Consider the following 131,163-nt stretch of genomic DNA (forward strand, 5'->3'; position numbering starts at 1 on the left):
GGGGTAAAATCAAATGGTTGAGAGGATCATCTGGGTGGATGGCAAGTGGGATTGCCCCCTTACACCCTGGACAGTTGAGAGAAACCAGACAAGCCCCAGGGACCCATAGAAGTAGTGAGTATGCAGGCAAGGAAATCTGGAGAGTCGTGTCAGGACAACAGAGACACAGTATTCATGGGCTCACTGCCAAGCAGATGCTAGAACTGGGCTGGGCACATCTGTGCAGAGGCCCACACGTGGCAACAGGAACCAAAGACAGCAGGTGGCTCCAGGACCAAATAACTCATTGCTTGCTAGAAAGATAAGTCAGCCTCCTAAAATTCAGATCACCATGGGGAAGGGAGAAAGGGGAGGGGGGGAGTGGATTTCAGCTTATACTCTAAATTGACATGTTTCAATACAAAAGTGGCTAAAATTACTAGGTTTTCTCTCATCAGCAGAAATGGAGCATCTTCAACTAACTATCTGATATTGAGAGCTGACAGCTACATATCTGAATCTCTGAACCTGTGCAAAATTCATACTTGCTATAAAAACTTAATGATTACAGATAGTTGCCAAGTCAAAAAAAATGTTCACCATTAGAGAAATATATATAAAGTTTCCCAATACATTTTACAAAACTAGCACAAGTGTGACAGTAAAACCTAGCCAAGTCCAAAAGAGAGTAACTACCAATCTTTCATATGAATAGAAAAGCAAAAATGCCAAATATGCTAGCAGGTCAAACCCAGCAATAAAAAGAATAGTTGGCTATAAGCAGGTTAGCTTTATCCTGGAAATGCAGGGTGATTGAATAGTAATACATCTATTAATGTAATTATCCCTTTAAAAATGATGATCTCAGGGGCACCTGGCTGGGTCAGTCAGAAGAGCATGTGACTCTTGATCTCAGGGTTGTGAGTCCAAGCCCCATGTTGGGTGTAAAAATTACTTAAAAATAAAATCTTAAAAAAAATTATCATCTCAGGGCACCTGGGTAGCTCAGTCGGTGAGCATCCAACTCTTGATTTCAGCGCAGGTCATGATCCCAGGGTTGTGGGATCAAGCGCCATGTCAGGCTCTGCACTGAGCATGGAGCCTGGTTAAGATTTTCTCTCTCTTCCTCTGCCCCTCTCCTCCGTTCACAATTGCTTTCTCTCTCTCTCCCTAAAAAAAGAATAAAAAAAATTATCATCTCCGTTCCAAAAACACATTTGATAATTTCCAATGTCCATTGTTAATACTAAAAACATATATTAATGGAAAGATGCCCCTTGTTCATGGATTGGAAGACTTAATATGGCTGAGATGACTTCCTGGAAATTAAAAAAAAAAAAAAAAGCTTTTGTGCATCAGAGGACACTATCAACAAAATAAAAAAACTCACAAAATAAGAGAAACTAGTTGCAAATCACATATCTGATAAGGGATTAGTATCCAGAAAATATAAAGAACTCTTAAGACTCAACAACAACAAAAACAAACAACCCAATTAAAACATGACCAAAGGACTTGAACAGACATTTCTCCAAATGAGATGTATAAATGGCCAACAAATACATGAAAAGATGTCCAACATCACTAGTTCATTAAAGGCATGCAAATCAAAACTACAATGACATACCATCTCCCACCCATTAGGAGGATATTACCAAAAAATCCCAGAAAATAACAAGTTGGTGTGGAGAAACTGGAACCCCCATGCACTGTTGGTGGGAATGTAAATGGTGCTGCCACTGTAGGAAACAGTATGGAGGGTCTTCAAAAAAATTAAAAATAAAACTATCATATGATAGAACGATTCTACTTCTGGGTATATATCCATTTGAGGAGTGTACCAAGAAGACATGACCAGGTGGTGGAATGGGTTAAATAGATGATGGGGGTTAAGAAATGCACTTGTGATGAGCACCAGGTGACATAATGGAATTGTTGAATCACTGTATTGTACACCTGAAACTAACATAATACTGTATGTTAGAAAGAAAGAAAGAAAGAAAGAAAGAAAGAAAGAAAGAAAGAAATGACCACCAGTTGACCAGTAAGCTGGACCTGGGCAATTGGAGGCTCTCACCCCTTTCCTGTCTTTGGAATGTGTGTTCCACTAGCCTTCTCTGCTCCCAGAAACTGCCCCAAGGATACAACCTCGAGATAGAAATGTGGTGTTGAGACTATCTGGACTGGGTACATGACTAAACCAGTTAAATCCTCTATACAAACCTTTCAGATTCTGGCAGGCAGGTGTAGAGATCTGTTCATCTTGCGTCTGCCCAAGACAGGCCTCGTAAGTAAGTTCCCTTGCTTATCAAATCTGCCATCTACTACGCTAGAGTGGTCTGTCTCTTTCTTTCTCTCCTTGCCCTCCCTGTACCAGGGCTGGTTTCCGATTACACCCAGAAAGTTCCTGAGGACATTGCAGAATAGCAATACTCGAAAGAGATGTAAGCAGGACCTTGAAGAGAGGTTTGCACACTCATGTTCATCCAGGATTATCCACAACAGCCCCAGAGTGGAAGCGACCGAAGTGTCTATCCACAGAGGAATGGATGGACAAAATATGATATATATGATATATATTTATGATGAAATATTATTCAGCTTTTAAGAGGAAGGAAATTCTGACACAGGCTACAACATGAATGAACTCTGAAGATACGATGCTAAGTGAAAGAAGCCAGTCACAAAAGGATAAATACTTTATGATTCCACTCATATGAGCTACTTAGAATAAGTACTCAAATTCATTGAGACAGAAAGTAGAACAGTGGTTGCCAGGGACTGAAGGGAGGGAAAAATAGAGAGTTAGTGTTTAATAGGTAAGGAGTTTCAGTTTCACAAGATGAAAAATGATCTGGGGTGTTATGGTGGTGATGGATACACAACAATGTGAATGTACTTAATGCCACATAACTGTATATTTTAAAATGGTTAAGGTAATGGGGCGCCTGGGTGGCTCAGTCGGTGGAGCGTCCGACTTCGGCTCAGGTCATGATCTCACAGCTCGTGAGTTTGAGCCCCGCGTCAGGCTCTGTGCTGACAGCTCAGAGCCTGGAGCCTGCTTCCGATTCTGTGTCTCCCTCTCTCTCTGCCCCTAACCCACTCTCATTCTGTCTCTGTCTCTCTCAAAAATAAATAAACATCAAAATAAATAAATAAATAAATAAATAAATAAATAAATAAATAAATAAAATACAATGGTTAAGGTACTAAATTTTATGATACATATTTTTTACCATAATTTAAATAAATAAAATTTTAAGTTCATTTATTTGTTTGTTTATTGAGAGAGACAGAGAGAGCACGTGCATGCACACGAGCACAGGAGGGAAAGAGAGAATCCCAAGCAGGCTCTGAACTATCAGTATGGAGCCAGACTCAGGGCTCCAACTCAGGAACCCTGAGATCATGACCTGAGCCTAAATGAAGAGTCTGAAGCTTAACCAACTGAACTACCCTGGTGCCCCTAAATAAATAATTTTTTTAATTAAACACAAAATCTCTAAAAAACTACAACTATATCTAGGTCAACCTTTAACAGGAAGCTCTTTCTAAACATATTAAAATAAGATCTACGTTAAACCAACACATACGTGAAGAAAGTTATAAAAATTTAATATGAAGGAAGTTTGGAATTTTTAAAGAAAATTGACTGTGGAGAGATACCTACATATCTAGTTGAAATAGTTTCATATTTAAAAAATATCCATTACTGGGGAGGCTGGTGGCTCAGTCGGTTAAGCATCTGACTCTTGGTTTCAGCTCAGGTCAGTCATGATCTCACGGTTCGTGAGTTCGAGCCCTAGGTGGGGCTCAGTGCTGCTGGTGCGTAGCCTGCTTGGGATTCTCTCTCCTTCTCTCTCTGCCCCTCGCCTGCTCTCTCTCCCCAAATAAATAAATAAACTTAAAAAAAGATTTAAAAAATATCAATTATCTTCAAATGAATTTATAGATATAAAGTAATTCCAATAAAAATTTGTGAGTGTTTAGTGCAAGTTTAGAAAATAAGTCTAAATTTCTTTTGGAAGAAATCAATACAGCAGAATTGTCAAGAAATTTTTTGAAACAAATGTTAATGGGGTGTGGAAGGGAGAGAGCAAGTCTTATTTATTTTTTTCCTGTAAAGCTAGGATAAATAAAACATTATGTTTCTGTTACAAGAATAAACAGCTCCATGAGACAGACATGAAAACCTAGGAGCAAATCTAAGTATGGATGAATATTTAATACATAATGAAAGTTGAGATTTAAATTAGGGAAGTACAGAGGCTAGGATAATGGGCTATTCAGAAAAAAAATTAATTCCAGACAGTTCAAGTCATTAAACATGAAATATGAAACTATAAAAGAATGAGGAAAAAATAATATAAAATATTTATATGATATTGGGGAAAGAAAGGCCTTGTTATGATTTAAAGCAAAGAATAAAGCCAAAAGCAAGAAATGGATGTCTCTTAAGAGAGAAAACTCTGAAAGTTCTGAAGGCCCATTTACAAGCGTAAAATTATTAAATAAACAAGATAAAAATCAAGCGACAAAGTAGGGGATAATATTTACAACAAATGACAAAAGATTAATACTCTTGATATATAAAGAGTCATTATAAATCAATATGAATAAAGTACCACTGCCCTGAAAAATGAGTAAAGGTCACAAACAATTAAAAAAAAAAACCAAACCATGACTGGGGCGCCTGGGTGGCTCAGTCAGTTAAACGTCCAACTTACGCCCAGGTTATGATCTCATGGTTCATGAGTTTGAGGCCTGCGTCCAGCTCTGTGCTGACAGCTCAGAGCCTGAAGCCTGCCTCAGATTCTGTGTCTCCCTCGCCCTCTGCCCCTCTCCCGCTCATACTCTGTATCTCTCTCAAAAATAAATAAACATTTGAAAAAATCATAATAAAAAAATAAATAAAAAACATGACTGAAACAATGCTCCTGCTCACTGGCAACAAAGATAGCAAAGTCGAAACTAGGTACGTTTTGATGCATAATAAATGCCAAAAGCCCTAACCCAGAAATTCTACCAGGAATTTACTGAAGGAAATGCAGCATTATTTGTCTTAGCAATAGTTTGGAAACCATACAAGTAAGTTTAAAAGGAGGGCATGAGATTTTTTTTTTAACTGATTGTCTTTCATGTAGAATATAAACCATTAAAAATAATGTAAAAAACAGCAAGTGCTATGGAAAGATACACACACTTATATATAGTAGGGTCCGAGGAGGAACTTGAAGGCACACTCAAATTATTTGGGATGAATCAAGGGGGGGATTAGTAAAGGGGCTACTAACAAAGGTGAGGGCAGGGTACCAGGGAATCGTAAGGGGTGGGTGGTGAAGTAACAGAGCCTGGGAACAGCAAACTAGACCTCAAGGACTTTGGGGAGGGGAGGGTGAGGACTAGAACAAGCTCAGGGAGGTGCTTAGGATGCAGGATTCGAGGACACATTCCCCCTCAGGGTCGTGCAAGAGACAGTGAGTGCCTCCTCACATGTTTGTGCCGGAGGCACCGGCCTCACCCTATCCTAGTCCTGGCCCTGGGGGAGGAAGCTATTAAAGGAATCCAGAAGGAAGATCCTGTAGAAAAGTCTGCAGGGAGAGGAGCTGTGACCTTTAACAGGGGGCTGGAGGCAGCCCAAGGTGACCCACAGAGAGGCTGCCTGAGAAAAATACCTGCTCTCACTTTGCTCCCATCGTCTCATCTTCCTGCAAGGCTTCCTTCCTCTCACCAGACCCACCTGGAAGCCAGAGGGCAAGGCTGCTTTATAGTCGGCCTCCTCCGGGACAGACCACAGGACAGAGAAACAGTGGATCCAAGGGGGCACAGAGACTTCCATAGAACAACATAAGGTTAAGCAACACACAGGCAAGTTCCAAAGCACTATCTAAAATCTGATGCCCATTTTTACGTAAATTTTATTTAGTGGGATACCTGGGGTGTAAGATTACATTATGGTTGATTTTTAGATAGTTTTTGCTTTTATATGTATTTGATATATTTAATGGAATGAATGTCATAAAAAGAAAAAAAGGGAAACATTCCAAAAACCGTATATAGGTTATGGCCTTAAGATGAAGCAAAAAGCCTCGATGAAAAAAGTCAAAATATTTACAGGGGTTGCTTTTGGATTCTGAGTGTGTAAAGAGAGGCATGGCTATTTCTGGGGGGCAAGCATGCGAGTTTTGTTTTTGTGTGTGCATCCTAATCCTTTTCTTTCTTTGAAAATGTCCTGAAGTGAATGTCTTGCTGTCATAAATCCAGAAGCTACATTCAATAAGTAGATCGGAGAGAGAATAGATGGGTAGAAGACGCGAGAGGAGAGAGAAAAGAATCTCCATAAATAGCCACCTGTCCTTCATGTGAGCTGACATCTCAAGCTCACTTATATTTATCTAATGTGTAAAATGATATGATTTCTCAAGGCCCTTTTGCTCTAAAATTCCTTTTAAGGAAGAAACACAACCCTTTTCTAACAGACCTCATAACCTGCGGTCATGAGACAAGGCGGAGCAACCCGCGGCTTAGGAAAGTAGAGTACAGACACGGAGGAGGAGCTGGGAGCGCCACCTCCCTGCAGGCACGGGCATTACAGCTGACTGCTAAGGGTCCTGTTCCCGCTCCAGGACACGCTGTTCTCGGCGTGCCTTCTTCCTGAGGCCATACGCTGACCGCCGCTTCGTTCCCTGACCACTTAGAATTCATGTTGACTGTCTTCTACAGTCTCCTGTCTTCTAAAACTACAACGCTTGCCGACAGAACTCCAGCGGAATCCACCTTCTTGCCTTATCTTTCCGTAAAGGTTGTTGAGATATGGTAAGACACAGAGACATGCAGAGGGCTGTCTTCAAGGAAGAAGTTTATACTCACAGACCCCTGGAAACGGGAGCCAAGGCGCACCCACCATGCAGGGCCACACGGGGAAGTGCGAGTTTCCATCAGAAGGCAGAGGAAGCAAGGGAGAAGTAGGGGGAAATGTGGGCGATAACTTTTACTATGGCTTCCGTGAGAAAGGCAGTGCAAGGCCATGAAAGCAGATTGAAGATTGGCTCGTTGAAGAATTTTATGGACTCTAGGGCAGAGGGCTGTCCCTAGTCATCTGGTGCTGGACCCTGAGGCGATTAGGGCAGGGGAAGAATGGCCCTGAGGGAAAGAAACAGTCCTTTAAGAGTCCTATTAAGGAGGTGGTTTGGGGGTGTGAGCTCTGGATTGGTTGGTTTGCGTATGGAAGTGATGCTCGCAGGCAGGTCGTTTTCTATCTCTAGGAGTTAGCTGGCCGTGGGAAGGGCTCTCTAGGATCAGCCAGATGTTAAAACATGAGAAAATCCAGCAAATCAAAAGGCATGATTAATACAGGGGTAAAGGCTCGACCCCCCCTACCCTTGCCCTGCTTCCGGGAAAGCTCTGAAGGGCCACCCTAGCTCCACAGCTCCCAGAGGGCTCTGCCCAGGCCTTTGTGACCCTGCACCACACTCCAGCTTCTGACTGTACCCAGTCACTGCAATAGCTGTACTTTCTCCTGGAGATATGCTCACCCTATTGCCTCTGGGCCTTTGCACGTGTGTCTTGTTTGCTCTGTCAGGTGCTTCCTCAACACCCTTGACTTCTTCCCCCTGCCTGGCTAGCCCCCTTCTCAGCTTCCTGTCTCTTTTCAAGTCACTTCTTCAGGGAAGTCTTGATCCCCTGTCGCCTCCCTTCATAGGCAGCCCTTACTAAATTATCCCTGAGTGAATAGAAAGTGAATAATGGTGGAGGCGCCACTCTTTTCATCATAGAACCCCCTCCTCTCCACTGAGGCAAAGACAGAAAAGCAAAGGAAGAGACCCATGGCGAGTACTGGGCCACACTGGTGGCTCCGGGGAGGACAGTGGGGGAGGGGAAGCCAGGGGTGGGGGGCAGAGTTAGAGAGGCTGCACCTGCGGAAGGAGGGGCAACACAGCAGTTTTTCTCCTCTTTCTGAGCTTCTATTCCTAAACAAAGACAGGCTTGTCCTGTTCTCCGCAGCCTCCTGGCCCACCACTTGGGACAGATGAAACCCACCCCATGCACCAGCTTTGCCTGGGGAGTCACTTCCTCACTCTGGGGCCTCCAGCCAGCTCTGATGGGAGTCATGTGATCACTTTGGTGTGCATGACAGCTCCCCAGAGTGATGCTTTGAGGGGTGACCTTGCTGCCCAGGACAGAACCAGCTCCTTGCGAGCTTGCTGATGTATGTAAGGGTTGGGCTGCTTCCTGGGCCTGGGGAATGGGGTGGGGTGGGGTGGGGTGGGGCAGGGGCAGGGGCACACTCGATTTTTCTCCACAGATATTTGGCCCCAATTTTCAGGTCCAGGTTACATAACACCTGAGGAGAACTACACTCCCCTGTCACCCACACCTTTTCCCTTTCTGTGGAGCATTTCACAAGCGCAGCTGCTTCTCAGAGAAGGTCTATTTTGGGAGCTGTTTTCATTTGACCTATATTAAGCACAGTCACAAGGCAGAGGCAAGTTGCGGGGTGCAGGGTGGCCTGCTTGCTCTTTGTGCTTTTTTAGTGTTACGGGTGAGAAAACCAGACAAGCTGGTGCCCACAGCTCTGGAGCTGAGACTCAAGTGGCCCAAGGATCTCACCACGGCATCAAGCTACAGAAAACTCTAGGCTCAGAGAGTCCACCTGTAATAGTGCAGCCCCATGGGGCCGCGTCCCCAGTTCACAGCTCTGATTTGCGTCCCCCTGAGGCCCTGCTAAAAGATAATACCTTAGTCACTGCAACAGTGGTCAGGGAAAAATTTAGGCTCCCTGCAGGCCCAGAATCTACCAGGCCAGGAAGAGTCCTGGCCTGTGAAGCGCACCCGGTAGAGTTGTAATTGGTCATCAAGCCCCTCCATAGGGAATTGTTACTAATTGAATCACATGACCAGCAGGGGGAGAGAAAGGGCTGCAGGGAGCCATCTGGCCCAGGCACTGTGCACAAATAGGTACCGCTTGGCGTCCCCTGCACTTTGAGGGCCTGTGGAGAAAATGACAACAGAAGTGATTAACTCGCTAAGTGCCCCATTTGCCCCTCTTCAATGGGGGTATCTCCTGCACCACCGTTTTCCCCCTTGCACCTCTTTTTGTCTTCCTAGAAACAGAGGCCCAGTTCCACGGTCTAAAGTTCTGACCACGCTTCGGATCCCCAAACCTGCCTGTCTGGCACCTCCTCTCTCCTGAGGGTCCGGCCCATATCTGCAAACAGTTGTCCCACTGATGCATCACATTCAGAAATGCAAAGCAGAACTGCCCGCCTCCTCCACACTCACGTCAGCCCCCACCCCAGGGAGCTGCTGTCCGCCTGGTCTCCCACGTGCCCCACACGTGTCTGCCTTTGACAGGCAGAATGGACACCGACGGGGACCTCCCTAGCCAGCTGGCGAGATGCTGGTGTTGCATCCCCTCAGGACTGCCGGGAAAGAATCCTGGCTTTGTACTGTGCAGCTGGGCCTGTGCCCACATCCCTTGCAATCCAGTCAGCCAATCGCTCCCCTCAGGATGCTGAGTGGTCGTGCTCGCCCGCCTGAGTGATCAGGTGACTCCCCCTAGAGTTGGGAAGCAGCGAAGGAAGTGGGGAGGCCACTCCCCTGGGAGAGCTGGTAGATGGCCTTGGTGAGGAGGGGGAGGGACAGAGAGAGGCTGTGGCAGCCGAGGTGGCTGAGGTGTGAGCCAAGTGCCAAAGTGAAAGGAAATTTTAAAGCTTCAGTTTTTGTCTTTGAGGGGTGGCAAAACTGGGGATGGAGGAGAGAATGGGTAGCACATTCTAGGCAGGGACACAGCCCTGAAAAGGAACAGAGGTGGGGTCAGGCAAAGCCCATCCCTCACACAGGGTACGTGCGATGCTCTGAGAACACAGCAAAGTGGGGGGTGGGAGAAAATGGCGGAGCCAGCTTGAGGAGGCTTGAATCCAAAGTATCCTTCCAGCTGGGCGGCCCCTTTCCTTCCTCTGATCTCTCTTCCCATTCCCTGGGACAGGACAAGTCCTACCCCCCCCCCCCCATTACCCCAAGGGGCTCCTGGAGTGGGAGTGTGGAGGCAGTAAGACACTTTCTGCAGGCTGAGACAGAGACCGTGGCAGGCAGAGGACTGCGGACCACCCAACGGGTCTCCCAGGGCAAGGTCTCCTCTCTCCAGGGGCAAGGATGCCTGGGAGGTGGGAAAGCCACGACAAAAGGACAAAAGGAAAGGACCGTGAAAGCACAGCCAAGTAGAGGCAGTGGGGGGATTTGAGAAGAAAAATCCATTTTGCTTCATTAAGGAATAAAGAACAGGCAATATCATTTTCTACTCAATGAAATACTAAAAAGAAAAATAATGGGGTGGGGGGAAGGAGAAATCCCAAGAAGGAATAGTGTCATTTTCAGTTGGAGTAAATGTCAGAAGCATTGTTTCTGTTGATATGGCATTATCAGTAGAACACTTTTTTTTTTTAAAGAAAAAAATACATATCAAGATGCAAGTTCTCACTATTTAATTCAGTTTCTCCTGTTTCTGCTAATTTAGAAATGTTCCAGTGAAGAAATAAAGGCTCCTTTTGCACCGACAACATGCTACTCAAAGGCAGGAAAATGACTTTCACCCCATAATTCCGGCACTCAATAAACACTTGTTGAAAGAACAAATTTGCAAAGAAAGAAGCTCCTTGACAGTTATGAATTAACTCCAGAAGAACTGGTTAATTCCATCATAGTGTATCCATTGGTGATAATATTAGGCAACTGTTAAAAAGGTATGGATTAAAAAAAAAAAAAGCTGTAAAATATATTTGGAGACAATTCAGGAACTATGAGTATCAACTGGGTAGTACATGATATGAAAGAATTTTTGTTAATTTACTTCAAGGTGATGATGGTTTTGTGGTTATTTATGTAGGAGAATGCATGTTAAAGTATTTCAGAGTAAGTGTCATAATGTTTATGTAGGGGCCAAGGACAGCTACCCTAAGATGGGCCACTTTAGCATGAAGATGATTTTGAGTTAAAAGCAATCAAAACCAGGTGTGCCTGGGTGGCTCAGTCGGTTAGGCGTCCAACTTTGGCTCAGGTCATGATCTCACAGTTTGTGAGTTCGAGCCCCGCGTCTGGCTCTGTGCTGACAGCTCAGAGCCTGGAGCCTGCTTCAGATTCTGGGTCTCTCCATCTCTCGGCCCCTCCCCTGCTCATGCTCTGTGTCTCTCTGTCTCTCAATAATAAATAAAAACATTAAAAAATTAAAGAAAAAAGCAACCAAAACCCAGCAGATTCAGGAAAATCTCTTTACCTCCCCCTCAACTGCCTAAAAAGAATTTAGGTGGAGGAAGAGAGCTGTCACCATAGAGAACTACATTATGATGTGAACCAAGTGTTCTAGACAGGGAGGAACCTTGGAAAGCCTGTTTGATCTAAGTCCTGTGAGTTGTTTCTGAGTGGCCTGAGTGCCCCCCCCCCAGCCCTGCCCCCTCCACCACCCAGCCAACATTGTTTACCAAACATTTACTCTTTATCATCTTCCTGTGAATTGCATCCCTTCCCTTTGAAGTCCCAGACCCCTGCCCCTTTTCCTAAGTGCAGGTGACAAGTACCTCATTCTGTCTGCCTGTATTTGAAATTCCATGTTGGTGTGGATTCCCCAAGCACATGAAAAAAAAAAAAAAAAAAAAAAGGATTTTCTCCTGTTAATCTGTCTCAGGTCAATTTGATCTTAGTCCAGCTAGAAGGACCTCGAAGATGTTCCTCCCCAACATCCACAAGTTATTTTGAAAAGTTTTGGCCAAAAAAACCCCATGAAAAATGTTAACAATCGTTAAATCTTGGTAATGAGAATGAGTATTTATTAAACTACTTCTTTTCAATTTTTCTGTATGTTTGAAAATATGTACAATAAAAAATTTTTAAATATTACGTATACCATACAACATGAGGCTAGAATCAAGAAAAAAATCTAGTATCTTTTAAGACTGATAAAAAAGCAAGACATGTATAAAAAGCAATAACATGGAGATAGAAGAACTGGAAAGAATTGCTACTCTGATGTTGAAATTATGGAAGACATCTTTTTTTGGATTTTTGGTTTTTTGAAGTAGGGTTCACGCCCAGCACAGAGCCCAATGAGAGCTCTGTGAATTCACAACCCTGAGAGCAAGACCTAAGCTGAGATCAAGAGTCAGACACTTAGCCAACTAAACCACCCAGGAAGATACCTTTTATTTAACTTCCTTTTATGTTTTGTTATCTTTGAAAAGCATGTTTCAAAGCTATTTGCAATAAGCAACTCACTGCCTAACTTCCTATATCCTTTATTTATTGTCATGATCTATATCCATGTTAGTATGCCTACTTTATTAGCCTTTTATGCACCAAGTTATTTAACACATCAACTTGCAACTTTGTGTTTCAACTTGAGTTACATTACCTTTTCTTTTATCACTGGCCTATGCGATTCAATAAAACAATTAAAATACTGTTTGTACCTTATGCAAAAACTACCCGCATTTATTGCTTTAGTGACATTTTACAGCTGAAGAGAAAGACTTGGCAAAACGTCTCCTTCTTTCTGTGCTACCTTTCCTCCCTCAACATTAACTGATTTGTTTATTATTTTGGTTAATAATTACTTTTTTTTTTTTTGCTTCTGCCCCCATCCCCTATGAAAAGTATTAACATACTTATTTTTTAAATCTGGAAAATACTAAAATATACAGAAAGAAAAATTTAAGACCCTTCATTTCAATATCCAGAAATAACTAGTTTACAGTTGGTGATATCTCTTTCCATGCTTTTTCTCATGTATGATTTTTTCTTTATTAGTTGAGATCACGCCGATAAACAACCAGGTATCCTGTGGGGTGTGTGTGTGTGTGTGTGTGTGTGTGCAATAAACGTTTAATCTTATGAATATATCATCAGTTCTTTAAAACCTCCCCTGTTGTAGGGCACTTAGGGCTCTAGACTGAATGTTTCCCCCACCACCACCCCATTCATATGTTGAAACCTCATTGTCTTTTTTTTCAAAAAAATTTTTAATGTTTATTTATTTTTGAGGTGGGGGAGGGGCAGAGAGAGAAGGAGACACAGAATCTGAAGCAGGTTCCAGGCCCTGAGCTGTCAGCACAGAGTCGGATGCAGGGCTCGAACTCACAACGGTGAGATCATGACCTGAGAGGAGGTCAGACGCTTAACTGATTGAGTGCCCAAAAACCTCATTCTCAATATGATGGTATTTGCTTTGGGAGGTGATTAGGAGCCCTTGGGAATGGCACTTGGGCCCTCTAAAAGAGACTCCAGAGAGATCAACGCCCCCTTTCACTGTTATGAGAACACAGAGAGAAGATGGGTGTTTACAAACCAAAAAACCACGAGACATGGACTTTTACTAGATCATCCTTCACATAAATCTTTTCCTGACTTGTGATTATTTCCCTAGATTTTGTTTTCTTAGAGTTTTCTTGGATCAAAGTATATGTGTTCTTTTGAGCCTCTTAATACATATGTAAAAGAGGGGAAAGATACTTTCCCTCTGCCTTTTAGGTTTAGTTGCTAAGCCTGCAAATTAAACCAACAAAAGGCAGAGTAACAGGGGGGAAAGGTTTTTTGGGGTACACGTGGGAACCAACAAATGAAGTGGCTGGCTTGTTAAGTTGTTAAAGTTAAAGGCTTATCTACCTAACTTATTAGGGAAAAGGGAAGGAGGAGAAAAGGCTTCTACAGGAAGAATAAATTTTTTGGTTGTTGTTGTTGTTTGTTTTTTTAAGAAAGACAATGGATTTTCAGAACAATCTCTTTCAGAGATAAGAAAGTTTGTGATGGTGTTTGTCTATCAGGTATGAGTTGCCTTTCTGTCTCCTTCAGGGCCATACAAATCCCCCAGCAAAGAGATTTCGGGTAGGTTTTATTTGATATATTCTGGGAATAGGTCTGCCCTGAAGAAAGAATTTATGGCAGACTTATTTCCCAGAGTCTGCTGCTTTTAGTCAGATAAAGGAAGCTCTGAGAAGCCTTCTTTTTTTTTCTTTTATTAAAAAAATGTTTTAACGTTTATTTATTTTTGAAAGAGAGACAGAACACTAGAGGGGAAGTGCAGAGAGAGAAGGAGACACAGAATCAGAAGGAGGCTTCAGGTTCTGAGCTGTCAGCACAGAACCTGACACAGGGCTTGAACTCACGAGCCATGAGATCACGACCCGAGCTGAAGTCAGATGCTCAACAGACTGAGCCACCCAGCTGCCCCTGAGAGGCCTTCTTTATTCAACTGTTGCCTCTCAAATGTCTTCAGGCATTAAATAATCTTATTTAAAATAATCTTTAGGGGTGCCTGGGTGGCTCAGTCAGTTAGGCGTCCCACTTTTGATCTTGGCTCAGGTCACAATCTCACGGTTCATAGGTTTGAGCCCCACTTCGGAAGCTGTGCTAGTAGAGAGGAGCCTGCTTGGGATTCTCTCTCTCCCTCTCTCTTTGCCCCTCCTCTACCTGTGCTTTCTCTCCTCCCCACCCCCCAAAATAACCTTAAAATAATCTGTATACCAACTCAGGGGTTCTCAGTGGGCCCTCACATATATAATCTGATTGTTTTTCAGAATTGTACTAATTTACACTTCCATCAAGCAGAGGGAGTTGAGTATTATCATTAAAAAATTCTTACTGATTTGATAGATTAAAAATTTATCTAATTTGTACTTTTTAAAAATAACTGAGGTTAAGCCTTTTTAAAAATGTTTCCCTATTTATTTCCTTTTAAAAAGGAAATTATATTTGTGTGTGCTTTGCCTATTTTTTTTTTTTTTTTTTTTTTGCTAAAATTTTTGCTGGTAAATGAAAATCCTTCTGGTTTTAAATGCTCAGTTGTTACATTAGAATATTTATGAGGACAAACAGTGAAAAAATTGTGTATTTATCTTACCAGTGTGAAGAGAAATAAGAATTCATTTAATAGTCAAATTCCTTAATAATTCTAAAAAACAGAAGGGTCAGATCATTTCATCAGGACAATTTTGATTGTTATCTTAGCTAGCTTCAAAGTGAAAGTCTGAACTAATGTCCAATACCAAGTTTTTTTAAAAAACAAACTCTGTGGATATTTAAAATCAGAGCTCCAAATTCCAAGGAATCCAATCTTCTAACAGCTTTGTGTGATGTCCCCAAATACTTGAGAAATCCCAAATTACAACTTCGTGCCTCTGCATGATTACATTAAGCGCATCTCATCCCCTAGCTATGACCCCCAGACAACATATAACATTGGTTCACATCACCTATTTTTAACTTTCCCTTGTCGCCATAAGTCATCAAAGGAAAACACAGAATTGCTCCCAGCTGCTCCTTCTTCCAAGTGTGATACCTTGTCTGCAGAGATTTAAGCCCCCAAACATTGTTCACATTTTAAACCATCTACTGACCTCTGAAATTTAGAAATGTATTTTTCAGAATTTGACTGCAGTATACACAAAAGGTCTGCTTGGGAGAATACGTTTCTTGGTTACAATCTCATTTCCTATTGTAAAAGCTGATTGTCAGTGCCTGGCACGGTGCCCGACGCAACTAATACAATAAATGTTTGTTGGCCGGAGCTGATTCAACCACGGATTCGAGTGAACCATCTTTTTAAACTCTGGTTGTGCTGACATGTACTTTTAACTGGATAGCTCACTAAAAGGAAGAGCGCCACAAGTCTGGCGAGTTACCCTACCGGGAGCTCATTCTCCAGCGGAAGCCTCCTGAGATGCAGTGACCTCCCCACCCCCACCCTCTTCTTTGCTTCCATGGAGCCTTGAGATGCTCTCCTCACTAGGGCTGGCCCTTCGAGATTGTTCCAAGTAGGCTGGTTTTGAGAGCTGAGTCTTTTGCCAGCCCGATTCATTCGAATTAGCCACTGTCCCTGCCAGGAATTCACAGCTGCAGCTGGTGCAGGCTCTTCCTGTAAGGTAGGGGGGCACCAGGGGGGAGCGGGGAGGGGGGAGGCAAGGATGGAAAGGGACCAAAGGTAGGTACCGACCATGCAGCCCCTTTCTCCTCCTACCTGCCGCTGAAGCAGTTCTTATCTGCTCTCCAGGGTCTGCAGAACGAGCAGTAGGCATGCTCTGGCTGGCATGTGCTTATAGGAAAGCGCCAGGTTCTCCAGAGGAGTTTAGGGCCCAAGCTTGGCCCTGAGCCCAGTCAGCTGAGCTCCAGCTCCAGCAGCACTGTGCTGCTCAGCCCAGAGCCCAAAGTCTGGACCACTTCGTGCTCAGGTACAGCTCACGCTTCTGCCCACTCTCTCAACCCCAGGCCTCCCGACCGGGTTCCCAAAGGCCCCAGTCGAAGGTGATGTCCGTCGTTGGAGAGGCTAATCACTTGAGCCTGACTGAGCATTTGTGCAGCCGAGCTGGAAGAGAGAAACCTTCCATTGCTCCCAGTGATCCCCAGCTCTGTTCTCTCAGCATTTCACCTAAGCCATATACGGGAAGAACTCAGAGGCTGCTGGCTCGAGGCTCTTACCTTCGTTTCCATCATTCGGGCCCAGGGCGGGCCTGGGCAAGATGGCAATGCCTGTTTTGAAACCTCTCCCCGGTCTTCTGGCCTTTCCACCTGTTGGCGGAAGACTCTGCTCCAGTATCTTTTTTCCAGCCGTCCGTTACCCCTTCCTGCCTCTCCTTCATTCTCAAGTCTTTTTGATGTACCAAGGTGGAACTAACTACCTCACAAACTAGACTCTAGATTTTGTGCAAACTCCAGTCCATTGGTACAGGCACCATCTTTCTTGTGGATTGCGAGGCACCTTCTGGCTTCAGTTTAGAAATAGTGAGTACCACCAGGGTGCCTGGGTGGCTCAGTCGGTTAAGTGTCCGACTCTTGATTTTGGCTCACAGTTTGTGAGATCCATCCCCGGGTGGGGATCTGTGCTGATAGCCCGGAGCCCTGCTTGGAATTCTTTCTCTCCCTCTCTCTCTGCCCCTCATTGGCTTGTGCTCTCTCTCTCTCAAAACAAACAAACAAACAAACACTGAAAAACAGTAATGAGTATGGTGATTGGTTCGACTGATTAGCTCTCCCCGCCCCCTCCGTGGTGGGTATACAGACACCAGGTAGACACGTTTGCACTAATTTGTAGACTACTTTTATACCAACCCAATGAAATAGAGTTCGGATAGATTTCTTTACAAAGAGCTGAAACTCTGGGGCTGATAATATGGCGATAGTAAAGTATAAGTAAAATGTGGGGGAGAAACAATTGGTGTTGGTGATAGTGATCATAACTATCTTTTTATTTTCTACCTCAAGGAAAAAAGGGTTTTGGTGGAGGCATGACTTATTTATCATTTAATAACTCATTTCACAGGGGTTTTTTTTTGGAATTGGAGTGGGCCCGTTTGGAATTCTGTTGGGGCATAGGGGCCCCTTCTTGATATGCTTATTCCAGGGGATGCACATGAGTCTCTTCCTGACCAAGGATGCACCTGAAGAGTCTGCATGGGCAGGGTCATGGCCATGATCTTGCCAATGGAGACCTCTGCTCCTGAAGAACCAGGTTGGGTGTTTGGGAGGCACACTGAACAATTTCAGAAGAGTGTGAAACACACACTCATTTTTCTTTATTTATTTTCTACTTCTAAATGTTCTACTACGAACCTATAAAGTCAGGAAAAATAAGATTTAAAAAAGAATAATGGGGTGCCTGGGTGGCTCAGTCGATTAAGCATCTGACTTCAGCTCAGGTCATGATCTCACGGTATGTGAGTTTATGTCCCGCATCAGGCTCTGTGCTGAGGGCTCAGAGCCTGGAGCCTGCTTCAGATTCTGTGCCTCCCTCCCTCTCTGTCCCTCCCCTGCTCATGTTCTGTCTCTCTCACTCTCAAAAAAATGAATAAATATTAATAAAAAAAAATTTTTAAAAGAGGATAATGCTCTATGAATGGTGTTATATACCGATTATGTAGTTTAGATATCTGTATCAATTGGTGGCAAAAAAAAATCTCAATTTTTCATATTTTTCAAGTTTTCTGTAATTATTACTATTTATTAATGAGCCCTTGTTAATTATTGTTAATCCAAAGAAATATTTTTAATGTTTAGTTAATTAATTTATTTGTTTTTGAGAGAGAGAAACAGAGCACAAGCCGGGGAGGGGCAGAGAGAAGGAGACACAGAATCTGAAGCAGGCTCCAGGCTCTGAGCTGTTAGCACAGAGCCTGACAAGGGGCTAGAACTCATGAACTGTGAGATTATGACTTGAGCCAAAGTCGGACGCTTAACTGACTGAGCCACCCAAGCGCCCCAAAGAAATATTTTTAAAATAAAGTACTGGGGCTTTTTTCTTAGCAAAAACCCCAACTGATAAATATCAATTACAAGAGAAAGATCTAAACAGGAAAGGCAAGCTTAACGTGTTTGAGGAAAAATATAGAAAACTATATTTATCACCTTAGGATAAGGAAGGGTTTGTTAAGACAAAATATACTATCCATGAAAGAAAACTTGATAAACTGCGATATAATTAAAATGTATGTTCATCAAAAGCCACCATAAAGAAAGTCATATAACAAGCCACACTCCTGGAGAAAATATTTGTTGCATGTATAGCTGAAAAACTAGAAATGTTTTTTGTATATTAAAATACATGATACTTAAAAATATATGTTAATATATAATATATAATATTTTTCATATAACTGAAAAATGTTAGTTCCAGACTATGTAAATAACTCATACAAATTGCTGATGATAAGAAAATGACAGTGTCAAAAAAATGGGCAAAGGACATGAACAGGCACCTCACAGAAGAAACACAAATGTACCAAAACCGATGAAGATACACACTGGACCTTCTTAGTAATCAGAGAAACACAGAATATTACTGCTGAGATACCATTAGGCACCCCACAGAGAGTCCAAAGTTTAAATCTGAAAAATCAGGTGGAGATGAGAATTAGGAGCGGTTGGAACCCTTCTACACTGCAGGTGTTCTAGCCACTTGGGAAGACACTTCAGTGCAATCGTGTCAAGTTGAGCACGCACGTACCCCATCGCCTACCAATTCCCTTTCTAGGTACCTACCCAATGAGAAATATTTGAACATATGAACGTGAACAAGCACGAGAATATTCAAAGGAATAGTTTTCATAATAGCAAAAAACTGGACAGGAGAATAACATGCCATTGCCCTGGGAATTAACACTGGTGTGAAAATGAAGGCACCATGGCCACACACATCAGGGTGACCATATCTTAGTAACATAAAGCTGAGAAAAGTCAAGTCCAACAAGATGATGCACAGACAGTATATCATTTCTCAAGGCTTAAAAACAAGCAAACCAAACAGTATATCTTTAGGGATGTCCACACAACATGATAGGAAATATTTTAAATCTTCAGGGAAATGTCAAACACCAGATGCAGAATAGGGGTCCCCGTGTGGAGAGATTCAAAGTGGGAATGAGGCGTCACACACGTGTGGCTTCAACCGTTCAGTGTCCTGGTTAGACTTTTTAAGTCAAGTAAGGGGTTCACAGTTGTTTGGGTCCTTATTATAACTTGGATATGTGTAATTTTTAATGCACCATATATTATATCATTTAAAAATGTTAATGACTATAGAATGTAATATATGGGATATCCAAAACCTGTACGTGGAACTCCTTTGGTTTGAACTCAGTCTGACTTGGGATTCTAAACTCTTAAACTTATCTGGTCATGATGTATTGTCTTATTAACAGTGTTTTTAATTTGAAAAAAAATATTCTGATTATAATCATCGGTATGGGTATCAAGGTACAGACTTATTTCCTAACCCCACCCTTTACTTCTTCACATCTTCCCAAATGGTCATGGTCCCCCCAGTGTGGCTGAGTAGTGCCAAAAGCATGGTTTTTTTAGCACCCCCTACAAACAAGATTTACCCCAGCAGCGAGAAGGGTGTCCACCAGAACCCTAGGTGACATCTTTGCTGACAGGCCAAACCCCCTTGACCTGGCCCTTGGTTCTTTTCACTGCAGTCACTCTTTGAGGGTGGACAACGGGGTGAGACCTTTGTTCCCTAAATACATTGAGGGTGTCCCCCACCCCTGCCCCATGTACAGGCTCCCCGGGGTCAGCTGATCTGATTGGCACGGATCCCTTTACTTCTCAGGAGAGGAGCCGGAAGGGACACAGTGCGACTGTGAATCCTTGAGCCCTGGGCAGCTGTGGAAGATAAGAGATCGAGAACAGTCTGGGGAGGGGATGGGAAAAGCAACCAGCTTCTGGAGGAGTGAGGATATCACACAGAACCCAGGGGACCAATGTATGCTACCGAGGCTTGCACCAGAGACCCAGAGGCCATGGTGATCCTCTCCCTTTCCTGCTGAGGCATCTGATGGACACAAGTAGAGGTGATGGCAGACCTGGAAATGAATCCCAGCCCTCTCCACAATCCCAGCCAAAACCCACCCCTCCCATCATAGTCAAAACAGGAAGATAACAGAGTCCCAGCCATTGTGAGAGCTCCACCAACCGAGTTATAAGGCCATTGTTCTTAGCATTCAAAGTTAGGGGCTATCAACCTTTAAGACTCACAAAAGGGTAAACTGAGGTCCAGAAACCGATTCCAAGAAGCACGGTGGCCAGTCTAATTGCTCAATCTTCTTTAGTGCCGTGGCTGGCCAGCCGGGTACGTCTGACACTACAAGCTAATAGCTTTTCTGTTGTTTGATCTCTACCTGAGTGCAAATGAGCAGAAGCAGGAAGAAAGGCTCACTGCCCAGCAACACCCCCAACTCCCATCTTGCTTCTCCAGCCTCGCTTCCCTCTATACAGCCTCCAGCTCAGGTTGCCAGAATTAATCACCGGTAGGGTTGAAGCAACAGCGCTGTTCCCTGGCTTTAGGCCAGGCTCCCAGGATGTGCGTCAGAAAAAAACAGTGAGTGAAATTCCAAAGCCAAGTGAGTCACCAGGGAGGAGGAGAAGCCAGGACCATACTCAGAATGAGAGCCCGAGGGCAGATCAAATAAGGGCCCCGGGAGTCAGGGGCTGGGCCCAGATACCAAGAATGCTCATCTGTCCAAAGATGGGAGTGGGGCCTCCTGCCCAGGTGGCTTATCTCCGGACTCCACACAGACCTGGATGAGGAGGGAAGTGACCGGGAGGCCAGCCTGCTAGTCCCACCCCTGGATACAGTAACCATGACCCTTACCTGGCTCCCCATAGGCTGGGCTTTGGATCCCAGCCCTTAAAATCCGTGTATTGTTTCCTCATGCATTCCCTCCCCCTGACCTGGCCCAGGACACTGCTTCTGGACAGGGAATAGTGATAGGCCAGCTGGGCCCCAGAGGAAAGGCAGCAGGTAAGTCTGTGACTCACGCCCCGCCATCCCGAGACCACCCCTGGGCCCTTTTCCTGTGCCTGGGGGAGAGGAACTCCAGCTCTGGCTGCTCCCCCTGTCCTCACCTGGTGCCTTCCAGAACTCAGCACAATGAGCAGTTCTCAGAATGGGATCTCCTCAGGAGGAGGGAGATGTGGAGGCAGGGGGAAGGTGGGTTAAGGAATCAGGTGTCTTAACTAGGGGTGTAGCAGCCTCTTGACTGTGGAGCAGCAACCCAAGGCAGCCAGTTCCGAGGCAGAAATTTTGTGTGCGGGGAGGGTGCGATTCCACATGCAGCGGGAGCATCAAGGGGCAGTGTCTACAGGTGCCATGAGCCAGGGCACACTTGGATTTCACTCTCTCCTTGGAACCTAGCCAGGAGGGAAGGGGCGCAGGGGTCTCTCCTCCTCCAAGAGCCCTTTTCATCCGACTCCAGGCTGCCAGTGGCCAGGGTGGAGCACAGTAAATAAAGCCTGCGCTTCTGGGGCCACCTCAGCCCTCAAGCCCGCTCTACCTCTGCCCCTCTCCAGTCTGAGGGGCCCCTCCCAATACCAGGGATGCCCCCCTGTGCTGGTTTTCCTGCCCCTGGCTTTTCCTCACTGCTCACCCCAGGGCCCTGTCCAGCCCCTTGATCTTCCCTCCCCACCCCAGGAGCTGCCTGATCCTTCAGGCAGCGGGATCCATTTCTCCAAAAAGAAATGGAGCAGCATCCTTAACTCTAATCCTCGCCCTCTCTTGCCCTCGCCAGCCCAGTCTGGCCCTTCTTTCTAGTCACACCTGGCCAAGTACTCAGGCTTGCACAAGGAAGGCCTTCCAGGGCAGCTGAGATCCCCCAGCCAGCCTCCACCTCCTTGCAAAGGAGTGGCCGAGTGAGGGAGCTCCTTTTGCTTTAGGAAGGGACGGGGCTGAGACATGCTTCTTGGGGCCTGAGGATGTCTTGCTTGGTAACTCAGACAAGGGGCCGATGCTGAGAAGTGGGCGGCCGTGGGCCCTAGGGAAGGTGAACAGCACAGCCCTGGACAGAGCCCGGCCGAGGGGGGCTCTGTGAAGGGACCATTTAAGGCTCCAGCTGCCCCTGTTTACAGGTGACCTGTGCCCTGGGCTCTAATTGTATGTCTCCTCCTTGTGCCTTCACTTCTAGGGCATATTTCTTTCCCTCCAGCTGTGAAGCCCTGTCAGTTTCTCTGACATATATGACATATATATATATATATATATATATATATATATATATATATTCCATCAACAGAGTTAAAAAGCCCATGCCTTGAGGCATGAAACATTCCCACATTCTCGACTCCCTCTGGGGCAGGGGTTGTGGGGCGAACGTGGGCTGGGAAGGCTCTGAGGCAAGCCTCAGCTGGTCCATTCCTGCTCCTCTGCCTTCTGTCTCCCTGCAACGATCCTCTCTGATGGCAGAAAACATGTCACCTAATAAGATCACACAGTCAGAATCTCAAAATCGGTGGGGATCATCCACCAGAACCACCTGGTCTCATACACGAGTAAACAGAGGCCCACAGAGACAAGGTCTGAGGAAAGAGTGACAGCACTGAGCCTGACATAACCGTAAACTCCCTGTGTGACTTTGCACAGAGCTGTTTTCTGCTCTGGCTCAGTTTTCCCAACTGTAAGATAGTTATTTTGCTGTGAATTGAGAACAACCTATTAATGCTCTAAAATCAGAGCATGGGGGTGGTGGGGGCTCAGGGGCTGTGCTATCTCCTCCAAGAGGCTCTGGGCCTGCCTGCTTTGCGACCATGGACTGTCACATTGCTTCTTGAAGCTCCAGTTTCTTTCATCTACCAAGTAGGGATAATAGTCCCTACCAGTCCCACCAGTGGGGCACCCGGGTGGCTCAGTCTGTTGAATGTCCAACTTCCGCTCAGGTCATGATCCCCCAGTTCTTGAGTTCGAGCCCCGCCTCAGGCTCTGTGCTGACAGCTCGGAGCTTGATGCCTGCTTTGGATTCTGGGTCTCCCTCTGTCTCTGCCCCTCCCCCGCTTACTCTCTCTCTCTCTCTCTCTCTCTCTCTCAAAAGAAAAAAATAAACACTAATAGTACCTACTCAGAGGATTGTTTTAAAGTGTAAATGAAGTAGTATGTTAGGCCAATACTGGGCATATAATAAACTTTTGATAAATTCTGATTATTATGATAAGCTTAAGCATCTTGACGGCCAGGATGGCATCATTATCATTTTACAGTCCTCCCAATCGCCAGCGTGGCACTAGTAGGAGTTTAACACGCGTGTGATCAACAGAACAAAAGATAAGTGAATGAGTGAGCAGACAAACCTCAGTTTTGCCCCAGAGTCTCAGGGTAAGTCGGCGATGTAACTTGGGTTGCATGAGCCGGTCATGTGCCTTCGGCCTGGCAAGGCTGTTAGTGGCCCATGCCACCTCTGGCTGCAGCGTGGCCACTGGTCGGCCCGCGCAGAGGCTGAGTGTGGTTGGCACTCTGATCCCTCCTGGGACCATGGCTCCACAGTCCTCAGTTCCACGTGTACAAGATGGATGGTTTGGCTGTGAGCCAAAGTCTGCTCGAGCCGCTTGGCCACCTTAAAAGGCTTTCCTGTCGGGGTGTGGAGATGGCAGCACAAGAGTCTCCTTTGGGGGCTGCCTCCAGCCCCAGAATTCCACCCACAGCTCAAGCGCCGGACAGCTCTCAGCACACGTCCTCTAGGAGAAAGAAGAAGGTGGGTTGGGAGAAAGGCAGCGGAAGCGGAGGTGAACTGTCCAAACTACCAGCCTAAGTTGAGGCATGCATTCAGTGGCCTTTGAGGTGCCCTGGACTGTTTCCAGGGGGCTGCATAGCGGCAACCGTCCACACCCTCCCATCTGCCCAGGAACCTATGCCACGGGCTATCTAAAGGACTGAAGCTTCTGTGGGAAGCTTCCAACTCTGAGCACCACCTCCTTCACCCTCTGTCTCTGTGTCAGGCCCCACCCCACCTCACTTCATGCCTTGCCCTGAGGGGCTACTAAGCTAGGAATGGCCACGCCCTGCGGTGCAATGCTTTGACTGACACCGTGACACTGGACTCTGTCCGTAGCCACCCCCTTATTCAACCATGACCCTGGAAGGGGCTGCAATTTCCCAGGGTAGCTGGCTACTAACTCTGGCTGGTGGAGCCTGAGAGAAGACTTTCGGGTCCAGAGGAGTCCAGAGACAATGCAGTTGCCCTGCTGGTCCCTCACCACTGTCACCACCTCAGGAAAGCTCTGCCCAGCGTTCCCCAGATGCCTGTTCTGGGGAACCATCCAAAGTTGAATAATGCCCATGAGGGTCCCTGGTGCATTGCCTGTTTGCCAGCTGGCTGTCCTCCTATCTTTGACCTAGCCAGAGCCGTGTGAGGATATTTTTATAGAAATTTCTGCCCAGGAGGTGGGGGGAAGGGAGAGGGAAGAATAGGGGAGGCAAAGGAAGGGAAGAACAAGAGGTAAGGAGGAGAGGAGAAGAGAAAGGATGCCATAACGGAGGGTAGGGTAGGTCTTTGGCTGATCCCAGACTTTGTGGAGGACGTGGAGCTTTGGGACCTGGGGGAATTCTCTCCCTCTGGTTACAGGAAGTCAGGGCCAGAGGCTCCTTAGATATCATCCAGGTCAACTACCTGATTTTCCTGAGAACCCCTAGGGGACGGGGACCCAGTTCCAGACTCCATTCCAGTGCCTTTTACACCATTTCCCTTCTTCTGTTGTTGGAGGTTCAAGTAAAAAGAGAAGGCTCCAGGGCTAGGACAGAGGGTGCATGGGTGCTCTGCAACGTCCAGCCTGGAGCCTTGCAAGGGGAACCCAGAGTGTGGGTGAGGGCCAGGACCCTTCTGGGGAAGCCCCACACAATCCTTTAACCTGGTTCAAAAGCAGCTACAGCCCCCAAACTCCTGTCTGGTTACTGACGTGCCCAGGGTGGGGTCCAAGTTCAGACTAAGCTGAGAATACTGAGCCTTCTAAGTATTTACTAAACAAACCCTGTCCTCTTCTTAGTTTTTAAGATTCCCTGTTCCATGCCATGCATTCTTTTGTCTGGAAGCAGTAAATAAACAACAATACACATGCACAGTGGACCACCTCTGCAGGTCAACAGAAATCTTTTCCATCTCACATGGATTGTTATCCCTATGAGCTCTAGCAGAATTAGCTACCCAGGGAGAAAAGTGGGTCAGAGGAAAGGAGATAGGGGGCTCCTGGACGCCCATCTCCCCTGGCCTCCCTCTCAGCCTCCTCCCTGCCCCCCTCTAGAACACCGCAGCCACATGGAAACCCATGGAGAACAGTTGGGGCTTTTTATAATCTTTATTTGTTAACAGTTGAGGCTATTTTTTTTCCATGCTTGCAAGAGATGCCAATGCCTCATGAAAAAGTTGTGAAAAGAAACAAGTCTATTTTGGGGTGATCAGCCTCCTCAGAGCTTCTCACTTGCAGCTCTGCGGGGCTCCAGGAACGAGCCTGTCCTCTCTCAGAAGGTCTGCAGCCTGCTTGAAGCGAAGGATCTTGGCCCTTGGATGCACAGGCTAGGGAGTGCATTTTTGCCCCCCACTTCTAACTTTTCTGCCTATAAAACAGGACAGTAGTAACACCATGTAGCTTCTTTCTGCTGGAGGCCTATCTAGTGGTGGCTTCTGGTGTACTGTCCTGAGAAATCAACACCCCAGGAGACTTGGGGTGGATCATGCATTTCCCCAGTGGTATTAGTAGTGGTAGTATTTGCAGCTCTTAAAGCATATAAGCCAACAAGCGCTCAGGTTTCTCTGCTGAGTGAAGAGCTGCTTCAAAGCTGCAGTCTATGCTGCGTGGAGGCCTCAGCCAGCTCTGGCCTCCTAGGAGGCAGGGCTAGGGTGGAGGGGCTTGGGTGAGTGGGCAGAGGGGTGTGCATGCTCAGCTGTCTGCCAGCAGGGGCTGGCTGCAGCCTGGCCAGGCCAGACTGGGAGTGGATTCTTCAGCTCCTGGTTTGAGCAGCCCCACCAGCACCCACACAGTGTGGTGTAGGAAGGTTGCAAGGGGCTGGGTGTGCTTTGAAGATCCCAAGCAGAATTCTCACTTGTGTTCCTTTCACTGCCTCACCTGTTTGTTCACTTTCTCAGGAGACCCACTGGGCACCAGGGCCAAGGTGGGCATGGGATTTTCCAACCTGGTAGGTTAGACTGTCAGAATTCCACACCCTCTGTGCTGTCTGATCACCATAGGGGACCTAGGTAGCACAGGCACAAATGGGGGTTGAGTCCCGCTTTATCCCTTCCCTTCCCTTCTCTCTCTCTCTCTCTCTTTTTAAATTTTAGTTAATATACAATGCAATATTGGCTTCAGAAGTAGAATTTAGTGATTCATCACTCACATACAACACCCAGTGCTCATCACAAGTGCCCCCCTTAATGCCCATCACCCATCTAGCCTATCTCTCACCTACCTCCCGAGTCCCCCTTTACACAGGGATACTGAGCATAAGTCTGTGACGGGGAGCAAGCAGAAATGAAGGAAGAGTTAGAGGGATCACAGAATCTCTGATCTCAGACCTGCAAGGGGCCATGAGAAGATCACCTGGCCATCCCCTGTCTTCTGGCAAGTAATATTATTCCAATGGGAAACTAGAGAGATTAGGTTCCTTGCCCAAAGTCACACAGCCAATTTCTGGTAAAGGGGAGACTAGAACCACGGTTGGCACCAATTACTGCAATGGCTGCTCCTCTACTTTGGTTTTTTTTATTTGGGACTCTTGGGGATCCTACTGTCCACATCCTTGCCCATACTGGGCTTGGTGGGGAGCCTTCTCTTGCCTTAGCTTTTACCTTATTGTCCCCTGTCCCTGGAGGGCTGTCACAGAGATGCCCCTCCATTACCCTTTAACCTGCTTCCAGAGGTATCCAACTGGCCTCTCCAAGCCCTCCCTAGATTATTCCTTATCTCTCCTAAAATTCTAGAATTTTCTTTGGCTGAACTGGTCCCAAGATTGTGACTGACCATTTAAGGAAGCTGAAAGTGGGAATCTCTGCCTCTTACTATGTTTCCAATTCCTCCCTCCTCGCTCCGCCCCCAAATATTTCCCTCTTCCGTTCTAAGCCTTTGTGGCCATCAGCTGATATTTTGCTGAATCCAATTTGGGTTAGGAGCTTCTTCAGGAAGAAGGATGGCTAATAAAACATAGGTCTTCCATGCTAGGAGCCCTTATTAGATATCATTGCTGGATGAACCTGACCCAACCCTTGTACATGAGAAAACAGATTCAGAGACAGGAGGGAACTAACGTCGCATAGCTATGTGAGGACAGAATCCAGGCCTCCTACTGGACAACGGACTGCTCTTTTCAAATTACCAAAACCAGTTCAGAATGCGCAGCATGGGATGGACCATGAACCTAGTTCTTGTCCCTCAAGGAGCCTCTTGATTCCCTGGGGTGGCCTCTGTCTTGGCCTCCAGGCTGAGTGTCTCAGCCCAGTGGGCCTAAACAGAAGGAGCCACACTCCTGCCCTGAGTAGATCCTCTGTTTTGGGCTGACTGACCTGGGCACTACTTTGGGTAACTTACAGCTATTTATTACTTCTCTCACAGTCTTCCCCTGGGCTGCCCCATTCACTTCTGTCCAGCCCAGCCAGGAGCCCGGAGGGAACACAGAGCAATGGCTACCCAAAGACAAGGCCAGTACAAGCTGTGGAAGACCTCTCTGGACAGCATGTGAGTAGCCACTGGGTGGTGTCAAGTCCCTCCTCATCAGGTTCCCCACCCAAACATCCGTTCATCCATCAAGCATTTATTGAGTTCCTATTACATACTAGTTGCCAGACCAGCAAGAAGGAAGCTCTTGAACAAGCATGGTCCCTTCTCTAAACAGTTCTCAGTACTGTGAGGGAGAGAGAGAGAGACCCAATGATAGAACATTGTGATTGGTATTATTAGGGGAGCACAGAAGAAGGGGAGGGAAACTTGCAGACTTTTAGGGAGTATTCATGGTAGGCTTTCTGGAAGAAGTGACATCTAGGCTGAGGCTTGAAGGATGAGTAAGCATTATCCAGGTGGAGGGATGGGAAGGAGAACAGTGTTCAGGCTGAGAGAACTGTTTGAGCAAAGGTGCAGAAGGGTTCTGTCTCTTGTGAGTATCTGGTGGTGCCCCCTGAGCCCTGGGCAAGGAGGCTGAGAGACTCTAGACTTTCCAGATTTGGCTCATTCACCCTGACCAGCTCTGCATGTTGAGATGCCTCTGTTTTTGCTCTCAGCTGGTCCCAAACACAGGGTGGCAATGCTATGTGGCCCAGACTGCACACTGCTGGGGAGGGGGGCAGACTTTTATGTCAGAAGACCTGTGGGGTGGGCTTTGCAGAGGGTTGAGTGTTCCAGGAGAGGGTAGAGAGAAGAGAGACCAGTAGCCTACAAACCGTAGAAAGGCTGGAGCTGCCTGTGAAACAAATGGAACGTGCAGGGTGGAGGAGGACGCACCAAGCGGGGTCTGCAGAGCTTGGGCTGGCACTGAAGAGGCGCCTTCAGAGCCACAGAGAGAGGAGGGCTTGTGGCGTTGGCTGAGAGCCTGCTGCATGGGTACCTTCTTGAGAACCAAGAAGGAGAGTGTTCTCCCCAGACTGGGCCTCCTGCTCACCAGCTTCAGAAAATGGCAGCTCGTGATGTCCTTGAGGAGGGTGGTTATGGGGCTAGTTGGAGCGGGTGCCTTGTGGGGACAGGCTCAAGGGGTTTACCTCACTGGGAAGGAGGAGTCACAAGAGGGCTTTGGTGAGGGAAGGGATGTTGGAGGAGGCTCTGACTGAGAATGCCGGAGAGGTGATGCTATCAGGAAGGACTCTCATTTAAAGAAAAGCTGAGAAAGAAGATTGTGTGCAAAAAGCAAGACAGGGGATTAAGTTGTTGTCCCTCAGCGGGAGACCCTGGCTCTGCCTGAGGCAGTTTGCCAAATGGGAACAGGGGGTGCAATTTCATTTGGCCAGCCTTACACCTTTGAACCCCCACAGGGTAGCCCGGTGGGCAGGAGGGTTCGCAAGCTCAGCTGGCTCTTTTCCCAAAGAGGGAGGAGGCATTGGCTCCATAAAGGCAGGCCTAGGCGCCCATGGTTTTGGGCAGAGGGCAGTTCTGTTTTCCTTCTGTGTTGTGTGAAACATGAAGCCAACAGGCTGGCACTCTGGAGCTGGGTGGGGGCAAGCGGGTGTCAGTGGGAGAGGCCATGGCCTCTGTGGCACCCACACAGAGATGTCATGCTAGGCTGTCCTCTGGAGCAGGGACCTCTAGCACACAGAAGATGGGCTGAGGCTCTTCAACGCCAAACATGTGGGAAGAACACACCTGTACATGGTTAAGTTTCTTTCCAATGCGTGTATTCCAACCAATACTTTCTGTTCTTATGGAGACTGAATCCTCACTAGAGGGGTCAAGCGGCACCCTCAGTCATTCTTAACCTCTTCTCCAGCTCTGGGTGGATTCAGAAAGAGCAGGGGTAGCATCCCCCACCAATCAGGCACTTATTGAACATGGACCAGGCCAGAAAGCACATTTATCACAAATACCTTGATGGGCAGCTTCCAATTATATGCATTCATGGATGGAAAGCATGCTTCAGAGAATACAAAATTCATTTTTTATTCAGCTTTTTTTTTTTTGGCAATGGATTTCTCTTCCTGATCATATCTTGCATAAACTAGTATTAAAGTGGATTTGCATTCTCAGAGCACAAGTTGGAGGGGGTTAGGTGGGAGGCATGTCAGTCTCGACTTTAAAAATTGTCCAGAGGTTATGACAAGATGGATCAAACTGGACTGAGCTGGCTGCTGTAATTACCAGTAGTCAAGATCATCATAATCAAACCAGCCTTGAACATATAAACTTCCTTTGGGGACTGCTCATATTACAGATGTCACCCCTTATAATCTCTTTGTTTTACAGAGGAGTAAATCGAGACGGAGAACTCAAAGGTGTCTCAGGCACTGTCTCTGGGGCTAGTGTCTTCATGGCATTTCTTTTAAGAGTCAGAAGATACTGGTAAACTCTAGGTGGCAATAGGATGGGGGTGGGATGGAAGCAGAGACTGCTGAAGAGGAGGAGAAGATCTGGATGGGAAAAGATACAGGCGATACAGTGACCCACTCTAAAACTCATGTGCCACAGCAGTCGGAGGCACAGGCTTTAGCTGCACGGTGGTGATCAAGGGAGGAAGGCCCTCAAGTGCCAGGAAAACTCTCAAGCCAGAGTAGGGCCTGTATGGAAATGCTGTGTTCCTCTCCCCAGGGGCAAGGGGTGTAGGCCTGGGTTTAAGGGACAAGGAAAATATGTCAAGTTCCCCTTCCCTAACCGGCATCCCTTCCAGGGCTAAGATGCGTCTCAGAGTTCTTTGTCAGCCTCCCGGAGGAAAGGGGAAAACCCCGTGGGAGTCCAGAGAGGTATTGCCCCTTGCCAGGTAGAGGGAGGAGACCGCCACCGGTGCTGAGCCGAGACCCTCCCAGCCGCCTGCCTCCGGGCGGGGGAAGGGAGGGAGGGCAGGGGGGAGAGAGAGGCCCCCCGCGGGGCGGGGCCGGGGGCGGGGCCGCAGGGCACCCAATCCCCTTCTTTCCCCGCCCCCTCCCCGCCCCCAGACCCCTTTCCACCAACCGAGCTCCGCGGTGGGCGGAGCCTGTCACGGCCGTCGCCCTGGGTGCGATTTTTTTCCCCCTTCTCTTCCTCCCTTTCTTTTTTTTTTTTTTTTCCTTTCCTTTTTTTGTGAATGAAAAAAGGAGGTCGTGAGCGGTCCCCGGGACTGCAGCGCTAGGCGTCTTCGCGGCCGCGCCTTCGGAGCGGGCCAGGCGCGTAGCGGCGGCGGCCTCGCCCCTCTCCTCAACTGCGCGTCGCTTCCAGCCTCCGCAGCCAGAGGACCCGCGGCGGCGGCGCGGCCCAGCCGCCCGAGGTCTGAGCGGCCGCGCACAGCCCACTCCGGCGTGCCTCCATGACATTGGGCGCCCGGGGCGCGGGGAGATGCTGATCCGGAAGAGGCAATGGCTGCAGTGCCGCGCGCGCGGCCGCTCCCGGCCCGCCGTCCGGCCTGGGCTGCTCTGTCAGAGTTTCTGATCTAGCGCGACCCGGGCCCGGAGCTTGTAGCAGCAGCAGCAGCAGCAGCAGCAGCAGCAGCAGCAGCAGCGCGGCGGCGCCGGCATCGTCCTAACTTGCACGCGCGGAGTGACCCCCAGACATTTCACTAAAATGAGCGTGCTTAGCAGGAAGAGATGTGTTCCTTACACTAGAAATTACCCCGTCACATGTAGTGGTGTAAGTAAATGATTAATTTCTGTTATGGCCGGGTTGCAAGCTACCTGGAAACGCGCCGCTTCGCCCTCCTGTGCCCTCCCGGCCCTATCTGCTTCCCTTCTGACATTCCCTCCGCTCCCCTTCTCCCCTTCGGTATAGCTTTGGCTGTTGGGGTCTCGGGGGGCGTGGGACTAACCTTTTCCGGGCTTTTCTAGGGAAAGGCGGATGACTTGATTGCCTTGGCGTGTCGTGGCCTTCTCCTCTCCCCATTTTTAAAATAAATTATTTTTATTTCGTGTGTGTGTGCAGAGCAGCGTGTCAGGAAAAAAGGTCCAGAGTGGTGGAAATGTTTCTGTTAAAAACCAATGGAATTTGGATGTTTTGCTCGCCGTTCCGGACATGTTTCTTTCAACCCAACTCCATTGCAGTCTGTGCATCAGAGTTCTGGCAAACTATGGGAGAGATGCTTAGCGTTGTTTGTTGATGTCTGAGAAGGCTTTTTCATGTGTTTAGGTTTGCATTTTTTGTTAATACGATCATTCAAGATCCCTTTGAGTCTTGCTGCCCATTGGATCTGCAGGAGGGATTCATCTCTCCACCTTTCCCAATATTACAATGTCAGCAACCCACTGGCAGCCTCTTTTAATTCCAAGGCCACCCTCTCTGGTCTTCTCTTCCCGATTCTCCCTTCCTATCTATCCTCCTCAATTTTTACCTTCATTTTCAGGATATTCCTCCCTTTTGCATTTTGTAAGATGCAGGATGTGGGATATTGGTTGCTAGGAGACAAGCCAGGCTCCCAGGGAGATTCTGTCGTTTCCTTGACAACCAGACTAGGGCAGCTACAGATGAACAAGCCTCCTATCAGCTGTGGGAGGGAAAGGGGGGCTTTTCTGGGTTCTGCAAAGAGTGTGTGTAGGGGTGTGGGGGTGGGACTGGGAGCCGCTGAGGGTTGTAGCTAATCTGAGCACACCTTGCCTTTTGGCCTGGCCTGAGTACAAAGATCTAGGAGAACAGTGGATAGGAGGCTGTTTGTGGAGAGAGGGACAGGGATCATGGGACAGGGTGGGGAGGGAGTATCTATGTGATTCTGGGATCACTGAAGGAGAGGAATGAATTGGGGGTTGTGATACCCAGGGCTGGATGGCAAGGAAGCCATAGTTTATGGTGGTTAGTCTAGAGGCTCGGAAAGAATGAGGATGTGGAAAAGTCTAGAGTCATTGAAGGAGAGTGCCAGGGACACGGAAATTGAGAAGCTCATTGAATGGGTTGTATCATCATACATCAGCAATGGTACAGTAAAGTAGCAATATTCTAGAGCAAAAAAATTACATTACTGGTGGCTTTGGCATGCTGTCTCCAGTGCAGGATCCGCCTTTAAGACGGGCCTGATTCGACTAAGAGTTTTGTCTGCTGGCTTAATTGGGCCAGTCTGTATCTTAAAAAGAGATAGAATTACATATATAGATATGTAATCTAGCATTATATAATACCAGATTACATAAGAAGACAAATACCTCCTTTCTGCCCAGACTCTCTTGGCACGAATTCACCACGATTTGGGAAACTTTCTTCCAAAGCCCTCATACCCATTTTCCAGAAGGGCAGACTGATGCCTAGAGAAGTGAAGTGATTTGCCCTTTCCTAGGTATGAAGTTTCCTAGAAATGAAGTCCCGCAGTCAGGACAGGGGTGGAGTGGGTGAGAATGGTAAAAATAAGGAGGAGGTCCAAGGACAAGCAGGGGAAGGCTGCAGAGCAGCTGAAGAAGGGATGAGGAGAGGCTGTCCAGCCTGAGTAGCACCCAGCAGGTCTGCTGTCTAAACTCACAACAGTGTTCCTCTCCTACTTGTTGGTTGGCTGTCCCCTACTTAACCCTCGAGGTGCATGAGGTGTGCAGGGGTATTTTAATCATAAACTCTCTGATTTTGAACTTGCATTGCTCTGCTGGTGTTCTGGCATCCTCCTCGCCTTCCAGATGCTCCTGAATTGAAGAACTGATGCCCCTCTTCCATGCCTCCCCATCCCCCCTTCTGCTTACACACCCACATGCCATTAGAACCTAAATTTGAGAAGGAAGTTCTATGGGCTAGTGGGTTTTAGTCTCCTACAGCTAATCGTATTTGTATTTGGGATTCGGTCAGTTTTGTTCTTCAATTTATAGAACAGAAACTACAGCCCGGATGATTCCTTCCCAGTTGTCTGACTTGAGACCAGGAACCATCAAAGTGGGGTTCCTGGTCCTCAGCTCAGGAGAGAGCAGGGCGGAGGCAAGGTGGTGGTTAGAATAACGGCTGCCCCTGAGGAGGGTGAGGTGGGTAGAGGAGGCAGGAGGAATCCTGCTCTGGAGAGCGGGGAGGGACTGCATGGAGACCCCTTGTTGTTTAGAGTCCAGTTCCTGTAAAATTCCAAGAAGGAGGGGGTGCTTGTCTCATTGAAAAGTCCTTGCTGCACTTTTTGCTTAGGTTGCTGAGATGGATCTACTCGCGCAAATCCCAGTTGCCATCGTTACTTGGATATTTCAGTTCTGCATTCCTGCAGGCTGGCATCCAGTTACAGCCCGGCAGGAATGGAGCTGCTTTGTTGCTGCTGGTGGCCTTGCTCTCTTGCTGGATGGCTCAGCAGTGAGGGCACCTGGACTGCCTCCAGGACTCTTATGAGCTCAGCCTTCCTTGGCCTAGGAAGGAGTCCAGTGTGCTCCAGCCCCTGGCTGACTTCGTGCACCCAGGGACTGTGAGCAGGAGCAGGCCAGTGACCTAGGTGAAACTGAGTTTCCTAATAATGCCTGCCTTGCCCAACCCCATCCCCCTCCCCTCTCCCCTTTCAGGAGAGTAGATGCCACTGGGTGACTGCCACCCAAAGCCCCCTAAGCCCTCAAGCTGAGGGACCCTTCCTGGTGACAGCTTTTAAACACTGATATGACACTTCGACTACCAAAGGGCATTCTGTTTGTTAATTTGAGCCATCCCTCTCTGTGGGTGGATAAGCCCTCCCTCTGTGCCCAACACAGAAGGAAACCGAGGCAAGCATTTGCTTGGACATTCCGGTCCAAGTCTCTGGTCCTCTGCGTCTCCCAGCAGTCCCATCACCCATGCAGCCAACTGAGCGAGCACCCTTCCAGGAGCGCCAGCTGTCTGGGGGCTTCCAGCCTGGGAGCCCTCCTCCCTAGGAATGGGGAGTGTGGAAGGGGGCGTATCTCCCTCTCCCTGAGGTTGCCTACAGGTGCTTACAGGTCACACCTGAGTACGGGTGGCCAGGCCCCCTGACCATGGAGTATACAGTCACAGGCCCATGTTTATCCCCTCTGCCATCTCAAAACTGAGCCTGCAGCCGCGCGAGCCATCCAGGCAACATGACAGGCCCAGAGGAGGGGAGGGGAGGCCCACGGGCTGCCCAGGTGCATCCAGGAGCCTCTCCAACCCAGAGGGACTGGGAAGAAAAACTCTGGCATCTCCCTGAAAGAGGCTGAGGACTAGCGTTGAAGGGGAGCCACAGACAAGCCAGGGTTTGAAAATCTACCACCAGGGAGGGAGACAGGCAAAAGTGGAGGCCAGGAGAGCTGCCACCCAGCTTTGACAAGTCCATTAAATTTTAAAGTGGCCCTACCCTCAGGCATGCTGGGAAGGGGTGGGGACCTGGCCCGGACTCTGCTTCTCTCAGCTGTTTGTTGTTCTGCTGCCTAGAGGAGGAGAGCGGATGATGAGTGCGCTTCCCAGGCGGACTCTCCTCTTCCTGGGAGAGTGGGGACAGGCCCGAGGCAGGTTCTGCCTAGGGTTCTCTCACAGGCCTCCCCCAGCCAGGAGCCCAGCGGGAGGATGGTGGCAACAGGAGGCAGACCAGTGGTTCATGTGGTGGAACCACTCCTCTCGGCCTGAATGGGCCCCCCGTTTCTTAGGCCCCACAGAACTATTGCCCAGATGGCTGCCTGCTCCTTTCTCTCCCTCTCTGCTCAAATGCTGGCAGAGGGGCTGGTCCCGGCTGAGGAGAGCCGCTGGCCCTGGCCCTCAGGGGGCTGGTGTGTGGAGCCACCTTGACCACTATGCTCCTGTTCCTCAGGTCCCAATTAATGGATTCTGACATGGATTATGAAAGGCCAAACGTAGAGACCATCAAGTGCGTTGTGGTGGGAGACAACGCGGTGGGCAAGACCAGGCTCATCTGTGCCCGGGCCTGCAATGCCACGCTCACCCAGTACCAGCTGCTTGCCACCCATGTGCCCACGGTTTGGGCCATCGACCAGTATCGGGTGTGCCAGGAGGTAAGGCTGCAAGGCCACTTGGCTGGGGGTCCCACCCTGCGTATCTGGGCTTCTTCCCAAACCATGGCTCAGTGTCTCCAAACTCGGCTGGGCCTGTGCTCAGCTCACGGAGGCCCCCGGGGATGGGGTGGAGGCAGCTGAAGAGGAAGGAGCCCCTGGAGAAAGGTCTGAGGTGAGCCCACCCCAGCGAAGGGATCCTTAACCATCTGGGGTTTGCGTGGCCGGGCTGGTGCCTAAGACCCAAGCTTTGCCTGGGACGCAGCATCTTGTATAATCACAGCCCCCAGTAATGGGGAGCACTGAGGGGAGGGAGGCGTTGGAGAGCTGAGGGCAGAGAGGAAGAGAGAAGCTGTCGGCCAAGACCAAAATCAGAGGCTTGTTATTTGCGGGTAAAGCTGGGAACGGGGCAGGCCCCTGAGCTCCCTTCCACACCATGACAGTCGGCCCTCTTAGAGTCCCTTCCCGGCTGGCCGGCTTAGAGGCTGCTCTTGCCATTGAGTCTGCAGAGGTGGCCCTGGATATAGTGCTGGGCAGGACACACAGACAGAGGTATTAGCTCTGTCCCTCCACCCCCATGCTATCTGGGACCCTCAGGTTTGAGTTGGCACCAGCCTGAGCTGATTGTGGGCGCCCCTAGAACTATTGCCCTCGATTCCCACTCCTCTCCCCTGGCCCACCCCACAGGTGCTGGAACGCTCCAGAGATGTGGTAGATGATGTCAGCGTCTCCCTCCGCCTCTGGGACACCTTTGGAGACCACCACAAAGACCGCCGCTTTGCTTATGGGAGGTAGGTAAGGCCTCTGGTTGCCTGCAGGAAGCCAAGTGGGTAGGTTTTCTCTGCTTTCCCAAGGAGGGAGCAACACTGTGAAATTTAACCTGGGAGGAGGGAGCAGAGAAAACATCATGGCAAACCCTCATAGGGGAGGCAGTCCGGGGTGGTGGAAGGAGCTGGGTTTGGAGTCAGGAGGCCAGGTTAGACTCTGAGCCCTGCTACCTATCAGCTCTGTGACTATGAGCAATTAGGGGAACTGTTCTAAATGATTTTCTCAGCCATGGTTTGTGAAATGGTAATTTCTAAACTGTAAGATAGCTGTGAGGTCAAAACGAGGGTTTTTGAAAGCTCTAAAATGCTAAATTAGAAGTGCTGTCATCATGCATTCTGTGTAAAGTCATGTGAGCAGACACATATGACAGATGTGGGACTGTAGCATAGCGGCGGGGTGGGTATGTGTGTTCTCCCTTTTCCCAGGAGCAGGTAACCTACCACTAGCTTTCTCTGCCCATAACCTCACTCTGCCGCCCCCAGATCCGATGTGGTGGTTCTGTGCTTCTCCATTGCCAACCCCAATTCCCTCCACCATGTCAAGACCATGTGGTACCCAGAAATCAAGCACTTCTGCCCCCGAGCACCTGTCATCTTGGTGGGCTGCCAGCTGGACCTGCGCTATGCTGACCTGGAGGCCGTCAATAGGGCCAGGCGACCCTTGGCTAGGTGAGGGGTGTGGACGCCCAGGGAGGGGGAGGAGGAAGACAGAGGGAGGGGGTGCATCTCCATGGCTCCCTGTTCAGCTCTGATGGAATCCACTCAGCCTCACACCTTACCCTCCATTTGAAGCAAGCCATATAGGGGGCCAGAAAGAGTTCCCATTCATTTATTCATTCATTCATCCATCCATTCATTTATTCATTCATCTCTTATACCTTGTGTGGGTAATACTGGGCTAAGCACTATGGGAGAGACGGTGAAAAAGAGGTAGTCTTTGCATGAAAAGGGCTTATAATCATGCTGAGAGATGAACTCGATGTTTGAACATGTTAAAAACCAATGTGGAACATTGCATGCTCATTGCCAGAAGTTTCTGGCAGCGGGTGGGACGGGGGCTCTGGCAGAAATACGGAAGTCTTTCTTCAAGAAGAGGGGATTGGAAGGGGACTTGAAGGACTAGTAAGATTTGACTAGACAGTGGAGGAAAGGGCAGGAGTGGGGCAGAGACAGATCTTAAGCAGAGAATCTCCAGCCCCCTGGAGAACAGGCAGGCTCTGGAGAGCTGCCTCTCCCTGCCCCGCCCCTCCTCTCTTCCCCCACCAACATGTTTAGTTTTCCTTCTTGAACCTCCCAGGCCCATCAAGCCCAATGAGATCCTTCCCCCAGAGAAGGGTCGGGAGGTAGCCAAGGAGCTGGGCATCCCCTACTACGAGACCAGCGTGGTGGCCCAGTTCGGCATCAAGGACGTCTTTGACAACGCCATCCGCGCCGCACTCATCTCCCGCCGGCACCTGCAGTTCTGGAAATCCCACCTCCGCAATGTGCAGCGGCCTCTGCTGCAGGCGCCCTTCTTGCCTCCCAAGCCGCCTCCCCCCATCATCGTGGTGCCAGATCCCCCCTCCAGCAGCGAGGAGTGCCCCGCCCACCTCCTGGAGGACCCGCTGTGCGCGGATGTCATACTGGTGCTGCAGGAGCGGGTGCGCATCTTTGCCCACAAGATCTACCTCTCCACCTCCTCCTCCAAGTTCTACGACCTGTTCCTCATGGACCTGAGTGAGGGGGAGCTGGGGGGCCCCTCGGGGCCAGGGGGCCCCCGCCCAGAGGACCACCGGGGTCACCCTGATCACCACTACCACCATCACCACCACCACCACCATGGCCGGGACTTCTTGCTTCGGGCGGCCAGCTTTGACGTATGCGAGAGCGTGGAGGAGGGCGGGGGCTCGGGTCCTGCTGGGCTCCGCGCCTCAACCAGCGATGGGATCTTGCGGGGCAACGGAACAGGGTATCTGCCAGGGAGGGGTCGAGTACTGTCTTCCTGGAGCCGAGCTTTTGTGAGCATCCAGGAAGAGATGGCTGAAGATCCTCTGACCTACAAATCCCGGCTGATGGTGGTGGTAAAAATGGACAACTCCATCCAGCCGGGGCCCTTCCGGGCTGTTCTCAAGTACCTGTACACCGGGGAGCTGGATGAGAACGAGCGGGACCTCATGCACATCGCCCACATTGCTGAACTGCTTGAGGTCTTTGATTTGCGCATGATGGTGGCCAACATTCTCAACAATGAGGCCTTCATGAACCAAGAGATCACTAAGGCCTTCCATGTCCGTCGGACCAACCGGGTTAAGGAGTGCTTGGCAAAGGGCACCTTCTCAGGTACGGATTGTGCTTAGGAAATGACTGCCAGAAGGCAGGGAAGTTCCCTCCAGTTTGCCTTCTCAAGAGTCCAGGTTGGTCTGATTAGCATTCTGAGTCATTCATCTCAGCTGCTGATGTCCTGGAGATGTGGTGGCTCTGCTCCTGAAGCCTAGTCCCCCAAGCCTGAGAGCTTGCTCACATAGCACTCCACAGCTGTGGCTTCAGAAGGAAGTGGGTTGTCTGGGCACGGTGGCAGTCTTTGGGGTTGGTTGTCCCACATTCCTTCACCACATCCTCACGTGATGCCTCTTCTCCTCCTGGACAGATGTGACTTTCATCCTGGATGATGGCACCATCAGTGCCCATAAGCCCCTGTTGATTTCCAGCTGTGACTGGATGGCTGCCATGTTTGGGGGGCCATTTGTGGAGAGTTCCACCAGGGAGGTAAGGCCAGGATGGGACTGGGTGGGAGGGAGAGCCAGACCTACGCACTTCGCACCTGAGGCAGCTGCTATTTATTGGTACTTTCTTCAGCACCGACTGTGTGCTTGCTAACCGCTGAGTGACCAACTCCAGAGACGTTTATGATGAGATGGTTCCCATAGCCAAGGATTTTACGATATATTAGGGAATTATAGTAACATCTTCTCTCTATGGTTTAGAAGGCACTTTTGATACATTATCTCCTGTATCACCTCACACATATGGCATAGTGTTCCCACTTTATAGGGAAAGTGAGGCCCTTGAGGAGTTCAGCATCTGGTACAAAGTTACGTAAGTAGAAAGGAGAGGTTCGGACTTCGAGACTTCCAATTCCTTGGCTCTATACATTGTATTTTGCTTTCTCCCTAACACATGTGAACCAACTGGAAAAAGTTCTGTGTGTCCTAAAATGAATCCATTATTTTTTTTTAAGGGTTATTTTTTTATTTTTGAGAGAGAAGAGGGAGAGAGCACGCGTGTGAGAGAGCAGGGGAGGGGCAGAGAGAGAGGGGGACAGAGAAACTGAAGCAGGCTCCTTCTTGACAGCAGAGAGCCCATGTGGGGCTCGAACTCACAAACGGTGAGATCATGACCTGAGCCAAAGTTGGACGCATAACCGACTCAGCCACCCAGGCGCCCCTTCTCTATTTTCTTTAAGCTCCTGTACCGTTAATTGTCCATCACTCAGCCTCGCAGTTAACAAGGTACAAGTTTGTGCAACCGCACGAGGTTCGGAGTATCCACACAGTTTTCTCGACTGGTCTGGGATTTCTTTCAAGTGTGGGGACCGGGTCTTGCACTTGCGCCAAATCGTCCCCACCCCACCCCACCCCCCATCCACACTGGTCCCTCAGTAGAGCTCACCAAACACTTGAGCGAAAGACTGCACTAGGACTAACACAGCATAGCGTCCTGTGACACAGAATAGGAATTTCTTAACATTTCTGGGAAGGAAGCCCTTCCGGAAGGCTAAGTGGAGGGATTGAGATGCGAGTTGGTCTCTGAACCTTGAAGCGTGAGTGGGATTGGTTTCTGTGAGTGTGAGACCAGGCGCTCCCCGGAGCCCCAGGGGCGGCCAGCCCTGCGCACTTCTGGGTACCATAGAAGCAGCTTCAAAGCTCCAGACGATTCGCACGCCGCCTGGGGAGACCTGTGCCTGATGAGAAAGCAGTTTTTGTTGCAGCACTGCTCTGAAGAGATCCCAGAGGCCCAAAGCAGCCTCTTCAGGCAGCCAGAGAGAAGCCGATCCCTCTCGCACTGCCCTCTGCAAGGCCAGGAGGGGCTGGGGTGTGGGTTCAGGTGAAAGGAAGGATTCCTTCAAACACCTTCCAAGCCAGCATGGCTTTGGAAGCATGCCAGTGAGAATCTAGGTCCCATTAAAAGCTTTCAGAGCCCTGCTCACTGGTGCTGTCAGCACATGGGCTCCATGCAAGGTTTTGCTCTGGGATGCAGGCCTTTGAGGGCTTCCCGAGTCGGCACAGGGGCAGCGGCGGGATGGCTGGCCAGCCTGGGGGAGCCCGGCCTGTGTGGGCCAGGGCCTTTTGAGTTTCTCAGACCTGAGTTCCTCCTTCCCAAAAGCTGGACCTCACTGAGGCCCTCTGTCTTCCTTCCCCCTGCAGGTGGTGTTTCCTTACACGAGCAAGAGCTGCATGAGGGCAGTGCTGGAATACCTCTACACGGGCATGTTCACCTCCAGTCCCGACCTGGACGACATGAAGCTCATCATCTTGGCCAACCGCCTCTGCCTGCCACACTTGGTTGCCCTCACAGGTACGCGAGGATCTCCCTGGGGGAGAAGCCAGGGAAACCCCCAGAAGTCATTATTTCTTCTCTCGCCTGTCTCCTCCCAAGGGACAGGCTGCTAGCACCCAGGGAATGTGTTTACACCCAGTGAAATATGTCGATGCGTCTTGGGGTTTGGAGAGGACACAGATGTAAAGAAGTGAGAGAGACGTGCTTGGTGGTGTCACATTGTAGGCTCTCCGCGAAGGGTTTTGGGCCCAACCGTCTTGTCTCCAGCAGATGACAGCGCCTGGTGTTCTCCCAGCTGGGTCTCACTCTGGCAAGCTCAAGTCAAGAGGAATAGAACGCAGTTCCTCACTCCCCATCCCTTCTTGGGTCCTTCTCCTCCTCCTCTGCCTTCTTTCTTTTCTCTTCTCTTCCTTCTTCTCTTCCTCCTCCTTCTCTTCCACCTTCGCTTTCTGGTTCTTCTTCCAGAAACAGACAATAAACATTGACCTGCCTAGTTCCTTGAAAGACCATGAGAGCTCAGCTTTTAGAAAAGGCCAAATGCAGAGGTCCTCGGGGTGGAGCAGGGCCTGAGGCAACAGGGACACTGAGCAGCAGGCTGTTGGGCGCCAAGGGGCTGCAGGACAGGAATGGTCCAGATGAAGGGGGTCTGGGGCCAGTGATGCAAGCAGGCAGAAGGCTCCCGTTGAGGTTGGAATTGGCATTTGTGCTGTGTTGGTGTTGGTGTTGGTGCCTGTGCTGGTGTTGATATCGGGGTTCATGTTCTTGGGCAGGTCAGGGGGCAGAGAGCAGGGCCTAAGATATTGAGCTGAGACTAAGGGAAGGACCTAGCATTAGGGCTGCTGGGGCACTGTACAGGTGATGAAGACTGGGACTTACAGATGAGGAAAACAGCAAAACCGTGATGAGAAATTAGTTATAAATAAGATGGGGCTTGGTCGTAGGAAGAAGGAAGAAGTCGCCGATCAGAATTGGAATGTTAGGGGCGCCTGGATGGCTCAGTCGGTTAAGCGTCCGACTTCGGCTCAGGTCATGATCTCGCGGTTCGTGAGTTCGAGCCCCACATCGGGCTCTGTGCCGACAGTTCAGAGCCTGGAGCCTGCTTCAGATTGTGTGTCTCCCTCTCTCTCTGCCCCTCCCCTGCTCATGGTCTGTCTCTCTCTGTCTCTCAATGATAAATAAACGTTAAAAAAAAAAAAAAAAAAGAATTGGAATGTTAGTTGGGAGCCTAGTTGGAGACACAGAGGGCTTTAGGGTGGGGAGCAAGAGAGAGGCTTCTAAAGATCACAGCTGAAACAGTAAGTCCACCAGGACTGCCTGTGAAAAGAGGTGTGGTCTTCACAGAGCACAGACAGCTCCCGAACTCTTGGACCGAGTAATTCAACTTTTTTGAAAGACTATCTCCAAAGAAATGACCCAAAGGCAAAATATGTATAAAGATATTTCTGTAAGTTTGCCTTAGCATGGTGGGCAATCAGAAACAAGTGAGCCATCAAAAATATTACACTGCACTGTCACATGGAAAGGCTTGTAGAAAATACCGTTGAATGACTCGTCCTGGGAAATGGCCCATAAACACTACAAAACATACAAGCATGTGTTGTGTATGTACCTTGTCACGGATTAGCAGCAAGTGTTGAGCGTGGTACAGTTGGTGATGCTTTATGTTTCATGAGGTATGCTTTCTATGAAGTTATTAATTCAAGCTTAAAACTTCTTATTGTTCAGTATAACACAAATACATGAACTATATGTTTAGCTTCATGAATTATTATAGACTCAAATGACCCATATCAGGAGCTAGGCCCTTGCCAGCCACAGCAGAAGCCCCCTGCCTGTCCACCCGAGTGCCAGGTCCTTCTCCCTCCTCAGGAGTAACACTTTACCTATTAGTCTTTTGTAGGGTATTTTTTATGGCCTCACTGCCTTACTCTTCATAGTTTTATCTTCTAAGTGTGCACCCTTAAACACTATAGCATGGTCTTATTTTTTATATGCCTTTTAAGTTTCTTCTAATCTAAAGGTTCCTTGTCCATGATTTTTTTCCCCCTTGCAACTTATCTATTGGGAAAAGCCCACTGATGTTCTAGAAAATCTAGATTTCACTGATCGGTCATTGGTTCTAGAGGCTAGATCAGATTCGTATTCAATTTTCTTTTGCTAAAACTACTTCATAGGTTGTTTTTGTTTTGTTTGTTTGTTTGTTTGTTAAGATTTTATTTTTAAGTAATCTCTACACCCAACGTGGCGTTCGAACTCACAACCCCAAGATCAAGAGTCACATGCTCCACTGACTGAGCCAGCCAGGTGCCCCATTTCTGTTTCTCATCAAGAAGCTTTCTCTCTTTTTGCGATGTTAGCAGCCACTGAGTGTCAATGGGTCCGCTGATTTATTAGGTGGTGTGAAATGGTAATATTCCAATTCAGGCATTCCTTCTTTATCTGTTGGAATCCTTCTAAAAGGAGAGAAGCTTCCCTCCTACTTTTTGTTTACCGAGTAGTATGGTTTCATACAGGAGGGGCAGGTGTATGCTTGACTGTTTCCTCTTCACTGACCAGATTTCAAGATACATATGGTTCCCATCACCTTTGGAGAGTGCCCCGTTAGTTTTTATTTTTAAGGATTACTACCAACTTTTAGATTTGAATGTACTTGATCGGTTTCAAATAATTGCAGTTACTTTATTAACGCTAAAGTACTGCACCGCACCTTTTGCCAGCAGGGATCTCTTCAAGTTGGCATCGGAGTGAGCTTTCTGGTTATGTGGAATGACAAGATGTTCCAGGTTCGTTTTGTACATTTCCTGCCCTGGACCTGGAATCAGCCATTTCTCTAAGAAGTCTGCTTCTTATAGGAAATGGTATTTCCAGACTATAATCTGTGCATGAGGGATGCCCATTACCAATGTATCATTTCGAGCTCTTGTTTCTAGGTTTTTTCCATGGACTGAGCTGGGAAGTATATTTTAAAGATACCTCATGAGTCTATACTGATACAGTTAAACTTCAGGATTAAGAGTGTTTACTTTTTCAATGTAAATGTGTTAACATAAAATGTAAGGTTAGTACACAATTTGTACACAAATCTAAATTAATACGAACACTTAGGTTTAATTCATAGTTCTACTTTGTAGTTCTTGGCAAAAGAGAGAACTCTGAGACTTACTGCCGTCTCCCGTCCGTATCAACGGCTGGTTCCACTGGGGGCTTTTACCCTACATATATCAGACTACTGGGTGCGACATACGTAGTTTGAACAATTCTCTTACATGATCCTGACATCCACCTTCACTCCCCATCCCCACTGCACTGGGAAAGTCTTGCTGTAATCCCAATTTCCTCACGGGTGGGAGCAGACTTAAATTGGCTATGGCCTTTCTCGGCCCGTTGGGACTTCCACCTGGCCTCATCTCTCTTTGCCCTGCAGTGGGGTCCCTGCCGGAGGGTATAAATGAGTACATATCCACTCATGTGGTTCTTCGGCTAATTCCTGGCTGTGTGTGTCACAGAGCAGTACACAGTGACCGGGCTGATGGAAGCAACTCAGATGATGGTGGACATTGATGGAGATGTCCTTGTGTTCCTAGAACTGGCTCAGGTATGACGGCTGGGGAAGGGATCTCTCCAACATTCTTGACTCTGGGCTCTGTATGCTCATTGGCAGCGACTGGGGAAGCCTGGGAGGTGGTGGGCAGGAAGGGAGCCCATTTTTAGACTTGGTTCCCTGATTCGGCAGAGCCCGTCTCATCCTTCCTGCCAGAGGATATACTCTGACATGCCGAGAGGAGAGGCTGGCCATGGCGGGAAGGGACTGAGGCATCATGCAACCATAAGGCAGGGGAAGGAAGCCCAGTCTCGCGTGTAGACATGGTTTCAGCCTGCCTTCGGTCATTGAGGACCCTTCCTCTAATATTAGCTGTCCACCTCCTCATCCCCAAACAAACAAGTGAAATCTCCCACTTCGGCCCTCTGAGTGTAGGAATTCTACCACCAGAAGTTAGTTGATGAAGTTGGAGTTGCGGCTCTGAGGCATTTAGACGCAGCTGGGAAGGTCAGCTCTCTAAGCCTGGGTGTCTACACCTTAGTGTAGACTGCTTTGGTCCCTGATGGGAGGAGGGGGGCATCTCTGGGGTGGGATCTAAGGAGGACGGACACGATAGGAAGGCACCACACACAGCTGTGGATGTCCTGGATGCTGGGGGCAGGACAGAGGTGACGTGATGGTGGTGGTGGTGCCAAAGAGCAAAGTAAATGTTTTCTTACACTTTTGCGTGGGTTTGCCTCTCGAGATGGGCCCTTTACAACTGCAAGGCCATTGCCTGTCTACACCAAAGCTGTGGCTCTGAAGACAGCACTAGGTGTCTGTGCAGACCCTGCCCTGGGGTTCCAGCATAGATGCTCTCCTATTTGTCCCCAGTTCCACTGTGCGTACCAGTTGGCCGACTGGTGTCTTCACCACATCTGCACCAATTACAACAACGTGTGCCGCAAGTTCCCGCGAGACATGAAGGCCATGTCCCCAGGTGAGCATCTCCTGCAGGACCTTTGCTCCACCCGTCTGCTGAAGGGGCTTCAACCTGGGTCCAGATCTCTGACTCGACCCGAGGGCATCTGACGGCTGCCAAAGATCCTTGGGCTGAACTTGACCTTGCGGGTGGGGAGCAGCCTGCAAAGGTGTATCCAGCCAAGCAGAGGGAAGCCCAGGCAAAGGGCAGGGCAGCTGGGGATGTTGAGCGATTCACTTAACTTCTCTGGGCTTCTATTTCTCACGAGTACAAAGAGGGTGTTGGACTTTTGGTGTTTTTCAGACTTGGGTTTTTTTGTGTGTTTTTTAGTTGTTTTGGTATTTTGGTATTTCAGACTTGATTTTTTTTTTTCCAGAGTTGGTATTTTTCAGACAAGACTCCACAATAAGAAATGCATTTTATGTTGGGAACTGGTACACATATAAAAAACTATACAAATTGTTTTTAAATGCTGCTCATGACCCACCACGTTGATTTCACAACTTAGAAAGGGCACAGCTTGGACAACACAGGTCCTGGTATCCTCTGAGGTCCCTGCGGTCCTACCTCTGCTTAATGAATGTCTCAAAGTCCTGGCACCCGAAAGGAATTGCCCGAGCCCCGGGGAGAGATGTTTTGGCCTCCCCAGGTTCCTGCCAGCCATTTCTTCAGGTCTCCACTGGACACCCTCCATGCTGTGGTGCCCTCCTCCCTGCTGCCAGGCTGTCCCTGCACCCTCCCGTCCTCCTACCCTTGGTCTCTCCTTTGCACCCTTGTGGCATTTTCTGTGTAGGGCACAGCTCCAGCCACATCACTGCCCTGGTCTAAACCTTGCATGCCCCCTCACGCCTTCCAGGATCAGTCCGAACCCCTCAGCCTAGACTTTCCTTTAAAGGCTGACCCTCTTTGTACTCCTGCAGCCCTCCTTCCCGATGCTTCCCTCAGAACCCAGCTCCACCAACTACCTGTGCCATGCCCAGCACCCTGCTGCCTTCCTCCCTCCTCGTTCTCCGTCCCAGCCTAGTTCATTGCCAGGGCATGTGAAGCCCATCTGGGTGTGCCCTCTGCCTTTAAAGTGCAGCATAGTAGAAGGACCTTTTCCCAACGCTGTCGGCCCCACTGCTGGCATTGACTTTCTTCAGGAAGCCCTGCACCTGCACCGGGGGCTCTGAAGGCAGGGCTGATACCCGGATGGGGGCCGCTGCAAGTCCCCATGGTAGTGTGGGGGCCACCGCGGGCATCCCTTGGACACCCTCCACGCCCCAGCCCTCCTCTCTCCCCTTCTCCTGCCCTCTAACTACGGCCCTACTGTTCTGCTCCAGAAAACCAGGAGTATTTTGAGAAGCACCGGTGGCCGCCTGTCTGGTACCTAAAGGAAGAAGATCACTACCAGCGGGCACGGAAGGAACGTGAGAAGGAGGACTATCTCCACCTGAAACGGCAGCCCAAGCGGCGGTGGCTGTTCTGGAACAGTCCGTCCTCACCGTCCTCTTCTGCGGCCTCCTCGTCGTCCCCATCTTCCTCCTCGGCTGTGGTCTGAGACGCTGCCACCCTCTCCCGATCCCGCTGCTGTTCTCCCCACTTGCCTTCGCCCCTCTGCTCTTCTGCATCGTCCCCTCCACCTCCCAGGGACAAGGGGACCCGCGTAACCAGGACCCTAAGGGCAGGGCTGTTCTCACCAGCCAAGATAGCTCAGCAAGAGAGGAGGGGGGCCTTGTGGATCAGGACAGGGACCCCTGCGGGGGTCCCCAGTTCCAAAGCAGGGCAGGAGGCGGACGATTGCTGGGAGATGGGGAGCAGGGAAGGAATGGAGAGCTCTGGCATCTGACTCTGGGTTGGAGAACGCTGGCACCCGAGCGAAACTCTCCCGGCCATGAGGCTATGTGTCTTGGTCTGTGGAGGCGGCCCCCTCCCAGGACGCAGCAGCGCGCAGGGAAGGTCCTGTCTCTCTTGGCCACTTTTTTCCATCAGTGGACCTGAGGGTTGCAGATGTTTTGTGGGCATTTCCACACGGCGCCTACTCAGATCCTCACTGGAGAAGTCAGGGTAGAAATTAAGCCTTCAGCCCAACTCCAGGCTTCCACATCCTGGGGTGCAGCTGCCGAGGCCGCAGGTGGAAGGCTTGCACTCTGCAACCATCCCGCCCTCCCTAGGTGATAGGCGTCTGGGCCTGATAAAGGATGGCAGAGACTGTTCAGAGCTTCAGGCCTCGGAGCCGTGCCTCTTGGTGCAGTGGGAAACTTCTCCCTCCCCCATCCCTCCCCACTCAGATCCTGAGGTGGGAACCAAAGGAAACAGCTGGGACAGGGGGAGAGGAGAACGTGGGTGGTGGGGTCTGGGCGCAGCAACCCCAGGCTCTCCTGGGCTCCTCCTCCTGCCTCTGGTTAGCATGGCTTCTTAGCACGGTGGGGCCAAATTAGCAAAAAAAAAAAAAAAAAAAAAAAAACCCAAACAACAACAAAATCACCACCAACCAAAACACTTTAGCCTCTCTATTCCCTCAAAGAAAGAAAAATACAAGAAGATCCTGTATAGCTTACGCACAGGGGCCTCCATGTTTGATGACATAGAAGTTTAGGTTGTAGAATTGATTCAGTGCCTGTCAGGCAAGGACTTGTCACCGGCTGTGACTGAGGATGCCCTGGCCCTGCAGGCTTGCTCAGAGGACAGCAGAAGTTCTGACTTAACATGCTGGGATTGAGGCTTCAGGGGCAGGGGCGGGGTGGTCTCAGGGCTCAAACGTGGCATTGGACCCCTACTTTGCCCATCTTGAGAGTCAGTTATCCCCCTCGACTTCAGAGAGTGACTTCACAGGATGTGAATGTGTTGGGGGTCAAAGGTCAGGGGAAAGGACACCAACTTGGAGAATAGGAGTCCCTGTAATGAAGGAGCACAGGACATAACCTCACTTAGCGGTGGTTTGGGGTAAAAGGGAAGGAGGGGGCAAAGCAAGGGCAGTCCCAGGAAGAGAGGGACAAGACTGGAGGATTGTGGGGGTTAAGACAGCAGCTTGCAGCTCCATGGGGAAAAGCTGGGCCACAACTGACCTCTCCCTGTTTCGTGATCCTGACCCATATTTCACCCCCCACACCATTTTTAGACTTAAAAGTCAGAGTCCCACTGATGATGGGTGGAACCCTGGGGTGCCCTCCACCAGCAAGACCCTGGCTTTAGGTCTGGGATCAAGCAAACCCAGAAACCGAGGAAAAGTCTGCAACAGCTTTGTGGTGCCAAGACCTAGAGATTTGATGGTAAGTCATCAGGAGAAAGAGCAGGACGTGGCAGGTCTGGAGTGGCCGTGACCTCTGTTGTCTGAGCTGCAGACTTCTCCAGAGCCGTGGCTGCCTCCCCTTCTCTAGGCTGGCTGGCTGGCAAGCAAGACCTGTGCTCCTGCCTGCTGAGTTCTCACCCTTGGCTTCAGGGCGAGGTTGACTTGATGAGCCAACGAGCAGGGGCAGGAGGGAGTGTGCAAGGGGGGTGCAACTCTGCACCTTGGCTCTTGGAGAAGGGAGCCAGAGGTGGGGCCCGGGGCCTCCCAGGAACTCTTGATGAGAGGGAGGACAGAGACCTCACGTCCAAGGGGAGGGGAAATGGGTGTCTGCGAGCTTGCAGGGCTGAGCAGTGTGGCCCACTGATGAGGATGCAGGAAGGCCAAGGGGAGGGAAAGTCAGGGTGGCCCAGGAGGTGCAGGAAGCCCACAGCAGAGGAGCCACAGGACCACCCCAGCAACCAGGGTGGGCTCACCCCTCAGGGACCCGCTGCCTCTTCCTAGCTGCTCTGTGGGAACCCAGCAGGCCCAGGGGCAAGCCAGAGATGCCACCTGGGGAGGCTTGGGGGAGCCAGGCCAGGGCTAGTGTCCTCCCAGGGGGGAGGGAGGGAGGAGGGGCTTAATTCCAGTCCCCCGGGAGACAGGAAGGGCAAGCCACAAGAACACACACCCCTGTACTTGTGTCACTCAAAGCTGCTTTAGTGGAGACTGGGAGGGTGGGGGAGAAAAAACACACACACCTCTTTTTATATAAGGTTTCATATTTAATTTGGTCATGAATTCATAAATACATGAGTATTTTGTACCTAATGGCCTTCCTTGTATTGTTTGATATTGTCCAACAACCTCTTCAAAGGTGGCACCTTCCACTGGAGAGAAGCACGAAAGAACACCAATCACTAATGAAACACGTATCAAGTGCCTATTGAGCGCCAAGTGCCATTTGGACTGGATCGGCTTCGTCCTCTGACGCAGCTTACCTTAAATGAGTAAGCATGACAAACACTGATGAGGCTAATCCTTTGGATGGGCGCTCAAGTCCTCTTGGGAAAGGGACAGGTGAGCTGAACCTTGACTGACAAAACTTCCTGGCTCCTTCTGAAGATACAGTGCCCCACACAGAAGGGACAGCAGAGGCAGGAAACACTCACCTCTTCCAGGAAAGGGAAGGGACAGGGCGGGGCCTCCGGAAGGAAGTGGGAGAGAGACAAACAGCAAGGCCGTGAGGGTTGTGCCCCCACAGAACTCTACTAGAACACCGAGACCCTGAAAGTGCCCAGACGTTCAGGCGATTCCAATTTGGGTCCAGCCATACCAGTCTGGGGACACACAGACCTTTGAGATGGAAAAAACCAACAGCCCCGAGCATGACCTCTATAACATTATCCCGCCATGACTGGAATATAGATATGCTGGAAGGACTGGAGAAGGAAAATGGGGCTGAAGGGTTACTCCTGTGACGTGCAGTGACATGACATAGAACCTATTTGCCGCTCAGATCTAACCCATCCACCGCCCCCACCCCATCCATAGGTGAGAAGGAGGCCCACGCCTGACTGCCCTCAGTGTGTTTGGGAGCACCCAAACACGGGGCTGCACGTGGATACCACTTCCCCTCACTCTCCTTACTTGGAACCATCTGCCTAGAAATAACATAAATACTCATACAGCCACAAAATTATCATGTTGAAAAGAGTGGGCACTTTAGAAGTTTCTGGTCGTCTAATCCTGGAAAGCGCTAACTGGGTATGAGGGAGCACCGAACCCACCAGTGCCACCCCTAGAAGTGGGCTTTTTCCATCTTCCCCCTTTGTATTCCTCATTTCATGGTGTCCTCCTCCCATTCAGGTGACTTGGGTAATCCAACTAATGAGTACATTTCAGAAGGTTCTTCATGCTCATATAAATCTATACAAAAATATAAAAATGGAAGATACACATCTTGTAGCCTTAATAGTTACACATAAGTAAATGTACACATCTGACATGACTGCATCTTATAATAAATGCAAGTAAAACGTGCGACGCTGTTAGGAGGACAAAGTGCCACGAATTGAAAAGAATGCCACCCGGGGCGCCTGGGTGGCTCAGTCGGTTAAGCGGCCGACTTCGGCTCAGGTCACGATCTCGCGGTCCGTGAATTCGAGCCCGGCGTCGGGTTCTGTGCTGACGGTCAGAGCCTGGAGCCTGTTTCGGATTCTGTGTCTCCCTCTCTCTGACCCTCCCCCATTCATGCTCTGTCTCTCTCTGTCTCAAAAATAAACGTTAAAAAAAAAATTAAAAAAAAAAAGAAAAAAGAAAAAAAAGAAAAGAATGCCACCCTAAAACAACTCGCAGTGCACACGCAAACTTGAGCGGGCATTCCTTGGAGATACTGCAGGTTCGCTTCCAGACCACCCCGATAAAGCGACGATCACAATAACGTGAGTGAAATGAATTATTTGGTTTCCCAGTGCATCCAAAGTTATGTCTACACTATACTGTAGTCTATTAACTGTGCAATAGCATTATGTCCAAAACAATGTATTCATTAAAAAATACCTTATTGCTAAAAAATGCTAACCATCATCCACGCTTCCAGCGAGTCATAATCTTTTTGCCGGTGGAGGGTCTTGTCCCTATGTTGGTGGCTGCCGACTGATCAGGGCGGTGGTTGCTGAAGGTCGGGGTGGCTGCGGCAATTCCTGAAAATAATACAATGAAATTTGCCGTGTTGATCGAGTCTTCCGATTTCCCTGCGGCCCGCGATGCTGTTTCATAGCACTTTACTCACAACAAAACTTCTTTCAAAATTGGAGTCAAGCCTCTCAAACCCTGCCGCTGCTCTATCGACTGAGTTTATGTCATGTTCCGACCCCTCTGTTGTCATTTCAAGCATCTTCACAGCATCTCCACCAGGAGTAGCTCCCACCTCAAGAAACCATAGTCTTTGCTCATCCAGAAGGAGCAACTCCTCATCCGTTCAAGTCTGCTCACGAGACGGCGGCAATTCAGTGCCATATCCAGGCTCCTCTTCCAGTCCCGGTTCTCTCGCTGTTCCCCCTGACACACACCCACAGACACCTCCGCCACCACAGTCCGGAAGCCCTCACGGTCCTCCATGGGGGCTGCGATCAAATTCTTCCAAACTTCTGTTCATGTTGCTATTTTGACCTCTTCCCGTGAGTCACGAATGATCTTAATGGCACCTAGAATGGCGACTCCTTTCCAGAAGGTTTCAATTTACTTTGCCCAGATCCATCAGAGGAATCCCTGTCTGCGGCAGCCATAGCCTTACAACATGCATTTCTTAAATAATAAGACTTGAAAGTTGAAATGACTCCTTGACCCACGGGCTGCAGAATGGATGCCGTGTGAGCAAGCACAGAAACCACATTCACCTCGTCGTCCATCTCCATCAGCGCTCATGGGTGACCCGTGCACTGTCAGCGAGCAGTGGACTTAAAACACTCAGTGAGCAGAAGTGTGGTCATTCAGGCTTTGTTGTTCCATGTACAGAGCACAGGCAGAGTGGATGGATTTAGCATCATCCTTATGGGCCCTCGGCCTTCCAGAATAGTAAACCAGCTGCCTGTCCTTTGAAGCTTTGAAGCCAGGCATTGACTTTGCCTCTGTAGCTGTGAAAGTCCTAGGTGGCATCTTCTTCCAACAGAGGCTGCTTCACTACGTTGTAAACCTGTTGTTCAGTGTCGCCGTCCTCATGAATTATCTGAGCCGGATCTTCTGGAGAACCCGCGGCAGCTTCCACATCAGCTCCTACTGCTTCGCCTTGCACCTTGATGTCACGGAGACAGCTTCTGTCCTCAGACCTCGTCAACCAACCTCTGCCAGCCTCAGACTTTTCTCCTGCAGCTTCCTCACCTCTCTCAGCCTTCACGGAATTGAAGAGAGTCAGGGCGTGCTGGATTAGGCTTTGGTTTAACAGAATGTTGTGGCTGGTTTGATCTTCTATGCAGGCCACCCACATTTTCTCAGTAACAGCAACAGGGCTGCTTCGCTTTCTTATCATTCGTGTGTTCACCAGAAAGCACTTTTAATTTCCTTCAAGAACTTTTCCTTCCCATTCACAACCTGGCTAACTGCTCGGTGCGAGAGGCCCAGCTTTTGGTCTATCTCAGCTTTCGACGTGCCTTCCTCACTAAGCTTAATCATTTCTAGCTTTTGATTTAAAGTGAGAGACATGTGACTGATACTTTCACTTCAACACTTAGAGGTCATTTTGGGGTTATTAATTGGCCTAATTTCAATAATGCTGTAAGTCAGGGAATATGGAGGTTCAAGGAGAGGAAGACAGATTGGGGAAAGGCTAGCTGGTGGACCAGTCAGAAGACACACACCATTTACTAATTGAGTTCACAATCTTATATGGGTGCAATTCGTGGCACCCCAAAATAATCACAGTAATAACATCAAACATTACTGATCGTAGATCACTATAACAAAATTAGTAATAATGAAAAGGTTTTAAGTATTGCAAGAGTTATCAAAATGTGACACAGAGATACAAAGTCAGAAAATGCTGTTGAAAAACTGGTACCAATAGACTTGCTCAACTCAGGGTTGCCACAAAACTTCAGTTTGTAAAAAATGAAATGTCTTTGAAGTGCAATAAAGTGAAACATGGTAGAATAAGGTATGCCTATAACTATAATCCACATAGAATCTTACTGTACACATTACCACAGTTCACTTATCACACTCAACATTTCATAAAAATTATTCCAAGCACATTGAAAAAGTTCTAGAATATTCCAAGAGCTGTATGGTTTGTTTGTTTTAATTTAAATTTTAGTTAGCATACAGTGCAATATTGGTTTCAGGAGTAGAATTCAATGATTCATCACTTCCATACAACACCCAGTGCTCATCACAACAAGTGCATTCCTTAGTACCCATCATCCACATAGCCTATCTTCCACTCACCTCCCCTCCATCAACCCTTAGTTTGTTCTCTATCATTAAGAGTCTCTTGTGGGGACACCTGGGTGGTCCAGTTGGTTAAGCATCCAACTCTTAATTTCGACTCAGATCATGATCTCACAGCCCGTGGGTTAGAGCCCCAAGTTGGGCTTTGTGCTGGGCTCTGTGCCGATGGTGCAGAGCCTGCTTGGGATTCTCTCTTTCTCTCTGCTCTTCCCCTGCTGGTGCACATGCACTAGCCTGCTTTCTCTCTCTCTGTCTCAAAAATAAACAAACATTTTAAAAAGAGTCTCTTGTGAAGAGCTGTATGCTTTTGAATTAGAATTTCTTCAAGTATTCATCAAGTATCTGCTCTTTCTTCCAGGCTGGTGTCCACTTATACTTCCCCTTCAAGTAGAAAAGGCAAAAAGGGAAGCTCAGATTCTTAAAAAGAGTCTTTCCACTCAGGACACGGCAGAGCCTGTCCCGCCTTCTTCATAGATGCACTTTCTGGGGCCTACCAGGCAGTCCTGGATTCTCTGCAGTAGGGTGTTGACTGAAACATCCTGCCTGGTTTTGTTGAGCCAGGTCACCAGCATTTCATACAAGGCACCCTGCATGCCTAAAGTAAGAGCCCTGGCCGCAGGGATCTCATTGTCCTGGAGGTCCATCTGCCGCATGAGTAGGTTCCAGGAATTAAAGAACACAAGTTTGGAAAGTCATCAGAGACGAGTTTCAGCCTAGGTTGGGTGAAAGCCACAGAGACAGTGAGTTGGGACACATTTCGGAGAGGACAGATGATGTGCAGTCAAGCCTAGACCCAGGAGTGGAACCTAATGAGCTCCCCCTGCTGGTGAGCCTGCTGTTCTGCATTCCTTATGGGCATCCCATCAGCAGAAAATCAGGCCACACTGCCTGGGCCTCACCTGAGCAGGAGGCCCTGGGGAAGTCAAGGTCAACAGATAATCCTGCCCTAAGGCAGGGCTGATTGCCCATCTGGGAGGATAGATGGGTTATGGAGTGAGAAAGCAGAATGTGGTAAGAGTCAGAGGGTAGGACAGCCTGTGGGAGCAACAGGTCCTCAAAGGAGGGAAACTACATGGATCGTGAGAGGGAGGTCCCAGGACTGCACCGGCACCTGTGCACAGAGCTGACACCACACTCTGAACCTGTGCTAAGGGACGCTCAGCACCCTTGCCTGACACCTTCCATGCTCCAGAGTGCAGGGCTGTAGGGTGAAGGTGTTTCACAAGCACGAGGAAGGACATGGCTCAGCACGGCCAACCGGTCTGGGGGCTGGTCCCAATGGGCCAGGTGCCCTCATACAGCCAGCCCAGAGCCCCCAGGCCACTTTAGAGAGCCAGGGTCAGTGCAGGACAGATGAGGCCTGCATCCACCCAGGACCTTATTGTGGGCAGCAAGCAGATCCTGATAGTCTCATGCCAACGGGTCCTGGAGAAACTACCTCACTCTGTGCACTTGGGGTCCACTTCACAGCCTAGAAGACAGGGGGCATTCACCTTAGCAGAGGGGAGGGCCCTCTCTGCCTCATCTCTCTCCACAAGGATGGTGGGGGGACATGGTATGGGCTGGGGCCTCAGACACTGAACAAGGAGCCCCTGGGACCTGGTGACAGGGAAGGGGCATTCCAACTCTGGGGAACCCTTAGGGAGGGGAGAGAAAAGGGGGGGAGGGATGAAGTGAAAATAAACACAAAATCTCTGTTGGGTTCTGCTCTGATCAAAGCTGTATAAGCCCCCGACCCTTTCCTCCTGACTCTTGTCACTCATTCAAGATACTGACCACCTCTCTGTCCCAGCTGGGGGCCCTGAAGACCTGAGGAACCAGCTTGCCATCCTGGACATGGTCAGGGAGCTAAGGTGAGAATGAACCCGAGACAGGGCTGGTGGTGGGCAGCCTCAGGCCAGTGGTCACTGGCTCCCCATGGGCCAGGTACTGGACTCTTGATTGACACACTTGAGGTTGCTCCTGAGGGTGCAGGGACTGTCCTGGACCATCCCATTGGGCACCTGGGTACAGGCACAGGGAGGGGATCTGCAAGGGAAGGCTGGAAAGCTGAGGAGGAAGGGGGAGCAAGCTCCAGGGCCCAGTGTCCCTGACAAGAGAGTGGGGGAAGAACAGCCTAGAGGGCCGGGTCCCCTAACTCCCCCTGTTTGGGTGGGGAGGGATCTGGGCCTGCGCGCTTCAATCCCTAGGGCGCTGTTAAGTGTTCAGAGTTCACCTTCAGGAGCTGGGCTTCCTTTCAAGACCTACATGGAGCTTCCCTGGGCTGTAGGGGGGCCCCTGTGAAGGGGAATCTGTCCAGGTCAGGGATCAGAAGCCCCTTTGTTCCCAAGCTGAACCCCATCCTCCAGTCAACCTTAGTGCAGGAACTTCTTGTCCCCCACCTGTTGACTGTTCCTACAATCACAGCCAGAACTGCAGTGTCAGAGAAGAACAATTACACTTTGCCCCTGAATCCAAAAAGTGGGGAAGAGATGCATCTTAAAGAGGGAAGGGGGCCTGGGATGAGGAAACTTTGGGAGCTACAAGCTTGGTCCTACTATGACTTTGTAGGCTGTGGCCACGTTTGTCCTCGTCGGCCTTCTCCTGAATAATGAAGTGTTAAAAATGAATCTTATGATTGAATTGAAATAAAGATGAACATAAACCAGGTTATACTCTATTCAATTTTTTGCTTCATATTTCAAAAGGAAATAAATCATCAAGTGCCCTAAGAAGCGGTCTACTGTGCCCAGTGGAAAACTCAACTGGCCAGGAGGAAAAGGTGCTGAGGAGGTGTGGGAAGGTGCCACTGCTGGGGGCAGTGTGGGGCCATGCAAAAAAAATGGACAGACAGGGGCCACTGCAGGCTCAGGGAACAGGGAGGTGCTGAGGGGATGGCAGGGCTGCATGAAACCAGGATGGAGAAAGGGGTACAAGGAAACTCGGGTCTTCTGTGGGTTAAGAGCCCCCGAGGCCCCCACATCTCACCTAGTGAGGCACTTCTGACAGAACTCAGGAGAATCTTTTCCAAGAAGAGTAACCAGGTTTGCACGGACACTCCATGCCTGTGGTCCTCCTGCATGGATTTAACCGTCTCATCTAGAGACAAGGGATAAATATTTGGTGACATGTTTCCCTCATGACCCTCAATCCTTCATCACCACTCAAACCCTCTTCCACTCAGCTTGACTCAGTTGACCAAGTAATTTGAGGGAGCCATTTTCTGCAGCAACATACATGGGGCACACAAAGGACAATCACAACTCACCTGTCACTAACAGATGTATAAAAAGTACGACTCTTCATTATTTATTACATCAGGATTGGGGTGAAAAATCTGTTAGATCACAGGATCGGTAGCAAGAGATGGGGCTCCAGCTGGAAAGGAGCCCTTGGGTGGCTTCCCCAAGCCCAGCCCTACTGGAGAGGCACAGGGCCCTGGGCTGTGAAGGCAGAGAGAGCCCTGCACCTGCCACGAGCACAAGGCATGGGGCTAAGTGGGGCCTGGCCCAGGCCCAGGCCCACCTCATAGCTCAAACCTAGCACTTTTCCACTTGGCCAGGCCTAGCTGCACCTATATAGCTCCAATGATGAGCTCTGTCCAGCTGATGTTCTAGAAGATTTCCCTACCAGGAGGCATGCGTTATAAAAGTAATTTCTGTTTTTATTTTATTTTATGGAGCTAATGCATCCCTGTATAACAGGGCATGATGGAGACCCAGTTGGAATCCAGGTTTCAGGTTGGCCATGACTGCCATGCAATTACCACCTTGCATCCACCTCTGGGCGTGGGGCCCACAGGTTCTGTGCCTGAGTGACATATTTGCAGGGCATGCAGAAAAGGGAGTATTCGAACAATTGGTAAAGCCCACTCCTTGTGTGCATGTGTTACAATCTCTCTTCTCTTCTGATGCATGGGTCCGGGAAGGAGGGGAAGCTGGTGAATGAATCCCCATAGGATTCCCGGAGGCTGGCAGTGCTGGTTGGGCACTCAGCTTTTGGTCGCCAGTGGAATCTGAACAAGCAACTCTCCTGCACTTGACCATGGTCTTTTTGATCCTGCATCTACCATGTACATTAGACCAGCACCGCCAACACAAGTACATTACAGGCCACACATTAAATTCAAATTCATAGTTACCACTCTAACAGAGTACAAAGAGAGAGGTCAAATTAATTTGAACAATATATTTTTTAACCTAAAATAACCAACATAGTATCATTTCAATATGTAACCCATATAAAACATTCAGATGTTTTACTTTCTTTAATATTTCACTCAAAAAATAAAACCCATGCTCCCTACATGGTGTCCAGCGTATGTGATCTGCCTCTACCTGTCCTTCTGACTTCTTCACCCTCCACTAACCCCAGCTGCCCTCCAGCTTTGCTCAAAGAAGCCCAGTCCCTGCACTTAGGGGCAATAGTTCCTGGGGGGGCCCTCTTAGGACCTCTCCCTGGCTCCCTGCACCAGAGACAGTGGCTCTGTATCAAAGTCACCATTCTCATCTGTCTCTGTCCCATCCGTCACCCAGTTATCCTTGGGGTTCCTAGTACGTCTTAACTGACACATTCTTCTGTCTGTCTGGATGCCACCCCAGAAGGAGAGTTCCAGAAAGCAGGGGCCCTATGTCCTCCACTAACACAGTGCCTGGCACACAGAAGACATCCAATAAACACCAGGGAAATAAAGGACCAGGACCTGCAGGTATCAGAAGACCAGAGGGACACGAAGACAAGGGCAGGGTAAGGCTTGGAAATCAGTCTTCCAATGTACCTGCTGGACACAAACCCTCCCAGGGGCTGGGCTCTCATCTCTGTGGGGCAGCTAATTGCTGGTGAACTCTGTCTTGCCCTGCAGAATGGCTGAGGAAGTGAGGGCCTGTGGGGACAAGGTAAAGACAGGCATGAGTGGCAGCCAGACTCTCCTCCCTCTTGGGATGCTTCTCACATTCTCTCCACCCCAGCCAAAAAAAGCAAACAGACTTTCCTCCTGCTCTATACCCGCTTTCTTTTGTATTCATGTTTGTCCCTTGGCCTTCGGTGCTAACAAGTTAATTTCACACCAGAAAAATTTTTCCAGTATTTTTTTCTCTTGTAATACAATAAAATGTATTTATTCCAGAAAACATGGGCAAGGAAAGTTTCTATAAGAATATGAAGCCACATGTGATATCCTCAATTAGAGACAACATTTTGTTCCTTTTAGTTGTTTTATTTGACCTTATGTGTGAATTCATTTCCTCTTTCTCTCTCTTGCACACACACACAACACACACACACACACACACACACACACACACACACACACACATTTACATTTAAGGGTTATATTATGAGCACACTTTTTAAAAATCAGGACATAGAGGGGAACCTAGTGGGCTCAGTCAGTAGAGCATGTGACCCTTGATCTCAGGGTCATGAGTTCAAGCCCCACACTGAGCATGGAGCCTACTTAAAAACAAACAAACAAACAAATAAATATCAGGATATGGGATCCTATGTTAAGTAACGAACTTCTGACTTTAACCTGACAAGCTCACCCCAAAGGAGCTTGCCAGTGTCTCACAAAATACCAAAGAGTCATACAGAAAAAGAGAAAATAGCAACACAGGAAATTGGGTCAGGGTCTCTCTGTTCAAAATGGCATCATGAGGACAGCCAAAGAAATATGATAGGAATAACTAGTAATGTTAATGGGTTTTTTGTTTTGTTTTGTTTTTTTTGGGGGGGGGGGGGAGAGAGAGAGAGAATCTTAAGCAGTCTCCACGCTCAGTGCAGAGCCTGACATGGGGCTCAATCTCATGACCATGAAATCATGACCTGAACCAAAATCAAGAGTTGGACACTTAACTGGCTGAGACACACGGGCGCCCTTTAATGTTAATGTTCTAATTTTGAGGGTTGTATTGTGGTTACAGGAGAGAATGCTCTCATTTGTTGAAAACATACACTAAAGCATTCAGTCATTGATCATGTCAACAGCTCTTTTCCAAATGGTTCACGACAAGGGTTTTTGCAGTTTTTGGAACTTTCCTTTAACATGAGAGTGTTTTAAATTAGAAAGTTAAATTAAATGAGAAAGAAAGAAAGAAAGAAAGAAAGAAAGAAAGAAAGAAAGAAAAGAAAAAGTTAAAAAAAAAAAACCAAAACAGCTTATTTTGAGCCCAGTTCAATCGACTGTATCTAAACAAGGTAAAATGCAGACCTCTCCCACATAAAGCCTGCCAAGCATTTGGTGACATCTAAGCTCCCGTGTGTCCCTCATGTCCTCCCTGTTCCAGGCTGAGCCTCCTCTGAGTCCAGGGAATGCGGGGTCTCCTTTCTCTTCTCCCATAATGCTCTTCCTTCCTGTCTTTCCCGGTTCTCCTCCTCAGACTCTTTCCCTCAGTATTTTATTATGAACATTTTCAAGAATTCAGTAGAGTTTAAAGACTTATATAATGAACTCCCATATATTTGCCACCTAGATTCTATAACCAAGACTTTGCCAAATCTGCTTTACTCCATATTTCTTTCCATATCCATCCCTCTGCCCATTCATCTGATGAAATGCAGTTGTAGATATCAGTACATTTCTCTTAATACTTCATCATATATTTCAATAACTAGGGTTCAATATTTGTTGACAGTTTTCTTCATGGTAAAACTTACAAAGAGAGAATTGCCCAGTTCTTAAGGGCACCACTCAAAGAGCTTTGAAAAATGCAATCGTGTGTGTAGCCCAAATGCCCTATGAGGTCATGGTACATAAGCATTATTTCAGAAAATTGCCTCATGCTCCATCTTATCCTAATCTGCTATATGACTGCATGAGAAAATGGTCTTTATCAGATGTCCTAACATAATAGGAGCATTTAGCATGAACGGGGGATTCAATGTTGTTAAATGCTTTTTCTGCATCCTTTCATCTATTCATATAATTTTTCCTCTTATACTGTTAATATAGTGAAAAACACTGATTAATTTTTCAAATGTTAATCCAACACTTATTCCTGTGATTAACCCCAGTTGGTTGATATGTTATCTTATTTAAATATTGCTGAATTTAGTTCACTTTGGTTCAGGATGTTTGCATCTAATTTCAGGAGGGATATTAATTAGTATATTTCTTCTTTTGAAATGTTTTGTCAGGTTTTGGCATTAGGGCTGTGCTGGCTTCATAAACCACTGAAGAACTCCTATATTTTCTGAAAGAATTTGTGTAAGATTAGTGTTACTTCTTCCATAAATATTTATAGAATTTACCAGTGAAACAGCCCAGGCCTACAGTTTTCTTTGTGGTAAGTTTTTAAATAATGAATCCCAATTCATAACTAGGTACAAGATAATTCAGATTATACTTTCATTTTGTGTCCATTTTGCTAAGTAGTATTTTTCAAAGAATTTATACACTTTATCCAAGTTGTCTCATTTATTGGCATGAATTTGTTTGTAAGACCCCCTTTTTAAGATTTTGTTTTTAAGTAATCTCTATGCCCAATATGGGGGTCAAATTCACCACCCCAAGATCAAGAGTTGCACATTTCACCAACTGAACCAGCCAGGTGCCCTAGATCCCCTTGATATCATTTTAATGGATGCAGAATTTGTTGTGACATTAATCATTAATTCCTGATACTGGAATTTTGTGTTCTCTTTTTTCTTTTGTTAGTCTAGTTAGAAGTTTATTACTTTTGATGATCTTTCAGAAAACCAGCTTTCCATTTTGTCAGTAGTATTTTTTATTGTTTGTATCTGTGACATAATGGAAGTGTGGGGTGTGTGTGTGTGTGTGTGTGTGTGTGTGTGTGTGTGTGTAGTCTCTACCCCTAGTTCCTGAAACAGAGAACCTGGAACTTTTATGACTTCCTCAGTGATGGGGGCAATAGGAGTGTCTTTTTTTCTGATGAGGCCACTCTAGGTGGGCTCCAGGACAGCTTCTGGGTGAAAGCTGGTCACTGAAAGACCAAGCCATGATAGAAGTTTGAAACTTTCAGCCCCTCACCCCCATTCTCTGGGGAAAGTGAGAGGGGTAGAGATTGAGATAATAATTGACAATGCACTGTGTGAGGAAGCCTCCATAAAATCCCAAGAGTATGGGGTTCAGAGAGCTTCCAGGTTGGTGAACACATCCATGTGCTGGGAGGGTGGTACATATCAACTCCACAGGGACAGAAACTCCTGCACTCTGGACTCTTCTGGACCTTACCCAATGTACTTTATCTGTCTACTCATTTGTATCCTTTATAATAAATCGATAAACATGTTTCCCAGAGTTATTTAAGCTGTTATGGCAAATTATTGAATCTGAGGAGAGGGTCATGGGAACCCCCAATTTACAGCCAAGTCAGACAAAAGTGTGGATCACGTGGGAGCCCACTGCTTGTGATTGAAGTCTGAAGTGGGGATGGTCATGTGGGACCAAGCCCTTAACCTATGGAGTCTGCGCCAACTCCTAGTAATCAGTGTCAGAATATTCTATTTCACTGATTTCTATGCTTGTTACTTCACTTGGTTTAAATTTATATTTATCTCTATGGCTGATTAATGCTGATCTTGAGGTCACAGATTTTATATATTTCTTCCTTTTCTTAACAGCTTTAGTGAGATATAATTCACACAATTAATAATTATGATTCTTTATATAAATCACTCATTTAAAGTATACATTTCAATTGTTATATCTAGAGAGTTACACGACCATCACTAGAATCAATTCTGGAATATTCTTTAACACCCAAAAGAAACCATTAGTAATCATACTCTGTTGCCTCTAACCCTCTGTCCCTTTAATAAAGGCACTGAAAGCTATACATTTTAATCTGATTGCTGGTTTTCACAGCATCTGACATATTTTGATGTGTTATATTTTCATTGGCATTTATTGAGAGAAGTTTTTAAAGTTCCTTTTCTTCTTTGAATCATGGATAATTTAAAAGTGTGTTGCTTGATATACAAATTTTGGGGGTCTTCTTAGATATTGTTACTCATTTCCACTTTAGTTTCATTGAGTTAGAGAATGGTGCTTGTATGATTTCATGCGCTTACATTTAATTTAGACTTGTTTTATAGCCCAGGACGTGGTATATCTTAGTCAATGTACCATGTTAACTAGAAGAGAATGAATCTAAAGTAGATACTGCAAATGTGCTCTATGAATGTTAATTAAATCAACATGCTTTATAATGTTTAGATTTCTTATGACTCAATGAGTTTTCATGTAATCATTCTATCAATTGCTTATAAAGGGGTGTTATAATCTCCCTTTCATTCTGTAGATTTTTCCTTCATGTAGTTTGAAACTGTATGAGTTACATATATATATATGATTATTATGACTCCTTGATGAATTAATCTTGTTAATATTACAAAAAATTCACTCTTACAAAGCTGTAGAAATCAAAATGGTATGGTATTGGTATCAAAACAGATATGGCATAAAAACACGGATCAATGGAATGGAACAGAGAACCCAGAAATAAACCCAAACATATAAGATCAATTAATTTACTACAAAGGAGCCAAGAACATACAAGGGAGAAAGGGCAGTCTCTTTAATAAATAATATTGGGAAAACTGGACAGCCACATGCAAAAGAATGAAACTTGATCACTATCTCATACCATACACAAACATTACTCAAAGTGGATTAAAGACTTTGAACATAATACCTGAAGTCATAAAACTCCTAAAGAAAACATAGGTGGTAAGCTCCTTGACATAGGTCTTGGTGATTAGTTTTTGAATCTGACACCAAAAGCAAAGGCAACAAGAGCAAAAATAAATAAGTGGGACTACATCAAACTAAAAAGCTTCTTCACAGCAAAGGAAACTATCAAGAAAATGAAAAGGCAACCTACCAAGTGGGAAAAGATACTTGCAAATCATATATCTGATATAGGGTTATTACCCAAAATATATAAAGAACACATACAACTCAATAGCAAAAATACAAACAATCCAATTAAAAAGTAGACAGATAAGCCCCACATTGGGTGAGCAAGAGCCCTGCTTTGGGTAAAACACAAGCCCTGGGTGAGCCCCGCTTCTCTCTCTTTCTCTCTCTACCTCTGTCTCTCTCCCTCTCTCTTTATCTCTGACCCTCGCTCACTTGCGCCCTCTCTCCCTCTCAAAAAGTAAAATAAAAAGTAGAGCATCTGAACCACCATTTTTCCAAAGACAGAGACCAACAGAGACATGAAAAGATACTCAACATCACTAATAGAAATGCAAATCAAAACCACAATAAGGTATCACCTTACACCTGTTAGAATGGCTATTATAAAAACAAACAAACAAAAAACAAGAAATAACAAGAACTGGCAAGGAAGTGGAGAAAAAAAGAAAACCCTTGTGTACTGCTGGTGGGACTGTAAATTGGTGCAGTCACTATGGAAAACAGTATGGAAATTCCTTTAAAAGTTAAAAATAGAAGCAACATATAATCCAGCAATCCCACTTCTGGATATTTCTCCAAAGAAAAGGAAAATGCTAAGTTGAAAAGACATATGCACACCCATGTTTGCTGTAACATTATTTACAATAGCCAAGACATGGAGGCAACTTAAGTGCTTATTCATTGATGAATGAATACGAAATTGAGGTACGTATATTATCTTGTATACATATCATGTATATATATAAATCCTGCCATTTGTGATAACATGGCTGGACTTTGAGGGCATTATGATAAACAAAATAAGTCAGAGAAAGACCAACACCATGTGATCTCACTTATATGTGGAATCTTAAAAAACAAAACAAAACAAACTTACAGACACAGCAAACAGATTTGTGGTAGCCAGAGGTGTGGTAGCCATGGGGAATGGATGAAATGGGTGAAGATGGTCAAAAGATATAAACTTCCAGTTATAAAATAAGTCCTGATGGTGTAATGTACAGCAGTGTGACTATAGTTAATAATACCGTATTGCATATTTCAAAGTTGCTAAGAGAGTAGACCTTAAAAGTTCTCATCACAAGAAAAAAATTGTAACTATGTGTGGTGATGGATGTTAACTAGACTTATTGTGGCGATCATTTCACAATATACACAAATATCAAATCATTATGTCATACACCTGAACCTAATATAATGTCATGTGTCAATGATCTCTCAATTAAAAACAAAACACCACCACACATGCAGGAACCACACATGGGCCTGTTGCTGCTCTGGAGCCACTGAGTCCCCAGACCCCTTACTCTCCTGCTTTGTAAAAACCATTTCACACTTACTCTTCTCCTCCAGCACCTCCTCACTGCTTTTCAGTCTCAGCAAATGACTTTACTTCTTAACCTCAAGGAGAAAGTAGCTCTCTGTAGAAAACTTCCATGGGCTCCATTCAGGGAATCTCCCCACGCATTTGGCTTCAGTGTCCACACCCTCTGCCTCCCCTTCCATTAGGACAAATAAAGTTCCTTCTTTTTTTCTCAGGATATTCTTTGTCTTGAAGTCAACTTCATCTGACATTAAGATGGCCACAGCAGATTTCTTACCTCTACTATTTGAATGGTATATCTTCTTCCATCCTTTTATTTTCAATATATCTGTGTCATGCTTTTAGATTGTGTCTTTAGGGATGCCTGGGTGGCTCAGTTGGTTAAGGTTAAGCATCCAACTTCAGCTCAGATTGTGATCTCACGGTTAGTGAATTTGAGTCCTGAATTGAGCTCCCATTGGGCTCTGCACTCACAGAGCCTGCTTGGGATTCTTGCTCTCTCCTCTCTCTCTCTGCCCCTCCCCTGCTCACTCTTTCTCTCAAAATAAATAAAAACTTAAAAAAAATTGCATCTCTAATTGACATTATGTAGTTGGTCTCACTCTCTCATTCCTCTAACCTCTTCTACTTTTGAACTGCAGTGTTTATGGGATTTATAGTAAACATAAAAATTAATATGTTGAAATAGCTGTATAAGTTACCATTTGTTTTGTTTGTCCAGTCTTTCCCCCCCATGTTCCTCCTTCCCTGCATACTTTGATGTTAATTATTTTTTAGAATTCCATTTGATATGTGTATTGGCTTTACATCTATACATATTTTCATCATCTCTATTTTTTTTTTTTTTAATTTTAAGTAGGCTCCATACCCAGTTGGGGCTTGAACTCATGACCCTGAGATTAAGAGTTGCATGCTCTACAACTGAGCCAGCCAGGTGCCACTATACATATTTCCATCATGAATATACAATTGGTATACGTAGTAAAATACACGACCTTAATTGTTTTCAGTCTATTGACAGGCTCTTAAAAAGAGATTATTGAGGAATAATTGACATGTGATAAACTGCACATCATTAAATTACACAATTTGATAGATTTTGACATATGCATCTGTGAAATGCCACCACAATCAGCCTAATGACCATGTCATCACCCCTAAAGTTTCCTCTTGCCCCTTGATAATACTCCCTTCTGCCCTGACCTTTTTGGACCCAGGGAACTATTGATCTACTTTCTGTCACAATAGAATAGTTTGAAGTTTGTAGATTTTCACATAGGTGGAATCAGAGAGGATGTATTCCTTTCTCTCTGTTTTCTTTCACTCCAAATTATTATTTTGAAATTCATACATGTTGTTCTGTATATCAATACTTCATGCCTTTTCATTGCTGAATTTCATAGCATAATATTAGTGTAAAAAGTAAGAGACTTACAAGATAGATCAATTCATTACCGCTTCCCATTCTTTTTGCAGTAGCTGTTCTAGGAATTGCCTATATACATGTTATAAACCACACAAACAATGTAACAATATTTGTATATATTTTTAAGAAATTAAGAGGATATAACAGTCCTTTACATTTGGTTCATATTTTCTACTTCTGGTGATCTTTCTTTCTTCCTTTCTCAACATGTACATTTCCAGTTGTTGTCATTGTTCGACCTGAAACCTTCATTCAGTCTTCTGGCAATGAAATGCTATTACTGTCTCCAAAATCACATTCATAGTCCTAATTCTTAAGCCCTTTTCTACCAATTTACTCTTTGACTTTGTTTTTTTTTTTTTTGTTCGTTTGAGAGAGAGAGAGCGTGAGTGCAGGAGGTGCAGAGAGAGAGGGAGACAAGTGGGCTCCATGCTGACAGCAGAGAACCCAATGTGGGGCTTGAGCCCACAAACTGTGAGATCATGATCTGAGCTGAAGTTGGATGCTCAGCTGACAGAGCCACCCAGGTGCTCTTTGACTTTGTTAATGACCTCTGCCACCTCTCAGGTTAGGAAACTTGGGCTACTGAACTCAATTCATCCCCTGCCAGTGTTATCATAATTGTTTCCCTCACATCAGTGTCACCTGCCACTTTCCTTTTCAGGCTGATACAACCTAAACACTTACCCTAACCACTAAGACATGTACCAAAAGCTCCTCAGGCCACATCTGAGTTCACACATCTCGTCCCCCATCCAAAGAGCAAACAATTTTATTTTCATAAACAAATATCTGTAATGGTGCTAGTGTGATCAGGGCTCACCCACTGAAAAGTTGACACCTGGCTCCTGGAGCTCATGGATCTGGGCAGTTCCTCTGGATGATATTCACTGACCTCTTTTCTATCCTCAACCTACCTGTCATATTTCCCACCACCCACATTAAATATACTCTACAACAGGACAAGATCATGTCAGTGTCAGTACAGAGAATTAGAGCCCAAGCCACCCACTCACCTGGGGAAGGCATGTCTTGAGCCTGGTGATCAACACTGTAGAAGGAGCATCAGTGACATGACATGGGCCTTCCTTTCCTTACGAAAGATCCAGGTCACAGGGAGCTGAGGCAGACACACAGATAACAAGGTTGACAACAGTGAAAAGGGCTTGGAGGGGTTGCCCAGGCAGAGGTGACAATGCCATGGGTGTAGGGACACTAGTGGACATAGAGGGGAAAGTCCACAGGAACAGGATCAGACAAGAGAGAAGTCAAAGTAATGGGCAGAGTAGAGGATAAGCCATTCTAGTTTGTGGTTATCTCTGCTTCTGGAGACCGAGGGTGTAGCCAGAGATCAACTGTGCCAACCTGTAGACGTGGGCTCATGGTTCGGTGTATGTATAAGAGAGGGAGGCAGAAAAACAGAGCTTGGCACATGTTAAGTGCTGTTTGTAAGTACATGTTGTGACTGGTATAAACATTAGCCACAAGTTGACTTTAATTAAAATCACATCCTCCAGGCCAGCAATATTATAACCTGGGATCTTGCAACAACTCTGTCAGAGTCCAAATACAGGTGAATAACATTCCCCAACACCATCGCAGCCTCTCTGGAGATGGGATAAGGTGAGGATGACGAGACCCCATGCTATTTTCCTTTAGTTATTTAGGTCCTTGATCTCATCTCCTCCACCACACTGTGAGCTCCCAGGACTAGGATAAACATGGGTCATTTGTTTCCCTCCCCAAGGGCCCAGACTTTCCCTGAGTAAAGGGCTTGTTAGCTGCTTGGCGGGTTAATAAGAACACCTTCTCTTAGGAAACAAAGAAGGTGAGCCTAGGGATGGCCTTGTTGCAATCCCTAAGGAAAGTTTCCAGGCTGCAGCACAGGGAGGGGACCCAAAGGGAGCCCTGTGACTTCTGTTGAGGAGACACAGGCAGGAGTTCCAAGAAGCTGAATGCAGTGCAGAGGGCTGGAGAAGATGCTGAACAGAAAGTGTTCTGCAGATGTCCAGTGTCTGGATGTGTGCTCATCTGTGCATGCATGACAGGGACCCACCCAGGCAGAGAAGAGACCATCAGAAATCAGCAGGCTGGACAAGGGTTGAGGCTTGCCCAGGTCTTGGAATTGTTTTTGCTCCCATTCATCAGAATGGATGAACTGCATAAAGGGATGCCAGCTGGTTATCAGAAGTTTATTATTAGAGTCTTAGTAGTTAAAATTAGCCCAAGTAAGGTAACTGTATCCCAAGCCATAAAGTTTAAAAGGTAGTATCAGATGATCCAACTGATACTCAGTTTTCTTAATTTTGATGACAATAATACCCAACACTCTTTAAATGAATACTACAAAGTTCAATTCCCAACAAAGTAAATTTAACAATGTCTACTATTTAATAAAAAATTACCAGACATCAAAAATGGCAAAAAAAAAAAATCTCCATAAACAGGAAAAATTCAATCAATAGAAACAATCAAGAAAAATAAGAGAAATAATGGAATTTAAATGAAGAACTTAAAACAGCTAATCTAAATCTTTTAATATTCTTCAGTGTATTAAATCTCCTGAATACGATCAGGAGGAAATGGCTGGTATTAAAAACATCAATGAAACTTCTAGATATTAAAAAAGTACAATGTCTGTAATTAAAGATACACTGAACGGGATTAACAGCAAATTAGATACTGCATAATGTCAGTGAGTTTGTAGACAGAGCAATAGGAAGACCCAAAATGAAACAAAGAGAAAAAATAAGGGAAAAATGAACAGATCCTATATTAGCTCTGAAATAGTATCAAGGATTTAACATACATGCAATTGGAGACCCAATAAAGGAAAAAAAATGGGCAAAATGTTTGAGGAAATAATGGTCAAAAATTTTCCAAATTGGATATAAATTATAAAGCCAAAGGTCTAAGAAATCCAACCAACTGCAATATAAAGAAAACCACACTCTGATGGTTAATTTTATGTGTCATCTTGACTGGATCACAGTGTGTCCAGATATTCAGCTAAATACTATTTCTTTGTGTGTCTGTGAGGGTGTTTCCATACGAAACTGACATTTGAATTGGTGGCTCAGTGAAGCAGTTTGCCCTCCCAAAGTGGATGAGCATCATGTAATCTTTCGAGGTCCTGACTGCTAAAGCTGTGATGTCCATCTTCTCCTGCCCTTGGAACTTCTGGTCCTTAGGCCTTGAATCTAAACTAGAATCTACATATTGGCTCCTCTGGTTCTCAGGGCTTCAAACTCTGACTGAATTAAACCACTTGCTTTCCTGGTTCTCTAGTTAACTGTCATCAGATTGTGAGACTTTTAAGCTGCCATAATTGGTGAACAGTCATCTGCAGCCCTCAGAAGCTTTTCAGAAGCTCCTGCCTCCACCTCAGGGAGCCCATACCAAGGGGCCAATACAAGCAGGTGGCAGCCACTGCCAGGGTGGAAACCATGTGGCCCTGTGACCCTCTCAGCATCATAGTGACCCTCTCAACATCCTCCCTGAGGATGTGATTTGTCCTCCCACACAGCCTCACAGAAGTGCCCACACAGCCCTCAGCAGTTAACAAAGGGCCCTGCAGGCTTTCTTCTCCTCCCCATTCTACACTTGAAGAAGCAGGGCCGCACCAGGGTCCCAAAGCTGGAAAGGAGCAGAGCAGGGCCACTGTGTCCAGCTCCAATATCAGAGCCCATTCAGCCTAACTGAGCTTCTGAGCCTCTGAAGCTCACAATTCCTACTGTCATAGAGAGAGGGAGCTGGAAGGAAAAGACCTAGAATAGAAGTGGGACCATTCTAGCACATGCAGAGTAAAGACGTAGCGTTAGGAAAGAGCTCAGCATTGGGTCCCAACTGATGTAATCCTTCCAACAGCCCAAGGACATGGGTGACATCTCATTACAGGTAGAGCTGTGGCCAGTAACTGGCCCCAGGTGACATAGTTCAGGTGAACGACTGGGATTCCACTCCCCTGCCACCTAATCAAGGTATCTTGATCATCTACTCCCAGAAATCTCATGGATCCTTGTAAACCTCTGTTAGCACCAAGGAATCAAAACCACAACGGTAGTGCATCATTTTGTACCTCTTAGACTAGCAAAGAATGAAAGTTTAGTGTAACAAGGGTAAAAGGAAACAGGCACAATGCATTCCTTTTTTTAAAATTGAGGGTTATTCTGTGGCTTAACATGTGATCTATTCTGAAGAATGTTCCATGTGTACTTGAAAAGAATGTGTATTCCACTGTTTTTGGACAAAATGTTCTGATATAGCTGTTAGGTCCACCTGGTCCAATGTGTCATTCAAAGCTACTGTTTCTTGTTGATTTTCTGCCTGGATGATCTATCCCCTGATGTAAGTAGGGTGTTAAAGTTCCCTACTATTATTGTATTACTGTCAATTTCTTCCTTTATGTCTGTTAATGGTAGTTACACGTATTTGGGTGCTTCCAAATTGGGTTCATAAATATTTACAATTGTTACAACCTTTTGTTGGATTGTTCCCTTTATCGTTATGTAGTGTCCTTCTTTGTCTCATTACAGTCTTTGTTTTAATGTCTGTTTTGTCTGTTGCAAGTACTGCTATCCTGGCTTTCTTTTTTTTTTTTTTTTAAGTTTTATTTTATTTTATTTTATTTTATTTTATTTTATTTTATTTTATTTTATTTTTGAGACAGAGAGAGACAGAGCGTGAACAGGGGAGGGGCAGAGAGAGGGAGACACAGAATCTGAAACAGGCTCCAGGCTCTGAGCTGTCAGCACAGAGCCTGACGCGGGGCTTGAACTCACAGACCGTGAGATCATGACCTGAGCTGAAGTCGGACGCTTAACCGACTGAGCCACCCAGGCGCCCCTACCCTGGCTTTCTTTTCACATTCATTTGCATGGCAAATATTTTTCCAACCCTTCACTTTCAATCCACATGGGTCTTTAGGTCTGAAGTGAGTCTCTTGGAGACAGCACATAGATGGGTTTTGCTTTTTAATCCATTTCAGTCCTTCTATGTCTTTTGATTGGAGCATTTAGTCTATCCACACTTAAAGTAATTATTGAGAGGTATATACTTACTGCCATTTTGTTACTTGTATTATGGTTGCTTTTGTAGTTCTTCTGTTCCTTTCTTCTTCTCTTTCTTCTCTCTTCCCTTGTGGTTTGATGGCTTCCTTTATTGTGCTTGGATTCCTTTCTCCTTGATTTTTGCTTATCTATTATAGGGTTTGAGTTTGTGGTTAGATTAGATTCATATATAATGTATAGCAGTCTATATTAATTGATGGTCACTTAAGTTTGAGCCCATTCTAAAAGCACTAAATTTTTATTACTCTCCCATCATATTTTATGTATATAATGTCACACTTTACTTCTTTTTATTTTGTGGATCCCTTGACTGACTTTTGTAGATATAATTGAATTTACTGCTTTTGTGCTTTAACTTCCATATTAGTTTTATAAGTGATTAATCTACTACTTGCATTATATATTTGCACTTACCTATGAATTTTTTTCCTTTTATAACTTTCTTACTTCTGATTATGAACTTTTGTTTCCACTCAAATAAGTCCCTTTAACATTTCTTGTAAGGTTGGTTCAGTGGTGATGAACTCCTTTAACTTTTGTTTGTCTGGGAAACCCTATCTCTCCTTTATTCTGAAGGATAACCTTGCTGGGTAGAGTATTCTTGATTGTGGCTTTTCTTCCTTTCCGTACTTTGAATATCATGCCTCTCCCTCTGGCCTGCAAAGTTTCTGCTGAAAAATCAGCTGATAGCCCTATGGGGTTTCCCTTGTATGTAACTGTTTCCTTTGCTGCTTTTAAAATTCTTTATCACTACTTTTGCCATTTTAATGATGTGTCTTGGTGTGGACCCCCTTGGGTTAAATTTGTTGGGGGCTCTCGGTGCTTCCTCGATCTGGATGCTTACACTTATGCATGTGTGATGTGAGTGTAAAACTGGAACAACTCTCTTTTGGAGAAGAATTTACCGATATAAAAACAAAATCCTAAAATCATTTTTTATATCAATACAAGTGTAATTACTATCATGACGTTGGAATTAGCAAAACCAAAACCAGTGTATAATCTAAGCAGCTACGCATAAAAGGGAAGAATAAAATAATCTTTGGTTCTATCATGCAATAAAATACCACTGTTTAAAAAATGAAGATAAATATGAATGTACTGACATAAAACGGCTAATGTAATTTGTTATTAGCTTCATAATTTTAAGAAGTGAATCTTAAATGCATAGAAAAAGGCAAGACTTATGGGAGGCTAACAGGCGTGTTTGGGCTTACATTCCCCAAACCATCAAATCTAGATTTTTGACCTTGTCTACGTAGGTCATCCTTACATTTATCCTGGAGTAATACAGCCTTACTAAAATAAGCCATTCATCATGCAGTGTAAACACAGGCCCTACCTAATATAAACTGATATTTTAAAAATAAATTCTGAAATATTACTGCTTTTCTGAAATTTTTGCTGATTTATTCAATGAAAACATTTACAATTTTATGATTTCTATAACCTTGATTTGGGTTTGTCTTTTTTTTTTTTTTTAACGTAAAAGTAACCTTGAAAAGGGTAATTGGCTGGAGTTTCCACTAACTTGGAAAGTAATTCCAAGTATGCATATATTTCCATAATAAGTGTCTTCAGGATGCACATCCTTACCAGTTTCATTCTCAAAATCAAAATCAAAATCAAAATCAAAATCAAAATCAAAATCAAAACAAGAGCTTCACACCAGCCTCCTAAACTAAGATAGATCTTGGGTCCTGCTGTATGATTATTGGTGGTTTACCTTGTGAGCCCTGTATGCATTCCTATGGATGGAAGTGACTGGAAAAAAATCGGTAAATTGCTCACAGTGGCCACTCAGGGGAACTGAATCAAAGGTAGGTGGGAAAGTTGCTTTTCTGTAAAAATTGATTGGAAAAATAGATACAGTTTGCATGTTTTAGAATTTAAACTGTTAACCTTAAATATAAAACTATTAGCTATTTTACCAGCAAAAGCTGGGTTTATTTGAGGATAACAGATAATTGCAATCCAGAACAAGAAAGCCAGGGTAAAACCATAGGCAGCTTCCCCCAACAAAGTTGGAGAATGCTCTTTTATAGAGGAAAGCAGGAAGTTGGGAAAGTTCTTATAAATGCAAAGACTACTGGAGTAAACTGGGAGCTGAAAGTATAGTGGCTGTCCATCAGTTGTGGCTCTCATTGGCTAGGCTGGTGGGCTGCCTTCCATCCTCCTACTGGAATAGTGAACTACTATCCACTTCAAGGTCTGTCTCTTCCTGTTGAGTCTGCAGTTAAGGAGGAGTGGTAGGGCATGAGAGTTTTTCTGGCTGAACCTCCTGACTCCGTTTTAGTGAGGTTTCCCTTTATTAATTTTCACAAAGCAGAGGCATAAAGAAAGGAAAGGGAAAGGAAGAGAAAGACCACATCAAGTCTTGCTAATGTCAACCTAAAATTGTCAAGAAGCAATAATTTAAGCAAAAGAATTTATTTAGGATCAAAGAATTGCCATTCGGGGCACACATATTTGGGTAACAACCCAATAATGTCCCACGAGGGAGCAAAAATTAGGGGTTTCTAAAGACAAGAAAAAGTTGTTTGTTGCCTACAAGAATTTTTATTGTGTTGAAAGACTTCCACTAACTCCATTTTTACCTCTGTCTGTACTTTCTAATTGATTAAATTCTTTCCAGCTTATCTTTTTCTGCCCAGCTTATCTTCTAACTCAGGCAAAAGACCCCACTGGCTAAGCATCCCATGACAAAAACCGATCTACCCCTCAAGCAATAAAGACTCCATGTGATTGACTCCAAGAAAGTGATGGACTTGACCTTTACCACAGGCATGAACATATCCACTAACCTTTGTCCCACATTTTCTTTACAGAATTTTCAGCACTTTGGGGACTGTTTTGGGGACACTAGTCCATTACCTTCCTAGTGTTGGGTCTCACTGAAATAAATTCCTTTCTTGTTTCACCACTCCCGGTCTCTCTGCCTTTGGATTTTGTTAGCAGGGAGTGGCTGAATCTTGCACCCTTGGGCCACAGCTACAGTGTTGGTGCCAGAAAGCTAATCTTGGCTAAACATAATTGGTTGCTAGGGCTATCAATAAGTAAAAGTCCTTTACTATAACAAGTTGTAGGTGTTCTTGCAGAATCCTTGGAATCTTTGCAATTTGCTCCAGTTAAAAAATTCATGGTTCTACCTAGTAAGGATTATAAGGAGGTGCATCTCCTGAAAGGCCTTCCAACTCCATTTTAAAGCCCCTTGACATAAGGGACTCCATTTTATTTCACCTTTCACACAGTGGAGTCTTCCTGGATTCTGGAATTCATTCTGGGGCAACCAGACCTGCTTGGGACCAGGATGCAGGGTGGGGGGGTGGGGGGTGGGGAGGGGTGTTAGTTCTTCTATGGGTCCAGGTAGGTTCTGCTGCCCAGAAGGCTGTTCCCCAGGGTCTGCCCACTATTGGTCCTGCCCTGACTTGCCTTTGCTGCTGATGACTGGGGCGAGCACTGCCACCACATCATGTCCCCCACTCCCCCTGCCAGCTCCTGGCCACCAGGCCCACCTTCCTGGGCCAGGAACCACGGTGGGGGCTCACCAGCAGCAGGACACTGAAAACGAGGAAGACAATGGTCCTGACGCCCCAAAGTGGAGGCCTGCCCCCCACCCTCCTGAGTTGGCAATGGCATCTGGACTCACCTTTCCCTGGGTGTCCAAGGCTGTCAGTGTGCTCTGAGTCCCTGCTGCTCCAAGCCTTTAAGGAGTGTTCTTTGTCCCAGCCACTCAGCCACCAGGCACCTGGCAGTCTGGAGCTGCCTCTATCCCCATGCACTGCTCTCTGTGGGTTCTATGTGAATGCCAGGAGCCCATTGGCCTCACCTACTTTCACACCAGTTGGTATTACCCAGTCAGTGTGGGGCCAATTGGAGGTGCTGCACCTTCTGGTCTGAGCAGGGAAATTAGGCTCCAGGTCAGCATTCAAGGCCCTTCCTGTTCTAGACCCCTTCCTAGGGCCAATGTCTCACCTGTTCATAAACCCTGAACTTCCTCCCTTCCTCTACCATTTTCTGCTCACTCTCAGCTTCTGCTCCTCATTGACCAGGTGCATGGATGTCACTTATCCAGAGTCACTTTGCAGCTCTGTCCCAGTGTGAGGCTTCTCAGTCAGAGGCTTGATCTTAGTATCTCAATAGGAGTTGCCTGGCATAAAGCAGATGGGTGACTGGAATGGACACAGAGGCAATGACTTGTGGGTTAGGAATTCAGATGGCCAGTAGGCTTTCACATCTCCCCAATCACCACTCTGCACATTTGGGTACTTCCAGGTCCATCATCTGCCTTTCAGGTTTTCATGTTCTCATCTCAACCTTACAGCACCTGCTTAAACAAACTGGAAAACCCACTTCAGCCTTTCTTCTGGATTTCCTTCCCTGTTAGACTGTTTAAAGCTCTTGGAATGTAGAACTGCTGGTGACTAACTGCCATATGAAACTCAGTGGGCCAAGAAGGGGAGTCCCCTCATGGGTCAGTCTCTACCAGTTGTCCCCACTCAGCGCTCTGCTGGGCCCAAGTTGGTGGGGGTGGTGGGGTCCAGTATTCTCAAAGCCACACAAGTCTAGATCCTGCTTTTGTAATGCTCACAGAGTGATTTAAGGGGTGGGCAGGGGGTAGGAGAGAAGGGAACCCAAGGAAGCTTCCAGCTCCACTCATATCAGTTTTGTGTGTCCCAGGATAGTAGAAGTTCAAGTTCGTTTTTCTTTACACATTTATCCAGTTGTTCCAACATCATTTATTGAAAAACTTTCTTTCCCCATTGAATAGTCTTACCACCTTTGTTGAAATTCAATTGACCATCTATACGGTCCATTCCTGGACTCTGTATTCTGTTCCATTGATCTATTATGTGTATCAATATAGCATTGTCTTGATTGCTGCCAGATATTTTTCTTAATCTATTGAGCTATTAAAGACTTGTGTCCTTTACTAAAATGATAAATCAAATTGATGGATTTACATCAATGATGAGTGAATAAAGAAGATGTGGTGTGTGCTCGCTTCGGCAGCACATATACTAAAATTGGAACAATACAGAGAAGATTAGCCTGGCCCCTGCACAAGGATGACACGTAAATTCATGAAGCGTTCCATATTTAAAAAAAAAAAAAAAGATGTGGTGTATATACATATATATACAATGAAATATTAATTTGGCCATAAAAAATGAAGTTTTGCCCTTTGGGATGACATGGATGGAGAGATTTTCACTTGCCAATATGTCCTTTATACATATTGCTAGATTTGACTTGATGACACTTTCCTAAGGATTTTTTTGTGTATCTCTTGTGAGGGATATTGGTCTATACTTTTCTCTTTCTGTAATGTCTTTGCAAGGTTTAGGTATCAGAGTTATGTTGGCCTTATAAAATAAGCTCAATTTTCTTGAGAGTTGTAGAAGATTGGTATTATTTCTTCCTTGCTTTCATTAAACGTTTGACAGCATTCACCAATGCCACCAGCTAGACCCAGAAGTTTGTTGTTTTTGTTTGGAGGAGTGTGTGTGAGAGAGACAGCGGGGGTAAATTTTTAATAACAAATTCAAATACTGTAATAGAAGTGGTGCTATTCACATCTTCTATTTCTTTATGTGTCTATTTTGACAAGTGAAGTTTTGAAAGGAATTCGTTATCTAAGTTGTCAAATATATTGGCATAAAGTTGTTCACACTATTCCCTTGTTGTCTTTAATGATCATAGTGATATCCTTTTTTTTATGCTGATTTTGGTAATTTGTATTTTCTCTTTCTCTTGATGAATTTTGTTAGAGATTTATAAATTTTATTAATCTTTCAAATAACTATGCTACCTATGTTAATTTTCTTTGTTTTTCAGTTTATTCTGTTTTTTACTTCATAGATTTCTTCTCTTTATTACTTTTCTTCTACTTATCTTAGGCTCACTTTGCTCTTCTTTTTCTAGCTTTTTAAGTAGCAAACTAGATAACTGATTATATTCCTTTCTTTACTAATTTAAACATTCACACTCTGTAAGACTTGCTCTAGCTGCTTCCCATAAATTTTAATACATTACATTATCATTATCATTCAGTTAGAAATACTTTCTAATTTCCATGTAAGTTTCTTCTTTGACCCAAGGGATTATTTAGAAGTATGCTCTTTATGGGGCGCCTGGGTGGCTTGGTCGGTTAAGCGTCCGACTTCGGCTCAGGTCATGATCTCACGGTCCATGAGTTCGAGCCCCGCATCGGGCTCTGTGCTGACAGCTCAGAGCCTGGAGCCTGTTTCAGATTCTGTGTCTCCCTCTCTCTGCTCCTCCCCTGTTCATGCACTGTCTCTGTCTCAAAAATAAACGTTAAAAAAAAAAAAAAGAAGTATGCTCTTTAAACTCCAAATATGCTGGTCTTTTATTTATATCTTAGTGCTATTGATTTCTAATTCAGTTCCATTGCAATCAGAGAATGTACTGTGGTACAATTTTAATTCTTTTAAACTTGAGACTTGCTTTATAGTCTAAATATGGCTTACCTTAGTGAACGTACTATGTGCATTCAAAAAGAATAAACATTCTACAGTTGTTGGGTATAGTGCTCCATAAATGCTAGTAGGATCAAGGTGATTGATGAATTCTTCACATCTATGACTTTATTAATCTTTTTTCTGACAAGTTGTTTTATGAATTGTTGTGCAAGGGGTATTAAAAATCTCTGTGACTGTACATTTGTCTATTTCTGCCACTAATTCTGTCAATTTCTGCTTCACGTCTTTACTCTGTTATTAAGCACATATATATTGAGTGTTACGTCATTCTGATGAATTGACCCTTTTATGAGTATTTATCCCTCTTTACCTTTGCTAATATAGGCCCTATATTGAATCTACTTTATTTGGCATTAAGATAGCGACACCAAGCTTTCTTATGCTTACTGGTTGCACTGTATATCATTTCCCATCTTTTACTTTCAATCTATCTGGGACTCTGTATTTAAAGTGTGTATGTTTTAGACAGCTTATAATTTCAGCTTGCAATTTTTTTTCAGAGAATTTCAGTCATGTAATTAGTGTTTATTCTAGTTACATTTATTGTTATGGCCATATTTGGAAAATATGATCTGCCATAATTTTTCATTTTACCTTTTTCATATATATATGTATATATATATATATATATACACACACACACACATAGATATGTATATATGTATGTATGTATGTATGTATGTAGTGAGAGTGAGAGAGTGCATGTGCAAGCAGGGAAGGGGCAAAGAGAGAAGGAAAGAGAGAATATCAAGCAGGCTTCGTGCCTAGTGCAGAGCCTGATGTGGGGCTTGATCTCACAACTGTGAGATCATGACCTAAGCTGAAATCAGAGTCTGACGCTTAACCAGCTGAGCCACCCAGGTGCCCCTTGCTTTTTTCTTAAAGGATATTTTCACTGGATGTAAATGAATAATGGGGCAATAGGGTTTTGTTTTGTTTTGTTTTTACCACTTTGAAGATTCTGGGCTTCAGGGTTTTTTTAGTCAGTTTTCACTCTTCTGAATGCAAAAAAATTTTTTTCATGCACAAAGTTTTCTCTTTGTCATTGACTATGATGTGCATAGGTGGTATTTTCTTTATATTTATCTTTCTTTGGGGTTTTCTGAGCTATTTGAATATGTAAATTGATGTTTTTCACTACATTTGATAAAACTGCAGCCAATTTTTTCTCCTTTGTTAAGCCATTTCTTCTAAGTCTCCAAATTCATATATATTGCATGATATTGCCCCCCCCCCCCCCCCAGGTCACCAAGACTCTGTTCCTTATTATCTCTCAATTCTTTTTTGCCTCTGTTCTTCAGATTGAATGGTTCCTATTGATCTCTCTTCAAGTTCAGTCATTCTTTCTTCTGCAATGTTCAAACTGTTAATAACATTCAACTAAATTTTTCATTTCAGATAATGGAATTATCAGTTCTAAATCTTCCTTTTGATTCTTGTTTTATACTTGCCATTTCTGTGCTGAGATATTCTATTTTCTAATCATATTGACAATCTTTTCTATAGACTGAACATATATTTTTTTTTTAATTTTTTTTTAACGTTTATTTATTTTTGAGACAGAGAGAGACAGAGCATGAACCGGGGAGGGTCAGAGAGAGGGAGACACAGAATCTGAAACAGGCTCCAGGCTCTGAGCTGTCAGCACAGAGCCTGACGCGGGGCTTGAACTCACAGACTGTGAGATCATGACCTGAGCCGAAGTCGGCCACTTAACCGACTGAGCCACCCAGGCACCCCTGAACATATATTTTAATATCTCTTCCTAGGGGCACCTGGGTGTCTCAGTTGGTTAAGTATCCAACTCTTTATCTTGGCTCAGGTCATCATCTCACGGTTTGTGAGTTCAAGCCCCATGACAGGCTCCTTGCTGACGGCGTGAAACCTGCTTAGGATTCTGTCTCTTCCTCTCTCTGCCCCTCCCCTCTTCTCTCTTGCTCTCTTTCTCAAAATAAATAAACTAAACTAAACTAAACTAAAATCTCTCGCTAAAAGCGATTCTATTATGAATCAGAGTTAAGAACCACTGGATAGGAATAAACTCAATCTGGAAGGAAGAGATATATAATGGGGAGTATCAATAGCAGACAATGCTAAAATGTTTATTAGCACTGCACATAATAACTTTATAAATATTTATTAAGCATTGATTATATACCAGGCATAATATACAAAGATGAAAATATGCTGTACTTGCTCCAAGGGACTTGCAATCTAGTAGGAAGACAGTAAAACAACTATAATAAAATGTGGTATTGACGTGACATATTAAAAATGCTCAGGGGCTGGGGCGCCTGGGTGGCTCAGTCAGTTAAGCGGCTGACTTCAGCTCAGGTCATGATCTCGCGGTCCGTGAGTTCGAGCCCTGCATTGGGCTCTGTGCTGACAGCTCAGAGCCTGGAGCCTGTTTCAGATTCTGTGTCTCCCTCTCTCTCTGACCCTCCCCCGTTCATGCTCTGTCTCTCTCTGTCTCAAAAATAAATAAACATTAAAAAAATTTAAAAAAAAATGCTCAGGGGCGCCTGGATGGCTCAGTCAGTTGAGCGTCCAACCTCGGCTCAGGTCATGATCTCGCAGTATGATCGAGCTCTGCATTGGGCTCTGTGCTGACAGCTGAGAGCCTGGAGCCTGCTTTGGATTGTGTGTCTCCCTCTCTCTCTGCCCCTCCCCTGCTCATGCTCTGTCTCTCTCTCTCTCTCTCTCTCTCTCTCTCTGTGTCAAAAATAAAAATAAACATTAAAAAATTTTTTTAAATGTTCATATCACAAAGGAATTTTTTTTTGAGAAGAAAAAGTAGGATAATCAGGAAGAAGAATGTGGGAAAGGAGAAGGGAAGAAAAATGAACACAGCAATGTCTCACACTTTATTTATAAAGAAGTCTTAAAGGGGGGGTGTCTGGGTAGCTCAGTCAGTTGGGCATTGGACTCTTGATTTCATCTTAGGTCATAATTCCAGGATTGTAGGATTGAGCCCCACATCCTTTCTCTCTCTCCCCCCACTACCCCTGTCCCGCACTATCTATAAAAAAAAAAAAAAAAGTCTTAAGAGAAACCCAAAAACAACAGAGGATATAAAGATAAGGATAAGAAAGAAAATTATAGCCTCTGACACCAAAAGCTACAGCAAACAGTAAACACATTCTAACTCCTAGCCAGATAAAAATAAAACCTCACACTAAAGGCCTATTTAGCTCAGTTCCTTTTACCCAGTATATCATGTTCAGTTTTCAACAAAAAAAATCAAATACAGCATATTAAAAGACAAAAAACAGCAAGAGTTTGAAGAGATAGAGCCAGCACCAGAATGAGAGACCAATATGGCAGAGATGTTGGAATTGCCATACAGGAATTTAAAACAACTATGAATAATATGCTAATGATTCTAGGAGAAAATTGGACAAATTGCAAGAACAGATGGGAAATGTAATCAGGGAGATGGAAACTAAGAAAAAAATTAAAAATAAGAAATACTGTTATAGAAATGAAGAATGCCTTTCATGGGCTCATGAATAGACTGGATATGACCAAGGAAAGAATCTTGGTTGAAGAAATGTCAATAGAAGCTTTTAAAACCAAAGCAACAAGAGGAAAAAAAAAAAAGAATGAAAAGGCCAGAATGGAATACTGAAGAACTGTGGGACAATTAAAAACAGAGTACAGGGGCGCCTGGGTGGCTCAGTCGGTTGAGCGTCCGACTTTGGCTCAGGTCATGATCTCGCGGTCCATGAGTTCGAGCCCCGCGTCGGGCTCTGTGCTGTCAGCTCAGAGCCTGGAGCCTGTTTCAGATTCTGTGTCTCCCTCTCTCTCTGCCCCTCCCCTGTTCATGCTCTGTCTCTCTCTGTCTCAAAAATAAATAAACGTTAAAACAAAACAAAAAAAAAAAAAAAACAGAGTAACATACACATAATGGAAATACCAGAAATAGAAGAAAAAGAAAAGGAACAGAAAAAATATTTGAAGCAGTAATAACAATAGCAATATAATAATAATAATAATAATAATAATAATAAATATTAATTTGGGAAACAAGTTTTCCCAAATTAATGACAGATAGCAAACCACATACCTAGGAAATGCAGAGAACACCAAGCAGGATTAAAAAAAAATTCTATGTATAGGCATATCATACTCAAACTGCAGAATATGAAAGAAAAAATATTAAAAGAGGCCTGAGGGAGAAACTGTCTAACCTATAGAAGAGGAAGATAAGAATTATGATGACTTTCTCTTCAGTAACCATGCAAAGAAAAGAACGTGGAGTATAATATTTAAAGTGTGAAAGGAAAAAACCCACCAACCTAGAATTTAGTATCCAGCAAAATTATCCTTCAGAAGAAATGAGAAATGAAGACCTTCTCAGACAAACAAAAATTGAGAGAACGTGTTGCCAATAGCACTGACATGCAAGATATATTTTAAAAAATTCTTCAGAAAGAACAAAAATGACTTAGGTCAGAAATTCAGCAGTAATGGGGGCCTGGGTGGCTCAGTGAGTTGAGTGTTTGACTCAGGTCATGATCTCACAGTTTGTGAGTTTGAGTCCCACATTGGGCTTGCCACTGTCAGCGCAGAGCCTGCTTTGGATCTTCTGTATCCCTCTCTCTCTGCCTCTCCTCCACTTAAGCATGCTTCTCTCTCTCTAATAAATAAACATTTAAAAAAATCTCTTCATAAAAAAAAGAAGTTCAGCAGTAATGATAACTTTTTAATGAGTGAAATAAATGAAGGCAATGTTACGAAGGATGGGAGGGAGGAAATGGTACTACACTGCTATACTTGCTGTACCTGTGAAGTGACAAAGTGTTATTTGAAAAACAACTTGGACTAATTTTAAGTGAATATTGTAAACTTAAGTGCAACTACTAAAAAAAGTAAACAAGTAAGTAAAATATATGCTAACAGAGGGTAAAAAATGAAATCACATAATATGCTCAGTGAAACTCACAGAAGCCAGGAAAAGAGTAGAAGTCAAAAACAAGAAACAAAGAACAAAGGCAATGAGTAGAGAACAGTAACAAATATGGTAAATGTTAATCCAAGCATATGAACAATAATTTAAAATGTCAGTAGTCTAAATACACCAGCTAAAAGAGACTATCAGGGTGGGTAAACACAAACAACACCCAACTATATTATGTCTTCACAAAAAAAGAAAAAGAAAAAGAAAAAAGAAAGAAAGAAAGAGAAAGGCAATTTAGACACAGAAAAAATAAAAGCATAGAGAAAAATACATCATGCTAGCACTAACACTTGAAAGGTGGAATACCTTTATTAAATTCAAACAAAGCAGACTCCAAGTTAAAGAGGCAATATATGACAAAAAAAGGTCAATTCTCCAAGAAGACATGACAATCCTTAATGTGAAGCATAATGTCATATGTGAGGCAAAAACTAATAGAAATGCAAGAAGAAATTGATGAAGCCACTATTACAGTTGAATTTCTCAACAGCCCTCTCACAGTAATGGATAGATCCATCAGGCAAAAATCAGTAAAGACATAGCTGAACTCAATAACATCAATAAACCGCATCTAACTGATATCTATACACTACTTGATCCAACAGCAAAACATATATTTTTATCAAGCTCACGTGGACATTCACCATGATAGACCACATTCTGGGCCATAAAACATCCTTTAGCAAATCTGAAAGAATAAAAATCATACATACCTGCTTTCAGACAATGATAAAATGTAACTAGAAATCTATAACAGAATGATAGATGGAAACCCCCAAATACTTGGAAATTAAACAATAACCTCTAAATAACACATGGTTGATAAAAAAATTAATAAGAGAAATTGAATATTTTAAACTCGTTGTAAATGAAATAAAATGTATTAAAATTTGTGGTATGCAGCAAAAGCAGTGCGTAGAGGGAAATTTATGGCAATGGCTGCAGATATTAAAAAGAAAAAAATCTAAAACAATAGAATAAGAGTCCACCTTAGGAAATGAGAAAAAGAGGAGGAAATTAAATTCAAAGTAAGAAGAAAAAAATAAAAATCAGAGCAAAAATCAATATAATTGAAAATAGGACATCAACAGGGGAGCCTGGGTGCCCAGTCAGTTAAGTCTTGATTTCTGCTCAGGTCATGATCTCACAGTTCATGAGATTGAGCCCCGTGTCAGGCTCTGTGCTGACAGCAGAGAGCCTGCTTGGGATATTGTCTCTCTCTCTCTCTCTGTCTCTCTCTCTCTGTCTCTCTCTCACAGTTCATGTGATCGAGCCCTGTGTCAGGCTCTGTGCTGACAGCAGAGAGCCTGCTTGGGATTCCCTCTCTCTCCTCTCTCTCTCTGTCATTCTCGAAATAAATAAATAATCATTTTTTAAAAAAGAAAATATAACATCAATAAAGAATATCAACAAAACCAAAGCTGGTTCTTTGAAAAGATCAATAAAATTGACAACCTCTAGCTACACTAACTTATGAAAAAGAGGGGGAGGTTGGGGAGGTGGGAAAAGAGAAAGAGGGAAAGAAGACACAAATTACAAATATCAAAAAAGGAAGAAGGGCTCTAACTACTGATTCTAGAAGCATTAACAAAATAAAAAAATGTTTTGAACAATTCTATGCCCATAAGTTTGATAACCTAGATAAAATGGACCAATTTCTTAAAAGACAAAATCTACCAAAACTCACACAAGGAAAAATAGAAAGTCAAAATGAGCCTATTTCTATTAAAGAAATTGGATCAATAATTAATAATCTTCAAAAACAGAAAGCAACAGGCTCAGATGGGTGTAATGGTGAATTCTACCAAACATTTAAGGAACAACTTATACCAATTCTCTACAATCTCTTGCAGAAGACAGAAGCAGAGAGAATACTTACTAACTCATTCTATGAGACCAGCATTACCCTAATATCAAAATCAAACAAACATGTTACTAGAAAGGAAGACTACAGAACAATATCTCTCATGAACATAGATGTAAAATTTTTCAAAAAAATATTAGCAAATTGAGTTCATAAGCTTATAAAAAGAATTGTACACCATGACAAAGTGAAATTTACTCCAGGTATACAAGGCTGGAGCAGCATTTGAAAATCAATTACTATAATCTATCACATCAGCAGGCTAAGGAAGGAAAATCCTATGATTGTATCAACAGATTCAGAAAAAAACATTTGACAAAATCCAACACCAGTTCATGATTAAAACACACACACACACACACACACACACACACACACACACACACACACAAACTCTCAGCAAACTAGGAAGAGAGGGGAACTTGACAAAAAACATCAACCAAACAACCTACAACTAGATACTTTCCCACTAAAATCAGGAACAATGCAAAAATGTTCACTTATATTCAACATGGTACAAGAAATCCTAGCTATTGCAATAAAACAATAAAAGGAATTGAAAGGTATACATATTGAGAAGGAAAAAATAAAATTTTCTTTGTTTACAGATGACATGATTGCCTACATAGAAAATCTGAACAAATCAATAGAATCAGTAAAAGAATCCCTAGAAGAACAAGTGATTATAACAAGGTTGCAGGATATAAGGTTAATATTAAAAGTCAATTGCCTTCTTCGATACCAACAATGAATACATGGAATGTGAATTAAAAACACAATTATCACTGGGGCACCTCCATGGATCAGTTGGTTAAGCACCTGACTTCAGCTCAGGTCATGATCTTGTGGTTTGTGAGTTTGAGCCCTGCATCAGGTTCTGTGCTGACAGCACAGAGCCTGGATCCTGCTTCAGATTCTGTGTCCCCCTCTCTCTCTGCACCTCCCCCACTCACACTCTATCTCTGTCTCTCTCTCTCAAAAAACAATGAATAAACATTAAAAACTTTTTAATAAAAAAAATACAATACCATTTATACTAGCAACTCCCCCTAAAAGAAAATACCTAGATATACATCTTAAAAAAACAGTATGATCTACATAAGTGAACCTACAAAACTCTGATGAAAAAAATATAAAAGCCAAATAATAGAGAGATATTCTATGTGCACGGATAGGTAGACTCTATATTGTCAAGATATCAGTTGTTTCCAATTCAGAAAACACAAAGACCTAAAGGAAATCAGGAAATCAATACATGAACAAAATAAAAATATTTACAAATAAACAGAAATTATAAAAAGATCAGTATACACAAAACACCACATACAGAAGAATACTCAAAAACACAAGGTACATTCTCCATGATAGACTATATGTTAGGCCACAGAACAAGTCTTAATAAATTTTAAAGACTGAAATCATACAAAATATCTTTTCTGATCACTTGAAAGGACACTAGAAATCAATAGCAGAAGGAAAACTGTAAAATCCACAAATAAATGAAAATTAAACAACACAATTTTAAACAATCAATGGGTCAAAGAAGAAATCACTGGGAAAATTAGAAAATATCTTGAGACAAATTAAATAAAAGGCACAATGTATCAAAACTCATGGGATGCAGTGAAAGTGCTAAGAGGAAAATTTATAGTGGTAAATGTTTATAGTAAAATATTTTTACTATATTTTATTACAAATATAGTAAAATTTTATAGTAAATTTATAGTAAAGTTACTATTACTATAAACATTAGGATCTAAAATCAATTTTCTAACTTCACACCTTAAGAAATTATAAAAGGAAGAATTAAGCCCCCCAAATAGAAAAAGAGTAGAAATAGAGAAACATTAAAAACAAATCATCAATGAAACCCGAAATTGATTCTTTGGAAAGATCAACAAAGTGGATAAACCTTTAGCTAGACTGACTAAAAAGAGAGAGAGAGAGGACTCTACCAAAATTAGAATTAAAGTGGGGACATTAGATTATAAAGACATAAAAATGATTATGAGTACTATGAAAAATGGTACACCAACTAATTGGATACATAGGTGAAATGGACAAATTACTAGCAACACAAAACCTGCAAACATTAATTTATTTTAAAAAATTGAAAAATTGAATACACTTAGAACTCGTAAGGAGACTGAATCAGTAACCAAAATCTCCAACAAAGAAAGGACCTGGACCACAAGGTTTTACTACTGAATTCTACTACTCAAGGCAATCTACAGATTCAATGTGGTTGTTATCAAAATCCCAATAATGTTTTTCACAGAAACAGAAAAACCCATTGTAAAATGGATGAAATTTCAAGGGGCCCCAAATAACCAAAATAATATTGGAAAAGAAGAACAAAGTTGGAAGATTCATAGTTCCTGATTTCAAAAATTACCACAAAACTACAGTAATCAGAACAGGGTGGTACTGGCAGGAAAAGACATATAGACCAATGGAATAGTGCATCAAGCCCCCCCAATAAACCATCATTTATACTGTAAAATATTTCAACATAAGTCCTATGATCATTCAATGGGGAAAGGACAGGCTTTTCAATAAATGGTGCTGAGCAAGCTGGATATCCATGTGCAAAAGAATGAAGCTGGACCCTTACCTTACACCATATATAAAAATTAACTGAAAATTGATCAAAGGCCTAAACATAAAAACTAAAACCTTAGAAGAAAATGGGAAAAACTTCATAACATCGGATTTAACAATGATTTCTTGGATAGGACACCAAAAACACAGATAACATAAGAAAAAATAGATAAATTGACTTTATCATAATTGAAAAAAAGTTTTGCAGCAAAGGACACCATCAATGGAATGAAAGTACAACTCACTGAATGGGAAAATAACAGATGTGCAAATCATATATCAAATAAGGGGCTAATATCCAGAATACATTTTAAAAAATAAAAAAACTCTTACATCTCAACGATTAAAAAAACCCAATTTTAAAAGTGGTTAAAAATATTAAAAACAGGGGCGCCTGGGTGGCTCAGTTGGTTAAGCGTCTGACTTCGGCTCAGGTCACAATCTCGCGGTCCGTGAGTTCGAGCCCCGCGGCGGGCTCTGTGCTGACTGCTCAGAGCCTGGAGCCTGTTTCGGATTCTGTGTCTCCCTCTCTCTCTGACCCTCCCCCGTTCATGCTCTGTCTCTCTCTGTCTCAAAAATAAATAAACGTTAAAAAAAGTATTAAAAACAATTTTTAAATTTATTTATTCCTTTTAAGTAGGTTCCACGCCCAACATGGGGTTCAAACTCACAACCCCAAGATCAAGAATCACATACTCTACCAACTGAGCCAATCAGGTGACCCCCAAAATAGATAAAGAACTTGAACAGACATTTCTCCAAAAGAGATACACAAGTGCCAATAAGCACATGAAAAAGCCCAGTATCACTAATTATTAATAAAATGCAAATCAAAACCATAACAATGTACCATTTCATTTCTATTAGGATTACTATTATTTAAAACAAACAAAACAAAATAACAATGTTGGCAAATGTGGAGAAACTGGAACACTTCTGTACTGCTGGTGAGAATGTAAAATGGTTGTAGACACTATAGGAAATAATGTGGCAGTTCCTGAAAAAATTTTAAAATAGAATTATCATATGATACAGCAATTCCACTTCTAGGTATACACCCAAAAGAATTAAAAGCAGGAACTGAACAGATATTAATACACCCATGTTAATAGCAGTATTACTCACATAAGCAAAAAGGTGTTTCAAATATCCATGAACAAATGAATGTATAAACAAAAACACACAATGGGATGTTATTTAGCCTTAAAAAGGAATGAATTCTGACACACGCTACAACGTGGAAGAAACTTGGAGACATTATGCTAAATTAATAAACCACTGGTAAAGACAAATACTGTCGGATTCCACTTATACGAGATACCTAAAGTAGCCAAATTCATAGAGAGACAGAAAGGAGGACTTTGGTTATCAAGGATGTGGGAGGAAAAAATGGGTAGTTACTGTTTAATGAATATAAAGCTTCAATATGGAGGATGAAAATAGTTATGAAGATAAATGAAGGTTCTGGTTGCGCAACAATATAAATGTGCTTAATGCCACTGAAATATACATTTAAAAATGGTTAAAATGTTAAATTTCATTTGTGTACATTTTACCACAATTTTTAAAAAAAATGATGAGCTCATACAGGAGTAGGTTGGGCTTCTAATCCAATATGATCACTGTCCTTATTATAGGAAGCCGTCCTTATGAAGACGCAGAATATAGGGAGGATGCCAAGTGAAAATGGAGGCAGAGATCAAAGTTATGCTACTGTAAGCCTAGGAACACCTAGGGCCACCAGAAGCGGAAGAGGCAAGGATGGATGATCCCTTAGAGGCTTCATAGGGAGCCTGGCCCTACTACTACCTCAATTTCAGACTTCTAGCCTCCCAAACTGTGAAAGAATAAAATTCTATTGTCTTAAAGGAAAAAAAAAAAACATATTTCCATGAGAGTCAGTAAATACTGTATATAAATATGTACAGCTTCTTACCTTGCCAGCAAAGTTATGGACTGGATGTTTGTGTCCCTCCCCCAAATTCATATGTTGAAGCCCTAACCACAATGTGATGGTATTAGGAGGTGGGGCCTTCGGGGGTGATTACGTTTAGATAAAGTCATGAGGGTAGAGCCCTTGTAATGTGATTAGTGTCCTTACAAGTAGTGGACGAGACACCAGAGCTCCCTTTCTCCATTTGCAGACACCAAGGAAAGGCCATGTGAGCACAGAGTGAGAAGGCAGCTGTCTATGAGTCTGGTAGAGGGCCCTCGCAAAGACTCAAATCTGTCAGCACTTTGATCTTGGAACTCCTAGCCTCCAGCAGAGTTAGCCACACAGCCACCCAGTAATACTTTGTTACAGCAGCCAGAGTAGACTAAGACAGTGTCTACTTTAGAAAAAGCCACATCATGAATCAAGCTGATTGCTGGCACTGCACCATGTGAAGTTGCTTACACTTCCTCTGAGACTGCCAAAACTAAAAAGTAGAATACAAAGAAAATAAACGGTATAGCTACCTATATAAATACTGTGTCTAAAAGGTAAACCCAAAACAAAGTATGCAAAACAGCTGAAGATTGTGAGCTGTCACACCTGGACCTGTTCCTTAGAGGTCTGGTGTACAAACCGTTAGTGATTTAGACCAAGACACAAGGATCCACCTTTTCGAAATATGGAAAAACATTCCCAGTCAGGGAACATGTGGTGATAACCAGAACCAGCTTTTATGTTGGTGAATACTTCTCTCTTCTCTCCTCCCACACCATTCCATTCCTCACTTCTTAAAGGTTAATTTTCTCACTTCTCAAAGGATGAACGTAGTCCAAGTGGAAAGAACTCATTGGCAGTTTCATGTCTGAAGTGTAAAATTCCATCAGGGTTCATGTGTTGGATGGGTATCTGTTGTTGAGTGATTGTTTCTGGTAAGGTGGCATAAGGATGGTTCAAGACTTTTTCAGAGATATTTACTTTTCCTGTTTATACTCTACTAGTCTGTACCTTGCTTAAAGAGGTGATTTTATGGTTCTGACTCTGTAATTCCACAGAGCAGTGAATCATGCTGAATGTTTTTAGGCCAGAAAATGATTGCAGGAAACGCCCTGTTCATTTTCCTAAGCACTGAATTATAGGAAATAAAAGATTTCTCCCAGAACAGAGCAGTTTTAGCTTCACAACAACATTGAGTGAAGGTACAGAGTTCCCATATACCTCCCCCTACACACACACAGCTTCCCCACCTATCAACATCCCACACCAGAGCGGTACTATTTGTTGCAATCAAAGATCCTACATCAACACATCATTATCAACCAAAGTCCATAGTTTACATTAAGGTTTGTTCTTGGTGTTGTACATTCTTTGGGTTTTGGCACATATTTAATGACATGTATCCACCATGATATTATCATACAGAATAACTTCACTGCCCTAAAATTCCTGTGCTCCTATTCATTCCTCCCACCCTCCCAACTCTTGGCAATCACTGATCTTTTTTACCATCTCCATAGTGTTGTTTTTTCCAAAACGTCCTATAGTTGGGCTCATACATTATGTAGCCTTTCCAGATTGGCTTCTTTCACCTAGTAATATGCCATTTAAATTTCCTCCATGCTGGGGCACCTAGCTGGCTGTCAGTAGAGCATGCAACTCGATCTTGGCCTGTGAGTTCAAACCCCACCCACGTTGGGTGTAGAGCTTACTTTTACTTATTTTATAATATTTTATTTTTGAGAGAGAGAGTTGGGGAGGGGTAGAGAGGCAGGGGGGACAGAGGATCTGAAGTGGGCTCTGCCGCTGACAGCAGAGAAACTGATATGGGGCTTGAACTCACAAATGGTGAGTTCATGTCCTGAGCCGAAGTCAGACACTCAACAAACCAAGCACCCAGTTGCCCATGTAGAGCTTACTTAAAAAAATTTTTTCCTCCATGTCTTTTCATGGCTTGATAGCTCATTTTTTATACTGCTGAACAATATTCCATTGTCTGGTTGTATCACAGTTTATTTATCCAATCGCCTACTGAAGGACATTTTGGCTGCTTCTAAACTTTGGCAATTATGAATAAAGCTGCTATAAATAACTATGTGCAGGTGTTTGTAGGGACATACATTTTCAACTCATTTGGATAAATGCCAAGAACTGCAGGATTGTGTAAGAGAATGTTGTGTATTGTGTGAAACTGTCAAATCGCCTTCCAAAATGGCTGTACTATTTTTGTATTCCCATCATCAATGAATAACAGTTCCTGTGGCTCCACATCCTCACCAGCATTTTGTGTCACTAGTATTTTGGATGTTCACCATTCTAACAGATGTGTAGTGAAATCTCATTGTTACTTTAATGTGAAATTCATTAACAGCACACGATATTGAACACCTTTTCATACATTTATTTAATCATCTATATATCTCCTTTGATGAGGTGTCTGTCCAGATATATTACCCATGTTTTAACTGTATTATTTGTTTTCTTATAGTTGAGCTTTAAGAATTCTTTGTATATATTGATAACAGTTCTTTTTTTAAATTTTTTTTTTTAATTTTTTCAATATATGAAGTTTATTGTCAAATTGGTTTCCATAGATAACAGTTCTTTTTCAGAGGTGTCCTTTAAAAATATTTTCTCCTAGTCTGTGGCCTATTGTCTCATTTTCTTGACTATCTTTCACAGATCAACAGTTTTTATTTGAATGATATCCAGCTTATTATTATTTTTTATCATGGATTGGTGTTATATCTAAAAAGTTATCATATCCCTAAGGTTATCTAGGTGCTGAATCTCACAAAATCATTTTCTGGATCATCTGATATAATCATATGATTTTTTTTTGTTTAGTATGTTGGTATGGTGGATTACATTTAATAATTTTCAAATATTGAACCAGCCTTGCATATTTGGGATAAATCCTACTTGGCTGTGGTGTATGATTCTTTTTATGTGTTTTTTATTAGATTTGCTAATATTTTCTTGGGGGTTTCTGCATCTTTTGTGAGATAATTGTCTATAGTTGTCTTTCTTGTAATGTCTTTGTCTGGTTTTGATATTAATGTTGACCGCATAGAATGAGTTAGGAAGTATTCTCTCTGCTTCTATCTTCCACAAGAGATTGCAAAGAATTGGTATAAATTTTTCCTTAAATGTTTGGTAGAATTCACCAGTGAAACCATCTGGATCTGATGTTTTATGTTTTTGAAAGTTAATTTTGATTCAATTTTTAAAACAGATCTAGGCCTGGAGTGCCTGGGTGGCTCAGTCAGTTAAGCGCCTGAGTTTTGATTTCAGCTCAGTTCATCTCTCACAGTGAGATCAAGCTCTGTGTCAGGCTTTGTGCTGACAGTGGGGAGCTTGCTTGAGATTCTCTCTCTATCCCTCTACCCTCAAAATAAATAAATTAATTAAAAAAAATTCTTTTACACAGATATAGGCCTATTCAGATTGTCTATTTCTTCTTGTGTGTGTTTTAGTAGATTGTTTCTTTGAAGGAATTGATCCATTTTATCTAAATTACCCAATTTATGAACATATGGTTTTTCATAGCAGTCACTCATATCTTTTTAATACCCATGGGGTCTATAATGGTATTCCTTATTTCTGATATTAGTAATTTGTGTCCTCTCTTTTTCTTAGTTTGGTTTGAGATTAATAAAAATAAATCTCTTCATTTATCTTTTCAAAGAACCAGCTTTTGGTTTTGTTGATGTTCTAGATTGATATCTTGTTTTCAAATTCACCTATTTCTGCTCTATTTTTTTTTTTTCTTGTGCTTACTTTGGATTGAATTTGCTCTTCTTTTTCTAGTTTCCTAAGATGAAATCCTAGAGAATTAATTTTAGATTTTTCTCCTTTTCTAATATATGCATTTCATGCTATAAATTTCTCTCCATGCATGGCTTTTGCTTCATCCCACAAACTTTGGTAAGTTGTTTTTTTCATTTTCATTTAGTTAAAAATATTTTAAAATTTCTCTTGAGATCCTTTCTTTTTGACTCATATGTTAATTAGAAGTGTGTTGTTGATCTCAAAAGTATCCGGGGATTTTCCAGATAGCTTTCCATTATAGATTCCTATTTTAATTCCATCGAGTCCGAGAGGAGATACTGTATTATTTCTATTCTTTTAAACTTGTCAAGGAACGTTTTTGTTGTTGTTGTTAAGGTGTGTTTTGTGGCCAGGCCATGTCTATGTTGGTGAATGTTCCATGTGAGCTTGGGAAGAATGTATATTTTGCTGTTGGTGGATAGTCAGTATCTATTCATAATAGCTACCAGTTGATTGATAGTGTTGTTGCCTTCAACTATATCCTTACTGATTTTCTGCCTAATGGATCTGTCCATTACTGGTAGAGGGCTGTTGAAGTATTCAGCTATAATAGTGGATTTATCTATTTCTTCTTGCATTTCTATTGGTTTTTGCCTCACATATGTTGACACTGTTGCTAGGTGCAAACACATTATAGATTGTTATGTCATTTTCAAGAATTGATCCCTTTGTCATCATGAAATGCTCCTTCTTATCCCTGATAATTTTTCTTGCTCTGAAGTCTGGTCTGTCTGAAATACTGCTGCTCTTACTTTCTTATTAATATTAACATGTTATATCTTTATTCCTTTCTCTTTAGCCTATATGTGTCCTTATATTTGAAGTTGGTTTCTTGTAGACAACAAATAGTTGGGTCTTGTATTTGAATCCACTGTGACAGTCTCTAGCTTTTACTTAGTGTATTTAGACAACCTATGTTTATTGATACAGTTAATACCTACCATATTTGTTACCGTATTCTACTCATTGCCATTGTTTTTTGTTTCTATTTTTGTCTTCCACTTTTTTCTGTGGTTTTAATTATTTTTATATTATTCCACTTTCTTTCTTTTCTTAGCATATCAATTATACTTCTTTTTTGCTTTTTTCACAGTCACCCTAAAATTTGCAAGATACATTTACAACTAATCCAAATCCATTTTCAAATAACACTATACTACTTCACAGGTAGTGAAAGTACCTTATAATAACAGAGTATTTCTAATTTCTTAACCCTCTCCCTTGTATCATTGCTGTCATTCATTTCTCTTATACATAAGCTGCAGTCACTGAATTTACTGTTTTGAACAAACTGTTACCTGTTAGATAGTTAAGAATAAGAAAAATAGGGGCACCTGACTGGCTCAGTCAGTGGAGCATGTGACTTTTGATCTCAGGGTTGTAAGTTCAAGTCCCATGTTGGATGTACTTAAAAATAAAATCTTTAAAAAATTTTAAAAATGAATAAGAAAAATGAAATTTTTAATTTTACCTTCACTTCTTCCTTCTCTAATACTATTCCTTTTTTTTTAATGTAAGTCTGGGTTTCTGACCTGTATCATTTTCCTCTTTTCTGAATAACTTCTTTTAACATTTCTTGCAAGGCAGGTCTACTGGCAACAAATACCCTCAGTTCCTGTTTGCCTGAGAAAGATTTATTCTCTTGCACTTCTGAAGGATAATTTTTCTGGGTATAAAATTCTAGGTTGGGGTGCATCTGAGTGGCTCAGTCGGTTGAGCATCCAACTTTGGTTCACATCGTGATCTTGTGGTTTGTGGGTTCGAGCCCTGCATCTGGCTCTGCGCTGACAGTTCGGAGCCTGGGGCCTGCTTTGGATTCTGTGTCCCCCCCTCTCTCTGCACCTCCTCCACTCACTCTCTGTCTCTCCCTCTCTCTCAAGAATAAATAAACATCATAAAATTCTAGGTTGGTATAGTTCTTTTCCTCTCAATATGTTCAATATTTTATTCCACTCTTTTTCCTTAAATGCTTTCTGAGAAGAAGTCAGATGTAATTTTTATCTTTGCTCCTCTATAGGTAAGATCTTTTCTTCATCTTTGTCTTTCTACAGTTTGAATATGATATGCCTAGCTGTAGTGTTACTTTGGCATTTATCCTTAGTGTCCTCTGAGAGTCTTGGATCTGTGGTTTGGTATCTGACATTGGTTTTGGGAAACTCAGTCATTATTACTCCAAATATTTCTTCTATTACTTTCTCACTTTCTTCCTCTTCTTATATCCCATTGTATGTATATTATACTTTTTGTAGTTGTCTCATAATGTTTGAATATTCTGTTCCTTTTTGTTTGTTTGTTTGTTTTTCTTTTCTCTCTACTTTTCTGTTTGGAAGTTTCTGTTGACATATCCTTAAACTCAAGGATTCTTCCCTCAGCCATATCTAGTATACTAATGAGCTCATCAAAGCCATTCTTCATTTATGTTAAGTGTTTTTGGTCTCTAACATTTCTTTTTTATTATTTCTTATAATTTCCATCTCTCTGCTTATATTACTGACCTGTTTTTGCATGTTGTCTGTTTTTTTTTTTCTACTAGAATTCTTAGTTATTTTAAATTGATGGTCTGATAATTCCAATCCCTGCCATATCTGACTCTGATTCTGATACTTGCTCTGTCTCTTTAACCTGTGTTTTTGTTTTGGGTTTTGTTAGGTTGCCTTTTAGCATGCCTTATAATTTTTTGTTGAAAGCAAGACATGATGTACTAGGTGAAATAACATATGGTAAATAGGCCTTAGTAATGTGGTGATAAGGTGTGGGGGGGAGAGGAAACTGTTCTATAGACCTATGATTAGGCCTCAGTTTTATAGTGAATCTGTGACTCTGGATTATAAACTTCACAAGTGCTTCTCAGTAGCCCCCTTCCCAACCTTCAGAGGGATAGGATGGCTAGAGGAAGTGCAAGTTGGGTATTTTCCTCCCCCAAGTCAGTTCAATGCTAATAAAACCCCAACAGAATAGGTTCTGGGAAAACACTGTCTCTAAACTGTGGCTGGTTCTAGGGTGTTGACAGTTTGGGGAGATCCAGTAAAATCAGGAAGGAAGGGGTGGACCCAGAACACAAGGCATACTCTGACTGGGGGTAGGGACTCTACCCAACTTTCCCAGCCTAGAGCAGGATCATACCTATCCTGGGCTTGGTACTGCATCTAATGCTTTGCTGGGATTAGACCATTCCACTACCTCTAATTTTAATTTCCAGCTGTTGTGAATTTCCAGCAAAGTTCAAGCTTTGCAGCAAAATTTCAAGCTGTGTAATTTCCAGCAGTTCTCAGGATCTACAAGAATCATGACCCTAAAAAATTCAGAAAAGGATGTATAATTTTTCATGATATAAGGCAACAAAAATTACAATCTAAAGTCTAGAGGTTTGTAAAATTAATTTTGCCCACTGTTGGACAGGAGCTTAAATCCCAGGAACAACAGGAGTTCAGCATTATTGATGAATATTAGCTTGACCATTTTGTTTTCCACCATGATAAACATCGACAAAGCAGAGATTTTCTTTGTCAGTGGACTGTGTAGAATATACTACCATTCTCTTATTCTCTGTTCACCATAACTTCTTCTGATATCCAGGTTAAATATTGGAGAAGTGTGCCTCAGGCCAGGAACTGATCAAAAGAATAATCTCAAAATGTCCTCTTTTCCTTCCAAAGAAGAATAATCTTTCCCTGGAAGGAATTCAAAAGAAATGAGAAGGTGTAGAAGAAAGATGCAAGTCCCATGAAGCTCAAGTCTTGAAGCAGCTTGCTGAGAGGGTAAAACATAGGAAAGAAGTGCTTCAGAAAACAACAGAAGAGAACAACAACTTCAGTCAAATGTCCTACTCTGGTACTGGTTCCCAAGGAAATTTTTGCTTGTAGGTCTCTGCTCCACTATGTTGTGATTCTGTTTTTCTATCTGTCCATCTCTCCAAACTTTGTTGTAGTAGTTTGTCCTTTGGTCTCAATTCTCTGATGGATCTAAGAAGAGTTGTTGAGTTTTAGTTTGTTCAGCTTTTTACGTGTTGTTAGGATACAGTGATGACTTCCAAGTTACTTACATGCTGACTGAAAATATAGAGCTATTTAAAAGGGAGGAAAAGATGGCAGCAGAGTAAGAGGACCCTAGGTTCACCTCATTTTACAAATGCAACTAGATAATTATCAAATCATCTTAAATACCCCAGAAATTGGCCTGAAGACTGGCAGAACAAGCTCTACAACTAAAGGTAGAGAAGAGGCTACATCAAAGAATATAGGGGGATGCCTGGGTGGCTCAGTTGGCTGAGCATCCGACTTCAGCTTAGGTCCTATCTTGTGGTCTGTGAGTTCGAGCCCCATGTCAGGCTCTGTGCCAACAGCTCAGAGCCTGCAACCTGCTTTGGATTCTGTGTCTCCCTCTCTCTCTGCCTCTCCCCTGTTCATACTCTGTCTCTCTCTCAAAAATAAAATAAAAACAAAAAATTAAAAGGAAAAAGAAGGTAGGAAGCATAGAGATACAGTTTGGGAGAGAAACAGATCATGGCTACCACAATGGGGAGGGAAACATGGTTGTGGAGAAGGGCAAGAGATGGAATAGCACACAGAAGAGTGCACAGGGGAAACAAATCCTCATAGCAATTGGCTTGGAAAGTGAGAAGGGCCAAATTTCATGAGTTCTTACAACCAGCAATGCTTAATGCCTGGAACTTTAAAGCTCAGATAGAGCCCATAGCGCATTGGGACTGCTCTTGGAGAAGAAGGCAGGACAAAGAGCCTACGGACACACAGCATGGAAACAGCAATCTGAAGAGCACCTGGGGCATACAGTGGGTAGGTTATTTGCTCAGCTCAGAGCAAGTCCCAGAGAGGTAGCATTTACAGAGAGGCCCCCTCCAGGAACGAAGGAACTGGCAGGTACCATTTCCCTCCCCTACCTCTCAGCATAAGCACAGGGCCACTTGCAGGAACTAGTGTAGAAAAGACGCCTTGCCTACACCAAGCCCCACCTCCCTACACTCCGGTGAAACTGCCCATCCCAGTTAGGCTTGCCTGAGTCCCAGTGCAACAGGTTCCTTCCTCCAAAGACCCGCCCAAATCCCCGCCACAACACATTTCCTAATGCAGAAGTTTTGCAGGGCCTCAGTTCTGGTGGCAGTGGTGACACGTCTCATCTTACAAGCAGAGCAGAGCACACCTAGTTAAAACCCATCACATTCAGGCCAGGAACCAAACACTGCCCACGAGAGCAAAGAGAACCTCTGCAGGGGCACCTGGGTGGCTCAGTCAGTTGAGCGTCTTTGGCTCAGGTCATGATCTCATGGTTCATGAATTTGAGCCACACGTCCAGCTCTGTGCTGACAGCTCAGAGCCTGGAGCCTGCTTCAAGTTCTGTGTCTCCCTAGCTCTGTCCTTCCCCCCACCACTCTCTCTCAAAAATAAATAAACATTAAGAAAAAAATTTTTTTTAAAAAGAGAGCCTCTGCAGATGACTGACCTGAAGGATAAAGTGGCCAAGACACAATAGCACAGCACATGCAGCACACACTGGAGACACTTCCTGAAACACCAGGCCCTGGGAAACAGGGGTCACTACACAGCAGGGCACTACAGGTCCTCTTCCTCATAAGACAATTATCCTCAAGAACAGGAGATGTAGCTGATTATCCTAACATATAAAAGTAGGCACAGAGACTTAGACAAAATGAGAAGACAGAGAAATTAGTCCCAAGTGAAAAAACAGGACAAAGCCACAGCCAGAGATCTAAGTGAAACAGATATAAGTAAAATGCCTGATGGAATACTTAAAGCAATGATCATAAGGATACTCACTGGACTTGAGAAAAGAGTGGAAGACAACAGTAAGACCCTTAACCCAGAAATAAAAAAGAACCAACCAGAGACGAAGAGTACAATAAACAAGTTTCGAAACACTTGATGTAATGAGCAGCAGGATGGAAGAAACAGAGGAACGAATTAATGATCTAGAAGACAGAGTAATGGAAAGTAATCAAACTGAACGAAGGAGAGAAAAAATATGCAAAATGAGAATAGACATAGGGAACTCAGTGATGCTATCAAATGTAATAACACTGGTATTTTAGGAGTCCCAGAAGAAGAGAGAAAACGGGGTAGAAAATATACTTCAAAAAATAATAGCTGAAAACTTCCCTAATCTGGGGAAGAAAACAGATATCCAGATTTAAGAGGCACAGAGAACACCCAACCAAATCAACAAAAGAAGATCCTCACCAAGACATATTGTAATTAAGCTGGCAAAATATAGTGATAAAGAAAAAAATTGAAAAGCAGCAAGAGAAAAGAGAACAGTAACACAGGAAGGTAAACCCCATAAGGTTATTAGCAGGTTTTTCAGCAAAAACATTCTAACCCAGAAGGGAGTGGCATAATATATTCAAAGTACTGAATGGGAAAAATCTGCAGCCAAGAATACTCTATCCAGCAAGGTTTATCCATTCAGAATGGAAGGGAAAATACAGTTTCCTAGATGAACAAAAACTAAAGGAGTTCATGACCACTAAACCAGCCCTGTAAGAAATATGAAAGGGGATGCTTTGAGTGGAAAGACCCAAGTAACTGTATCAAGATAGGAAACATAAAATTGGAAAAAATGAATATTTCTGTAAAAATCAGTCAAGGAACTCACAAAATAAAAGGATATAAAATATGACAATATATATCTCAAACATGGGGAGGAGAGGAGTAAGGAATGAGTTCAAACTAAAATGACTATAACTTATAATATAGACTGCTATTTGCAGAAGATGCTATATACAAACCTAATGGTAACCACAAATCAGAAACCACTAATCAATGTGTAAAGAATAAGAGAAAGAAATGCAAATATATCACTAAAGAAAACCAGCAAACCATGAAAGAGAGAAAGACAAGAAAGGACCAGAGAAAATCTTCAGAAACAATCACAAAACAAGTAATAGAACAGCAATAAATAGGTATCTATCAATAATTACTTTGAATATAAATGAACTAAACATTCCAATCAAAAGGCATAGGGTGACAGAATGAATAAAAACAAACAACCAAAAAAGATCCATCTGTGAGCTGCCTACAAGAGACTTATTTTAGACCTAAGGACACCTGCAGATTCAAAGTGTGGGGATGGAGAAACATCAATCATGCAAATAGATGTCAAAAGAAAGCTGGAAAAACATTACTTATATTGGACAAAACAGACCTTAAAACAAAAAGACAATGGGAATGCAATCTGGTGCAGCCACTCTGGAAAACAGTATGGAGGTTCCTCAAAACTCTGAAAATAGAAACTACCCTATGACCCAGCAATTGCACTACTAGGTATTTATCCAAGGGATACAGGTGTGCTGTTTCGAAGGGACACATGCACCCTAATGTGTATAGCAGCACTATCAACAATAGCCAAAGTATGGAAAGAGCCCAAATGTCCATCGGTGAATGAATGGATAAAGAAGATGTGGTATGTGTGTGTATACACACACACACACACACACACACACACACACACACACACACTGGAGTATTACTCGGCAATCAAAAAGAATGAAATCTTACCATTTGCAACTACGTGCATGGAACTAGAGGGTATTATGCTAAGTGAAATTAGTCAGTCAGAGAAAGACAAAAATCATATGACTTCACTCATATGAGGACTTTAAGAGACAAAACAGATGAGCATAAAGGAAGGGAAACAAAAAGAATATAAAAACAGGGAGGGGGACAAAACATAAGAGATTCATAAATATGGAGACCAAACAGAGGGTTACTGGAGGGAGTGTGGGAGTGGGTATGGGCTAAATGGGTAAAGGGCACTAAGGAATCTACTCCTGAAATCATTGTTGCACTATATGCTAACTAATTTGGATGTAAATTTTTAAAAAATTAAATTAAAAATTAAAATAAATAAATAAAACAAAGAGACAAAAAGGACAATATAATAATATCCAAATAAGCCACTCGTTAGATTTGCCTCTGAGATATTCCATCCAAATGTCTATGCAGATGATAGTATATGTCTGGACATACTTCAGAACCATTGGAGTCCAACCTATGACGTGTCTTCTAGTTTAACATCCATACAGTCGCTATTGGATGAACCCAATCCCAATAGTCCACCAAACAACTAGGCTGCTCACCTGTACCAGGAGAACAAACAGGAATATGAAAAACGTGTTTCTGCATGATTGTTGACCCGGGTGCAGCAAAAGAAGAGGCTGGTCAAAAGAAAAATATATAATAATGTGTTTGTCACCTTCCTATTCTTCAGTGTCATTACATTTACTTTATTAAAAGGAAAATAGTTGTTAAAAAGAGGGGGGGGGAGCAATCCAACAGGAAAATATAACAATCATAAATATTTTTGCACCCAACATAAAAGCATCCAAATACATAAAACAGTCAGTAACAAACATAAAGGAACTAATCAATAATAATACAACAATATTAGGGGACTTTAACACTCCACTTACATCAATGGACATATCATCTAAACAGAGAATCAACAAGGAAACAATGCCTTTGAATGACCCACTGGACTAGATGGACTTAACAGATATATTGAGAACATTCCATTCCCAAAGAGCAGAATACACATTATTTTCAAGTGCACATGGAACATTCTCAAGAATATATACATATTAGGCCACAAAACAAGCCTCAACATATTCAAGAAGATAAAGGTCATACCACAATGTATGAAACTAGAAGTCAACCATAAGAAAAAAATATGGAAAGACCATAAATACATGAAAGTTAAATAAATGCTGCTAAACAATGAATGGGTCAACAGGGAAATGTAAAAAGAAATTAAAAAGTACATGGAAACAACTGAAAGTGAAAACACAATGGTCCAAAACATTTGGAATGCAGCAAAGGTGGTTCTAAGAGGGAAGTTTACAGCAATACAGGCCTACCTCGAGAAGCAAGAAAAATCTCAAATAAACACCTAAACTTACACCTAAAGGAGCTACCAAAAGAACAACCAACAAAACCTAAAACAGCAGAAAGATTAGATCACAAATAAACTGTACAGAAATTAAAAACAAAACAAAACAAAACAAAAAACAAAAACAGAATAGATCAATGAAACCAGAAGCTGGTTCTTCAAAAACAATCAATAAATTTGATAAACTTCTAGCCAGACTTGTCAAGAAAAAAAGAGAAAGGACTCAAATAGATAAAGTCACTAATGACAGAGGATAAATACAAAAATATAGAAATACAAATAATTATAAAAGAATATAAGAGAAAAACTATATGCCAACAAATTGAACAACCTGGAAGAAATGTATAAGTTTCTAGAAACATATAACCTACCAAAACTGAAACAGTAAGAAATAAAAAATTTGAACCAGCAAAAAAATTGAATCAGTAATCAAAAAGCTCCTGGGGTGGCCTGGGCGACTCAGTTGGTTAAGCATCCAACTTTGGCTCAGGTCATGATGATCTCATGGTTCATGGGTTTGAGCCCGCATCAGGCTCCTGGGAGCTGCTTCAGATTCTGTCTCCCTCTCTCTCTGCCCATGCTCTGTTCATGCTCTGTCTCCTTCTGTCTCTCAAAGATAAATAAATAAACGTTAAAAAACAAACAAACAAACAAACAAACAAACAAAAAAACCCTCCTAACAAAAGTCCAGAGCCAGATTGCTTCACAGGTGAATTCTAACAAACATTCAAAGAAAAGTTAATACCTATTCTTCTCAAACTATTCCAAAAAATAAAAAAGGAAGGAAAACTTACAAATTCATTCTATGAGGTCAGCATTACCCTGATACCAAAACCAAATAAAGACACTACAAAAAATAAATAAATAAATAAAAGAACTAAAGGCCAATATCTCTGATGGACACATATAGATGCAAAAATCCTCAACAAAATACTAGCAAAGCAAATCCAACAATACATTAAAAAAATCATTCACCACAATCAAGTGGGATTTATTCCTGGGTTGCAAGGGTGGTTCAATATTCAAAAATCATCAACGTGATACGTCACATCAATAAGAGAAAGGAAAAGAACCATATGATCATTACACAGACATAGAAAAAGCATTTGACAACGTACAACATCCATTCGTGGTAAAAACCTCAATGACTAGGTTTAGAGGCAATATACCTCAACATAATAAAGACTGTATATGAAAAACCCACAGCTAACATCATTCTCAGTGGGGAAAAACTGAGAGCTTTTCCTCTAAGGTCAGGAACAAGATAAGGGTTCCGCTCTCACCACTTCTACTCAACAGAGTACTGGAAGTCCTAGCCACAGCAATCAGAAAACAAAAAGAAACAAAAGGCATCCAAATCAGTAACAAAGCAAAACTTCCACTACTTGCAGATGACGTGATACTATATATAGAAACCCCTAAAGACTCCACCAAAAAACTGCTAGAACTGATGAACAAATTCAGTAGTCACAAGATACAAAAATCAATGTACAGAAATCTTCTGTTGTATTTCTATACACTGAATAATGAAGCAGTGGAAAGAGAAACTAAGAAAACAATCCAATTTACAATTGCGCTAAAAATAAGATACCTAGGAATAAACCTAATCAAAGAGGTATAAGACCTATACTCTGAGAACTATAAAACACTAAGGAAAGAAATTGAAGATGACACAAAGAAATGGAAAGACTTTCCATACTCATGGATTGGAAGGCTGTTAAAATGTCTATATTACCCAAAGCAATCTACACATTTAATGCAATCCCTATCAAAATACCAACAACATTTTTCACCGAACTAGAGCAAATAATCCTGAAATGTGTATGGAACCACAAAAGACCCTGAGTAGCCAAAGCAATCTTGAAAAAGAAAAACAAAGCTTGGGGCACCTGGGTGGCTCAGTTGGTAAAGGATCCAACTCTTGATTTTGGCTCATGTCATAATTTCATGGTTCGGTTCATGGGATCGAACCCTGTGTTGCCCTGCACTGTGACTATTGGTGCACAGCCTGCTTGGGATCCTCTCTCTCTCTGCCCCTCACCCACTCGTTCTCCCTTTCTCTTTCTCTCCCTCTCTCTCTCTCTCTCTCTCAAAAATAAATAAACTTAAAAAATTTTTAATAAATAAATAAAACGGAAGAGTGGAAGAGAAGACAATGAGCTTAAAAAGGGATAAATTATTTGCAGTGAAATTGAACAATTTCACAAATGGTTACTAAGGCATTCTAGAAGATTATAGTCATCAACAGGTAGATAGCAACAGTCTCCTGTGATTTGCATGCTTTGAAGAGAGAAGCAGGGGAGTTCCCACAGCTATAATTGCTCTAACCATTCTGTCTGAGCATGTTGGCAATTAAATTTAGAGGCATTTCAGCTCAAACTGGCTAAAAAACAAGTAAATCGTTCAAATAAATAAAAAGGTTCAACTATTGTATTAGTACATTATATTTGGATAAATGTTATGATACAAAGGATAGATCTTGATGATATTATTTCTTCAAGCTCATGATTTGATTACATTCATTCACTTATTCATTCAACAAACTGAGTCCTTAAGATGTGCACACACTGTGCTAGAAACAAACATAATTAAGAACAGTCCCTGCCAGCAAGGCACTTAACCTAGTTAGAGAGCCAGGCACATAAATGGCAACTTAGAAAAACAATGTGGGACATGGAATGATAGACAGGTACACAGGGTACAGAAAGATAAGAAAAGACACCCAATATAGTATGGAGCAGGAAGGAAGGAAGAGGAAAGAAAGAGACCAAGAAAGGCTTCTAGAACACAGTGGTACCTGAACAGAATATTAACAAGTCTAGCTACTCCTCCTATAAATCTCATAGATTATGAATAATGTATTTTCTATTCCTCTTTTAGCCAAGTTCTAAAGGCTGTGAATTCAAGAGATGAGAACTAGAAATAACTGGATAATGTAGGAAGGCAGGCATATTTTCTACAGAAATAATGAGGCCTCCGCAAGCAAGCAGGAGAGGTAACATGCAGCTTTATAGAGGTGTTGCAGGGTTTAAAGCCTCTGCAATGTTTATGCATTATAGCAGGAGTAAGTCTGCTTAGGCATCTGATCAAAAACATATTGGGGCACCAGTAAATAAATACCACTGCCATGAAATGATATGGTGATGTTTCGGTGGCATTCTGTTCTTCAGACTTTCCAGGACTAAAGAGCTTCTGCAATCGCTCACATAGCTACAGCGGATATTACATTTAGAATCTGAAAGTGGGCGCTAGAAAAAAAGTCAAGATCAGCGTGTAGAACCTTTAATTCACAGAGGAGGAATCTGCAAGGAAACTTCATGCCTGAGGTCATTAGGCTACTACTGAGATGAAACCAGGATGCAGGTCTAGGTCATTTATTTATTCATTAAAAAAATTAAATGAAATCTAAGTGCCCAGGCTATTTGTTAGGTACAGAGTAAGAAACTTATACTCATTGATACGTCCCTACTCTCTCCCACCCAACCTCCTACCACAAATATCATACAGTTTCACTCAGAAATACTTTCGATGCCTTCAAAATATAAATACTTTTAATAAAACCTACATATCATTCCTTAATTTGCTAAATACCATCAAATATCCAGTTAAGGGGCGCCTGGGTGGCGCAGTCGGTTAAGCGTCCGACTTCAGCCAGGTCACGATCTCGCGGTCCGTGAGTTCGAGCCCCGCGTCAGGCTCTGGGCTGATGGCTCGGAGCCTGGAGCCTGTTTCCGATTCTGTGTCTCCCTCTCTCTCTGCCCCTCCCCCGTTCATGCTCTGTCTCTCTCTGTCCCAAAAATAAATAAAAAACGTTGAAAAAAAAATCAAATATCCAGTTAATATTGGAAGTGTCTAGTCATCAAAATGAGTTTTTATGATTATTTATGCAAATTGGATCCAAATTGGATAGAAAACATTGTACAATAAAAGTTTCTTTGTTATCATTATTTGTTGAGGAAATAAGGTCTTTAGCTAGTAGAATTCTCCAGTCTAGATTTTGCTGATTGTGACCTTAGTTTTCATTGAACATGTACCTCTACCTTCCAATCTTTTTTTTTTTAACTTCCATAAACTAGTACTTCGATCTAGTAGCTTGATCACATTCAGGTTCAATTTTTTGACAAAAATACTTCACAGGTGGCTCTATGTACTTGCTATCATATTATCTCAGGAGGCATGTAATTAATGTCTGGTTGTCTTTCTGTGATGTTACGATTAATCAGCAGGTGTTGCCAGACTGATCCATCCATTCTAAAATTCCAAGGTGCTATGTTAGATAGATTGTTCAGACGAGGCCTTCCTGAGGAAGTGACTTTTAAGCTGTGACTTAAAAGATGAAAAGGAGCCAGTTGTGCAGAGTAAAGGGGAGTGTAGCAGCTGGAGGCCCTGAAATGAGAAAGAGCTTGCCATATACCTAGTCACCCCCTCAGGATCGGCAGAGCTTCTCTTTCTATTCTCCATTACTTCCAGTAGCCCCCCAATCTCCAAAAGGTGGAAGCAGAGAACCCTTGGCTTATAGGTGTCAGGAACCCAGTGGGACTTTCAGGTACAGGTGGCCCCAGGTACGTAATGTTGCTCTCCTGAAAATGCTTAGGAGCAGGACTATTTTGACTTAGACTCAGAGACCTAGATGAGAAAACAACCTGGTTTCTCTCATGACACTAACCAACCAGCCATTTTACTGAGTATGATGGCACAGCAGAGATGTGGTTCTTAGGGTACAACTGGGCACTAAAGAGGTAAAGATAGATTTTAATCAGTAATACTATTACAATAGGGAAAGTGTCCAGTGCAAATTTTACTTACCTTCCTTATACAGAGGTGACTAGGCCTTTCAAAGGGAAAATAAGGGAATAGGCAAGAGAATGAGGGGGTCTCAGTAGAGTCAGGGCAGTGATAAGTTACAAAAAGCTAGAAAGGGAGGTGATCCCTGTGAAACCCGTCTGGGTTTGCCAACTGACTTGTAGAAATTAGAGTAGCCTTCCTCTTTCCGCAGAAGCTGGGAGACAGGGTCAGACAGTCAAAATTTTTGACAACCTTGTGTTTTCTGAGGCAGCACTTTGAAGGGGGCTAGGGTTATCCTAGGGATATGGCCTTGAGCTGTTAGAAACTATGTTTGTTGAGGCCTTTGTAGGCCAAGGGTGACAGGCCTAGTCAAGAAGAGGGTTCAGAAGAACCCATCTAGAGTGTGGTCAGGGAGAGACTTCTTGTCAGTTGTTATAAGTACCAAATGAGATATTGCCCTGAAAATGTTTGAAGAAATGTAACACATCAATATCAGTTGACACCTTAATTCATATAACCAATCCTATCCCTTCCCCTCCTTCAAAATGCTTATTGAAATTCTTCCCTACAACTATGTTCCAACTACTAAACATCCTGCCATTTGGTGATAACACCTATTCTATGTACTATGTGCTAGGTACTTTACCTACATCATAATATTTCCTTCAAACAGAAAAGTTAGGTACTTGACCAAGGTCACACGGCCAATGAATGGCAGAGCCAAGAATCATACACAACTCCAGTGATTGTTACCCAGTTCCATTAAACAAGAAACTCCTTACATCTTTCAAACCGTTCAATTAAAAAGAAAATCTATATATTCTTAACACACTGGACATGTTCATTGCTCAAAAGATTTTTTTGTAAGAATCTTATCATGCATGTGAGCTCTCATTCATTCCAACAAGATTCTAAGATATTAAACGGCAAGGGTCAAGCTGTGCACCTTCTAGTTTATAAAGTATTTCTTCAGCACCGCTATGTATCGTAGCACCATATTTAAGCCATTGTCCTGAGAGAACTAGGGAACGGGCTACAGAATAGTAAATGCTAACTGTACAGTCCAGGAAAGAGATCAACAACGAGTCAGGACAGTTGGGGAAGGTTTCAGGGAAGATTAGAATTGAGCTCCATCTTGAGGATCAGCAGGATATTGGCCCTGAGAAAGAAAAGAAGGGCACTCCAGGGCAGAAGGTGGGAAGCAAGAGTAATAGAAGCTCATATATCTTTCAAAATCAGTATATACATCGTCACAGAGCTTGAGTGACCGACAATTGTGTATCCGCTGATATTACCGTAAAAGGAAGCTGTCTTGGAAGTTTAGTGTCTGAAGTAGAAGCTGGTCGAGGAGCGGCGTACTATGATTCACCAGCGATCCTGACGCCTCTGGCGCCCCTTAGCGGGACTCTACAGTCCCACTACCTGAAACCACAATTTAGATGCATAAGCATTAGCCGCTCTATAATGTTTCGCCAAACTCTATGATCAGTAGGGGGCGGGACGCGCACCTACCCGCCGCGCACGCGCGAAGCCCTTCTTTCCGCACAAAGACTGTGGGAGAAGGGGTCGGCGCAAGCGCTTTGAGCCTCTCAGAAAATAGGGTCATCATCACGCCTCCTGGCGCAGGGAGGGCAGAGAGACGCAGGCGCTTGAGAAGGCGCGGGACTTATTTCACGCTAGGGGTGGCGATGACGTAATGACAGAGGAGGAGGTAGTCAAGGAACGGAAGCCGGGAGGGAAGTAGGGCGGAAGGGGAACAGGGCCGGGGTTGTGTTCGGAGCCTTGGCGGGGCTGGGGTTCCGATGTGGTCCCCGGAGCGGGAGGCCGAGGCCCCAGCCGGGGGAGACCCGGCGGGCCTACTGCCCCCCGAGTGGGAGGAGGATGAGGAGCGCATGTCCTTTCTGTTCTCCGCCTTCAAAAGGAGTCGCGAGGTGAACAGCACCGACTGGGACAGCAAGATGGGCTTCTGGGCTCCGTTGGTGCTGAGCCACAGCCGCCGCCAGGGGGTGGTGCGCCTGCGTCTGCGGGACTTGCAGGAGGCCTTTCAGCGCAAGGGCAGTGTCCCGCTGGGGCTGGCCACCGTGCTGCAGGACCTACTACGGTGAGGGCGGGCCCGGGCAAGGGGGCGGGGGTGGCTCCCTGAGGGTACCGCGCCCATGCCGGGGTCTGGCCCGCAGAAGCAGGTCTGTGTGTGTTCAGTGGGCGAAGGAGGACGAGAAGGAGGCTGTGTTAGGGGTGTGGAGGGAGAGGGAGACGGGCATCTGGCAAATTGGGGGTCCAAGATAGTGCGATTGGATTAGATCCAGACGGTGGGAGGAGAAACCTACCTGGCAGAAGTGACAATGACTTGTCTGGAGTGGAATCCCGTTGTGTAGTTATTTTGTAGGGGCTTCCAAATTTGAATTACCCTGGACAGAAGGTCTATGAGATAGGATGTACTGAACTAAGGAAGGCAGGACTAAGAAGAAGGCAGTCGTGGGGAAGAGGTCTGTGGGGCATCTTGCCAGCAGCCCCCAGCAAAGGTCATGTGTCTGGCCTGTCTTGGCTTGTCCTTGGCACGGGCTGTTTGAAGCAGAGGACATAAAGGAGGTTGAGGGCTTCACCCGAGTACCTTGGTGCCCTGAGGTGCTGTGTGACAGGTGCAGGGTTTGGGAGATACCTGAGGCGATAGCATGGATATCTAAGGTACCTCACTTAATAGTATGCAGATACTTTGCATATCATCCCGTTTCATCTGACCTCCTCAGCAGTCCTGCAGGCGAGATGATAGAATTATCCTCAGCAGACAGAAGAGGAGACTGAGACTGAGGTCGAGCGATTTACTCAGGTTTATACAGCTAGTTAGATGAAATGCCAGGACTGGACCCCTACTCTCCTGATTCTAAATCATTTGCACATCACATGGTACATATACTGAGAGCAGCCTGGCTAGCGTAGTACCTCCTTCAATGAATGAAGAAGAAAGTCAGTTTTGATGTTGCTTTGAGTTTTCTGCACTTCCTGATTTATCTCCCCGGTACCTTTCCATTGGCTGACATTGGCGGGACGAGCCGTTTTTGAAACTTCTTTTTTCTGAGAAAGCGTACTGTGCAAAGTTTGAGTTCCTGACTGAAGCAGGGTACGGAGGAGAACATAGCTTAAGTTGGTGAGGGACAAGAACAGTCTGGACTTCTTTATTGCGGTAGGACCTGTCCCTACCTCTTCCCATCCAGAGACCTTTAAGACCTTCATATCTTCTCTCCCGGCTACTGGCACTCTGCTGACGTTTCCTGGTGCTTGATGGGGTCTGGCATCCAGAGAATTTTTGAGGAAGATAACACTCTATGGAAGCATCATAACATAGTAATTAACAGCTTTGCTTGAGGGCCAAGTGTTCTGGGCTCACACCCTGGCTGTACCACTTGCTAAATTATGTACCCCTCTATTTAAAGCTTCAGTTTGACCAAGTATAAGATGGTGATGATATCTGTAGTTAGGTTTCTTATGAGGATTTGAAATCCTATTCCTTATGTAGCCCGTTAGCATAGTGATTGGCCCATGGTAAGGGCTCAGTAAATGTAGCTGCTTATTACCAGTACCATAGAATGCTTAGGTCGTATCTCCACCCTAGCTCAGGAATAGCAGAAAACCTTTTCTCTGAACATCTTTGTGTATTTCCTCATGTCTTGCATTGACAGTAATCCATTACTGTTATTGTCATTTTATCATATTGAACTTCATTTGTAAACGAAGGTCTCAACATAGGCCTCATAGCCTGCTGTGCCTCTGCAGCCTTAGTGGAGCACTTGCCCTTTGGAGCCAAATTATAGTTCAGAGTTGGCCTCTCTCACCTCGGTCCCTCAATTTTCTCATGAACTAAAATGCCAAGGACGACATCCATCTCACAGAGTCGTCAATGGTGCTGACAACTGGAGCAGAAACAATGCTGCTCATAATAGCTGGCACGGAGTAGGTACCTGATAATGGTATTTATGATGGTGATGATCAGATTTCTCTCTCGGGGGAAGAGGGTAGGTGGGGACTGGAACGGGACATTGCATCAAGCCTACTACGTGTCCTTTTCTTTCTTTGCCTGCAGCCGGGGGGAGCTGCAGCGGGAGTCAGACTTCATGGCCAGTGTAGACAGCAGCTGGATCTCCTGGGGGGTTGGAGTCTTCCTGCTGAAGCCCCTCAAGTGGACTCTTTCCAACATGCTAGGGGACAATAAGGTTCCTGCTGAAGAGGTGCTCGTGGCTGTGGAGCTGCTGAAGGTGGGTGCTCAGAAAGGAGAGGTGATGACCGGATCCTCCATGTTCCTGTGTCTATCCTTAGAAAAAGAGCATATCTTTTTTTACATGATGACAGAGTTGATAACTGGCCTTTTGTAGCATTATTTAGTTGTTAGTTGGACTTGTGCATTTCAAGGGTGATACTCTGTCTAGGAATTGTCCATAACATACGGTTGATTATTTTCTGTATGTGTAGAAATTAGTGATAAGCTAAAGTGTAGAAAATTCTTTGCCTTCTGTAGTTTACTGGCAAGAGTTTCTCAGGATTCCTGAGGACCTTGTGACTTCAGCCTTGCCTTCCCTTAAATCAGCAAACCAAGTTCAGATTTCCTCTTCTGTGACTGCACCCTTTCCCCTTCCAGCTTACCGATGGCCTTAGTGATGGTCACTGAAGAGGCCACCAGGCCTGTGGTCCCTTCATGCCCTCTTGGTCGGTCAGCTTCCTCCTGGCCTGTCTTCCCTAGCCAGCCTACAGCACGCACCCAGCTTCTTGCGGCTCCCCCGGTCCTCCCCAGAGACACCAGCACTTGTACTGCCTTAGACCAACCCCACAGTCTGCCATCCCTGCCAGCCAGAATCACGCTGTCACCAAGACTGGGGTCCCCTTCACAGTCCCCAGCTCCAGGAGGGCCCTCACAGCCACTCTTCAGTCCAGTTTACTAGTCCTTTCCCAGCCCGCACTCACGTGCCTTCCATTCTCCCCTTCTGCGACTCTGCTGACAGTTCATTGAGAAGGTAGGATCTCCTGTCAGGCCTTCAGCTTTCTGTCCTACATCCAGTTTACGGTCTTCTGAGCCTTTCTTTCTCCCTAAGCTCAGAGGATGAAGTGTCCATCCTCTCTTCCACGTGTGCTCTTGAGTCTGTCCCTACCCTGCTGTCCCCTTGTCCCATCAGCTAGCCTCTTGATCTGTACATTCTGTCTCCTATCTGCCTCTTCTTCCTCAGCCTCGAAACCCGCTCAGGTTTTTCCAATCACAGAATGACTCCTGTGTGGGACCTGGCCGCTGCCTAGTTAGTGCTCTGTCTCTCTCCTTGACCAAGCTTTGTTGTCACCACTTCCTCACCTTCCACACGCTCTTTAATGCAGTGCACACCACTCCACCGAAACCGACTGAACACCGGGTAGCAGAAGTATGCTGTAGACAGTACTTACTTTTTTTTTTCTTTAATGTTTATTTATTTTGGGGAGACACAGTGCAAGCGGGGGAGGGGCAGAGAGAGAGGGAGACACAGAATCCGAAGCCAGGTCCAGGCCCCGAGCTGTCAGCACAGAACCCAACGTGGGGCACAAACTCACGAACCGTGAGATCATGATCTCGGCCAAAGTAGGACGCCCAACCAACTGAGCCATGCAGGCGCCCCGACAGCACTTACTTTTGAAACTCACAGACCAAGCCCAACCTCGGGACCCTTGCATAGTCCCGGAGGCTTCCACACAGCTGGAGCCAGCTCTCGATCTTCATCCCTTACCCCAAGAGAGGCTCTGATTTCTTGTCACCTTGACAGACTCCCAACCCTCTCTGTCTCAGACTGAGGTGGGGATCTCCAGAATTTGCCACCTCTCCTTGTCTCTCACCATTGGACCGAGCAGCATGCTTCAAAGGAAGGGCTCTTCCTCCTTTCCCACCCACATGGTTATCCTCCCACCCAGCGCCCTGACCTCCAGGACTTAGCCAAGGCCACGCAGAAACCACAGGATGGTTTGCGTGGTTCTGGGCCAAGCTCCGTTCCTCTTTGCAGGCTCTTACCTCAAGTGTTTTCCAACTGGAGTAAAGGGAGGTAGACCCATTTACCCCCACAGATGTGGTTTAGGAATCATAGTCTTTTGAGAGCAAAGGCAGAAAAGGGGGCAGGAATGGAATAAATAACCTAGATCTTCCAAGAACCAACAGTACTTTTTAACCACAGTGCCGTTTAATCTTACTTAAGTAGAAAAATAAATCTGGCTCCGCACCGACCTGGTTCTGTTAAGTCTATGCCCAGTTTACATCACTAAATAGAGCACTCAACACTTAAGCTCATTCCGTGACATATATGGTAACTTCACTGTCTTTTCCTGGGGTGGAATCTTGTGTTAATGTGTGAAACTGAAGGGTCTTATCTGGATATTTTTTTTAAAACAAAGTCTACTTCTGAGGTAAATTGATTTTTCCCAAGTCTGGCCACAGAAAGCCAATAGCTTTTTATTTGATTTGATAAAAATAACCAAAAAGTAAAAATTGCCCGTAAGTTTTGCTATTTAAAATAATTATGCAAGGAAATGAATGTTTCCTTTCTGTTCATCCCATTTCTGTCTCTTTGGGTACATTCCTTTCTGTTCGTGTGGGCACACACATGCGTGTGTTTGTGTGTTCACATATTTTCTTACTGATCCTGTCTCACACTGTTACTTTCTCTCTTTTTAAAAAATTTTTTTAACATTTATGTATTTTTGAGGGAGAGAGAGAGAGACAGAGTGCGAGCAGGGGAGGGGCAGAGAGAGAGGGAGACACAAAATCTGAAGCAGGCTCCAGGATCTGAGCTGTCAGCACAGAGCCCAGTGTGGGGCTTGAACCCATGAATAATGAGATCATGACCTGAGCCAAAGTCGGACACTTAACCTACGGAGCCACCCAGGCGCCCCCACACCGTTACTTTCTGTTTTATTTTATTGTTAGCATTTAATGCTTTCTAAAAATGTTATTTACTTGTTTACTTGTTTATAATCTGTCTCTCCTACCAGATAGGAGATGTTCCATTGGCCCTGGAACTCTGGGAACAGTGCCTGCTACATAGTAGAGAGTCAATAAACATATGTTGAATAAATAAATGAATATGCCCATACATACAAAAATATGTATGCACATACGCTCCATTTTTTTCCAGAAATAGAATCTTACTTTATTTATTGGTCTGCAGCCTGCCTTTTTTTTTTTTCTTTACACTTTAGTATAAGTATCTTTCCCTATATAATATATATGTACTTCATTCCTTTGGATGGCTGCATAAAAATCTATGGAAGTGCCACAATTTATGCAATAGTTATGTCCACACAGATGGACATTTAAGTTATTCTAATTTCTCTGTTACAAAAAAAAAAAAATACTTTGACAGCCTTGTGTGTACATCTATGTGCAGTACTTCCATTTTTATTTTTATGGATTAATTTCTAGAAATGCTTATGCACAGAAATTGCCAAATTACTTTTCAAAAGTTTGTGCTAATTCACACTTTCATTCAAGTGTTCAGTGTCCCCACATCCTTGCCAGCACTGGATAACATGAGTCTTTTACATTTTGCCGGTACGACAAATAAAAATGATATTTCCTATTTTGGATTTGAGCATCGTTTCCCCTATCTGCTGGCCATTTATGTATCTCCTTCTGTGCGTTGCCTATTTATATGCTTTGCCTGTTTTTATATTGGATTGTTTGTCTTTTGTATTTATAGGAGTTTTTTTATGTATTAGGAGTAGATATAGTTAGCATTAAGGATGTAAATATTGTTTTCCAGTCTCTTGTTTGCTTTTCGTTTTTACTTATGATGTCTTTTACCATATAAAAGTTTCCATATTTCTATAATCAGATCTTTAAAATTTTCCTTTATGGCTGCTGAATTTCTGGTCTTGCTTACAAAGTCATCCTCTACTTCAAGGTTAATTAGATTTAAAAAAAATTTTTTTAATGTTTATTTTTGAAGAAGAGAGAGACAGAGAGTGAGCAGGGGAGGAGTAGAGAGATAGGGAGACACAGAATCCAAGCAGGCTCCAGGCTCTGAGCTGTCAGCACAGAGCCTGATGCGGGACTTGAACTCACAAACCATGAGATCATGACCTGAGCTGAAGTCGGACACTCAACCAACTGAGCACCCGGGCACCCCAAGGTTAAACTTCCTCAATTTAAATTTCAGTAATTTGACATTTGTTTTTGTGTATCTGGTGAGGAAAAACTTTTTTCTTCCAAGTGGATAGCCAGTTGTTTTAACCTTTATTAATGTTGTTTACCGTTAATCTGTTGGTTGGATACCACACTGTTCTTACTACGTAGTTTTATAGTAAGCATTATTATTTGACAGGGCAGGTAAATCAAATGAAAACTTTAGTTTCTATCTTATTAGACTCTTCTGCTGCCTTTGACACTATGGACTACTCGCTTGTTAAAATTTTCCATTTCTTTGATTTTGTTGTCATTACACTATGGGTTCTTGGTGGTTCTCTGGGTAGCTCTTATGAGTTCCTTCATCTCTTAAACATTGGTCTTCCTTCAGCTTATTACTTTGCTTTCTGAATTTCCTTGGGTAACTTATTTACACTTGGGATTTTAATTACCTTCTATATGCTTGAAGACCTTCAGAGTCCTTTCATATATGTTCTGTTCTGGTGTCTCCCTTGAGCTTCGGATTTGTATACCCAATTATCTGCTGTATGTGTCTTCTTGAATGTACCTCAAGCATCCCAAAAAACGTGTCCAAAATGGAATGTTTTGTCTTTCCTGTAAAATATGCTTTTCCTTCTGTGTTCTTGCTGTTAGTTAGTTAATAGCATCACATCCACCTTGTTACTCATGCCAGAGCCCAGGAGTCATCCCAGACTCGTCTTTCTCCTTCCACCCCATGCCCAGGTACCATGGACTGCTTGTTTTATCTTCTGAATTCTTCTTGAACCCATCCCTTCTCTGTCCCTACGGGCATTGCCCCGTTCAGTCTCTCCTAGTCTCTTGCATAAATGGTCTCTCTGCCTCTAAGCCTACCTCCTATAACCCACCCTTTCCCACTTGTCAGCTAGATCTGTTACTCCAGCCTTGGTATTTCCCTTCCATGACTACCTACCATCTGCAGATAAAGGACAGCAAAGAATCTGCTGCACCTTCTGTAAGAGAGAAGTGCTTCTGCTCTCTCTCCCCTTCCTGTCCCCTCCCGTAAACACCTTATTGACTCATACTCTATGCCATTGCTCATGACCGTCCCTCTTCCTAAGATGCTCTTCCCACCTACCTCACCTAGGGACTTACTCACCCTTTAGAATTCTGCTCAACAACCATTTTCTCCCCCAAGCAATCTCTGAACTCCTGGGTATTCCTTCCCTACATTTCATAGCACTTTGTGCCTAATTCAGTAAATATTGTTTGCAGAAGACTGAGAGTAATTTCCATGTAGGAGGAACACGGTGGCATTGTTTCTTGAAACTTCTATTTCTTAGGCTATTCACAAAAACCCTGTCCTACCTGGTTGTCACATACTTCTCTCTTGAGACGCATTATAGACTCAGTAATGCTCTTGTTTGTAGTGTCAGAAGTTGGCATAAAAATGGAAAGACCAGCATTGGAAGGGAATACAGACGCCATCTCATCCACCTTCTTCAGTTTGTGAGAGGGATGCTGAGGACCCGTGAGACCGACTGGTGCAGGGCCAGATAGGCAGGGCCTAAAACCAAGCCTCAGGTCTCAGTCATGGCCGCGCCAGCACACCACACTTCCTCCTCCTTCCCTTGCCTCTCGGGAGACACAGAAACATAAAGTCCCAAATGGATGTGCAAGGACAGAGATAACATGTACCTCGTTTCATCCATATACACCAAATTTCCTCCAGGGTTTAAAAAACACAAATCCTTTTTCCTTTTCCAAAGCTGCTACTTCAGGGAGGGCAGGACCAGTGCTCCCTGCTCTTGTCCTGCACGATCACGGTTTGGAAACATGGGGTCGGGACTCTCTGGCCTCCATGAGGAGTGGCCAGGCCCATAAGCACATTCGCCTTCCCTGCAGGAGAAGGCCGAGGAGGTGTATCGTCTGTATCAGAACTCCCCTCTCTCCTCCCACCCTGTGGTGGCCCTGTCCGAGCTGAGCACCCTGTGTGCAGGCTCCTGCCCGGATGAGAGGACCTTCTACTTGGTGTTGCTGCAGCTGCAGAAAGAGAAGAGAGTCACGGTTCTCGAGCAGAACGGGGAAAAGGTATGGAAGTCCAGTTGTTCATCCAGTGACTCCCCAATGGCTTATTAAGTGTATACTGACATGCCCACCAGCATTCCTGCCTGGGACTTCTCAGCATTCATGGTAGGGGCCCTAGTAATTTGTCCCTGTCCCTCAGATTGTGAAGTTTGCCCGAGGGCCACATGCCAAGGTCTCTCCTGTCAACGACGTAGATGTTGGGGTATACCAGCTGATGCAGAGTGAACAGCTGCTCTCACGCAAAGTGGAGTCCTTATCCCAGGAAGCAGAGAGGTAACTACCCCTGAGCTGAGCACCCTCTGACCCCCACCCCTGGCTGGCCCTCAGAGCCAGCAAAGCATTGGTGTCTGTGGGCTCTTTTTTTTTTTTTTTTTTTGAGAAAGGTTATTTATTTTTTTTTTTTTTTTTACTAATTACAAAGTACTAACTGCTCAATGCAGCAATTGTGCAAAATAGAATATCATAAAAGAGAAAAAATGAATTTTTATTCTTCCCCCAGAGATTATATCTGTTAGCATTATGTTTAAGCACTTCCATGCTGGTATCCATTTAACCAGTGTTCATTGAGCCAGGCCTTAACTTAGGGACTTGGAAATACAGTAGTGAACAAGACAGGTCTCTGCCTTCCAGGGTCTTTCTGAGGGATTCCTGCTCTTCCCCTTGGATGGCCATACAAGGCATCCCTGCCAAAGGCACATGAACACTTCTCCAAAAAGTAGGCTATATGGACATCGAATTAAAATGCTGTCTCCTTCTTACAGCGGGAGAAACCCAACATTGTGGGACAACCAGGAACTGTGTCCAAGGCCATTGTTGGTGTTAGGATTTGATTCCTTATCTCCTGGCTTCTGAAATGGGAATGTGTTGTTAAGGTGTCTTGTTGGCACATTCTCTCTCCCCGTGGGCTGAAACAGCCTATCCTTAGTCAGTTTGCCTTTCTTGCACGCATATGTTCAAGTTTATGTCTCAGCTTGCTGCAGGAGTGTGCCAGTGGGCTGTTGGGCATTATTTTTCTAGCCTTTGGGTGGAATGGATTTGATTTTCAGATTTGAAACTACCTTACCTAAGTGGGGCTCTTAGGGACTTTTCAGGACACTACCACCCCCATCCTATGCTACGGTCATCTCAATCTGTCCCCTGTGTTTCATAGGTGTAAAGAAGAAGCCCGCCGGGCATGCCGAGCAGGAAAGAAACAACTGGTGAGTTTTCTCTTTTCCCCTCCAGCTGTGTACCTGTGCCCCAGGCTGGCAGTGGGAGGTGGTGTCCCAGGGGTTCAGAGCGGAGCTTGGGTCTCGGGGGGGAAGAGTCTGCAGGTGGTCTGGGTACCACAGCTTGTTTTACAAGTGAGAGAGGAGGAGGCCTGAGATGGCTTATCATGTGGGAAAGCCTTCCTCTGGCCCTCTGGCCTGCCTAACTGACCCTGACCAAGTCTCCATGCTCCCACCTTCCCCGTCCAGGCACTGAGATCTCTCAAGGCCAAGCAACGGACAGAGAAGCGCATTGAAGCCCTTCATGCCAAGCTAGACACTGTTCAAGGCATCCTGGACCGGATCTATGCCTCCCAGACAGATCAGATGGTAGTCACTGCCCTGCTCCAGTACCTGGGTGGTCTGTCTGGGATACGTTCCTCATTCCCTCCACTGTGGCTTTGATGTTTGGAGGAGGCCTGGGTTTTTTCAAGATATGGTTGGGATTTTGCTTCTCCTGTTGGAAAGTTTTGGCCTCGGTGAACATGGGAGGAATCAAGTGTGGGTGTTTAAACCAAACAAACCCCCACATTATCTTTTGGGGATGCAACACTATTGTATGTATTTTGCCCATTGTTCTTCATTTGCACTGATAACTTTGCTTTCTGTTTAGGTTTTCAATGCCTATCAGGCCGGGGTAGGAGCGCTAAAACTCTCCATGAAGGATGTCACAGTGGAGAAGGCAGAGAGCCTTGTGGATCAGATCCAAGAGGTACAGGAAGGGGCCAGGGAGGAAAATCACAGGAGGAAGTAACTGAGGGCAGGTGTGACTTTGCTATACTTCATCGTTTCCCAAACTTGACTCTTTACCTTGTGAACTTATGGAAGATTTTTTGATTCTCAGAAGGGGCAGCATTACTTGGTAACCCTGAACATTGAGACCAAAAGACAGACCTTCGAGATGCCGCTCAGTGTTCAAGTCCTTACGCTTTTCTCTTACAGCTGTGTGACACCCAGGATGAAGTTTCTCAGACTCTGGCGGGTGGGGTGACCAATGGCTTAGGTGAGTTGACATGACAGTTCTTTTCTTTCTTCCTTCCTAAGAGGCCTTCACTTGTTTGTGCTGTGATAGTTTTGATCACAGATCCACTTTTCCTGGTGCAGGCAGCACTCTCCTCTCTCTGGGGCTCCTTTGTGGCAGTAGTTAGAAGGAACTGTCATCCCCCTTGGTAGGCTATACTGTTGACCCTTCTGGACTGCAGTAATCTTGACTCATTAGACTTCTGAATGGAAGATCCTTCTTCAAGGGCAAGGGAAAGCAGGGTCAGTTCTGTGGTGTTAGCAAAATATACCCTCTAGGTGACTTCGCTCTGTGTGTGGGAAGAATATTTGCTTGAAGGCACCCTCTTCCTCTCAACTCACAGGATTTTTTTGACCTACAAGGAGGCCTAGACGTTTTTGCAAAGCTGAGCTTAGTTTTGCCTTTACTCAATCCTTGACTCATCCTCCCTTGGCTTTATGTGTCCTCATGTCATCTTTTCTTTGCAGATTTTGACAGTGAGGAACTGGAGAAGGAATTGGACATCCTTCTTCAGGATACCACCAAAGAACATTTTGATCTGCCTGAAAACCCCCCTGAGACATTTTATACCAACAGTGTGCCTAACCCTAGGATCTCGGACGCTGAACTTGAAGCCGAACTTGAGAAACTGTCCTTATCAGAGGGAGGTAGGGAACTGTATTCCCAGGATTGCTGGTGGGCACGGGGCCCTCTGGCTGACGGTAGCCAGGCACGGGGTTGGTGAGTCGCAGCCCAGTTGCTCAATTTGCCAGGGTGCCAAACCCCATAAGGGAGTTGTGGGCTCATTATTTATATTAAGACTCAATCCTTTAAACACGGGGATGCTTTCACCTTAAAGATCCACCTGGCAGAGTATTCAGTCATTTCTTCTCCTTACAGGTTTGGTCCCAAGCAGTAAATCTCCAAAAAGGCAATTGGAACCGACTCTCTAAAGCCATTCTAGGACCCTCAAGTGAAGGACCCTCATGTAAAAGAGAGACCAGGCTTGTGTGTGTGTACATAGTTATTTAAATGAGAAACTCTCAGAATTTGTTGGGAAGAGGAGGAAGGAAAACTACTCTGATTTATCTGGATGCTACCGCTTACTACAGGACAGATGTAATTTCTGGAAGCGTGCTCCCAAGGCGTGCTCCCAGCTGGTGTCATGGACCTGCCTTCTCATCTTTATAGTGCCACAATTTATACAGTTCTGTGTTTGACCTGTCGTCTCTCATAGCCTGCAGTTCTTGCCATTGGCTCCGTTAGGTTTGTCTTCACCCACCAGCTTTGTTCCAGCCAATGAAGGTGAAAGAGTTGCAGCCTTGCCAAATCAAAATCAGTCCCTTCTCCCTGCCCCACTGTTTTCTCGAGGACTCTGTAAGGTTGGGTAAACAACGTGTTCCAGTCTCCCTCTGGTTTCCTTGGTATTGAGAAGAATGAGAATCTAATAGCTGCCACTTGGTGGAGAAACATACAGTGTGAAAGGTTGTTGTCCTGTGGGGTCGCTGGCCAAATTCTCCAGGTGTTCAGAGAAAGAGGTCACCCCTGAGTGTCAGAATCGTGACAGCTGGAGAGGGGGCTTGTGTAGTTGGTGGATGCTGCTGCCTCTTCCGTCTTACGCGGAAGATCTGCTGACTGGAGAGTTATTCTTAGTCTTTCGAACTTGAGGGGGAGAAGCCCAGGTGACCGTAGGGCCCCAGGTGTCCAAACTCCATATGTTCTTTTAATGAGGCATAATCTTTGCCTTGCCCCCATCCTGGAGTAACTTCCATATAACTTACATGTGTGTATCAGAACAAACCACACAACCGCACGCCTCCCCTTCCTGAGCCTGGCACACAGCCATGGGTTCTTGGTTTGAACTTCAGAAGCATTTCACTTTGTAGCCCACTGCTCAGGGCAGGGGATCTGAGCCAGGATGTGCAATAGAAACAGAAGATTGTGGCCTTCCGCCATGTCTGCTGTGTGCTTCCCCGGTCCTGCGCTATACCTGTCCTGCCTCCTGAAGTCCTGTCTTCCTACTTCCTTTGATGCATTGGGGAGGATGGTGCAGGGGGGCAGACAGGAAGGTCTGAATGTTCTGGCAACGGGGAGGAGAAAGGAGGACAGCCACGCTGCCACTCTGCTGCCACAGTACAAGTATTTCTGCCTGGAGCCCTTTGCCCTGTCCCTCCTCCCTGAGGTGCTGTAGAGCCGAGGGAATTTGCTCCAGGCCAGGAGCATGAATTCCTGTTCAGCATTTTCTCTCCTACTTGACCTTGGTAAACTGAAATGTTGGGGGTGAAGAGAAACAATCACTATTTTTTCTTTTTTATCTGGTAAATAATTAAAAGAAAAAATCCGCGTGCTTGTCCTTGTCTCTTTTTACATCGTATGACGTTTCTTGTGCTGTCACACCTCCCTGCTCCCACTTCCAGCAGACGCACACGCTGCAGGCTGCAGGAGAATGTGCAGTAGCTGCCGTGTGAGCACCGAGCTGCCATAAGCTGGGCAGGAGGCCTGGCCGCTCTCACACGGATGCCCTTCTGGGGAAGAGGCATTGTTTGAATGGCCTGGGTTCAGGGCCTGTGCCATCACGTTAGCCATTATTTTCCATTGCCTGTTCTCTTCTAATGGCCCGATTCCTCTGCCTGTGTGATCGTACCATACTTTAGCCCTGTACCTGTTACGTGCCTGGTGTTTGCCACGGCCCTGGGGGACACAGGCTTTGAGGCCGAGTGCAGAGCTAGGAAGAGGCTAGAAGGTCTACCACAGCACTGGGTTCACAGCTGTGGGTGAGTCAACACACTCAGAGCAGAAACGGCTTGGACAGAGAACACGGTAAAGATAAGGCCAAGTTCTCTGAGGGAGGCATGTCGTAGGGAACCGCCGGTCAAACTGAATGAGCTGGACTCTGTGCCACTCGTCTTACCCAGTCTCGTGTTACTCTTTCCCTCTCATGGGCCTGAGCTGCTGTGCTGGCAGAAATGACAAGATGTTGAGTCTGGGTTGGTTCAGAGTAAAAACAAGGGGCCACGGGCTGGCGGTGGCTGTGTTTCCACACGAGGTCCCTGTGGGGGCCCAAGTCTTGCATCAAGATTCTCTTGGAGGAATGGGCTTGGTTTATTAAGGGAACTGGTGAGTTTTCTTATACGTGGAACTATGTCCGACCCAGATGAATCAGGCCTGATACTGCCCTGTTGAAAATGGAGTACCCTTCGGGGTACAGATAAAGGGCTGAGGAAGTTCTCAGAATAAATTCTCCAAGCGGGTGGACTCAGGGATGGCTTCATTGAAGAGGGGACATTCAAGCTTTCATTTCCCTTGAATTTTTCTTGGGCGTTCAAAATCTTGTAAAGCAATCTAGGAGTGTTGAAACATCCACCCGTCATTCCGCTGAGATCAAGTTCAGAGAGAAAATACGAACCAGGTAGTGACTGGTCCTGACAGAATTAGGAAACCTGGTTCCGGTTCTTGCCTCAGCCACAAACTAGTTGTATGGCTTTGGACACACGAGCCTCTCATTTCCTATCTGTAGGATAGAGCAGACAGACCAGATGGCTCCTGAAATTCTGATTGTCTCAGTCTCCCTGTGTATGGTCTGCTTCTCCTTTCTCCTGCACACCTGCTGCCTGGTGACAGGAGTCTGAGCAGTGGGTGCCACGGTGAAGCCAAGCCTGGAGAAGTGACTAGACAGTTCTCAGTCACTGCCAGCTGGGCAACAGGGTTGCAGTGTGCAGAGTGAGAGCAGGTATGAGGAGAGGGGAAGAGTACACATTGGGGGAGGAGGGAGGAAGGGGGCGGGCACGGCCTCAGCCTCTCTTGGGCCTCCCTGAAAGGGGCTCTTAGCCTGCGCCCTGGGACCTGGGGGGGCTCTGAAGTCCGACTCCTACTGTGAGAGGCCTGACTTACCACTGCCTGCCTGAATGGCTGAGAGTCCAAGGTCGAGCAGCTCCTGCCCCCTGCCCTGCTCCCAGGAAGAGGTCACGATATCGTGGTTCCATCTGCTGGAAATGTCACCAAGGCAATCCAAAAAGAGAAAGAACAACAAAGCTGTAAGAAAGATGAGGCAACTGGGAAAGCTGTTGACTCATAAGGAATCCAACCAAAGCATGGCTCTGAGGTTTGTAGGTAAGCTTGGCAACCTTTCCTTTTAAAGTATTTGTTTTCCCTGCCAACGTCTCGTTTTTTATTCAAGTTGCATCCACTCTTCGGGGAAAGCGTGGGTCCTTTTCTCCTCCTGCACAGAAATGATATACAGTCACAGACACCTGGAACAGGAGAGCTGGAGGAGCCTCAACAAGTGTAGGCAAAGCCTCTGTTTTACAGATTAGGACACTGAAGCTTGGGTGACCTGCCCGAGGTCACAGGGCTGGCAGGGGAATTTAGGTTGTTGACTTCCAATTCAGAATGCTCCCGGTTAGAACAGGCTACCCTTAAAAGCACACTTTCAAAAACCACATAACTCCAAAAGGACTTCCTGTGTTTGCTGGTTGGTGTGTATTAACACTTTGGGTTGGCAGAGGAGTGTCCTGCAGTTCTCAGTGCTACAATCACACAGACTACTATCGATGGAAAGTTGCCTCTCGAGAGATCCCGGCTGGCCAGTTTCCAATTTTTAGGGAAGCCAAGGACAGTCTTCACATTGTTTCTCTGCTGATAGTGACCGCAGAGGTAACTCTCCTGACTTATATCTTGTAGCCAGCACATCAAACTGTGCAGAAAACAAATCCCAAGCACTTTCCGAAGGAGCCAGACTTAGAATCCTTGTAAGATAGCCAATGCTTGCAATTAGGTAACTGGGTACCCCCAAAAGTACAGTGTGAACTGCAGTGTAGATCTAACCTCGGCTAGTGGACTTTTATCCCTGTGAATGGTATAATGAATGTAGGTTGGCTTACTGGGTTAGCACATAGTGAGGTAACCTAGGATAATAGAAACTTCTTTAAATTATACATGTTGAAAGAGAATTTAGCTATTCAAAAATATCATGCTGAAGTCCTTAACCCAGGAAAGCTAAAAATTAATCAACAGACTCAAAGGGTGTGTCTATTAGGTGTGAGCTAACAAATTAGTGGAGGGAAGAAGGACGTTTTAGACAGGTTCCATGCCCTCCAGGTACTTAAAGAAGAGTATCTTAGTATAGGTACAGAGGAAGAGTGTCTTAGTTCAGATAATGCTACAACAACAACAACAACAACAACAAAACACAGGCTAGATGGCTTATAAACAACAGATATTATCACTTGCAGTTCTGGAAGCTGGAAGACCAAGATCAAAGAGCCTGCATGGTCTGGTTCTGGTGAGGGCCCTCGTCTGGTTGCAGATGGCCACCTTCTTGTATCCTCACTTGGTGGAAAGAGGGCAAAGGAACTGCCTGCTGTCTCTCTCACAAAGGCACTAATCCCATCCATGCAGGCTCCACCCTTATGAGCTGATTACCTGCCAAAGTCTCCCCCTACTCCCCGACCTCATAGTACCAGTATACTGGGGGTTGGGATTCTGACATATGAGTTTTCAGGAAGACACAAACATTCAGTCCATAATAAAGAGAAATTCCAAGATGTTTGCATAATGAAGGATTAGTACTGCCCTAAGCATTTACAGAGCAGGGCTTGGATGGGTCAGGAACAGAACGCCCAATCTTAGACTCTAGCTCCTATTTTAATGCAACAACAGTAACAAAAAAGCAAAAGCTAACATTTATTGGGTACCTATGGTCTTCTGGATACTATGTATTACAGACTGGGTTCTCCAGAAGCAGACCTGGAAAAAGAGTTTGGGGTATCAAGGATCACCACCCATGAAGGGAAAAGGGAGGAAGAAGATTAAAGAGAGGAAGAAGTTAATCCACAATGCAGGCCTCCCAAAAGCCTTGGCCACTCTGGAAGGGAATTCCAGAATGAGTATTGCCCATTAGTGTCCCATGTCAGGCAGAAATGGCCAGGACTTCATCCATCATCACCCCTCTCCCTCAGTTATCAGATTCCTCTGGAAAGGGGGTGACCTCAGCTAGGGTGGCTTTCTGCAGCTGGGGCAGCCCCTGAAGGAGCTGACAGCTGGCTGGCTGATGGTTGACCACAGCTGGGCAGCAAACCTTGAAGGGAGGCCTGGGCAGTGCATCTCCATGACTACCACATTGTGCTAGGCTCGTTGGTTTGTTTTGTTTTCTAAAGCTCTTTTTCCTTTTATTTCTTTTTTTCTTTCTTTTTTTTTTTTTTTTTTTTTTTTTTTTTTTTTTTTTTTTGAGAGACACGGACAGACAGACAGAGCATGAGTGGGGCAGGGGCAGAGAGAGAGGGAGACACAGAATCCAAAGCAGGCTCAAGGTTCTGAGCTGTCAGCACAGAGCCTGATGCGGGGCTCAAACTCACGAACTGTGAGATCATGACCTGAGCTGAAGTCAGACGCTTAACTGACTGAGCCACCCAGGCACCACTGTGCTAGGCTCTTTGAATGGATTTAATCTTCCAATGAGACAGGCAGTTATTTCACAAATGAGTTAATGGAGGCTTAGAAATGGTAAATAAATGGTCCAAAGTTAGCAGTGGATGATTGTAATATTGCGATTTATAAGAAGATATACATAGTTGGTCTTCATCCCTGTTTCTGGTGCAGAGATCCTAAAACCCTAGGAATTTCCTAACTGTTGAGAGCAATAAAGGGGTCTTAACCAACCCCCTTTCAGCCACACCTGAGTTTATGTTAATGAGATGACTTTTGGAAAGCACCTAAGGATGGGGGCTAGGTACCAGAAGGACCAAACTTGTGATTAGAGTGTTGAAACTTTCAGTCCTTACCCTGTCCTCCTACCTCTGGAAAGGGGAGTGGACCTAATGACTGAATGCGATCACCAACGGCCAATGGTTTAATCAATCATGCCTATGTAATGAAAGCTCCACAAAACCCCAAAAGGATAGGATTTAGAGAGCTTCCAGGTTAGGGAATCAGAATGTTTCTACATGTCACCATGCTGGGCCCTAAACTCCACAAGGCTAGAAGCTACTTCGTTCAGGACCTTGCCCTGACTGTGGATGTGTCCTTTAATATCCTTTGTAATAAACTGATAGTGTAGCGAGTCAAAGGGTTTCCTGAGTTCTGTGGGCTGCCCTAGCAAATTAATCAAATCCAAGATGGGTATCGTGGAAACTTCTGATTTATAGCCTGCTGGTGAGAAATACAGGTAGTTGAAGTGGGGCGGTGGATGGGGTGGTCACCCTTGCTGGGCCAAGCTTTTAACCTGTGGAATCAGATACTACCTCCACCTATGCAGTGTCAGGATTGAGTTGAATTGTACAACACCCAGCTGGTGTCCATGAATTGCTGAATAGTGTGAGGAACCCTCCCCCAAGCCCCCACCCAGTGGCATTGGGGGTAGAACCCCTTTTAATGATGGCTAGGTACATCTAATTTCTGCATTTTTCTTTTACTTTTCCTCTTTCTGTTCTTATGCCAGCTAGGGTAAAGGTTGGCTCTCACCCTGATCATCTTACCCATTTATGAAACTCAAACACATACAGTCTCCGCTCTTGTAAGTTGACTGCAGCTTTCCAGATTTCCTATGAATAAGTCCCTTTGATTAGGAGAGCACTGGAAGAGAAACTTCCAGAAACCAGAACTGAATTTGTTTTTGTTTTCTATTTACCATGAGCACTTACTAGAGCTTAGAAACGGGCCGGGCGGGGGGGGGGGGGGGGGGGGGGAGGGGGGGTGGCTTTTCAGGATGGATCCAAATCCAAGCTGTCTTTACCAGTTTCCAGGATTGGAAGCGAGGGGCAGGCATCATCCTGGCCAGTAATGAGAGGACGCCAGGGGCTGAGGTGAGAGTCCTTATAGCATAGTTCTAATTCGCCGCCAAATACTGCAGACATGGCTTTCAGGTGTCAGGCCCCTGCAGATGCCTCCTTCATCTCAGAAACACCACTGCAGCAAGAGTACATTTCTTCTGGTCCTTCCGAAGCCAGCGAGGGGCTGCGGAGGGGAAAAGTGAGCCTTGAGAAGGAAAGGTTTCAGAGATACGGTTCGGAGATTTTGTTGAGAGTGGGTGCTGCGGACCCCAGTTGCCTCGAGGTCCGGAGGAGGTCCTCGGAGGCAGGAGGTCCGGAGGGGGCGGGGCTCGGCGGGGGCGGGGCTCGGCGGGGTTGGGCTCGGAGGGGCGGGGCTCGAGCTTCCTGAGAGCTGCAGTGCTCGCCGCTGGCCCTCGGGGAGATCCGGTTCTGGCTCCTACTAGCGCGTTTTCTGGGACTGTGTCTACGCAGGCTGGGAGAGGAGCTCCGGCCTCTGGGAGCAAAGGTCGGCGCCCCCGGGGGAAGGAGGTGAGAGGGACTACTGCGCCCCGGGAAAGCCGGCCAGGTGGACGCCTGGCCGCAGGGCTTTAGAGCCGGGAGCGCGGGGTGCCGGGCGCGGAGAGCCGTCCGGCGATAAAGTCGGGGGAGGACGCCACGTCCGCTGTCTTACGGGATTTCTGCACCTCCTGGCTGGGTTTCTGCCTCCACGCGTCCCAGATAACGCTTCTCTCTCCAGCCGGTTTCTTGCGCCCAGATCCTTCGTGTCTTCACCTCCGTCCACAGGCACAGACACTGGGCCCTTCCTTAGTCACTGTTTGTGGCCTGTCTGTCGCCCTTTTCCGACGCTGGGAGGAGCCCGGGAGCCACTGACCGAAACCTCCCCGCTAGCTTCACGGGATAAAGTCTGGGACATCCAATCTTTGCCCTATGCGGAGACCCGTCCCCTCTTCCAGTGGCGGGATCCTGCCCCTGGCACCTCTTCAGCGCCGGGAGAAAGACCCCCACAGGAAGCCACGGGGTATTTGTCTGGTTTGGAAGGCTGGTGCCTCTATCCTGGCCTCACCACCTGACCCTTGTCCCAATTCAGCTCTGTTCCAGAGTCTCCAGAACTCCCAGCCATTAAGTCTTCAGGGTGGTGCCAGAGGTGTCTGAGGTCCCCGTTCAGCAGAGGGTAGGGGCAGGGGTGAAGCAGGGGGGTGAAGAGGCCTCCTATGGCTCCTCATTGCTTTTATTGTGCTGAGAAATGTTCATTGTGTGTGCTGCCACCCTGAACTTTTGCTACCTGCGCTCCAAGGTCACCAATGTCCTTGTTTTCTGCCTGGTCATCTTGGACCTTATGGTGGTTTTGCCGGTGATGCTCTAGTGGCCATTGCTTTAGCCTGGCTGATGTCAGTTCTTATCTCCTTCATCTCTATCTGGCTGCACTCTGGCATCAGCAAGTGGGGCAGGTGGCATTAGAGTGGAGCCTCGCCTATCCGTACAGAGCCCCCTATGTGGATGCAAAGATGCAACCCCAGCCTCAGATACACCTGTGTAGTGGCCTCCTCGCTGGCCAGCTTCTATATCTCTGTGCTAGTTATCCAGGTCACCTATAGTCACATTTCCCACCTCACCTGTTGTTCTGTGCTGCAGCTGGTGAGTGCACCTGGCTGTAAGGGGGGGGCCCATGGGGCCCTTATCAGCACCTGTCCTGTTGCCCCCCCCCCCCCGCCCCGCTTGTTGGGGAGACACCTTCAGCATCTTTGGGTAGTGGGCTGGGCTAACTCAGCCCTCTCCTGTGGCATATGCATTTAACGGGGAGTCTCACTCCTGGGCTGTGGCTGCTGCCCCAGGTTCTCTCAGCTGTGGTGGAGATGGTCATCTTCAGCAATGAGCCGGTGTCCTAGTGCAGGGACATGCCCTACATGAAGGAGAGGGCTGCTGCTCCTCCCGTGGGGGCCCCCATTCTGTAACCAGATCCCCTGGTTCTTGAGTTGACAGCGAGCCTGGAGGAGGGTACTCAGTGAAGACGGCATTGTTCCTGGAGAAGTTCACCTTCTGCACTCCCATATGCTCTGAGCAAAAGGCCGAAGCAGGATGTTATAAGGCGAACCATGGAACCAGCATATGGAGTCTGGGAGACCAAAAGCTGAGGAACCGAGAGGCTTAAGTTGTGGTCACCTCTGCAGTGTCAGGGCTGCCCTGTGGGTTCTACAGGGCATTTTGGTATCATGTTTCTGGACTCTGAATCACAAGACTGTCTCTGAGTTTTCCCTTTTGCTGCTGTAACCAGTTTTCGTTATATGGCATCAAGGCAGTCCTCACTCCAGAGTCTTGCTGGAGGAGGCATATAGCCCTTGATCAAAAATATCTTTTCCGATGCCTCCAGTCCTTGAAGGGAGTCAAAGTCTTTTGTGCCACAGCGAACACATAAGCTTTATATGCAAATATTCTTTGGGGGCGGCAATGCACTGTGTTATATTTACACTACAGTGTAAATGACTAAAGACCGAGAAAGTGTACAGGATGACGTGAAGGAAAGGATCTGTGCGTGTAAGCAGACAGGGCGGAGAAGCAAGTGAATTGAGACCCTGATAAAAAACTTTATAATTTGGCCGGGAGCTGGTTCTGCCTAACAGCCTCTTTCCTTCATTGCTGCTGGGGTGTAGCCTGCAAACTGGGTTTACCACTAGGGATGGGTGGTAGTGATAGTGATGATAGTGTTGGCGGTAATTGGTGGTAGTCGTAGGGGTATTGGTGGTGCCTGGTGGTGACAGTGATGACGGTGATGGTAGTAGTTGTGGTAGGGGTGGTGACGACGGTGGTAGTGATGATGGTTGTCGTGGTGGCTGCGGTGATGCTGGTGATGGTGGTGGCAGAGCTGATGATGGGGGGAGGGGTGATGGTGGTAGTTGTGGTGACGGTGGTGGTGGTGGTGACGGTGATAGGGACGGTGGTGGTGATAATGGTGATGATGTTAGTCGTAGTGGTGGTGGTGGTGGCAGTGGTGGTGATGATGATGGCAATGGTGGCAGGGGAAGGATAATTGGGTGGACCTAGGGGTAAAACCATCAGAGGGTAGGCTCGATAGTCAGAACTTTGTAAGTTAATGAACCTTTCAGTCCAGAGTTCCAAGGTGACCCTCAGAAGGGGAGTCACTTCCCTGTGAGTGAGAGACCCACAACAAACCAGGAACCTGGTGCCATGACTCATAGTCTGTTTGGGGCCATCTGGTCTAAAGGCAGCCCCAGTGTCCCAAGGTCTCTTCCTGGCCAGGGGGCATGGTTCCTTTGCAGCTGCTGGTATCCTCCCCCAACATGCATGGAGCTGCAGAAGCTAGTCTTGAAGCATACTTGGCTAAGCTGTAATTCTTGATTTGCTCAGTAGCATACAGTTTAGTTGGCCAACTAGTCCCTGGGGGTACTTATGGGAATGAGTCAATAAGCAGGTAAGAGAAGAGGACCGTGGAATATGGGGATGCCATAGCAGGAGGCATGCTGGCAGTGCTGGTAGGCTAAGAGGACCTGAAAGGTGGCTGGAGGTCACATTTCTGAGGCAAACGCTGTGTGTGGAGTAACTTTTCCCAGTGCCGGGAGGGGAGCAGGCTGAGGGCCCCCAGAGCCAGGTTCTGGGTGGACAGCTTGGGTCCGTGCTCAGCCAGGACCCATGGTCACTAAGTTAACATTATGACATCCTTCCCCTCCAACATAGGGTAGAGGTAGGGTAGGCAGGATGGAGTGGCCTCTTCTACTTTTGTCCAGAAATTGTTTTGGATGGCATGACCTAGTGACAGCAGCCAGACCCGTGATGTTGTGGCCTTGGACCCTGAGTCCATAGCCAGAGGTGGTCAGAAAAGGCTTTGATCTGGCTCTTTCATTCTGGAGCTCCCAGAATGCTTCACCTGCACATAAGAGGGCTATGTGATGGGGGGGGGGTCCCCATCCCGTCTCTACCAGTCTTTATGTGCCACACACTGTGCTAGATGCATTATATGGGTTATCTCATTCAGTGTTGGTTACTCAGTGAGTCCAGAAGTAGTATTATCCACATTTCACAGATACAGAAACTAAAATAGAGGGAGATGGTTAAGCCATTTGCCCAAGCTCACACAGTT

The 131,163-nt window shown here is 44.8% G+C and overlaps 2 protein-coding genes, 2 long non-coding RNA genes and 1 other non-coding gene across 12 annotated transcripts; 4 read left to right on the forward strand and 1 right to left on the reverse strand.

Moving 5' to 3' along the window:
- The first annotated feature begins 8,289 nt into the window (after nt 1–8,289).
- On the forward strand, nt 8,290–11,172 carry LOC132691706 (uncharacterized). The gene is made up of 2 exons (XR_013554869.1): nt 8,290–9,527; nt 10,496–11,172. It is a non-coding gene; the product is annotated as an uncharacterized LOC132691706 (long non-coding RNA).
- Nucleotides 11,173–21,186: 10,014 nt separating this feature from the next.
- RHOBTB2 (Rho related BTB domain containing 2) lies at nt 21,187–49,681 on the forward strand. 2 transcript variants are annotated; one of them, XM_060653267.2, is made up of 11 exons: nt 21,187–21,259; nt 27,823–27,945; nt 35,540–35,741; nt 36,426–36,529; nt 37,049–37,234; nt 37,863–38,884; nt 39,192–39,310; nt 40,969–41,119; nt 44,608–44,696; nt 45,516–45,621; nt 46,926–49,681. In XM_060653267.2, the coding sequence occupies exons 2-11, from the start codon at nt 27,890–27,892 to the stop codon at nt 47,141–47,143; spliced, it is 2,253 nt and encodes a 750-aa protein (XP_060509250.1). In that variant the 5' UTR covers nt 21,187–21,259; nt 27,823–27,889; the 3' UTR covers nt 47,144–49,681. The 2 variants fall into 2 exon arrangements, with proteins under 2 accessions (XP_060509250.1, XP_060509251.1); XM_060653268.3 differs by lacking the exons at nt 21,187–21,259; nt 27,823–27,945 and adding an exon at nt 30,880–31,506.
- Nucleotides 49,682–52,439: 2,758 nt separating this feature from the next.
- LOC132691697 (uncharacterized) lies at nt 52,440–108,464 on the reverse strand. Of its 6 annotated transcripts, none has more exons than XR_014137632.1 (5): nt 108,377–108,464; nt 108,164–108,286; nt 71,467–71,603; nt 67,423–67,526; nt 52,440–58,658 (listed from the first exon to the last, which is right to left on the reverse strand). It is a non-coding gene; the product is annotated as an uncharacterized LOC132691697 (long non-coding RNA). The 6 variants fall into 6 exon arrangements; XR_009615954.3 differs by lacking the exon at nt 108,377–108,464 and having other exon boundaries at nt 52,440–57,921; nt 58,554–58,658; nt 108,164–108,334; XR_014137633.1 differs by lacking the exon at nt 108,377–108,464 and having other exon boundaries at nt 52,440–54,510; nt 56,765–58,658; nt 108,164–108,334.
- Nucleotides 76,473–76,579, forward strand: LOC132693390 (U6 spliceosomal RNA). Its single transcript, XR_009616776.2, has one exon. It is a non-coding gene; the product is annotated as a U6 spliceosomal RNA (small nuclear RNA).
- A 96-nt stretch (nt 108,465–108,560) lies between the features above and the next one.
- CHMP7 (charged multivesicular body protein 7) lies at nt 108,561–121,647 on the forward strand. 2 transcript variants are annotated; one of them, XM_060653269.2, is made up of 10 exons: nt 108,561–108,969; nt 110,947–111,118; nt 116,875–117,060; nt 117,197–117,330; nt 118,208–118,256; nt 118,515–118,634; nt 118,918–119,016; nt 119,247–119,307; nt 119,793–119,972; nt 120,205–121,647. In XM_060653269.2, the coding sequence occupies exons 1-10, from the start codon at nt 108,671–108,673 to the stop codon at nt 120,255–120,257; spliced, it is 1,353 nt and encodes a 450-aa protein (XP_060509252.1). In that variant the 5' UTR covers nt 108,561–108,670; the 3' UTR covers nt 120,258–121,647. The 2 variants fall into 2 exon arrangements, with proteins under 2 accessions (XP_060509252.1, XP_078301573.1); XM_078445447.1 differs by lacking the exon at nt 119,247–119,307.
- The last annotated feature ends 9,516 nt before the right edge of the window (nt 121,648–131,163 follow it).

The sequence above is a fragment of the Panthera onca genome, chromosome B1 (genome assembly GCF_046562875.1).
Source record: "Panthera onca isolate mPanOnc1 chromosome B1, mPanOnc1 haplotype 2, whole genome shotgun sequence".
Classification (NCBI taxonomy): domain Eukaryota; kingdom Metazoa; phylum Chordata; class Mammalia; order Carnivora; family Felidae; genus Panthera; species Panthera onca.

What these genes read in the sequence shown, in the direction of transcription:
- RHOBTB2 (XM_060653267.2), top strand. Translation starts at nt 27,890, where the DNA reads ATGGCTACCCAAAGACAAGGCCAGTACAAGCTGTGGAAGACCTCTCTG. An exon ending in AGTATCGGGTGTGCCAGGAG is followed by an intron (nt 35,742 to 36,425) that starts GTAAGGCTGCAA and finishes CCCACCCCACAG; the next exon opens with GTGCTGGAACGCTCCAGAGA. An exon ending in GCCAGGCGACCCTTGGCTAG is followed by an intron (nt 37,235 to 37,862) that starts GTGAGGGGTGTG and finishes TGAACCTCCCAG; the next exon opens with GCCCATCAAGCCCAATGAGA.
- CHMP7 (XM_078445447.1), top strand. Translation starts at nt 108,671, where the DNA reads ATGTGGTCCCCGGAGCGGGAGGCCGAGGCCCCAGCCGGGGGAGACCCG. An exon ending in TTATCCCAGGAAGCAGAGAG is followed by an intron (nt 117,331 to 118,207) that starts GTAACTACCCCT and finishes TGTGTTTCATAG; the next exon opens with GTGTAAAGAAGAAGCCCGCC. An exon ending in ACTGTCCTTATCAGAGGGAG is followed by an intron (nt 119,973 to 120,204) that starts GTAGGGAACTGT and finishes TTCTCCTTACAG; the next exon opens with GTTTGGTCCCAAGCAGTAAA.